We start from the raw sequence: 144179 nt of genomic DNA, 5'->3' as shown, positions 1-144179 counted from the left end.
ACATTCATGGATTTTCAAAGCTATTCTTCGTCAAAGAGAAGTGGCTATGGGCCTGCAGGGATGGTTCCAGTGGCATAGTTATAGTACCAGATTTGTTTACAAACAGTTGAGGAATGCTGATGGCCATGTTCCATGGTATAAGATTTTCTGTGGAAACAATGCAAGGCCTCGAGCACTTATGAACTTGTGGATTGCTTGTCACGGAAAGCTGGCCACTAGAAGTAGACTGTATCGGTTTGGATTGGTGGATTATATTACATGTTGTTTCTCTTTGCAGGAGGAAACCATAGAGCATTTGCTGTTTGAATGTCTTGAGACTAAGAATATCTGGAAGCAGGTTTTGACACGGTTGGATATTCACCATGAACCACAAGCATGGACTGAGGAATTGGTCTGGTTGATTCAAAATTGCAAAGGAAAATCTATTCGAGCTGATATGGTAAAGCTGGCGATTATGGAAGCGGTGTATGGGATTTGGATGTATAAGAATTATGTTAGTTTTGGGAAGGATATTGATAGATTGAAAATTGGAACCAATATTATAGACATGATAGTATATAGAGGGTGGGGTAAAATGAAAATTAGGCCTCACATTTCCAGTCTAATGTTATAGTCGTTTAGGATGGCTGGAACCATTGGGGTCGCATTGTATTAATTGTTTTTGAATTAATATACAAGTTTGTTGATTCAAAAAAAAATATTTTTTTAATAAATATTGGGTTATTTCAGATATACATATCCAAAAAATTCCAACACAAAATTGAAATATTTTGGATATGCATCTCTAAAGTCACCTTTGTCCCAAAAGAAAGGTGACTTCAGATATGCATATGTGAATTCCTATTTTTTTCTTAAAAAAAATATGTCTTCGGATAAGCATATTTGAAATATAAGGGTATTTTGAGGTTTTCACCGCGGGTCCCTAAGAAGGTATATGGGTTTATACACTATAGAAAAATTCCCTAAATTTATCAGGCCTAAAGAAAGATGGTCCATGAGAGAGTACGATGAGTCAAATGCTTTAGAATTGGGCAAGCACCCTAGTAGTACTACAAACCGCCTAAGTTATTTTGTAGGTCTCCCAAATTGGTCTTGGGCCACTTGGAATGGTTTCTTCATCCGTTTGTTTATTAAATTTGGGTGGTGATATGTCCATGCTGTAACTAACCAAAGAGACCAATCAATGAAGGAAAACTGCTTATCCTTGATCAAGGTGGATCAAAACTTTCTCCTAGAATAGCCATATACATATATACTAACAACTTTGTGTGAGTTAGGCCTAAACACGGTCAAATACCCTAAAACGTCAAGACAACCCTACACAGTGAGGAGTTGTCATGATTTCACTTCACCACCAAGTACAAGTGGTGCTCACCGTGGGGCCCCATGAAACTTATTTGGGCCACTCCAATTATCATTCACCAACAGCCATTGTTGCCTTCTTCAACATGATGGTGGAACAAGGCAATAAAATGTTCACTGACGTAGACGCGACCGTCAACACCATAGCAGGGGAGTTCGTTACAGATGAGGAATCCAACTCTTGTGGTCGATAGTATGCCTGATAGGTTCTTACGGAAAGCACCATACCGTCTCCTCTTAGAAGGATTCAAAAAAGGAGACAGATCCATAAATCTTCATTTTGAGTAAAGATGTCGTCGACACCCTTTCCACAATAATAATCATATGGTTATTACAATGTAGTATGGCGTTTATGATATAAAGTGGGTGTTGTTTAACCTTGGAAGCTCTGAGGATGTCGTGTTCTATGACCCCTTTGAGAGGTTCCAACTTAATACAAATGACATCCAAACATTCCAAGGCTCCCTTGTTGGGATCTCTAGCGTGCAAGTACAGGTGAGAGGCCTCATTTCCCTCGAAACGATGCTTGGGGTAGATGAGAACACATAATCGAAGCCTCATCATCGTATAATATCATTATCGGACGACCAACTCTCAATCTGATGAGGTTGTCTTATCCACTTTACACTTTATATAACGTACCTGCTACCCTACAGACAGGTTAGAGTGATCCAAGAGAACCAAAAGGCCTCCTGGTAATATTACTAAAGCAACCGAGAGATGAAAGGAATGGGGATAATGCCTTGTTGATCTATGTTGATGACATCCTTATAACTGTTAGACGCTAGGCTTTAGGTTCTAGAGGGGGGGGGGGGGTGAATAGAACCTCAGTATATTTTTGGATTTATTTTTAAAACACGTGCGAAAGCGTTATTTGGATCGTTTCGCGTCTATTCCGAACGGCTACTAGAAGTATTATATATGCTTTTAAACCACAAAATAGTTAAGATGTGGTAATGAAAAGATTTCTTATAGAATCAATTAGATACTCTAATGAAAATCGTAACTGCTTGCTTGATAGACTATGTTTGCAATGACTCGATATTAGTTGAAGCAATAAATCGAACACTTGGTAATAATGTCTAAATTGATAATGATTCAATGTGTGGTGGCTTGTGATGTTTGTGCAGAATCTTATCACACAAGTTTAACACTTGAACCTTTGATCAATTAGCAATTATCACCAGAATTAAACGAAACGTAAACGAAAAGATAAATGCGATAAGCACACAATATTTGTTAAGGCAGTTTGTCGATCGTCCTCGCTACGACTACGTCTGCCCCCAATTCCAAACGGGAATTGGGTAATATATCATTTAGTTTGAAAACAGTTTGTACAAAGAAGAGTCAAAGAGATAACGATAAACCAAATATGCGAATCCTTTGAAACTTCTTCCCCTTGATCTTGAGTCTGATCAAGTATCTCCAAGAGCTTCACTTTGATTTCTCTATCTACAGTGCTTTCAATCTCTAGAACCCTTGTTCATCAATCTACGCACTCAGCTGAATCTTTGATGAAGTCTCTTGATAAAAACCCCCAAGATTCATGGACGTTATCGATCTTGATCGCAAACCCTCGATGCAAAAATGATTGTGTGTAGTTGTGTCGGAGATGAGAAGAAGAACGAAGATGAGAAGCCTTTGTGTCTCTTTCATTTGTGAATGTTGATTTGCAATAAGTGACATAAAGAATATATAAAGGAGCAAGCTCTGTGTATCATGGAACATACAAAATTTGGCAGATTTTGAGCAGATAGGTCGACCTACTTTGTGGTTGGGTCGACCTAACAGAGATAGATTTGGCCAAGTTGTAATTGCTTGCAGTTGAGTCAACCTACAGGTAGCTTAGGTCGACCTAAAATCAGTTAAATTGCATTCTTGAGACTTTTCTTCAGTTTAGGTCGACCTAGGATAGAGGATGCGTCGACCTAACAGTGATATTTTTTTTTGCTTCACTTTGAGTCGACCTGCTGAAGCACTAGGTCGACCTAACAGAAGTATGCAGTTTTTGCTTGCTTTTGAGTCGACCTGGTTAAGGCCTAGGTCGACCTGACTGCTGCAAAGTTGGTCAAAACTTCATTTTCTTTGAGTCATTCACTTGTGCTCTTGTATTTGATTGCTTGTGATGTTTTCCATGAATCAAAAACTCATTGGTAAGTGTATGCTTGTTCTCACAAACTCCCCCTTTTTGATGATGGCAAACTTTCAATTGAATGACAAACGCTCCCCCGTACTTACACCTCATATCTTGTATGCGTTAGCTCCCCCGTACTAAGCTCCCCCGTACTCTCAATTCATCTCCCCCTTTGTCAACATCAAAAGAAAGAAGGCAAGAAGAGAGAACTAGAACAAGATAATCATGATAAAATAAACAAAAAAGACAGTCTTGCATAGTATAATAAGCAGGACATAGAGTAAATATTCAAACATAGTTAAAGTTACATACGCAACATAAGTTCAAACCAGAAAAAAAACTAAAATGAGATGCAATGTAATGAAATGGATGAATGCAAAGGTTTTTAACGTCTGCCCCTACTTCCTCTTCCTCGTTGGAAACCGTGAGGACGATCCTCTTCGACTTGTTCCAACAGTTCATAGACGAATGTGTTGAGGATGTTGAAGCGTTGGCTCAGACTAGAGTGTCGATTGTTGGCCTATTCTTCAAATCGATTCTATCTTTCAATCATATTGGATGCAAAGGTCTCAAACTCGCTTTTATGATCTTGTGCCAAGCGATGAAGGTTTGTGTACTGAAGTTGTTGAGCATTATAACGATCCTCTTGGAGCTGCTGCATATTTTGGAATTGAAGCTGTTGTGCTTCAAAGTTTTGTTGTTGACGGAGCTGCATGTTTTCAAGCATGGAGATGATGTTGGACTGATCCGATTGAGGTTGAGCTGTGTATCCCCAAGGGATTTCCTCTTCTTGTGGTGGAACATATTTCCAATTTTGATCTGTATCATGTGAAACATCTTCCATAGTGTGATCATCATCATTTGCTATGTCTTGATCATTGCCTTCTTCTTCATTACCTGCAAGGTGGCCAAATTCCGTAGGATCGTCATAGTTGTATATGATCTTTCCGGTTCCCTTTTGAATGAGATAGTAGGTTTTCCTATTTGGATCCCAGTGATATCCCATGAGGGTTAAGGTTGTTTATGAGAAGTCTTGAGACTGTTGCATGTGGATGTAGGGCAAATTATCAAGTTTCACGCCGAAATGGTTCACGATTGTTTCAATGATTGAACCATAGCATAGAGCAGTAGTTTTCTGCTGTATCTCATGGAACTTGGCAGCTAGAAAGTGTGGCCAGTGTACACGCGTTCTGTTTTGCAGCAGATACATTAACACAACTTCATTGCGTTCAATTCTTGAGAATCCTCCTGCTCTTGGTCGAATGACTCTTGAGATGATCCAATTTAGGAGCCTAGGATCTCTCTTTAAATGACCAGCTGTGATTGTTTCATTTGGCCTGTCAAAGACAGAGGGGTCTTTGAGAATTGATTTCATGTAGGCCACATGATCATAGTTGGTCGGGATTCCACCGTCTTCCATACATAATTCATCTCCTACGAGTGTGAGGCCAAAGATGCTTATCCAAGCCCGTCTGTCAACAACATGCGACCTGGATCCCATCTTAAATCGGAAATTACAACCGTCTCCTTTTTGAAACCCGCATAGAAAGCCCTAACGGTATTTTCACAGTAAGGAGTGTCACATTGCACCAATGGATGGATATTTTGGTGTTGAATCAGATTTGCAACATCGGGAATATGCATACGTTTGGCAACATTTGGGTTATAGATATATTGCCTAACAATTTTCCTTTTCATTTGCCACTTATTAAAATTTTCCTTACAATCCGGATGAACAAGAGCTATAACACTTACCGGTTGAGAGGATGATCCAGATGCGATTTCCTTTCCCTTTCTTGATTTTGGTGCCATGATTGGAGGAAATTTGTGCGAGAAAGATGATGATTTGAGGAGTTTGCTGTAGGAGAATTAGGGTTGGCCGTACACAAGTGTTTGGGAATGAGGAGGAATGAGAAATGGATGCATAAAGATGAATGGGGATGGGTCGGGTCGACCAACAGGCCCAATTTTGGTAATTTTGTGACAGTAGGTCGACCTAAAGGGAGGCTGGGTCGACCCAGCAGAAGAAGTTTTAAAAAAAATTCAGTTTAGGTCGACCTAAAGGGGGTGTAGGTCGACGTAACTGAGCAAGATTTTGTTTTAATAAAATAAACTTCTGTAGGTCGACGTAGAGGTGAATTAGGTCGACCTAGATTACCTCAAATGTTAAAAATGCAGTGATATGCTTATGAATGTTGCTGATATGCTTATTCTACTTGCTTGAATGTCCAAAACGTGATATGTTATGAAGAATGATGATCAACATATATGTGTAAATGAGATATGGAAAAGCATGTATAACGTCACTATAAGCATGTTAATTGATAGCATATTATAGTATCAATAAATTTTTTGGAAGTGAACAACAAACATGTTACCACTTTCTCAATTGTAGATATCTCGTCATCATTTCGTAGAATGAGGTACAATGTGGAATGATGCTTGATTTGATGATGAACTTTCTTCATACTAAGAGAAATGTTAGCTTGAGCATAATCAATATATATAAAGTAAGGAATAAAATTAATAAAACAAACCCATTTAGCTCAAATTAGAGATATCTAATATCCCTAATTCCCTACGAATGTTGAAGAACTGCTCCGTTGCAAGAGGTTTGGTGAAGATGTCAGCTAGTTGCTTCTTGCTCTCTATATGTTCAAATATAACTTCTCATTTTTCTACATGATCTCTTAGGAAGTGATGCCTTATTTCAATATGTTTGGTTCGTGAGTGTAAAACAGGATTCTTGCTCAAGTTTATGGCACTTGTGTTGTTGCACATGATAGGTATACGATCAAGCTTAATACCAAAATCAATGAGTTTTTGCTTGAGCCATAATATCTGAGCACAACAGCTTCCGGCAGCTACATATTCTGCCTCAGCTGTGGATAGTGCAACCGATACTTGTTTCTTGCTGTGCCAACTTATTAATGAATTTGAGAATAGATGACATGTTCCACTGGTACTCTTTCTGTCAGATTTGCATCCAGCAAAGTCGGAGTCAGAGTATCCCACCAAGTAGCATTCATTTCCCTTAGGATACCATAGGCCATATGTAGTGGTTCCACGTAGATATCGTAGAATTCTTTTTACAATTTTTAGGTGTGATTCCTTTGGGCATGATTGGTATCTTGCGCACATGCAAACACTAAACATGATGTCCGGTCTTGAAGCTGTGAGATACAATAGTGAACCTATCATACCTCGGTACAATTTTACATCAACTTCTTTACCCTTTTCATCCTTGTCTAGGTTTCCATTTGTTGCCATAGGTGTGTCAATTTCCTTTGTCTCACTCATTCCAAATCTCTTAAGCAACTCCATACAATACTTGGTTTGACTAACGAAAGTTCTTTGACTAAGTTGCTTGATTTGTAGACCAAGGAAGAAGTTCAATTCTCCCATGAGGCTCATCTCAAATTCACTCTGCATAAGCTTAGAAAATTCTTTGACAAGTTTTGCATTAGTCGATCCAAATATAATATCATCTACATAAACTTGAACAAAAAGTATATCTTTATCTTTTCTTTTAATGAAGAGAGTAGTGTCAACTTTACCCCTAACATATCCTTGGCTAAGTAGAAATTTGCTTAAACGTTCATACCAAGCTTTAGGAGCTTGTTTAAGACCGTATAGAGCGCGTTTCAACTTGTAAACATAGTTAGGATACTTGTGATTTTCAAAACCGGGTGGTTGAGCAACATACACTTCTTCATTAATGTAACCATTTAGAAAAGCACTTTTAACATCCATTTGAAAGAGTTTAAAATCTTTTGAACAAGCGTAAGCAAGTAAGAGACGAATAGCCTCGAGACGTGCTACCGGTGCGTACGTCTCTTCATAATCAATACCTTCCTCTTGGTTATAACCTTGAGCTACCAATATAGCCTTGTTTCTAGTAATAACTCCGTTTTCATCAAGATTGTTACGAAAAACCCATCTAGTACCGATTACTTGATGTGCTCCCGGATGAGGGACAAGGTCCCAAACATCGTTCCGTTTAAATTGGTTTAATTCCTCTTGCATGGCCATTAGCCAATGCTCATGAAGTAATGCGTCCTTAGCGTTTTTTGGCTCAACTTGTGAAACAAAAGAAAAATGATGACAAAAGTTACTTATCTTGGAGCGTGTTGTAACGCCCTTTGAGATGTCGCCTATTATGTTGTCGATTGGATGATCTTTTACGTTTGTCCAGGCCTTGGGAAGTTCTTCGTTGTTTGAGATGCCTTCTTTTTTAACATTTTCATGAGACTCATCTTTCTCTTGCTTAGCATCTTCCTTTGCAACACTTTCACTATCGTCTTCCTTATCTTTGGCAATGTCTTCAGTAGATGGGCCTGCACTATCAAAGGATATACCTCTCTCGACACTTTTTGAATAAGATTCATCAAAGGACACATGAACTGACTCTTCTACTATAAGCAACCTTTTGTTGTAAACCCTATATGCTTTACTAGATTGAGAGTAACCAAGAAATATGCCTTCGTCAGCTTTAGCATCGAATTTTCCAAGGTTATCCTTACCATTATTTAACACAAAACATTTGCAACCGAATACGTGGAGATGTGACACATTAGGTTTTCTACCCTTTAATAGTTCATAAGGTGTTTTGTTCAGTATAGGACGTATTAGTATCCTATTCAAAACATAACATGCGGTGCTAATAGCATCAGCCCATAAATATTTAAGTAGACTACTTTCATTGAGCATTGTTCTTGCCAACTCCTCTAGAACACGATTTTTGCGTTCAACCACTCCGTTTTGTTGTGGTGTTCTAGGAGCTGAAAAGTTATGTTCATTTCCATGTTTATCACAATATTTTTCAAAAAGATAGTTTTCAAATTCTCCACCGTGATCCCTACGGATTGCAACTATTTTGGTGTTCATTTTGTTTTGACATAACCTTGCAAATTGAGTAAAGGCCGGAAAAGTTTGATCCTTACTAGGTAAGAAAATTGTCCAACAAAATCTAGAGTAATCATCAACAATGACAAAACCATAGATGTTTCCACCTATGCTTTTTGTCCTTGAAGGGCCAAAAAGGTCCATGTGAAGAAGTTCAAGGGGTCGTGATGTTGAAACAATATTTTTTTGATTTAAAGGATACTTTTGTTTGTTTCTCCTTCTGACAAGCATCACATAGATGATCTTTTGAAAACTTTATTTTTGGCAAACCGATTACTAAGTCTTTTGTGACAACTTTATTTAGTAAGTCAAAGTTTATGTGAGTGAGGCGTCTATGCCAAAGCCATGAGTCTTCGCCTAGGGCAATAAGACACTTGGCACTTGACTTAGATACTTCGTCCAAATTCAGCATATATATTGTTTACTCTTATGCCATTAAACATAATGTCTCTTTTCTTAGTATGTTCTATTGTGCAACCAGAATTTATAAAAGTTACTTTGAAATCTTTGTCGCACAATTGACTTATACTTAAGAGGTTATGTTTAAGACCCTCTACTAGTAAAACATCGGTTATAGTTGTGGTAGATGGGTTACCAACACTTCCTTTACCAAGTATAGCTCCCCGATTGTTGTCTCCATAGGTGACATATCCCTTTTTCTTTGCGTGAAACTCAACAAAAAGTGATATGTCTCCCGTCATGTGTCTTGAACATCCGCTATCCAGGAACCATAACCTTTCGGCAATGTCAAGACACTTTTCTTGCAAAATTAATTTAGAGTTGAAGGTCCCCAATTTTCATTGGGTCCTTGGTAGTGAGTAAATAAGGTGTTGCATTTAGGCAACCATTGAAAGACGCCTTTAGGGACTAATATTCTCCTAAACTTGCATTTTTCAATAGTATGTCCTCTTTTGCAACAATAGTGACATGTAATATGAGGAGAATATACCGTTTTATCGGTTGATGCTTTAGGTACAAAGGAGTATTTACTGTACGGAGGATTATAAGATCTCTTGAATTTGTTTGGATCAACCGCAAACGTCACCTTTGGTTGTAAGGCTTTTTATAATTTTGATTTTAAATTTCTTACTTCTTTTTGCCAAATGTGACATGTCTCACAACCAAACCAACCAAACCATGATGTGGAATCCTTCTCGATATTATCCTTTTGAGCATCTAACATAGATTGTTTCAAAGCTTCCATATCTTTTTCGGCCTTTTCAACTTTTGATTCAAGATGTGAGAAAATTTTCTTATTTGAGACCAAAAGTTTGAAAGCTTCGATTGCATTTCTATGTAGTTCTTCAAAAGCTAATTTTAATTCAGCATGAGATACTTTATTTACAAGCTCAGGTTTGAGATGACTTACACGCTTCTTTTTATTGTGTTGATGCGCCATAAGACAAAAGTTTGCTGATTCGTCTTCATCACTTGAAGATCCCTCACTAGATGAATCACTTTCCCATGCTATGTAGGCTCTTATAGGCTTGTTGTGACTTTTGCTTGGATTCTTTTCTTTCTCCTTCTTAAGATATGGACAATCCGGTTTGTAGTGACCAACTTTACCACAATTGAAACAAGGACCTTTGGATTTTCCCTTGATATTCTCATCTTGTTTGTGCTTGTTGAATTGTTTCCTATAGTTGATCAAGCTTTTGTCGGAATGTTTTGCTCCATTTTTCCTTATGTATTTGTTGTAGCTTCGCACAAACAGTCCCATTTCCTCATCATCTGAGTCTTCCTCATCACTAGTATCACTATCCTCTTGCTCTTGCTTTGAGGTCTTGGAGCTTGAAGCCTTTAGAGCTATTGACTTCTTCTCTACCTCTTTCTCCATGTTCTTATCTTTCTTTCCCCTTTTCTCATGCATTTCAAGGCATTTAAGATGTTGCTCATGTTCTTCAAGTTTACCAAAGAGAGTGGTGAGGTCTAAGGTATTTAGATCATTTGCTTCCTTTATGGCGGTAACCTTGGGTTGCCATTCCCTGTTTAAACATCTTAAAATTTTGTTAGTAGCGCTTGCATTGGAAACAGGTATATCAAGAGAGTTTAAGCGATTTTTGTGATGCATGAATCTCTTTTGCATGTTTTCGATGGATTCACCATCTTCCATATGAAAGAGTTCGAATTCTTGAGTTAACGTATTGATTCTAGCTAGTTTGACATCATCCGTTCCCTCATGGGCAACTTGCAATGTGTCCCACATAGCTTTAGCGGATCTACAATGGGAAACGCGATTGTATTCATCAACTCCTAGAGCTGATATTAGAATGTTTCTCGCTTTCCAATCGTATCCGTATCTCTTTTCATCTTCAGCATCCCAAGTATTTTCTGGTTTAGGAACGATAGCACCAGCAGCATTTGTCATGGTAATTTGAAATGGACCATTAACAATTGCTATCCAGATGTTCCTATCGATTGCATTAATATGCACACACATACAATCCTTCCAATATCCATAGTTTTCACCATTGAAAATTGGAGCTCTATTATGATCCCCTTTAGGTCCGAAAGCCATCTTTCCGATAAGTGTTTCACGTAGCACGGGATTAACCAAAGCTCTTGATGCCACTTGTTAGACGCTAGGCTTTAGGTTCTAGAGGGGGGTGAATAGAACCTCAGTATATTTTTGGATTTCTTTTCAAAACACGTGCGAAAGCGTTATTTGGATCGTTTCGCATCTATTCCGAACGGCTACTAGAAGTATTATATATGCTTTTAAACCACAAAATAGTTAAGATGTGGTAATGAAAATATTGCTTATAGAATCAATTAGATACTCTAATAAAAATCGTAACTGCTTGCTTGATAGACTATGTTTGCAATGACTCGATATTAGTTGAAGCAATAAATCGAACACTTGGTAATAATGTCTAAATTGATAATGATTCAATGTGTGGTGGCTTGTGATGTTTGTGCAGAATCTTATCACACAAGTTTAACACTTGAACCTTTGATCAATTAGCAATTATCACCAGAATTAAGCGAAACGTAAACGAAAAGATAAAAGCGATAAGCACACGATATTTGTTCAGGCAGTTCGTCGATCGTCCTCGCTACGACTACGTCTGCCCCCAATTCCAAACGGGAATTGGGTAATATATCATTTAGTTTGAAAATAGTTTGTACAAAGAAGAGTCAAAGAGATAACGATAAACCAAATATGCGAATCCTTTGAAACTTCTTCCTCTTGATCTTGAGTCTGATCAAGTATCTCCAAGAGCTTCACTTTGATTTCTCTATCTGCAGTGCTTTCAATCTCTAGAACCCTTGTTCATCAATCTACGCACTCAGCTGAATCTTTAATGAAGTCTCTTGATAAAAACCCCCAAGATTCACCAATCTTGGAGGACAAAATCCACGGATTTTATGCACCACAGCCCCACAAATCTTCACCCACTAGGAATCTTCAATTATGTTCCATGGACGTTGTTGTACTCCAAAATTTGCCCACACTTTTAAAAAAATTCAAAACTATTTCAAAAATTGGGTTTTTATAAAATCTAGGTTTCATTTACATTGATATCCTGAATTTTATAAATACTCGATTTAAAGTCTATTTTAAAATATAATAGTTTACTCTTAAATTATTTATATTTTAATAAATAGCAAAATGCTGACCGATGCTTCATACACTTTCAATTGGCATAATTGGTAAGGAAGTAAGGATTGTAACTACAAGGTCCCGGGTTCAAATCCCACTTCTAACACCTCTTCTTTTTATTTGTTTCTAACTATAGATTTAATTTAATTTTCATTTATATTAAAATAAAAAAATCACAAAAAATAAGTTTTTCTTTTTAATCATTTAATTTTAATTCTCGTTTTTAATTAAGCTTTTTTTAGAATATTCATTTTTTTTACTTATATTCAAAATAAATAAAATAAAATATTATTTTCGGAATTATTATTTATTATTTATTAAATTTTTTTTATTATTCATGTTTTATTCACAAAAATCCAAAAAAATCATAATATATTAAAAAAAAAAAATCCAAATCTTTTTTATTATTATTATTATTATTATTATTATTATTATTATTTTACTAGGAGTAAATTTTTGTTTTTTTAGTACCTTTTTTTATTTAGTATTAATATTATTATTATTATTACTATTATTGAAAAAATAAAAATAAATTTCAAACAAGGGAGTGTGGCGCCTATTTTTTGGGACCTTTTAGAAACCAAATCAAACACATCAAAGACCAATAATTTCATTATTTCATTTTTATAATTATTATTTATACTCCCTCCGTTCCTTTTTAAGTGTCGTTTTAGCAAAAAGCTCTTCAACCAAGATAGTGAATTATTTGAGTTACTTTTTCTATTATACCCTTATTTATTTTTCTCTTTCCAAATAAATTCAATCATAAACTCTCTTTTTCTAATAACTAATTGAAAAATTTAAGGTGGATTTATTGAGAAAATAAGGATATAAATGACAAATTATAACATTAAATTATAAAACGACACTTAAATAGGAACAAAAAAATTCTTCTAAAATGACACTTAAAAAGGAACGGAGGGAGTATTTATTATGGTTTTTTTTATTCAATAAAAGGCCAAATAAATTAAATAATAGATAAATGGATGGGAACATGGTTTGAATTGTTTTAAAGGTTCAAGATTTCATGGAAACATACCAAAACCGTGCAAAACACATTGGGAAAGATATCCTCTTGATTTTGGAAAGTTTTTGAAAAAATTATGGAAATAATCTTCCCTTTGATGGCCATGTATCACTTGTTTCTTTCCATCCTTCCACTTTTATTCCCTCTATATAATTAGAGCAGCCAAGCCAAAAAAAGGGGACACGAACCCTAGCCTCCAACAAACACTCACACAATTGCAAAAAAATCAAAGAAATAAGAGAATTTGATTCTTTTGGTGCAGCCTGCCTTCAACCCTTCCAAGGTGACCATTGCATTCCTCAGTTGACATAGATTTAGAGAAGATTTGAACCGTTATATTGAAGCTTTAACACCCGTATGAAGAATCACCATTATTAGGGCAAGCTTAAGTTTCTTTTTGGTTTCATGGTTTCAGGACATTTCAGCCAAAACGAATATCATATTCGTGATCAGGGAGAGTTTTTACGTGGGCCTGGGTCGATTTGATATTCTCATATTACTGTTTTTCACGTATTTCAAATTGCAGGAAATTCGAAGGATTTTCCGCGAGTGAATCCGCAGGAAAATCCCTCACAAAATCCGCAGGTATCTCCAAAGAAGGAGATGAACAGTATTTGGGAAAATTTGACCGCACTCGTGGATGTTCTGTGCGCCACCATTGGCCGGTCAAAGTCAGCCCCTTCCTCACTCCACTTCTGATTGCCTGCCAGCAAATAGAGGGCCCACGCGCAGACTTCTTCTTTGAATCTCATTAATTATTCAATCTTTTTATATGTGTCTTGATCCTTTATTAACAAATAACATCTGCAGCACAGACGGCTAAAAGGTAGTTCCAATATGGTTGAGGACCTGGGTTCGATCCAGGGATCCCTCAACCTTTTTATTTTCCGTTTTTTTCTAACTCTTCTTCAAAACTTATTTATTTTAATTAACTAAAAAACAATACAATTAACAACTAACCCACCAATAATAATAATAAGAAAATTATAAAAAAGGAGTAATATTTTATTTTTGTCTTAGGTTTTTTTTAGAATTTGATTTATTCATTTATGTCTTTTAAATTTTTAGGTTTTTTTTTATAATTTTAATATTAGTTTAATTTAGGATTTAAATTAATTTAGTCATTCATTAATTAATAAATTTTGGTTATTTAGTATATTTTTAAAACATTTTAAAATTTAGCTAATTAGACATTTATAATTAATTAAGGTTAATTTAGAATCAATCTTATTTAAAATTAACTTTTACTCAACAATTTTTTTACTTTCTCCCGATTTCTTCTCTCATCTCGAAATCCCGTGTATGGCGCATGTTTGTTTATTTTTGCTTTTATTTAGACATTATAATGTATATAGGACAAATGTAAATATTTAAAGGAATTTCTTTACTTTTGCGCACTTTTAATTTTCCGTTTTTATTAATGTATATTGTTAGATGTATGTTTAAACTAGGACATGTATGGCAAGCTCGAAACAAACGATAGATCACATAAATATATAAGATAAATTATAATCGAATCCAACACACTTGCACTCACTCACCCTTAGGGTACGCCCCTCTTGGTTGCCTTTCGAAATAAGGTCGTGTCCCTCGAATGTAGAGGTATCGATTAGCAAAGTCCCTCGATTAAAAATCATTGTAAAGATCATAAATCCCTCGATGACCCGCGATGTTGCCTCGATAATATGATCTAGTCTCTCGAATGGTTGCCTACGAAACAATGATTGTCCCTTCGAATATTGCTAAAGGTACCTCTACCTGTTGCCTTCAAACGACCTCGATGACCCTTCGATGACCCGCACGTCCAATATAACAAGGATTTCCTACTTCTATATAGTATGGATGATCCTGGGAATCGTAAAAAACATAGAAAAGGACCAATTAATTAGGGTAGTGCTTTTAATATGCCTAGCTCAATTAAAAACATCTTTTCAATACTTCTTTCAAAAAACTAAGGCTACGCATTTACGCTAAAGTCCTTATGTCTCTTTTCAACTCAAAACAAACAAACATGAGCTAAGCAAGTTAAGAGCCCGTAGATAACTACGGATGAAAAGGGTGCTTGCACCTTCCCTTTTCATAACTTACCCCCCGAGCCCGTTTTCTTTCAAATAAGGTCTTTTTCTGTACTTTTTACCTTTCCTAACATTGGACAAAATAAAAGTCGGTGGCGACTCATGCTCACCGCAACATTGGTTGCTTTAAAAAATAAAAGTCAGTTCACCGAGTTACAGACGTTATCGATCTTGATCGCAAACCCTCGACGCAAAAATGATTGTGTGTAGTTGTGTCGGAGATGAGAAGAAGAACGAAGATGAGAAGCCTTTGTGTCTCTTTCAGTTGTGAATGTTGATTTGCAATAAGTGACATAAAGAATATATAAAGGTGCAAGCTCTGTGTATCGGGGAACATACAAAATTTGGCAGATTTTGAGCAGATAGGTCAACCTACTTTGTGGTTGGGTCGACCTAACAGAGATAGATTTGGCCAAGTTGTAATTGCTTGCAGTTGAGTCGACCTACAGGTAGCTTAGGTCGACCTAAAATCAGTTAAGTTGCATTCTTGAGACTTTTCTTCAGTTTAGGTCGACCTAGGATAGAGGATGCGTCAACCTAACAGTGATATTTTGTTTTTGCTTCACTTTGAGTCAACCTGCTGAAGCACTGGGTCGACCTAACAGAAGTATGCAGTTTTTGCTTGCTTTTGAGTCGACCTGATTAAGGCCTAGGTCGACCTGACTGCTGCAAAGTTGGTCAAAACTTCATTTTCTTTGAGTCATTCACTTGTGCTCTTGTATTTAATTGCTTGTGATGTTTGCCATGAATCAAAAACTCATTGGTGAGTGTATGCTTGTTCTCACAATAACGGGTAATGATCTTGTTGAAATATGAGAGACTAAGAGACATTTGAATAAGCTGTGTGTTTTGTAAAGCACTACGGAAACTTTATTATATATAGAGAGATTACAACTAATTACATGATATAGTCAATGTGAGCTATTCCATATACAAATATTGTTAACACTATATATTTACAAATATCAACACCCCCCCTAAATCTTGAGCATATAAGTCAAATTCTCCATACTTGCCACATATATTATTAGTTACGGGACTTCGAAAGGATTTTGTAAACACATCTGCTAATTGATCATTGGAGTTGAAAAAGCTTGTGATAATGTCGCCTTATTCAATCTTCTCTCTGACAAAGTGACCGTCTATCTCAATATCTTTGATCCTTTCATGGAAGACTAAATTTGAAGCAATGTGCAATGCAACTTGATTATCACAAACAAGTTTCATTGGTCTTTCTTCTTCAATTTGAAGTTCTTTTAGAAATTGTTTTAACCAAATGAGTTCACATGTTGCTTTTGCAATGGCCCTATACTCTGCCTCAACGCTTGATCTTGCAAATACGTTTTGTTTCTTACTTTTTCAGGATATAAGGTTTCCTCCAAGAAGTACACAATACCCAGAGGTGGATCGTCTATCAATGGGTAACCCTGCCCAATCAGCATCGGAGTATCCAACTATCTGAGTATGTCCTTGATCTTCATACACGAGGCCTTTTCCTAGAGCATATTTGATGTATCTCAGAATTTGGACATCAGAATCCATGTGTTCTTGGCAAGGAGAATTTAAGAACTGGCTTACCACACTAACTGCAAAAGAAATGTCCAGACGAGTGACTGTGAGATAATTCAACTTTCAAACCAATCTCACATACCTTCTTGAGTCAGATAGGGGCTCCCCCTTATTAGGTAGGAGTTTGACACTTGGGTCCATAGGAGTATCAGCTGGTTTAGCGTTAAACAAACGTGTTTCTTCCAAAATATTCATAGCATATTTCCTCTGAGAAATCACAAAACCATCTTTAGATTTGCCTACCTTAATACCCAACAAATAGCGGAGTTTACCAAGATCTTTTATCTAAAATTGATTCGAGAGATGTGATTTTAACTAGAGTATTCCCTGGTGATCATTTCCAATTATAACAATATCATCCACATACAATAAGATAGATACACCCTTGGGCAGAGTGACAATAAAACACGAAATGATCACCTTCACTATGGACCATACTAAACTGTTGTACTACAGTGCTGAATCTGCAAAACCAAGCTCTCGGAGATTGCTTAAGACCATAAAAAGACCTGTGTAGCAAACAAAAAATATTTGAGGACTCCCCCTGAGCAACAAACCCAGGTGGTTGCTCTATATATACTTCTTCTTCAAGATCACCATGTAAAAAAGGCATTTTTGATGTCAAGTTGATGGAGAGGCCAATCTCGAATGGCTACAATGGCTAAAAGAAGCCTAACAGATGCCATCCTAGCTGTATGCGATAAGGTATCTGTCGGCCTCGGTTTTTTACCGTACCTCTCGCAGAGAGATACGCGAACTGACTCTTTTTTCTTTCTGCTTTTGTGTTTTAGAAAATCAGAGAGTCGCCACCGACTTTTATTTTATCCAATTAAGGAAAGGTTTATAAAAGAAACAGAAAAAGACCTTTAAGAAATTCTGGTTAAGGGGGTAGGTTATACAAAGGGAAGGTGTTAGCACCCTTTGTATCCATGGTTATCCATGGGCTCTTTAATTTGCTTAGCTCACTTGTTTTCAATCACTTTTCTATTGCCTTGAGATGCTCGTATGTGGTTTCAAATACCTTTGTAAATTGACTTTGTAATGATCCTTGTGCGGATGTATACAAAGTGTTTTTTATCTTTCAAAAGATGTTTTTTTTGAAAAAAGAACGTTAACTTCGTAATGATCCTCGTTTGGATATATACAAAGTATTGTCTTTTTTTTGAAAGTTTTTTATTTTGAAAAACAATGATATATGAGAGATTTGTTTGTTTTGATTTGAGCAAGCAAATTAGGAGGTCTACCCTAAGTTATAAGGTCTTTTCCTATTTCCTTTAAAAAACTATCCTTTTACCGGATGTAAACGAAAGTTCGATTTTGCATTTGAAACAGTAGAATTTGATTTTGATTTTGAAAAGAATGAAAGAGGGATTACCCTAAGAGGTGCAAGTGTGACTGTGTTTTAATTCAGATATTTTATCTTTGAAGTTAGTGATCTAACGATTCAATTTTAATCTTTGGCATACACGCAGTTTTATATGTGCTGGAATTTAAAATGCGGAAATGTAAAATGCGGAAAGTAAATCTACGCTATTACATCGATTTTTGCGGGAAATGTAAACTACGCTATTTACATGAATTTGACAACCTATACACTTGATCTATGAATTTAAATTGCAAGAAAATAAAAGAAATATTTTTGGATTTTTTGATGATTGATTTTAATTAGAATTAATGCATGATTAATTTAATTAAAATAAGAAAAAGATGGAAATAAAATTTAAACCTAAAAATTAAGATCTAAAATATGTTCAAAATGCTTGTCAATTAATTTTAAAACAAAACTAATTTTTTTGGAATTTTTGAAATTGATTTTGAAATTATTAAGTTAATTAATGCATGATTATACAAATAATTACACAAATAATTAAAACTTAAAGATAAAATTATTCTAAATATGTACAAAATTAGCCTATAATATATAAACTATATTTAATATAAAGAACAAATTTTTTTATGATTTTCTGATTGGTTAAAGTAATTAAAAGATAAATATATGCATATTATCTAATTAATTATACAAAATATTTAAATTATGAAGAAAAATAAAATATTTTTATATCAGAAAATAAAATATTATTTTATCAACTTAAAAATATTTTTTGTGTATTTTTTAGATTTTTAAAACTATTTTTAATTAATTTTGCAAAGAAATTAAAATAAAAATAGAAAATATGAAATAAATGATCAGGTGTGGTTATTAAATAAAGTCCATGATAAGGATGCGTGTTTTCATGCGTTGGATTGACAGATGGATGGATCTGATGGTGGGAAGTCTGAAGGCGCATGACACGTAAGACACCTGCAACACACCGGATTAGAAAAATTGAATTTTAAAAAACGCGCGCGCGCAAGCCAATGGGGTGAGGACACGTCTTCGTCTTCAGCCTCCAGACACCACTTTTAACAGCGCTTTTATGCAAAAGCGCTGTAATTGATGAACCCTAAATCTGCAAAAATAGCGAATAGGGGTAAACCAAAACATAAATTTTTCGCGATAGGCTCTTTTGACTGAGTTTTCTCCCCTGAATTCGAATATGGCCTTAGTTTCTTCTAATTTTGCTTGTAACGAAAATCCCTAAATAGGATCTAAGAACCCTAAAAATGGTAACCTCGTATACAAGCATTCAAAACTCAATTAAACTTCCAGAAATGATCAACACATCAAGCTAAACTCAAATATATGTCTACATCTTGCTAAGTATGCGTGTATGATCAAATACGAGTTGATTTATGTTTGAACAAACCGTGGCTTGTGGGGCTCGATTTGTGAGGATTTGATGCTTAAAATTTATTTGGACAAGTTCAATGAAGTTCAGAGATGATGTTTGAATGCTTAGTTTGTATTGAAAATGACTTAAACTTAAAATTCGAATTTCAAGTTTCTTTGAATTTTACAAGTTGTTACAAGAGTGATATATGCCTATGTAAGCTTCTAAATTCGTCTCCCCTTGATTGCTGAAGTATGATAGCTCTTATATAAGCAAAGAAGTGCTTAGAAACTAAGCTAAGAAGCATTTATGTCTTTGTTGAATTCTTGAATTTTTTAATATATTTAGCTTTGAATTCAAGCCACCATAGCTTGAATTTTCCACACTTCTCCTGCTGTACTTCCTTGGCTGCAGCATATTGAATGATCTTTGATGAGTCATGCTTAGAAATTAAGCTATGCATTATCCTTCCATTTTCCTTTTTCAATTTAATCTTAAATATGATAAAATTAAACCAAAAATGGAACAAAAATGATGTGGGCTTTGTCTTGGTCGTGGGAGGCCCTTTACATCATGGTAGACATGTTTGGATTATGGAAATTAGGCCCCATTTGAAAAAAATACATTTTTGATCAATGTTGATTTCATGCATTTTCCCAAAAAATGGTCAACTTCAACAAGGTATAAATCCCTCAATTTTTATCATATGAAGGAGGTCTTTCACTTTTTGGAAACCTAAAAGATTCCTCTAACCAATGTCCTTGGTCTCATGTCAAAATGATTTTCCATGCTCCTTGTGTGTCCTTTTGAAAAAAGTGTCTTTTTGTTGACTTTGAAAATGACCTGTAATGTCTTTGTCCATATTTTTCAAATGGTGAATCTAATGACCATGGGACCAATTTCATTTGAAAGATAATTGAATTTCCTTCAAAATGAGCTTTGGTTTGAATTTTTTGGATGAAGGATGAGAGAGTTATGACCAGTCAAAGTTTAGTTGACTTTTTAGGAGAAAACCCTAATTTTGAATCTTAGGGTTTTGTTGATTTTTGATCTTTCCTTGATGAATTATGATAATCCAATGATCAAATGATGAATCCTTTGACAAAATATGGATGTTGACAAAAAAATTCATATTTGACTGTCTGTTGACTTTTTTGGTCAAACGGGTCGTCTGTTGACTGTTTGAGCTGCTGACAGTGCGTCTGAGCGAATTGAAGTTTGAAAATTTGTATGGTGGTACTTTGAGATATATGGAGGTCCATGAAATCCATTTGAGGTCTCAAAAACTTATTTCTCCTGAAAAAAACAATAAACCCTAGTCAGGGACTGTTTGTGTAGGAGACAGTTAAGCGTACCTGATTTTTGTGCAGTGCTGAGTCTCCGCTAACCATGTGATATTCAGAAGACTTCTAGAACAAAAATCTTGGAATTTTGAAATGCAAAAGTTTGATTTGATTGATAGTACAAAACACGGAGAATTGCACTGTCAGCGGTTTGACTGTCAACTGACTGTTCAGGCATTAATGTAGCAGTTAGAGTGAAAATTCAACAGTCACAGTTGATTTTCTTTTTGTTGTTTTTGTTTTTGTTAATGTTGAAAATTTATTTACATGACTTGTTAGAAAAACACAGACATAATAAATAAATAATATATACTGTATGCGAGCAAAATTACCGATAATAACCCTGAAAATCATTTAATGCACAGAAAAATAAATATTTAACTGGCAGAAAACACACAAAATATTATTTGGATAATTAAGCAACAGTATGAAAAATAGTACAACATTTAATACTGACAGTACAAATATTACATACTATAATGAACGGTACGACGAGTAAACGGTACATTAAGAAATAAGAGATACGACAAACTTTAAGAATGACGATTAATAACCCATGCTACTAACAATAACATGTAGATGATTGGGAGTGTCAACATCCCAGGTCCACATTTTTCAGGGCTATGTAGACAGAAGAAGGACATGATTACCACCACGACGGTGATGATCATATGAAAACACGTTTCTAACCGCTTTGCCATTTTTGTCGGGGGAAGAAGAATGAATATGAAATAGAAAATTGGAGAGATGAGTTAGAATTTGATGTGAGATTTTATGAAAAAAATGAGAGGTATTTATAGAATGAAAAGAAGGATAGAGACGTTGGGGAATGAAGTGATTCCGTACAAAAGGAAAATTTGAGTGGAAGTAAGATTTGAAAGAAAGTGTATGATAGTGTTGGGAAAAAGAGAGATGTATAGAATAAAGTTAGGATTTGATTTTTGAAAAAGAGATTTGAAAAGAAAGGAAAAGATTTTGAAAATAATGGAATATAGTACAAAAATTAGTGGGAAACAAAAAATTAATAATAATTTACTTGTTACCAGTACAGTCTGAGCCCCGGACTCTGCGCCTGCAAAAGATTTAGTTCAGTACCAATTGCGTTAGTACTACTTATCTGTAAATAAATATCAAATAAATAGCGTGTGTGAAGTAATAAATAGTAATTGGCGTTTGCGTAAGAATAAATCCAACAGCGAGCCAAAATACCGTATAAAGAAAATTCTAAAAACCAAGTATTCATAAATCAGGATATGAAAATCCAAAATTATATGAAACTCTTAATTTTTAGATTGAAGTTTTCTTGAAAAAAGAGGCGGGCAAATTTTGGGGTATAACAGTTGCCCCTATACAATCTTCTTAAACCTCAAGAGATTGTTTGAAATCTGAAGGTAGAAGATGATTGAATATATTATATGCCCTGGAAATTTGCACTTACCTCCACCGGGAGTGATGCTGGAATTTGTCTTTGAATATTGTCTGAGAAATGTTGTTGGAAGATTGAAACATTACCTGAGATGGGCTTTCAGATGCCATCTGGCAATTGTGTTGATGGTTTGTTCACCAGAATGAATCCATTGATTATATCTTGATGAAGGATTTGAAAACCCGTTGCGTTGACTGTTTTGGAACCGTCCAGGGTTACCGCTTCAAGTCTAGGAGGCTGATCGTTACGGAACTGTCCAAAGTTTTTCCGCTTTAGATTTTTGAAAGTTGATCGTTGTGGAACCGTCTGAGGTATCAACTTTAGATCTTCGATGGTAGATCGTTCTGGAACCGTCTGAGGTATCAGCTTTAGATCTTCGATGGTAGATCATTCTGGAACTGTCTGAGGTATCAGCTTTAGATCTTCGATGATAGATCATTCTGGAACCGTCTGAGGTATCAGCTTTAAATCTTCGATGGTAGATCGTTCTGGCACCGTCTGAGGTATCGACTTAGATCTTCGATGGTAGATCGTTCTGGCACTGTCTGAGGTATCAGCTTTAGATCTTCGATAGTAGATCGTTCTGGAACCGTCTGAGGTATCAGCTTTAGATCTATGTTGGTTGTTTTTTGAGTTGATAGGTGATTTGGAAAGAGAGATCCCTTCAGAATGAATCTTCGGCTCGATTATATCTGAGAGGACTGCTTATTTGAATAGAGTTCAAGGGGAACACTGTATGTGATTGAGAACATCTTTGTTGAAGACATCCGTCTGCCTGAAAAATCAAGTTAGTGATACGCAATGTTCATGATGTATGTAATGTATGAGATTATCGAACTAAAGGAGAGATATGCATGTTATGTATGCGTTTGTCATGAAACATTATATGCTGTGTATGAATATGTGCATGACGTATGATGTATGATGTATGATGCATGATATATGACGTATGACGTATGATGTTTCTGGTTGGGAAAATAAATCCCGGCTAGTCATCTGGAGATGAAGGTATTGTGATCGTTGATGATTTTTGCCGTTTTGTTTGAGTATACCCGGCTGGGGAACTTCTTTGAGAACCATGGTACTCTGTTGAAGGATCTTTGGCTACCGCTCGGGGATGAAAGGTAATTGGAAAGTTCTGATTTTGATACCCTTTAAAGTGGGAATGAGGAAGATGCATAATCCTCCGATGCACTATTTGACCAAGTCCTGGTGTGGAGATCACACCTTCTGGGGATAGTAATCTGGAACAACCTTGCTGGGGAATAAGATTTCTCAAATCACTTTTTTTTAGAAAGAAAAATCTTTTTGAGGAATTTGCTGAGAAGTGCATCTCTGTTGGGGATTTTTCTTCTGATGCTGGTTTCAGGATGCTGTCCAAATGATTGGGATATTACCTGAATGCTATTCCTGTTTTTCCTGGTAAACATCAATCATATTCAAATAAACATGTTCATTCAAAATTATCATTGGGACGTTTACGTATTCAAAACAGAAAATGTGAAAATGTTGATTTTGAGCCTAAGCTGCATTGATTTTTTTGAAAAAGAGCCATGATAGGCTGGTTAGTACAAGGAAACAAAAATCCTAGTAGTAGGAAATTGTCATAAAGCTTTGGAAAATATTTATAAAGATAAATTGCTATGTGAAAATAATCCAGTCAAGTTTCAATTCTGCTATTGCCAATCTGTCTTCGAGCATCTCATCCCTCACTTGTTGGAAGAAAGTAATTGGACTGATCGGTGTCTTTGATGTGTTGAATCTTGAGGGTGATTAGGCAGCTGAACGGAACATAGTTGTACGCTTTATTCCCTAACTTTTGCCTAGGCTGCCATTTCAGGTTTTCAGCCTACCGGGATAATTTTATTTAGCCTCTAATTTTTGCCTAGATCGCCCTTTCGGGTTTTCAATCCACCAAGACGCTCATTTTTTGCCTAAGTTGCCCTTTCAGGTTTTCAACTTAGCGAGCTTTTCTTTTCAAGCGAAGTATTTTTTGACTATGTCCGCATTCACAGGGTGTGGGAAATCCTCGCCATCCATGGTGGTAAGCAACATGGCACCGCCGGAGAATATTTTCTTGATTACAAATGGTCCCTCATAAGTGGGAGTCCACTTTCCCCTGGGATCACCTTGTGGTAAAATGATGCATTTGACAACCAAGCCACCAGTTTGGTATGCCTGACTTTTGACTTTCTTGTCGAAGGCTTTGATCATACGCTTTTGGTACAACTGACCGTGACAAATAGCTGCAAGCCTCTTCTCATCAATCAAGTTTATCTGGTCCAACCGAGTCTGAACCCAATCGTCTTCATCTAGATCGGCTTCTTTCATAATCCTTAGGGAAGGGATCTGAATTTCAATTGGAAGAACTGCCTCCATACCATAGACTAAGGAGAAGGGAGTTGCCCCTGTTGAAGTACGCGCAGATGTGCGATAACCATGAAGAGCAAAAGGTAACATCTCATGCCAGTCTTTGTAGGTTACTGTCATCTTTTGTATGATCTTCTTGATGTTCTTGTTGGCGGCTTTCACTGCTCCATTCATCTTTGGTCGATATGGAGAGGAATTATGATGTTTGATCTTGAACTGTGTGCAGAGTTCAGTAATCATTCTCTTGTTTAAATTTGTACCATTGTCTGTGATGATCCTTTCAGGGATGCCATACCGACAAATGAGATTGTGCTTGATAAACCAGGCCACAACATTTTTGGTGACAGAAGCAAAAGAAGCTGCTTCTACCCACTTTGTGAAGTAGTCAATAGCGACCAGGATAAAGCGATGTCCGTTGGAGGCAGTAGGCTTGATTTCTCCAATCATATCAATACCCCACATTGCAAAAGGCCAAGGAGCCGTCAGGACGTTTAACCGGACTGGAGGTACATGTACCTTGTCTGCATATATCTGGCATTTGTGACAGGTTCGGGAGTGATGATGACAGTCTGTCTCCATAGTAGACCAGTAATAACCTGCTCTTAGGATCTTTTTAGCCATTGTATGTCCAATTGAATGAGTACCAAAGGCACCATCGTGTATGTCTTCCATAATCTGTTCCGCTTCCTTCTTGTTTACACAACAAAGTAAAGTCGAGTCATGGTTGCGTTTGTATAGGGTTCCATTACTTAGAAAGAATTTGGCAGCAAATCTTCTTAGAAACTTTATGTCGTTAATGGATGCCCCTTCAGGGTACTCCTGAGCTTCGAGATACCTTTTTACTTCATGGAACCATGGTTTTTCTTCTGTTCCTTCGGCATCGATCTCATTGCAATAGGCTGGTTCATCTTGTCTGTAAATGGTGATCATCGGCGCCTCATTGTCCCACCTGACTTTGAACATGGATGACATGGTAGCTAAGGCATCAGTTAGTTGATTTTCTTCGCGCGGGATGTGTTCAAAAGTGATTTCTTTGAAATAAGGAATCAAACTCAGCACATATTCTTTGTAAGGAATTAGATTAGGTGCTTCGTGTCCCATTCCCCTTTGACTTGATAAATCACAAGCGCCGAGTCTCCGTAGACCTCCAGGAACTTGATTCTTAGATCGATTGCAGCTTTGAGACCCAGAATACATGCTTCGTACTCGGCTATATTGTTAGTGCAGCTGAAGCATAATCTGGCAGTGAATGGTGTATAACCTCCTGCAGGGAAAATGATCACAGCTCCGATGCCATTGCCAAGTGCATTAGAAGCTCCATCAAAAACCATAGTCCATCGGGATCCTGGCTCGGGTCCTTCTTCCGGTCCTGGTTGTTTGTAGTCATTGAGTAGCATAATATCTTCATCCGGGAAGTCAAAGTTCAATGCTTGATAATCATCCACTGCTTGATGAGCCAGATGATCAGCTACCACACTTCCTTTGATTGCTTTTTGTGAAGTGTATTGAATGTCATACTCCGTTAAGATCATTTGCCATCGTGCTATTCTTCCAGAGAGAGCAGGTTTTTCGAACACATACTTGATAGGATCCATTTTGGAGATTAGGAAAGTGGTGTGATTTAGCATATTCTGTCTTAGTCGGCGAGCCGCCCATGCTAAGGCACAACAAGTTTTTTCGAGTAGTGAGTATCTTGTTTCACAATCGGTAAACTTTTTGCTAAGATAGTAGATTGCATGCTCCTTTCGGCCGGACTCGTCATGTTGCCCCAGTACACACCCCATTGAATCTTCTAACACAGTTAGGTACATTATCAGAGGTCTTCCTTCCACTGGTGGTAACAAGATTGGCGGTTTTTGGAGATATTCTTTGATTTTATCAAAGGCTAGTTGGCATTTGTCATTCCACATTTCTACTTGATCTTTCTTCAAAAATTTGAAGATCGGCACACAAGTAGTAGTCATATGGGCAATAAATCTGGCTATGTAATTCAAACGTCCCAAGAATCCTCTGACTTGTTTCTCGGTACGGGGTATAGGAATTTCTTGAATGGCTTTGACCTTGGCAGGATCAACCTCAATACCTTTGCTGCTGACGATGAAACCTAAGAGTTTGCCGAATCTTACTCCAAAGGTACACTTGTTCGGATTCATCGCAACCTGTATTTCTTGAGTCTGTCAAACAGCTTGTGTAGATGACCCAGATGTTCTTATTCGGTGTTGGACTTTGCAATCATATCATCGACATACACCTCTATCTCCTGATGAATCATATCATGGAACAGAGCTACCATTGCATGTTGATATGTAGCTCCTGCATTCTTTAAACCAAAGGGCATTACTTTGTAACAAAAGGTTCCCCAGGGTGTTGTGAAAGTTATTTTTTTCATATCTTCGGGTGCCATCTTGATTTGATTGTACCCTGAGAATCCATCCATAAAGGAGAATACCTTGCATTGTGCGGTATTGTCAACTAGTACATCGATGTGAGGTAAAGGGAAATCATCTTTGGGGCTTTCCCGATTCAGATCTCTGTAGTCTACACACATTCTGACTTTCCCGTCTTTTTTGGGCACCGGTACAATGTTAGCTATCCAAGGAGGATAACTCATAACTTTCAGAAAACCAGCATTGAATTGCTTTTCAACCTCGTTTTTGATCTTTTTTTACATATCAAGCCTACTCCTCCGCAGTTTCTGCTTGACTGGAGTGCTACCTTCTTTGATTGGCAGACGATGAATCACAATGTGTGTGTCAAGGCCAGGCATATCTTCATAGGACCAGGCAAATATCTCGACGTAGTCTTGCAACATTTGAATCAGTCTTTGCTTGACACTGTTTTCTAGATCAGCCCCTATCTTGACTTCTTTCTTTTCTTCGTCGCTGCCCAAGTTGATAGCCTCAATTGGTTCTTCATGAGGCTGTATAGCCTTCTCTTCTTGTTCTAGCAGCCTTGCAAGTTCTCTTGGTACTTCACAATCTTCCTCACTTTCGTCCTCAGTTTGGTAGATCGGATTTTCAAAGTCATGACGAGCAATAGCAGAATCGTTATCGACTGGATCCAAAGTGAATGTGAATCTGCATTTATTTATGTGGGTGTGTGTAAGAAAACATAGCTATTTGAAAAAATGAATAAAGCAAAGAAAAATGATCACAAAATTTTGAATATGCAAATGTCCCATGATTTTATTGAATGAACATGATCATGATATGATAAACCCTTATAAAAGGACCAGTGTGCTTCGGGCAAGGCACACGGCTTTCAAGCTCATGGTTCGATAGTACATGAACCATTTTTATCTTTGCACAATATAAACAACGAAAACAGGAAATTGCAATTACTCCTGATCAAAGGAGATCACATCCTCAGCTTCCCAGTTGTTCAATCCATTGTTGTGAGCAGGGAGTATCCAGCGTTCCAGTTGCAGTTTTCTTCTTCATCTCCCACAGCATTGATTTCTCTGGTGGGGAAAGGAGCTGGTGATCTTTCGGGATAAGTGATATACTCTGCTGGATACGAGAGCCCAGGCTGAGCTATCTCTGTTTGCTGAGCAAGATAATCGCTAAGGTCGTCCCATCCAGTTGGGATGATGTTTTGGATAGAGACTTGTGCATTCTGGTGAGGGGTGTATTCTGACAGAAAATAACCCTCGTTATTTGGTGTTTCCCTGGTTTCTTCAAGAGTAAAATTGTCGTCGTAATGTTCATCCCATCCAGTTGGGACAATGTCTTCAATGGCGACTTGTGAGCTCGGAGGAGCGGAATATTTCACCATAAAGTCATATTTGCCACTTGGCTCTCCTAGCGTATCCCAAACTTCTTTAGGTGGATTTTGATATTGCTCAGTGATGGGATTTGTGAAACTTTTGTCATTTTCAAATTGATCACCCCATCAAGTTGGGGTAATGTCTTCCATAGCAATAAAAGAACTCTGAGGTGCGGTATATTGAAGATTATACCCGCCGCTTGGTTCTCCCAAAGTATCCCACACTCCCATGGGAAGGGGTGGAATTTCATCTGTATATGGCTGAATGATATGGTTCAAGAACACTCCATCATCTTCAATAGCGTTTACTCCTTGGCTGATGAAATGTGACATTAATCCTCCAGAACAAGGACTTTGATCGTTCTTTTGATTTCCATTAGCATAGCCCAGGCCTAGCTTGTCGGACTTGTAAGGTACATCGAGGAGCTGTCCCCACACTGTGCAACCACCTTTTTCGATCACAGCTTTGGCATCTTTGAGGGAATCCATAGTTGTAGTAGGAGTAGCAGAAATATGCTTGGTAGTAGAGACATCTGGAGAGACCACCTCAAAAGATTGGCAGGGAGTTTCGATGAATTCGTCATCCAACTCATCATACTTGGAATTGCTCAGGTGGCTAACCACGTATTCCTCCTCGCCGTAAACTGTGACAATCTTTCCTTTTACTGGATACTTCAACTTCTGATGCAAGGTAGAAGTTACAGCATTTGCCCCATGTATCTAAGGGCGTCCTAGCAAACAGGAATATGCTGGGTGAATTTCCATTACGTAAAAGGTAGAATCAAAGATCTGAGAGCCCACTCTGATTGGGAGATTCACTTTTCCGTACACTGTTCTTGTTGACCCGTCGAAGGCTCTTACCACAACATCGCTTGGTTGTAACACAATTCCTTCGAAGTCGAGCTTTTCCAGCACTGTTTTTGGTAACACGTTCAAAGAGGAACCGTTATCTACCAGCACATGAGATAGAGTGGTGCCATTACATTCAATGGAGATGTGTAGGGCTTTATTGTGATTTTTTCTAGCAGGGGTCAGATCAACATCAGAGAAACCGAGGCCATTATTCACTGTTAGATTGGCAACACAATTTTCAAATTGATTGACTGAAATCTCTTGAGGCACATGGGCAGCTTTCAGGAACTTCATCAGTGCTTTGGCATGAGCTTCGAAATACTTTAGCAGAGACAGCATTGAGATCTTTGAAGCAGTGTTCCCCAGTTGTTCTACAATATTGTAATCACTCTTGCAGATGATTTTCAATATCTCCTCCATTTCTTGCTTTGATGGATCCTCAACAGTGACTTCCACCAGTATTTGAACTGGTTCAACTTGTGGCTCTTTGTCTCGAGCGTTGACATCTTGATTAGGAACTGGGACCTGGACTGGACCAGCAGCAACATTTGGAGAAATTTCTGGTGAAAAGATCCTTCCACTTCTCGTAACCTTACTGGTACCCACAATATTATCAACAGTTGGAGTAGTAAAATTCAGGGCCTCTTCGGCCAAGGTATCCTGCTTAACTCCATGGACATAAACATTAGTGTCATAACTCCACGGGACAGCTTTGTCTGAGGAGTATGGAAATGGAGTTGGACTAGCAATGATTACTGATGCCACTTTGGGTGTAGCAGAAATTTTGAAAGGAGCCTTGGCAGAGATTTTGAATGGTAAGTTGGAAACCACCGAGACATCCTCTATTCTCATCCCGTTTGCAAAGACTTCGCATAAAACATCCATGGAAGGGAGCCTCTCAAACATAATGATACGACGATCCATCCACTTTTGAATTCCCATTCTCAGATTTTCACAACAGTTGGGCAAGCATGTGCAATAAAAGCAATCAGGGTCACAACCTGGAAAGTAACCAGCTTGGATTAGCTTTCCTTTGACTTCAAGGAGCGGAGTTGACAATTCCCTCACATCATAGATGTAAACAGTGTCTATGATAGCATTGACGGTCTTGTCGTGCTTCGGCATAGGTGTTGTGATGACATTTGGAGTTTCTGGAGGATCGAACTCAATTTCCCCAGCATCTATCATGTCTTGTATTTTTATTTTTCAGGGCCCAAAAATGATCTGCGTCATGTCCTGGACAGTTTGAGTGATACGCACATGTTGCATCAGGGCGATAACTCGGAGAGGAAGTGTTGACGTTCTTTGGAGGGTCTTTCAATGTGATCATATCTGCTTTTAACAAATGCTGCAATGCTTGAGAGATTGGCATATTGATTCTGGTGAAATTTCTTCTTGGTGCATCTGGTCGACGCGTATATTTTTGGCGGTTGATCTTTTTGAGGCGCAAATGCGGAGATCAGAACTGCCCCTAAGAATTGGTGATGCTCATTCTTGCGACCTTTCTGAATTTGCATTGTATTGACCTCATTCCTCCCACTGATGGGCCTTTTTGTAGTACCAGAGGAAGAGCCTATTTGAATTTTTCCATTTTGAATGTCGCTTTCGACACGTTCTCCAGTCAATATCAGGTCAGTGAAACCTGATGATGAGCTTCCCAGCAAATGACTATAGAAAGGGCCAGTTAGAGTGCCCATGAACATGTTGACCAGCTCGCGATCAGATAAGGGTGGTTGAACCCTTCCAGCCATATCTCTCCACTTTTGTGCATATCCTTTGAAACTTTCTTTCGGTGCCATGGACATGCCCCTTAGTTGAGTACGGGTTGGTGCAAGATCAGCATTGTATTGATATTTTTTGTAAGAAGCAGCAGCTAAATCCTCCCAGGTATGAACTTTTGTACTTTCCAGCTGGTAGTACCACTCGAGTTGTGTACCCGACAGACTTTCTTGGAAGAAGTGAATCCATAATTTGTTATCTGTTGTATGAGGCTGTATCTTCCTTACATAGGACCTCAGATGTAGTTTTGGACAAGAAACTCCATCATACTTTGCAAAGACATGAACTTTGAACTTTGGAGGGATAACAACATCTGAGACGAGTCCCAGATCATCGAAATCTAAACCAGGTATTTTTTGTATCTCCATAGCTTTCATGCGTTCTTCCAACTGTTGGTATTTGTCATCATCCTGTTTGTCTCCAGAATGATAATCTTCTTCATTAGAAGAGAGGGAGGGTTTGGCAGAACCCTGGTTGCTGTGATTGTCTCCTTGTTCACCATCACCGACTATTTCAGGGATCGGTGGCTTTTTGAACTTTTTGACTGGGATTTTGATCTTCCTTTTCAGGTGACTCAAGCCTACAGATCCTTTGGGCTTCTTTTTCTTCTTGATCATCAGGGCTTTCAATTCTTGTTGCCCCTTTGCCAGGTCCAGAATGGCTACTTGAACTTGGGCGTTCTGTGCTTCGAGATTCTTGATGCTTGTTTCAGATTCCATCTCTTCTAACTGAAATAAACAGCGAGGAGATGAGAAATCCGTCATGTGAACCTGTTATGCAATGTGTATGAATGAATGAAATGCATATGCAATGTTTTCAAGGATCTTAAAATTTAGATTTGTTAAAACAAAGGAGAAACAAACATTAGTTAAACAATTTATTTCTTTCTTTTTTTTTTGTTTGCCTCATTTGGGCTTACAAAACAACAATAAATAAAGAAAATGAATGATCCCTCAGGTCTCCCATGGACGCTTTCTCTTTGCACCCAGGAATGTGTTGATCTGCTACTCTTCTTGGAGTTGTCCGGTGAGCTCCAATAATCTTCTCTCATAGTCTTGACAGTGTGCTTTGAAGGTGTCTCTTTCCTCTTTTAGTTGAACCCAAGATTTCTGCAACTCTTCCAGGTCAGTTGGCATATCCGGATGTAGAATAACTTGAGGTTCGTCTCCTTCGACTTCTGGCTCGATAGTCACAGGTAGAATAGCGGGATATGGCATGATGAGTTTCTAAGCATGAGCCCGCACCCATATGAGGTAAGGTTCCATAGGAATAGAATTCCATTGCCCCAAAGTTTTGCTTTCTATTCTATAGACACTGCCCCACTCATGTATGAACCTTCGTCGATGTCTGTGGGAATCATCCTCGTAATCAAACACAATGCCACAGATAATCATGTCGTGAGGACCGTTTCTCCGTGCATATCCGAATTGGCGTAAAGCTAAAGAGGTATTGTAAGTGATGCCTCCTTTAATGCCAAGGAGTGGCACATTAGGGTACTCTCCACAATGATCAATGATAGTAATGTCTCTTTGAAAGAAGTTGTTCCACCGGATATCTGAATGAGACAAAGACATAATCCTGCGAGACCATTGCATTCTTTGTTCATTTCTCAACACTGATCGGAGAAGATGAAATGTAAACCATCTAGCCAGTAGTGGTATACAGCACATAAGAGTTCCTCGTTTCTTCATGGTACAAGTGTGTAGAGAATGTAGAATGTCTCCCAGCAATGTTGGTACCGGGTTACAGGTTAGGAAAAGGTTGATAATGTGTACACTTATGAACTGGTCGGGATTAGGGAGTAAAACCAACCCATAGATCAAAAGAGCCACAACCTCCTCAAAAGCTGGATAACTTTTGTGTTCTAGTAGTAATCGAGCCTTTTCCATTAAGAACTTAGCAAGCAAACCCTTAACTCCACTCTTTGTTTCCCAATTGGACTCGATTTCTGACTTTCGCAAATGTAAGGCAGCAGCAATGATTTCAGGTTTTGGAATCCTTTCTAAACCAGTGAAAGGTAATTGATCTCGAACAGGTAATCCAATTAGTTCAGAGAAATCTTCCAAGGTGGGTACTAACTGGTAATTAGGAAATGTAAAACAATGATGTTCGGGATCAAAGAACTGGAACAGGACCCGTATCATGTCTTCTTCAAATTTTGAGGTAACCAAATGGAGTAGGTGACCATGCTTTTCGGTGAACTGAGCATTCCTGGGAGATTCTGATATTAAGTCTTTTAATTCATATGGCACCGTTGAGATGTTGATTCGGATGTAATCTCTGGTGGCGGGAGCCATTACCTGCAATAACAAAACAAAGGTAAACTCGTTGATCCTTGAAATGATTAGTGAGAAAATGATATGCTTATGATGCTTATGATGTTATGATGTCAAACATGTGGCACACACAAACAAATCAAATAATAGCCTTAGGTTTAAAGGCTTGCATGAAGCTGATAGGTGATACCCTCCCCACTGAAGTTGAGTTGGTTAAAACCTGTCCTAGAAAAGTATTCGGGTTCTATGATCCTTGGAGGTAACATCTCAATACGGCGCTCGGACGGCCGATCAAAATATTCCTCGAGGATAACTAACTTCGATCAATTTCAAAGTTAGCCACTTAATAGGCCACAAGTCAAGTTCAACTAAAAGGTTCTAAGACAAATTAGTGTTTAATGACATTTCAGAAGCCTAACATACTCCTTGATCATTTTCAAGGGACATCAGTATAAACCAAAGTATCGCACTAATGGTGACTACCAGATCAACCGTATCTGTACATGCCGTACAGTTTCCTTGGTCTATTGTCACATACTTAAGGTATCTCGAGATTCGGGTTAGAATCTTTCACACAAGCAAAATACCCAAACAAACCTTTGGAAAATAGAGCAATCAAGTCAAGCAATTGAAAACATCGGAGTGACCTATTCTCTAAAGGTAACCCCTTTTGAAAACATTTTGTTTTTAGAAAGTATCCCCAGCAGAGTCGCCAGTTCTGTCGGCCTCGGTTTTTTACCGTACCTCCCGCGGAGAGATACGCGAACTGACTCTTTTTTCTTTCTGCTTTTGTGTTTTGGAAAATCAGAGAGTCGCCACCGACTTTTATTTTATCCAATTAAGGAAAGGTTTATAAAAGAAACAGAAAAAGACCTTTAAGAAATTCTGGGTAAGGGGGTAGGTTATACAAAGGGAAGGTGTTAGCACCCTTTGTATCCATGGTTATCCATGGGCTCTTTAATTTGCTTAGCTCACTTGTTTTCAATCACTTTTCTATTGCCTTTAGATGCTCGTATGTGGTTTCAAATACCTTTGTAAATTGATTTTGTAATGATCCTTGTGCGGATGTATACAAAGTGTTTTTTATCTTTCAAAAGATGTTTTTTTTGAAAAAAGAACGTTAACTTCGTAATGATCCTCGTTTGGATATATACAAAGTATTGTCTTTTTTTTTTTGAAAGTTTTTTATTTTGAAAAACAATGATATATGAGAGATTTGTTTGTTTTGATTTGAGCAAGCAAATTAGGAGGTCTACCCTAAGTTATAAGGTCTTTTCCTATTTCCTTTAAAAAACTATCCTTTTACCGGATGTAAACGAAAGTTCGATTTTGCATTTGAAACGGTAGAATTTGATTTTGATTTTGAAAAGAATGAAAGAGGGATTACCCTAAGAGGTGCAAGTGCGATTGTGTTTTGATTCAGATATTTTATCTTTGAAGTTAGTGATCTAACGATTCAATTTTAATCTTTGGCATACACGCAGCTTTATATGTGCTGGAATTTAAAATGCGGAAATATAAAATGCGGAAAGTAAATCTACGCTATTACATCGATTTTTGCGGGAAATGTAAACTACGCTATTTACATGAATTTGACAACCTATACACTTGATCTATGAATTTAAATTGCAAGAAAATAAAAGAAATATTTTTGGATTTTTTGATGATTGATTTTAATTAGAATTAATGCATGATTAATTTAATTAAAATAAGAAAAGATGGAAATAAAATGTAAACCTAAAAATTAATATCTAAAATATGTTCAAAATGCTTGTCAATTAATTTTAAAACAAAACTAATTTTTTTGGAATTTTTGAAATTGATTTTGAAATTATTAAGTTAATTAATGCATGATTATACAAATAATTACACAAATAATTAAAACTTAAAGATAAAATTATTCTAAATATGTACAAAATTAGCCTATAATATATAAACTATATTTAATATAAAGAACAAATTTTTTTATGATTTTTTGATTGGTTAAAATAATTAAAAGATAAATATATGCATATTATCTAATTAATTATACAAAATATTTAAATTATGAAGAAAAATAAAATATTTTTATATCAGAAAATAAAATATTATTTTATCAACTTAAAAATATTTTTTGTGTATTTTTTAGATTTTTAAAACTATTTTTAATTAATTTTGCAAAGAAATTAAAATAAAAATAGAAAATATGAAATAAATGATCAGGTGTGGTTATTAAATAAAGTCCATGATAAGGATGCGTGTTTTCATGCGTTGGATTGACAGATGGATGGATCTGATGGTGGGAAGTCTGAAGGCGCATGACACGTAAGACACCTGCAACACACCGGATTAGAAAAATTGAATTTTAAAAAACGCGCGCGCGCAAGCCAATGGGGTGAGGACACGTCTTCGTCTTCAACCTCCAGACACCACTTTTAACAGCGCTTTTATGCAAAAGCGCTGTAATTGATGAACCCTAAATCTGCAAAAATAGCGAATAGGGGTAAACCAAAACATAAATTTTTCGCGATAGGCTCTTTTGACTGAGTTTTCTCCCCTGAATTCGAATATGGCCTTAGTTTCTTCTAATTTTGCTTGTAACGAAAATCCCTAAATAGGATCTAAGAACCCTAAAAATGGTAACCTCGTATACAAGCATTCAAAACTCAATTAAACTTCCAGAAATGATCAACACATCAAGCTAAACTCAAATATATGTCTACATCTTGCTAAGTATGCGTGTATGATCAAATACGAGTTGATTTATGTTTGAACAAACCGTGGCTTGTGGGGCTCGATTTGTGAGGATTTGATGCTTAAAATTTATTTGGACAAGTTCAATGAAGTTCAGAGATGATGTTTGAATGCTTAGTTTGTATTGAAAATGACTTAAACTTAAAATTCGAATTTCAAGTTTCTTTGAATTTTACAAGTTGTTACAAGAGTGATATATGCCTATGTAAGCTTCTAAATTCGTCTCCCCTTGATTGCTGAAGTATGATAGCTCTTATATAAGCAAAGAAGTGCTTAGAAACTAAGCTAAGAAGCATTTATGTCTTTGTTGAATTCTTGAATTTTTTAATATATTTATCTTTGAATTCAAGCCACCATAGCTTGAATTTTCCACACTTCTCCTGATGTACTTCCTTGGCTGCAGCATATTGAATGATCTTTGATGAGTCATGCTTAGAAATTAAGCTATGCATTATCCTTCCATTTTCCTTTTTCAATTTAATCTTAAATATGATAAAATTAAACCAAAAATGGAACAAAAATGATGTGGGCTTTGTCTTGGTCGTGGGAGGCCCTTTACATCATGGTAGACATGTTTGGATTATGGAAATTAGGCCCCATTTGAAAAAAATACATTTTTGATCAATGTTGATTTCATGCATTTTCCCAAAAAATGGTCAACTTCAACAAGGTATAAATCCCTCAATTTTTATCATATGAAGGAGGTCTTTCACTTTTTGGAAACCTAAAAGATTCCTCTAACCAATGTCCTTGGTCTCATGTCAAAATGATTTTCCATGCTCCTTGTGTGTCCTTTTGAAAAAAGTGTCTTTTTGTTGACTTTGAAAATGACCTGTAATGTCTTTGTCCATATTTTTCAAATGGTGAATCTAATGACCATGGGACCAATTTCATTTGAAAGATAATTGAATTTCCTTCAAAATGAGCTTTTGTTTGAATTTTTTGGATGAAGGATGAGAGAGTTATGACCAGTCAAAGTTCAGTTGACTTTTTAGGAGAAAACCCTAATTTTGAATCTTAGGGTTTTGTTGATTTTTGATCTTTCCTTGATGAATTATGATAATCCAATGATCAAATGATGAATCCTTTGACAAAATATGGATGTTGACAAAAAAATTCATATTTGACTGTCTGTTGACTTTTTTGGTCAAACGGGTCGTCTGTTGACTGTTTGAGCTGCTGACAGTGCGTCTGAGCGAATTGAAGTTTGAAAATTTGTATGGTGGTACTTTGAGATATATGGAGGTCCATGAAATCCATTTGAGGTCTCAAAAACTTATTTCTCCTGAAAAAAACAATAAACCCTAGTCAGGGACTGTTTGTGTAGGAGACAGTTAAGCGTACCTGATTTTTGTGCAGTGCTGAGTCTCCGCTAACCATGTGATATTCAGAAGACTTCTAGAACAAAAATCTTGGAATTTTGAAATGCAAAAGTTTGATTTGATTGATAGTACAAAACACGGAGAATTGCACTGTCAGCGGTTTGACTGTCAACTGACTGTTCAGGCATTAATGTAGCAGTTAGAGTGAAAATTCAACAGTCACAGTTGATTTTCTTTTTGTTGTTTTTGTTTTTGTTAATGTTGAAAATTTATTTACATGACTTGTTAGAAAAACACAGACATAATAAATAAATAATATATACTGTATGCGAGCAAAATTACCGATAATAACCCTGAAAATCATTTAATGCACAGAAAAATAAATATTTAACTGGCAGAAAACACACAAAATATTATTTGGATAATTAAGCAACAGTATGAAAAATAGTACAACATTTAATACTGACAGTACAAATATTACATACTATAATGAACGGTACGACGAGTAAACGGTACATTAAGAAATAAGAGATACGACAAACTTTAAGAATGACGATTAATAACCCATGCTACTAACAATAACATGTAGATGATTGGGAGTGTCAACATCCCAGGTCCACATTTTTCAGGGCTATGTAGACAGAAGAAGGACATGATTACCACCACGACGGTGATGATCATATGAAAACACGTTTCTAACCGCTTCGCCATTTTTGCCGGGGGAAGAAGAATGAATATGAAATAGAAAATTGGAGAGATGAGTTAGAATTTGATGTGAGATTTTATGAAAAAAATGAGAGGTATTTATAGAATGAAAAGAAGGATAGAGACGTTGGGGAATGAAGTGATTCCGTACAAAAGGAAAATTTGAGTGGAAGTAAGATTTGAAAGAAAGTGTATGATAGTGTTGGGAAAAAGAGAGATGTATAGAATAAAGTTAGGATTTGATTTTTGAAAAAGAGATTTGAAAAGAAAGGAAAAGATTTTGAAAATAATGGAATATAGTACAAAAATTAGTGGGAAACAAAAAATTAATAATAATTTACTTGTTACCAGTACAGTCTGAGCCCCGGACTCTGCGCCTGCAAAAGATTTAGTTCAGTACCAATTGCGTTAGTACTACTTATCTGTAAATAAATATCAAATAAATAGCGTGTGTGAAGTAATAAACAGTAATTGGCGTTTGCGTAAGAATAAATCCAACAGCGAGCCAAAATACCGTATAAAGAAAATTCTAAAAACCAAGTATTCATAAATCAGGATATGAAAATCCAAAATTATATGAAACTCTTAATTTTTAGATTGAAGTTTTCTTGAAAAAAGAGGCGGGCAAATTTTGGGGTATAACAGTATCACTATAATCCAACACAAAAATCTGAGTGTATCCTTTGGCTACCAAGCGAGCTTTAAATCGATCAATCTTACCATTTGGACCAATTTTCACTGCATAAAGCCAACGAGAACCTACTAAAAATTTCCCAGGGGGTAGAGGAACCAGTTCCCAAGTACCACTGCTTTGAAGAGCACACATTTCGTCAATCATTATTTGCCTCCACTCAGGGTGAGATAATGCTTCACCTGGAGTGTTAGGAATAAAAATAGAAGACAAAGAAGACAAACAAGTATATTGCAAAGGGGAAAGACGATGATAACATAAATCAATATAATATGGAGAAGAATTTTGTGTTTGACATATACCTTTTTGAAGAGCAATCGAAAGATCGAACTCAATTTACGGGATCAGATCCAATGATGGTGAAGGTGTCGGAGGAGAGTATGCAATAACCTCGAGGACAGGTACAGTCTCAGAGATAGGTACTACCTCAGGCATAAGTATGACAGACGTGGGTTGACGATGCTGATATGATTGAAGTGGGCGAGAAGTGGGTGGATCAACCGTAGGGATAGAATGATGGGGGATAATGGGAAACGAGACTTCCGAAAGAGGTGTGGGAGTAATGTCCTGAAGGGGTTCTGGAGTTACTTGGCTGGACTCGAAATATGGAACAACGGCCGAAACGAGGTATCGTTGTAGAGTATATGAGTAGAAACAATAACCTTTTTGGGATCGGTGATAACCAAGAAAGACACACTTTAGATTATGCTGATAGTTTATCAAGACAATGAGAGAGATTGTGTTTGGAGTCGAAGACTCATGGAGCTATTGGGTGAAATGGAGAATTGGGAAAAATGATTGAAGGAGGGATTCTATTGTTAAGGAAAAATGAGGGCACATGATTTATAAGGTAATATTCCATTAGCACATCATCCCCCCAAAACCGAAGTGGAACGTTACCATGGAGAAGTAGGGTCCGAGTGGTTTTTACGAGATGCCGATTTTTGCGTTCGGCTACCTGATTTTGTTGAGGTGTATGAGGACAAGATATTCGGTGGAGAATACCATTACTTGACATAAACGTTTGAAATTGTTGATAAGTATTCACGAGCATTATCACTTCCGATATATTTTTCCTTAAAAATAGCCACGTGCAACGTGAAAAATCATCAATAAAGGTGACAAAATACCTAGACTTAAGTGTAGAGATAATACGCGAGGGACCCCAAACATCATATTAAACTAAAGCAATAGGGGACGAAGCTCATTTATTGACTCATTTGGGAAATTGACTACGAGTGTGTTTCCCTAACTAAAACGACTCACAATGTAAATTAGACACCTTTGATAAACTTGGCACCAACTTCTATAGTTTATAAAGACTAGGATGACGTAACTAAGCATGGATAGTGAGTGGAGAATTTTTGGCTGAGTATACATGAGATGACACTGAGAGGTAATAAATGCCTTAAGATTCACATCTAACACGAATCATCCATTTCGAACTCTGATTTTGCAGGGTAACATTACTATTAGTGAAGGTGACAATACAATAAAGAGAACGAGTTAAACGACTGAGTGAAAGTAAATTAAATGGAAAATTAGGTACATAGAGAATGAAAGTAACAGATAGAGAAGGTAGAATTTGAACAGTACCAATTCCTTCATATCGGGTTTGAGAACCATTGGCGAAAGTTATATTAGGTAAGAAACCTGAGGTAGAGAGGAAAATAAAATGATTATTATTACCAGTAACATGACCAGACGCACCAGAATCAAGGATCAAAGGTCCAAGAGAAGATGATTGAGAGAGGCAAACAGATGAATTACCAGTGTGTACAACTGAAGCAGTAGAATCAGAGTTTTGATAATTTTGATACCACTTGAGAAAATCATCGTAGTTTGGTGTAAAGTTTTGAGAGTAGCCCTGAGTATCGGATCTAGAATAATTTTACCGTGGCGAGTGTGGCAATGGAAAAATCATCGGGATCGGTTGGATCGTAGGAGGTGTTTCTTCTAGTAGGGTTAGTTTTCCAGAAGGTCGCCAGAAACAATGGCATCAACAGCGGATGGCGGCAGCAGTCTGGTGGTGATCGGAGAAATTCAAAAACGGATGCCGAAATGAGTCATGATAGTGAATGAAAGGCAAATAAAAATTAGGATACGGTTTTCCAAAAATTTCTCATTAGAAGACAGTGGGTCAACCGGGTAAATCATGATAAAGAGTTGTCTCTCAGTAGGCTCTAGATACCATGTTGAAATACGAGAGACTAAGAGACATTTGAATAAACCATGTGCTTAGTAAAGCACTACATGGACTTTATTATATATTGAGAGATTACATCTAATTACATGATATAGTCGATGTGTGACTATTCTAAATACAAATATTCTTAACAATATATATTTTCAAATATCAACAGATCTCAATGCCATAACTTTTCTTAAATTTTTTATGCATAATCAATTTCGGATTAAAGATTTAGGTGACTTGAAGTATTATCTGGGCATGAAGATATCTCGGTCAAATAAAGGTATATTCATTTCGCTAAGAAAATATGCTTTGGAAATTCTAAAAGATGGAGGATGTTTGGGAGCTAAGCCTGTGGGTTTTCCCATGGAGTAAAATATAAAATTGTTAGATGAATGAGAATTGTTGAATGATCCATCCTCATATAGGCGACTTGTAGGACGCCTAATTTATTTGACTTTTACTCGTCCGGATATCACCTACTCAATGCACATATTGAGTAGGTTCATGCATGCCCCTCGTAAACCTCATATGGAAGCTGCCATGCAAATGTTGCGGTACCTAAAGGATAATCCAGGCCAAGATTTATTTTTCTCTTCCCAAAATGATTTATCTTTATGTGCCTTCTAAGATTCATATTGATGAGGTTGCCCGATATCCAGAAAATCAACTACGTGGTATTGTGTTTTATTTGGATCCTCAATAATTTCTTGGCGAACCAAAAGACAAAAGACATTTTCTCTATCTACAGCTGAAGCACAATATAGAGCTATGACAAGCGCATGTTGTGAGTTGTCTTGGTTGCGTTCATTGTTGAAGGATTTGGAGACATTGCACTCAAAAGCAGCACTGTTGTATTGTGACAACAAAGCAGCTCTTCACATAGCGTCTAATCTGGTATTTCATGAAAGAACTCGACATATAGAGAAACAATGCCATTTTATTCGTGACAAAATCCGAGATGGTTCAGTAGAAACTGAGTATGTTCCTTCGGCGGAACAAATTGCCGATGTATTCACTAAACCACTAGGGAAGGAATCCTTTCTTACAATGAAGCACAAGTTTGGAGTTCTTGATATCTACTCTCCAACTTGAGGGGGAGTGTTAGGAAAGACAATTATATTCTATGATTCTTGTTATCATGAGTTAACTATATCCATGATTCTTGCTGTAAATATGGTAACATGGTAACGTTCATATCAGTAAAATTAGAATAGCTTGATTCTAGCGGAATAAATTGTTGAATTATAGGAAACAAATTCTCTAATTAGAGAGATCTATGTGTATATAATACCCTAATGTTTCTAAAGGAAATACAATCAAATTATTTCCATCTTCTTTTATTTTACATTCTTTTTGGTCAAAATTTAGAGTAGAGGGAATAGATTGACATTGATGAACTAAGTGAAGAGGTGTGCAATTCTCAAAGACATTGAAAGGCAAAGTTGTCAAACATTATTAAAAAAAGAAGTGTGGTTTGGCTTGCAAGTTATTGGTGCATTTAGCTCATGAGAAATAACATTTTATTCTAAGATGAATTATGCATAGTGGACGAAATTATAACCAATATTAAACTAGTATTTTTAGTTTGTCATAAGTTTAGAGTGTGTAAGAATTTTTACGATTGATATAAAGGTTCATTAAACATCTTTAGATTGAGTTGAATTTCTTTTATTTGAGTTAGAGTATATCTTGCAATAATTAATTCTGATTATAAAAATACATATTTTTACGGTTAGACCACTAGTACAGAAAATACTTTTTAAATCGGTTAAAAATGACTTTTTAAATCGGTTGGTGTTTCGATTTAATTCAGGGCGATTTAGAAAGTTTTCCGTTTTTAAATCGGTTTGGGATCCGATTTAAAATATTTTATTAAATCGGTTAGTATGATTTAGAAGCGTTCATTTAAATCAGTTTGACACATTTAAAAAAAAATCAAAAAGTTATGAAATTTTTTAAATCTCTATGACCTGATTTAAAATCTCAAATTTAAACCGGCTCACCTGATTTAGTAATTCTTTTTAAATCGTTTGGTCCAATTTAAAATCATAATATCATTTTATTTACTAATTATGAATACTATAAAATTTTGTTTCTACCACAATATTGTAAAGTAATTAAAAAATTATGAATAATATAAAATTTCATCACAACCAATTACTAATAAAATATTTCATACATAACCATTAATACAAACAATACCTTAGAACAATGTTTTGAATAAATTCTATCATTTTTCAATTAGTCAGGAAACTATGTCACAAATAGTACCATGAAACTAAATACCACTCGTCAAAATCAAACTATGAGGCCTACAACAAAAGCACAAAAGCAAATGGCAATTATGAGGCCTACAACAAAAGCACAAAAAAATGACACCGACCTATGATTTCCACTTTTTACCAAACCAAATTACTTCAAATAGATTCTAAAATAAAATTTGCACAACGTTCTTGAACATTCGTAATGTCATCCTCATGAAATGGTGTTGAGTCTCCAAATATCTGAATAAATATTAAAAAAATATTAGAATATTGTATTAACATTAAATAAGACATTTAACACATACTTGAAATTTTTTATTACATACCTGATTCCATGAATTAACAATCCCAACAGATACAATATTCAACATATGTATCATAACATAATAGCCACACTCATAACTGAACGATTGCCTATGACACTACAATTACCATAAATTATAGTAAGTAAATAGTATATACAAAAGTTATTAATAAACTTTACATTATTTATTAAATTATTAACTTACTTTGAGATTAATGTTCCATGTTGGCTTTCTCTGTTTTCTCGAACCTTTCAACCTATTATATCCATCTATGGCTCTACAGTAATAAAATATATTCATTAAATTTGTCTTCTAAAACATCATAAATTATATGTAAGGTAAATAAATTATACTTACGAATCAACAATAAAAACAATGTTTTTCTCTGGCTTCAAACCCATCGAACATAGGAAGACTACATTTTGTTTCTTTGGCTCAATAATGAGCAATTGCCAATGATGGCTACATTCCATGGGAAACAAAAATTAAATGTGTCAACTTCAATTGTTAACTCATAAAATGGAAGAGATTATGGGCTACAAAATCTCAATACAATTTTGAATATATGTGATTAACTAAAAAAAATTAATTTAGTAAAAAGATACTATGAAGATCCTGATACACTTACTTGTTGAGGTATGGTACAAAAAAACAGTCTTTGTCATTTTCAAACAGCTTTTCAGTTATGTGAGACTGAGAACTGGCTCGATCATTTTGTGGTTGAATGAAATTTGGATCAATAAAACCATACATGTTACTCTTTTCCAACTGAGTACAAAGCTGTTTTATATACCTAAAGTCAAACACCAAATTTGAATCAATAATATATCAACAAAGCTGTAATGCAGAGAAAAAGGCTATGCAAAGGTCATCCAAGTCAACAAGAGCGGAGCTACTAACAATAGAGAATATTAACACCAAACTAGAGTAGAAGTTATATTATAATTTTATATATTATTTATTATATAAATGTACTATTAATCATTCTATTTTATTTTAAGAGTCCCACTGATTTAACACAGGTTAGCTATCACTAATTATAATTCTAAGAGTCCTAGCATACTTACTAACATAGCAGCTCAACATTCAAATTAACTCTCCTAACAATAAACTAACATTAACTCATAATATTTTCTAAATTGACCTAAACTAAAATGTTAACAATCCAACCTTCTAACTATACTCTTTCTACTCAATTTCATTAACAATTTTCACCAAAGCTTCCAACTCATATTAGTTAATAAAAAAACAATAACAGTACTCTCAATTCACTGTCTCAATCAACAAGTTCTATAACAACTAATAATTCCTCCTAACACTAAACTGATTCCACATTCTATCATCAAAAATAACTAACTGAATTTCCTCTAATTACTACTAACATTCAATAAAAACTTAACTAACATCACTAACAGTTCTAATATTCTAACAGTTCCATATAACTAACATACCTAGTCCCTAAATTGGAAACACGTGTATTAAATAACTAGAAAACAACCCTGTAACAATACAAAAAACCTGAGAGTATAATTTGAATATCACAGAAATTGCAGCAACAATTTTTATCAAGTAAAATAGTTATCGTGGTTCAAATAAATGAAAAACAAACATAAAAAATGATTTAGAAATGTACTTACAGCAGCCATATACGTAGAATAGAGATGCGTAAATCTTGTGTCTTCATACACAACTCCATAATATCTTTGATTGGGAGATAAAAAAAATCATCCCCTTCCAACTTGAACTTCACAGCATCTTTTCGCGACATTATCTTTAACATCAATTTTTCAGCGCCCGTGTTTTCAGATTCTGACCTTTTAGATGGAATGTAATCTTTTTTATTTCCTTCAACATCCTAAACAATTAAGATAAAATATTAGCCATCATAGGATAATCATTATATATTGAAATGGAAAATGGACACAAATATTGAATACCTTATTAGTAACAAGACGCAAAAGTCTTTTCGGCCATTGAATGAAATTGTTGAGAGCCTCACCAACCGTTGTCACCTCATCCGTGGGCATAGGGACTTGAACATTTGAATCTAGCACCTTGGTTATCGCCACCCTTGCCATATCATTATCTAACAATTGATTATGTATGATGGGCCCCAACTTATACACATTTGCATATGCCACTACGTGATGTTTCTTATCAACATATAATTCACACTCTTCAGGGATATCCTCCTCATCCTCTTGCATATGCGGCATTGCTGAACAACTACCATTCGTGCTCGCACGTATAGTGGTATTAGGAGAACAAACCGGGAAATTTGGATATTGTTGAGAGAAAGCCGGCATTGACGATATGTCCCGCATCACTTGTTCTCGAATCTCCTTTGTAAGCACTAATTTTATGGCCTCTATTTGTTTGCTATTTAAAACAGGTGAGGTAGAGGAAACATTATGAGGATGTGGACCAAAATAGTCTCGAATTCCAACACCTCGACCAACACCACGAACACGTCCAGGGTGTTCAGGTTGCCCAATCGCTTCCGTCAAGATATCTTGACGTCCTTGAGGAACAAAGCTTCCTTCAGCTTCTTTTTGAACCAGAGAATCCTACAACATAATATAAGAGATTAACCAAGCAATAACAAGACAAACCTCATTTTCTATATTTAAATTAAACTCAACATCTAAATTCAGATTGAATCTTTCTTCAATCAATGACGTTACAATTTTTGAGATGGTAGCAAGATAAATGGTGAGTTACTAACAGTAAAGAATTATTCATTGGCTAATTTATCTCTTAACCCAAATACGGTTTGATAATTTCAAATAAAGTGCAAATTGGAAATTGCACATTCTATGAGAAAGTACTACAAGGCTCATTTTATGTCCTTCCATTGCACAATACCATGTGCTTATATAATACTTCATAGTTAGTATAATTCATTCCAATTATTATAATCAGCAGCACAATCATAATATTATACAAAAATACTTCTTCTTTTTTCCAGTATCCATCATATGCAAAAGATAATAAGTTTTTCATTTTTCGGTGCTACAAGAGTAGGTGACTTGATAGCTTTTCATTTACTTCATAAATTGTGCTTTTATGTTTGTGGTATACATTTACTTATATACACAAAAGTACTCCCCTGGTATACTACATACTATAAATTGTGCTTTTATGTTTGTGGCATATAATTACTTCATTTACTACATTTACTTCATGTATTCGACTATCATTTCATTTCAGCAAAAAGTACTTCAAATATACCTAACGAAAAATCTATGGTATATATTTACTTACAATTTTATCTGCAACAAGTCGTGTTTCTTCCGATGTGTACTCTCCTGATTGTTTTGTTCGTCCTCTTATCCATTTCTCATGGCGTTTTGGTGGAGATGGAGGTGTAAGTAGGGAATCTCCTGACTCTTGTCTTTGTTTTATTTTCTCTTGCATCATCTTTTCCTCAATCAACTCATATCCCCCACGAGACATGATGTGGGGGTATTTATTACAAGCTTGAACCATTTTTCCCCTTTTTCTTTTCTCCTATTATAAATAACACACCAATTAAAGATAATACTAAAAATAAACTTGATTGATAAACTGAATCTCTAATCCAACTTACCAGAAAGGAAGGATCCTCTCGCATCTTCTTAAACTTCTCCCATGTTTCCTCATCAAGAAAAGGATACTTTTCGAGTGGAGATGTGTCACTCAATTCTCCATCATTTAAATATCTCCTGGTTAGGGCTGTTTTAAAAGCCCTCCAACGCTCACCCGCATAGGAAATCCATTTTATTTTCAATACTCCAATATCGGTATCACGGATTTCCCATTGCTCCTACATCACACAACAAATAAAATAGCTAGTGTTTGAAAATAATACATTTAAGTACTGCATTTAGCAAGAACTATTTATATTATACCATGATATCGTCCCAGATGTGATCCTTCACTTTTGAATCTACATTATCCCAATATTCCTCCAAAATGCTGACTTTGTTTCGAGCAATAGCACCCACATGACTCTTGAACTTTTTTCTGTTCTCCCCTAAAGGTATTTTGGTCCTTGGATCGAAATCAATTGGTATCTTTACACCATTCTCACGTAAACACAATTTTTTCATTCGTGTGCCATGTCTACCCCTCTTTTTAGTAGGCCGGGTCTCATTCTCTCTTTGTGAAGGAGCTGATGGATCATCCATGTGCCTGCATTATAAAAAAATATTAATAATGAATAAAATTTCATATATGGATTAAAACTAAAGTTAAGACTCAAAGTAAAAATTCTTGATAAACTAAAATGTACCATATATGGATATAAACTATATATTTTCAAAGATTTTCATGATTAGACATTTTCCCATATTCCTTCTTCATGATCATCACGGGTGGCATACACGTCATCTGCTATAGTTTCTTCAATGGAAGTTGGCTTCCTTTGAGAAAAAGGACTCTCAAAAATATCTAGGGTTGAATATAGACTCTCATTGGGCTCATGTACTTTTTTACCTTGAAGAACCACTGACCACTTTTTGTTAGAAGGATCACAAACATAAAAGACTTGTTTTGCTTGAGATGCCATAATAAAGGGCTCATCCGTATAAGTTGCCTTTTCAAGATCCACTAATGTAAAACCAAATTCATCAGTTTTGACGCCACTATTTATGTCAATCCATTTACATTTAAAAACAGGAACTTTAAATTTAATGAAATCAACTTCCCAAATCTCTTCAATGATTCCAAAATAAGGTATAGATGCCATTACTGGATTTTTATCTTTTGAACTAGAAAAGTGCATGGACTCAGCTACGACCATCACCCCACTGTCACCCCACTGTCGACAATTTTTCTAAATATACTATATAGTTTGTCATGCAATATATATATATATATATATATATATATATATATATATATATATATATATATATATATATATATATATATATATATATATATATATATATATATATATATATATATATATATATATATATATATATATATATATATATATATATAACTTCACGTTAATGTTGGTCTTTTTATTTTTGATTTTTGAAAACTTTAGTCTCCCGGTAAGTTCGAAAGTAATTTTTAATGTCATGAGACTCATATTAATGATGTGTTAGTATCAGTTCAACAGTGAATTGTTAAAAAAAATATTTTTATTTAAAATTTATATTGAACATGTCATCAATTTCTATGTCATTAAAAATTGCCTTCAAATTTACAATGGACTAAAATCTTTAAAGAAAAATTAAAATAAAGAGATTAAAATTCAAGATTTTAAAATATGGGGACTAAAACCTAAAAAAATAAAATATAGGAGCCAAAATATAAAAAAAAAATGCTTCTATTGTTTCTGGCACAACATTTCATCTCATTTTTCCAACTTATATAAAGTCTCTTAAATATATAATTTTTAAAATAGTTGTATGATTTACAAAAATAAATAGGTAACCATTTACAAAGCATATTATATTATTAAAATAGAATCGAAGGAGAGTAAAAATGAATAATCATGAAAAATATTTTCATAAAAAAATAGAAAATTACAATTTATAATTGCAAGAAACAACCTAGAAAATAGTAATTGCTGATGCATCAAATCCTATATCATGCTTATTTCTTCAGCCATCTCTCATGCTCATGATCTAATGGATAAAAATTTATGAAAAACAAATAAATAAATAAATAAAATGGATTTTAAAAAGAGAGAAAAAAGACTAATGGAGGGCTGTGATTGCAGCAGCATAAAATGCAGGTGAGGATCTGTATCCAATTTTTTTCTTCAGCACTTGTGAAGCCTACTTCTTTTTATTGCATCTATTTTTCTTGTTTTTCTTCATATTGTCAAAATTAGTGAGATAATGAGCAGCCATAACTTCAGAATTCTTAGAAAGCAAAGAATGTGATGACTCGAGAGCATAATTTTCATCATCATATTTGCCAATGTTTTCTTGAAGATGAATATACTTGTAACACTTTGAACAAAGGTTGAAGGAGAACCATAAAATCCACAACCATTAACACAAAGTGATGGATTCATGGTGATCTCAAGGAAAAAATGAGAAGAAGTTGAAAGTTTAATGTTGGAAGATTATGTTAGTAATTTATAGTGTTTATGGCAGCAGAGGCGGAGCCAGGATCAAAATTTAAGATTTTCCGAAAATGAAAATAAAATATATAAAAACGTACGAAAAAATTAACGACAAGAAATATGATAATATTACTTAATAGAAATGTACTAGTATTTTAATTACAACTCAAAAATAATAAAGATTCTAGTCTAATCGTAAATGCATTCTTCTCTTGTTCATTTCTTGAAAACACTTGATGATATCCATATCATCAATTGTATTAAACACCTCTTTCTCCACAAATATCACTAAACAAACATTTAGTCATGGATTAGCCATTCTACTTATCAACTCATTCTTAACATATTTCATCTCCGAGAATACTTGCTCAACACTTGCAGAAACCACCGGTAAGGACAAAACTAGTTTTATAAGTGTTTGTGGTTATAATTAAAATCTAATAATTAATGATGATTTAGAGTTCACAATTGATTGACAATATTATAAACATTAATTATATGGTTAGTACATACAAATTAAATTTTATATAAAAATAAAGTTTATGAAAAAAAAGTTGAAGTGGTTAGAAGAAAAAAGTTAATTTTAAAGGTGTGTTTTCATTTGTGCTAACTAGTATACAACCAGGGCCGGCCTTGGGCCAGGGCAAGCAGGCCCACAGCCCAGGGCCTCAAATAAATAGGGGCCTCAATTTAGGAAGGTGTAGGCAAGAAATTATAGACTGAAATAAAAATATATATAGCTTTTAGCGAAATAAATATTAAACTTGATGTTTCAGCGCAGCGGTGTGTGCATTGCCTCAGATAGTTGTTGTTCTCGGTTCGACTGTTACTCGCTTCATAATATTTGAATTAATTTTTTACGGGAACGGTTTGTCCACAATTTATTTGATTGCATGCATGTTTTTATCTCTTATAAATTACTACAATCATTTGAAAAAAAAGTTTTAGCAAAGGCAAAACCTTTTTTTTGTCTCTCAAATTTCTATAAAATTAGTATCTTCTAAATATTAATTATAAAACAATTTATGTATAAGTAATTAAAATTTATAATGAGATTTTAAATTAAATTGTATTCTCGATGATTATTTATTGTAATCCTTATAATTTTATTATAATTTATTTTAGTATAAATTTTATTCTCGATGATTATTTATTGTAATCCTTATAATTTTATTATAATTTATTTTAGTATAAATTTTATTCTCGATGATTATTTATTGTAATCCTTATAATTTTATTATAATTTATTTTAGTATAAATTTTAGAGACTATTTATATGTAATAATTAAATATTTAAAAGTTTGTTATACAATTAATTTATTTATTATCAAATTTTTATGATGAAATCAAATTTATTATAATTTGTGCTTTGATTTATTATTTTTCTAATAAAAATAAACTTTTTACGAATTAGGTAAACTTGCGTATTAGGGTCTTAAAGCAAAAGAAAACGTCACTTTTTTTTTAGAGGATGGATGTTGTCTAAAAATTGGAGCAATTAAAACACTTAAGAGATTCTCATTCTTATTCATATTTCGATTTTGAATTCTTTAATGATTTGTTGATGGCTACTTATCCGCATTGAAATTCCTTTTATTGTTAGAAACAACAAAGACTTCATATTTTTTATTTTGTCTCCGAAATTCTTCTTCATTTTGGAGCATTTTGGAGGATAGTAAAACATCTGTATTTTGTTAGAGGCCAATTTATTTATTTGTCCTGGGCCTCTAAAAAGTCGGGGCCGGCCCTGTATACAACCCGCGCGTTGCGCGGTTGACCTATAATATATTATTGTTATTGTTTTTAAAATTTTAAACTTCATAAAAATTCTAAATTATTGTTATAGAGTATTTTTCAAATAATTTTATTTGAATAATATATGTAGTATAAATATATATTTGAGAAAAAGTTGAGTTTTAAAAATAATACAGAGGATCAATTATTATTATATATGAGTTTCTAATATTTGAGATATGTTGAATTTTAAGGAGTAATAAGAAAATTAAAGTAATTGTAAATAATATAAGAATTATTTTATATTTTATCCAATAAATTTGTATCTTAAAAGTTTAATAACTTTAATGAATAATTATTTTTATATAATAATATATTAATAACTTCCCACCACTGTACAAATTAAATTAAATAAAAAAATGAAAACTTGTAGAGAGTGAAATGGAGAATTTGTTTAGGTGGTTTTTCCGTTGGATCCTTTGGATCACGACTTGTTCATAACTGTTTTTGGTTTTAATATAATCATTATTTCAAAAAAAAAAAAGGAGAATTTCTTATATGTCATCCTAATAATGCTTATCATTTTAAAATTAATTTTTAATATTTGTTTTATCACGTTATTTGTATATACATATTTTAGTTCTCATTTTTTTATATATTAATCCATTGAAAGTCATTGGTCTATATAAAAAATTGTATAGTCTATAATCATAATATAGCTCAATAATTAAATATATTTTGAAATATAGTGATATTATCTTGTTTATTATTAAATAATTTAGAATTAATAAATAATTATAATACAGGACTTTATATTAGTTTTGATATTTAATTTTCTAAATAAATAAAAATTAGAGTCTTAAACATGGTTTTGGATATTTTTATGATGTTTAATAAGTTTTTAGAAATATTTTATATTCTATCATAATATTGTAGTCATATTTTTAATTAATTTCATTTATTAATATAAACGGTTATATTTATTATATTTTATTTTTTATTATAATCTTTAACAAATTTTCTCGATATATTAAATGCAATATTATTTATGATACAATATATTTTAAATGAAAAAACACATTGATTTTATATATTATTTTTGTTATGAAAAAAATTTGTGTTTAATATTTGGTCAATCGGTTGCAATACCTAAATAAAGAACATTATTCAAATTATTAAAAATAGAAAAAATTAAAAAATTAGTGTAGTCATAATAGAAAAAAAATACTTCTGAAACCACAAACCACAATAAATAATTATAGCATTACGCAATTAATAATTTTAATGAAATTTATTCTTCTGAGCTAGCATAAAAATATAAACATAAAAATATATATAAACAAAAATAAATATATTAAATAAATGTATGGAGTGTATAAAGAGAAAAGAGAATTTTAAAGTGTATATGTATATTATTGTTCTTCTGACCCATAAACTAATCTACTATGAGGTGTTGGGGCGTTGTAGATTCAAAACTAAAATATAAACCTGAAAAAGCTTAAAAAAAAAATATAAGACATAACAAATTCCAAAATAAAATCCAGACTTAAAAAAATACGAAATAAAATTTTATAAAATACATACCATTTATCCTTCTGACCTAGCATAGGAAAAAAATATATACAATTTATATAAATTAAATTAAATATTTTAAATCAATGTATAGATTTAAAAAAGAGGAAATTAAAATAAATTCTAAAAATAATATATAAATATAAATAATATATAAAAATAAACAAAATTAAATATTTGTAGTCACTGAATAGAGTGAAAAAAAAAAGGAGAATTAAAAGAAAATATTCAAAAAATTTCATATCGGATTATTCTTCTAATTCTAATATCGAAAAACTAAATTGAAACAACATGCTGTCAATTATCAATCCTCTTGCATGCAAAAGGTATGATATATACCTTTGAAATTCATAACCATCCTTTAATGTTAAAATTTAGATATAAAAACCTTTTAATGGTATGAATTGTATGCTTTAGAATTCATAGAGTCTTATTTATTGCTAATTTTTACTAACCTTCCACTAAATTTTATTTATTTCAAATTATTATTATTACTATTTAATTAATTACTATTTAATTAATAGGAGAGATTACGAATATTATGTGAAGAGGTAGATTTATAAAAATTTATTAGCATTTATTTAAATTATTTAATTTATTAGAGGAATATATTTGGGAGGAGGTTATAACTATGTGGAAATACTTAAAAAAATGCATTTATATAAAATTAATTAATTGATTAATTATTTATTATTATTACTATTATTATTATTACTATTAATGATAATTGTTATTATTTAATTAATAGGTGAGGTTACGTATATTAGTTGAAGAGATGGATTCATAGGAAATTATTATTATTATTATTATTATTATTATTATTATTATTATTATTATTATTATTATTATTATTATTATTATTATTATTATTATTATTATGATTACTATATTTATTTATTTAATTAATTGAAGAAGTGTGGGTGAATTATGATTATGATAATATATAAAGAAATAGTAAAATTTCAAATTTTTTATTTTTATAAGTGTATATTTTATAATTATTGAAGAATCAGTAATAAAGTAATGATTGTTTATTAATATTTTACTATTCAATGTTATTGTTAGAAAGATGATTTAATAAAAAAAATTGGTATATAAAAATTGTTATATAAGATGATCAATATTATTAAAAAATAGTTGTTAGAACAATGGTTTTAATAATATTGTTAGAAAAAAATTGGTATATAGAAATTGAAAATTCTAAAATCATGCCACATAGATTAGAGTTGTGTTTATAGTTGCTAAAATCATGCCACATAAGCATTAGGGTTAGGGTTCTCTTCAAGGTTGCCATCATGACAACCTTGGATTTATATTAAGTAGATTAAAAGAAGTTGTGCACGAAAAAAAATGTTAAAAGAGGTGAAGGTAAAAAATTAAAAAATTGAAGTGTAATAAAAAAATAACAGAATATGCAAAACATATCTGTTACAGATTTCGAACCCAGGACCTCTGGTATAAAACTCCCAAAAAGCTTTTATCACGTGGGCAAATTTCTATACATTTAGGGTATTCCATGAAATACCCTATACCCCTTGGATCCGCCCCTGCATAGTAGCCGTTAGAGTAAATATAGGAGATTTATGTGGATCGGATATCTTATAATTAAAGTTTGAATTATAATTTGATATTAAAAATTGAATTAGATTTGATCAGTTTAAATATATAATCAAATCAAATTAAAATGAATTTAAAATTAAATATATTTATTTAAACTCACAACTAATTTTTTGGAACGATTAGTTTTTACCTCATGGTATTTATTGTTCTTTAAATAAAGTTGTTAGTCAACTTCGGTTTAATATATCCCAAGGTTCTTCTTTAAAATCAAAATATGAGACAAAAAAATAAATAAATCACATGTCAAGTTTATTACAAATATTAATATCCATATTTGAATCGGTTCCATATTAAACTTTATTAAAAAAATTAGTCTCAATATTCTTTCTAGAACTGTTGAAAATCCAAAGAGAAAATTGAAAACTTTATTTATATATAAACTCATTTGTTTTATTTTGAATATTTTATTTTCATATTTATATTTTTTATTTTATTAATTTATTTTTTTCCCATATATGGATAGATAGTAACGATATATCAAATAATTATTAATACAGTTAGACTTAGATGCATAATTATTAGGAGATAGTTAGTTTAAATCTTTTAAAAAATTAGGGTTTGATTGATTCTAATATATCATAAAACAAATCTTATGATAATAAAAAAATATTATTTAAAAAAAAAACAAATCTTATATTTATTAACTTTTTTTCTTATAAATTTAAACTCACGCCTATTCATTCAATCATTCAACAATTATTTTCATATCCACACAAGTGCTCTCTAAAATTGTTTTTCACTTTTTAACTTAGTCTTCACTTTTCTTTGAAGCTATCAAAGTGAACACCATGGTTCCACCAATTTGTAATAACAAGAAGTGTGGCACCTATGATGTTATTGGTATCAAGACTATTTGTGGAAAGTGTTTTGTAGAATCCATCAAAGAACATCCTATTGCATCAAATATTGAACAACATGTTATTTCGGCAAATCCGGTCAATAAAGTACCTTCTCCTATTCCTGCTACAACTCTCAAAGATTTTAAAAGCTTGAAGATCACACAAAAATTGGACTAATAAAATTTGAATGTCGACGTGAAAAAGTTTTTTGTGGAAGACATAAATATTTAGAAGTAGACTCATGTAAGGTGGATTGAACAAATCATTATCGTCCAAGGTTGATCAAACAAATCCTTAAATTTGTTGGTGATAAATTAGAATGTAGTATTTCTAATGCAGAGTTGTGTTTTTTTTTTTTTTTCTACTTTTCTCGATTTTTTTATGAATTTGCAATATTAGTCATTACATTTGTTATACTGATATATTAAATTAATGTTCCAGTTTCTTTCAAAAAAAAAAATTAACATCTTATTTCGATATTGTTATTGCAATTTAAAATTCAATAAATAATTTTATCTTATTTATATTTTTGACGTTAAATAATATATATTTTTCTATAAAATAAAAATATACGCCGATTAGTGTAGTGATTTGGTTGATTTTTTTTCCAGTATGCACACAAATAGTGAATTTCTATTTGTTATGTTTTTCAAATAAAGATTATAATCAACCTCCAGTCCACCATGGAGAAAAAAAAAATACTTGAAGTGGTGTACAAAATTATTTCGTTTAGTATTATTATTATTTTTTTATTTACAATATTTTTAGTAAAAAATTAACTTTTTTTTTTTTGAACAAAGTATAAATTAAAATTAACTTAAAATTGATTTAATAACTTTATAGAAAAGTAAATTTAAATTTAAATCAGATCAAACTAAAATTTAGAAATATAATTGAAAAAAGAATACATTTTTAGGATGATTATATATGTAAATTAGTTACCTTGTAATATTTTAGACTATTATCCATGAAATATCATAAATAAATTCACATGAATCCTGATTTTTTATTAAATAGACTAAAATTGATAATAAAAACTGTTAGAAGAATTTAAATTTTTTTAAAAAAATAAAAGATTTAAAAACACATGTCAAACAAAAAACCAACAACCTATTTAACCAGATTTTTTTTTTTTTAACAAATATCATTACTTATAACTATTAAAATTTTACAGATTATGTGCTAATTTACCTGCTAAATTAAATCAGCAGTAACAACGAATGGTTTTGTTGGATTAAATTAACACGCATAATCTGCATATTCTTATTTTGTTTTTGACAAAATTCATCAACTTTTATCTTATTTTTTTTATTATTAATACCGTTAATTTATCTTTAAAATATTTTTCAGTATAGATATGATATAGATATATTACTCAACTAGTAAAATATCTGTTTAGAGGTGGTTCGCCTTAAGCCCGTCTTTATTTAGTTAATTCTTGATGGTTTTATTTTATACATTTGTTTGTAAATAAATGTAATTTTTTTAGGTTAAATTTAAAAAAAATGTTTTATAAAAATTATTCTGAAAAATAAGTGAAAATTTTAATTGAAAGATAAAAAAAAAACTATTAATCTATTAAAAAAATTGGCAGGAAAACCCGCCGCTCGTCAACCCGCCACCTTGGCGGGACGGGCATGATTTTTATGCCTATTTTACTTGGCGAGCTAGCCCGCCTCACTCGCTTTTTGACGGGCTTTAACCGTGGAGAGGGGGGAGGAGGGGCACGGGGCGGGGCGGTCTGTTTTGCCACCCCTACTTGTGTTTACGTATTGTATGCACATTTATTTTCATATTTTAAAAAATAATAATAAGTTTTATTTTTTAACATTTGATTCAATACTTTATTTTTTCTGTTTTATATAATTTTTATAATAAAAAATAAAATTTATCAAAATTTTATTATATTTGAAATTTTGTAAAAAGGAAATACTAAAATTGGTAATAAAATATTTAGACTATCAATATTTTATAAAACTTTTAGAGAAATTAAAATGTTTTGTTTACATGGGGGCTGTGGATGATATTACCAGGGGCCAGATTATGAATATTACTGGTTTTAATGCTGGCCAGTTACCCTTTAGATACCTTGGGGTACCTTTGTCTAGTAGGAAACTTTCCCTGAACCATTATCTGCCGCTTATTGACAAAATTATGAGCAAGGTCCACCATTGGAGCACTAAGCTTCTAAGCTATGCAGGGAGGGTCCAGCTTGTTAATGCTGTGAGTTTTGCTGTTGCCAATTACTGGCTCCAATGCTTCCCGATTCCAAAGGGAGTGCTTAAGAGAATTAATTGCATCTGCAGGGTGTTTGTTTGGACCGGAGGTAGTGCCTTGAGCAGGAAAAATCCAATTGCCTGGAAGGAGGTTTGCAAGCCTAGCATAAAGGGTGGGCTAAATATCATCGACTTGGAATGCTGGAATACTATAACCATGCTGAAGCTGCTTTGGGATTTGAGGAAAAAGACTGATAACTTGTGGGTGCTATGGCTGCATACGTATTACATCAAGGGAAAAGACATCATGAACATGGAGGTTAAGCAAGACTCAACCTGGATTATTAAAGGGATGATGAAGGCCAGAGTGAGAATCACGGATTGCAGTAATAGCTGGCAGCAGATGCTAGTGTCTGACAAGTTCAAAATGGGGAAACTCTATAAGGAGATTATGCATCACCATGATAATGTTGATTGGCATGCTGTTTTTGCAGGTAATAGGGCTCGTCCTAGGGCCTTGTTCTGTTTGTGGCTTGCGTGCCATAAACGTCTTGCCACAAAAGATAGATTGATAAAGTTTGGCATTACTAGAGATGCACAATGCTGCTTCTGCAGGGATGATGAGTCCTTAGACCACCTTTTTTATAAATGCAATGTGCTGAAGAATGTTTGGATCAGTACATTGCAATGGCTCGATATTGATCACACTCCGTTGGACTGGACTCAGGAACTTAGATGGCTCGTTCAGTGTGCTAGGGGCAAAGGAATGAAAGCTAACTTGCTAAAGATGGCTGCGGCTGAGACTCTATATCAATGCTGGAAGCTCAGGAATGATACTTGTTTTGGCACCCCGCAACCTGTTGACAAAGTTGTGCATAGTATACAAGAAGCTATTATACATAGAGGATGGAATTACAAGAAATATAGAGATAGAATAGCAAATCTTTTGCTATAGCTTGTTTCTTTGTTTTGGTTGGATCAGTTCTGATCACTTTTGTACTTAATCTTGTTTTTGAATTATAATAAAATTTTATTGATTCAAAAAAAAAAAAAGTTGCTGTATATAGAAGATAAAAAAATCATATTTAATTCTATTATTTAATGTTATTAAATTATAAATTTAAATTAAAAGCAATTATTTAATATAGTTGATTTAAACATGCATTGCAAAGGGCACCCAACTAAAAGGGCACCCAAAAATTAGGGTCTTATATATTCTTCCACGTCCTCTAAATCACGTCACTACTTAGTTATAAGTTAGGATTTAAAAAATCCGGGAAAAACGTCGCCATATAACGATTTTGATAGATATCAATATTGATACCGTTATCATAAATTTTATATTAAAAAATTAATTAGGACTAGTTCACACTCCGACAACTGTAATTAATGTCGCAACACTTGTACCAGGAGCGACGCCACCGCCCGGCCAGGTTGGCGGCTGCCCAGACTCTTCCTTCTCTCAGCGTGAACTTCAAAATCTCATCGCAATGGTCTCTCTCACTCAGAAAATCAAAACTGCTCCAGAGAGTAGTCGCAAAACAGTGATTGTGTTTAGATGTCGAATTGTCACGAGTTCTCTTCTTCTTTTTCTTTCACTTTTAAGCTCGATTTTCGATGCGAAATCGTTGTTGTGATGTTATTCATTGTTGTTGCAGGTTGTGGTTTATGAATCGATGAAAAATTATTACTGAATTTATCGTTTCGCGCTATGCACATCAAATGTTTAGTGAAATGCCTGAACCATGTTATCGTTTCACTTACCTTATAGACAGAGCCAAATCCATCTTGTCTAAATTTATTTTCATGACCATAATTTCCATTATCTTTCATAATTGTTTTCTTGTCCAAGTATATTGTTTGTTTAACATTGATAGACTACTTTTTTTTTCTCTTACTGCTGCGTTTTTCTCTATTTCTTAATGGCATTTCTGATTTTGTTGAAGAAAAATTATGGTGAGTTGGTCTTAAGTTTATTCACTAGGTGGTAATTGTACAATCGTTACAAGACAAAAACATGGTTAATTTTGTTAATGGACAACAACGGTTGATGTCTGTAAAACATAGGTGAAGGTAGCTAGAGACAGCAAAAATTAAACCGGTACTCTAATATGTGAAAAAGGTAGAAGAGTTTAGTGTCGATTTTGAGAATAAATTAATTGAAACAACGATTTTCGGTCATTAAATTTTTTGCCTAAGCTATTTAGTTTTTCTGACTTCGCCACTGCCTGTACCGACCGAAATCGTAAGAGCCTTTACGCAACTATGAAGCGACCATTTTTTAAAACCATGTTATAACTCATATTTCCCAAGCCATTCACACCAACTTCATACCTGCATCTTCAATGTTTCATCCAAATTATTTGTGGTTAACACTTACTATTATAGAAATGTATATCGATAGAAACTTCACATAAAAAACACTCAACCTGGCACAATCTGTAAATTACCAACACACAAGTGGAAGTTTAACACATGAAATACCCTTCATATATATCTATTACTATAATTATAATATATAACTAGTAAAGGACCCGTGCATTCGCACGGGTCACGCAAAGTCGATTTAAACAATAAATAAATATATAATAATGGTTAATAAATATATATAAAAGATACACAAATTAAAAATAAAAAACATTTGAAATTATAATTGTCAAATAAATATTAATTTAATCTAGTTAGAAATATATACTTTAGTAGAGAAAGTAAATAAAATAATTAAGTAGTCATCTACCCGTGCGTTTGCACACATCATACAATATAGTTATAATCTATCGTCAGTAGTCATCTACGCGTGCGTTCGCACGTATTGCACAATATTATAAATAATAAATAAATATAATATATGTGATTATATTTATTTGATTTGGTAACAGGTACCAAACTTTCACTACGCCAAATTTAATTTTTAACAGCACCCCTACTAAAGCGCTTCTGGTAAAAAGCGCTCTTATAGGTTGCACTAAAAACAAAATAAAAAAACACGCTAAAAAAGCGCTCTTAAAGGGGGGGGGGGGTATGAGAGCGCTTCTGAAAAGCGCTGTGGTAGGGGGGGTGTATGAGAGCGCTTTTGAAAAGCGCTTTGGTAAGGGGGGGGGGGGGGTATGAGAGCGCTTTTGAAAAGCGCTTTGGTAATGGGGGGTATGAGAGCGCTTTTCAAAGCGCTGCTATAGGGGGGTTTAATGAGAGCGCTTTTTGCTAAAAAGCGCTGGTATAGACCAGGCTATGAGAGCGCTTTTCTGAAGCGCTTTAGTAGCCTTTATTAGTAAAAATTAAAAACAAAAACACGCTTTCACTTTCTCACTTTCTCTCTTTCGTTTTCTTTTTATTACTGTTTCTCACTTTCTCTGCAACCGAAAAACCCTCCCTCCGTCGCCAGCCACAGCCACCACCGTTCGTCCCCCCGTCGCCAGCCACCACCGTTCGTCCCTCCGTCGCCAGCCACCACGTTCGTCCCTCCGTCGCCAGCCACCACCGTCGTTCTCTCCTCCGTCTGACTGTGCAAGGTAATATGATTTATGGGTTTAGTTTTAAGGGTTTCAACTAAGGGTTGCATTGCAATTTGAGAATGAAGCATATTACATGTTTGATTAAATGTCTTTAGAGTGTTATATATTTTGAAGTTTTGTTAAGTTTTTATTGTTCTCTCTTAAATCTTTGTGTCTTAAAGATTCATCATGTATTAGAATATTCTAAACATAGTTAGACACTTAACCGGTTTAATTTGGTTGATGTAAAAGGGAATTGAAGATTCAGTTCCGGTTTTGATTTTGATTTTGAGTTTAGTTTAATTTAAATAGCTATGGCAATTGAAGATTCAGTTCCGGTTTTGATTTTGATTTTGAGTTTAGTTTAATTTAAATAGCTATGGCAATTGAAGATTCAGTTCCGGTTTTAACAAATTCTGATTCTGTTGAGCAGGAAAAAGTGCTTCCTTTAACTGATAGTATGATGGAAAGGGGTTTAGGGATATTTGGTTGGTTAGAATTTGTGCAGTGCATTCTTGTTTCATTTGCAATGTTCTTTGAAGTTCTATTAAGGTTCTCTCATCCTGTGTGATCTTTATTAAGTTTAGAGATTGTTTAAATCAGCCCCTGTACTGTGTGCTCTTTATTAAGTTTAGAGGTTTGAATCTTGGGACCGGATCGATTGCACTTTAGGATTTTTAGCACCGGTTAACTACGTGTTCAGGTTTTTCTTTAATAGTTGGACTGTGAATTCTGTTTCTGCTGATGTTTTGGATTTCTATAAAAAGGATTTCTTTCAAATGGTGCAATATATAGTAATTTTTCCTCTTTTTTTCGCCACCTGTAAGCTATATGATTATGGTATTTGTATTTTACCTTGCCCATATCTTCGTTATTATCAAGGTTATGTTAAATTAAGAAATAGTTTGGTGATAAGAATTTTGCATTATCATTATTATTTTACTATGCAACTATGCTTAATTTTATGTTTCAAAAGGAGAAAACTAGTAACACGAACTTCAGAATTTCATGTAAAAGGAATGTAAATGACCTTAACTGTCAAAAGGCAAACAAGGAAGTATTATTTGTAGCATATTTATGTCTTGGACTTTATGATTTTAATCATATTATTATTCTACTGGAGGTCTATTGATTTGTTTTGGTATATTTTTATTTAATTTTACAGTTACTTTGAAGAATCCGATTTCATTCACGAAGCTGAAGCCACCGTCTTCTTCCTGCACTCCCCTCGCCGTTTCAAACGCCGCCGTCTTCTTTCACGGTACCTGCCTTATTTTTATCACATTGTTTTGTAGTTTATCAAATATAATTTAAGTAGAAGCTTTTGGGTGGAACAATTTGAACTTATTACCTCTTGTCAAGCTCCGATACAATGACAGTGCTATGCATTGTCAATAAGATATTCAATTAAATGCTTAAATTAAATTGTTCAGTGGAACTTCTTGTTGGTTAATATCTCTAACATGCTGTTCAGATTGGTTCAGTGATGTTGAGTTTTCTTATTTCTTGGTTTACTGGTTATATTATCCTTTTTCTTATTTCTAGAGTTTTGTATTGTAGAAGTAGGTTAATTATAAAATGGTCTTGGACTTTATAATTTTAATCATATTATTTAACTGCATCGTGTGTGTGTGTTTAATTTTACAGTTACTTTGAAGTCTCTGGTTTCTACTTGTACAACGCCGATTCAAACCTACCCATCTCCCACATCAAGTCTAACTCAGGTTACTATCCCTTTCTTCTTGCTTATAGTTTGTTATTTTCTGCTTATAGTTTATTGTTTATGGTTCTATTTAATATCAATTTAGTGTCTCTCAACCAGTTTTTTGGTTTGTGGACTTATATTACCTTGAAATAAGGTAATGTCTTCTTTAAGAAATCGGGTATTCTGATTAGGTATTCTGATTAGGTATTCTATTATGATGATAGCTATTTATTATCTTGACAGAATTCCTTAGTACCTGATAGAGAAACCAAGAAGCATTTGTTTAGCTTAATTAAGTCATGGATAAGACATGGATGAGATCAAACCGGTTGTCGAAAGAGTACGAGAAAGGGGTATGGGAATTCGTTGAGTTTGCGGTTAAGCACTCCGAAGACCCGCTTCGAATGCCGTGTCCTTGCTTGGGTTGCTGTTATGGGGATAAGGTTGACGGGAAACAGTTGGGATCCCATTTACTACGGTTTGGAATTGATAGAAGTTATACATGTTGGACAATGCATGGTGAGAAAAGGAACGGGAATGCTGGGTCGAGTTGTAATAGGAAGTATGCTTCAAACGACGATTGCACAGACACATACGATTGCGATCGAGTCGAAGAGATTGCAGAAGCGCTTGAAGAAGATCTTGCGGATTGTCCCAAAATGTTTGAGAGGTTGGTAAGCGATGCAGAGAAACCGTTGTATGATGGTTGTTCAAAATTCACAAGATTGTCTGCGGTGTTAAAGTTGTACAACTTAAAGGCGGACAATGGATGGTCGGATAAAAGTTTCACAGAGTTATTAGCCCTTATGAAAGATATGCTACCAGAGGATAATGTTCTTCCCAATCGAACGTATGAAGCCAAAAAGATGTTGTCCTCTATTGGCATGAGCTATGATAAGATACATGCATGTCCAAACGATTGCGTTTTGTTTCGAAACGAGTATGCAGCGTTGAATGAGTGTCCTAAATGTGGTGCCCCTCGATATAAGAAAAAGCTGTCTCCTGCTAAAGTCTTATGGTATTTTCCTATAATTCCGAGATTTAGACGCATGTATCGTAGTGAGACCGATTCAAGACACTTGACTTGGCATGCAGATGAAAGAATTATTGATGGAAAGTTGCGACATCCGGCAGACTCACCACAATGGATGAAAGTTGATACTGAATATCCTGCATTTGGAAAAGAAGCAAGAAACCTTCGGTTGTCATTGTCTACTGATGGAATGAACCCGCATGGTATTCAAAGTATCTCGCATAGCACATGGCCTGTGATTCTTATGATCTATAACCTACCTCCGTGGCTATGTATGAAGCGTAAGTACATGATGTTATCTATGCTGATTTCTGGGCCTAAACAACCAGGGAATGACATAGATGTATACTTGGCACCCTTAATCGAAGATTTAAAGTTTTTGTGGGAGAACGGTGTGGAGGTTTACGATGGATATAGGAAGGAAAGTTTCAACTTGAGGGCGATGTTGTTTGGAACAATTAATGATTTTCCAGCATACGGAAATCTATCCGGGTACAGCAATAAAGGTCAAAAGGCGTGTCCCGTTTGTGAAGATGAAACCGATACGACACGATTGGAGCTTTGTCAGAAGAATGTCTTTCTCGGCCATCGTAGATTCTTAAATTCTAATCATCACTACCGTGGGTGGAGAAAAGCATTCAACGGAAAGGCCGAACATGGTACAGCCCCGCCTTTTTTGTCAGGTGATCAAATTTTTGAAAAGGTGAAAGATGTGAGCACTCAGTTTGGCAAGCCTTTTGCACATTCACTTGTCAAGGGTGGGTGGAAGAAGAAGTCAATTTTTTTTGAACTTCCATATTGGAAGTCGTTGTACGTAAGACATTTCCTGGATGTTATGCATATTGAAAAAAATGTATTTGACAGCGTCATAGGTACGTTACTCAATATACAAGGAAAGTCTAAGGATGGCCTTAACATAAGGAAGGACATGGTAAACATGGGAATGAGAACTGAATTGGGACCCGTGACGAAAGGAAGACGAACATATCTGCCACCTGCTGTTTACACTCTATCTAGAAAGGAGAAGAAAACATTGTGTAAGTTTCTCAGTGAAGTTAAAGTTCCAGAAGGCTACTCTTCAGATATTAGAAGACTTGTGTCCATGAAAGACCTCAAGTTAAAGAGTTTGAAGACGCATGATTGTCATGTTATAATGGAACATTTTTTACCAATAGGTATACGTTCTATTCTTCCAGAAAAAGTAAGAAGCGCAATAACTAAGCTGTGTTTCTTCTTCAGGTCAATTTGCAGTAAGGTGGTCGATCCCGCGATCTTACCAACATTGCAAAAAGAGATAGTTGTTACTTTATGTGATCTTTAAATGTATTTTCCTCCCTCGTTTTTTGACATAATGGTTCATCTAGTCGTGCATCTTGTGAAAGAGACACAATTGTGCGGACCAGCTTATATGAGATGGATGTACCCTGCTGAACGTTATATGAAAATATTAAAAGGGTACGTGAAAAACAGAAGTCGACCGGAGGGCTGTATTGCCGAATGATACGTTGTTGAAGAAGCGGTTGAGTTTTGTACTGAATATCTGTCAAATGTTCAATCTATTGGACTCCCTAAGTCTCATATTGTCGGAAAAAAAGAAGGAAAAAGGCTAATTGGAAATAAAGTTGTGACAGTATCAATGGTCGAACGGGATCAAGCGCACTTGTATGTTCTGCACAATGAGATTGAGGTTGAGCCGTATGTTGAAATGCACAAGATTGTTCTCCGAGATTTAAATCCAAATAGAAATGAGAATTGGATAGTACGAGAGCACAATCGAAGTTTCATACCGTGGTTTAGGGATCATATTTATTCAAAGTATCGTTCAGATCCTGCTTCAGTAACAGAAAGGTTGAGATGCTTAGCCTATGGTCCAACTGTAATTGTGCTTTCTTATAGCGCATACGCAATTAATGGATACACATTTTATACCAAAGAACAGGATGATAAAAGTACTATGCAAAATAGTGGTGTTACCTTGGTAGCTGAAGCAATGCACATATCAAGTGCGAATGACTTAAATCCGAAATTTGCAAATTTGTCATATTTTGGGGTTATCGAGCGCATTTTGGTGTTTGATTACGCGAAGTTTCAGATTCCTGTATTTGGTTGCAAGTGGGTTGAAAATAATAGTGGCATACGAATGGATAAGTCAGGATTTTTGCAAGTGGATCTCAATAGGGTAGGGTACAAAGATGAGCCTTTCATTCTAGCCTCTCAAGCTAAACAAGTGTTCTATGTCAATGATCCTTCAAGTACGAAATGGTCTATAGTGCTTTTATCTAACAAAATAGTTGATGAAAACATTGAAGATCAAGGTGATATTGGTGTTGGCATTGATTCTTGTACAAGAAGCGATCAAAATGAGAATGAATCTTGTACTAGAAATGATCATAATGAGGGTATTTGGATTAATCCAACCGTCCGCGTTGTTAAGAGACGCGTTGAACACAATCCTACCAAGAAAAGAAAGAGACGTTAGTGATAAAGGTAATAGTTTTATTCACTTTGTACCGATTGTTTTATTCAATAGTATAGTACTTATTCAATTTGTTTTATTCAATTTGTACCGATTGTTTTATTCAATTTGTACCGATTATTTTATTCAAATTTTACCGACTAATTTGTTTTGAACCATGTATCCGTTTGTCGACTTCTTTACATGTAAATATACTATTTTGACGATTCCGGAGCTGCTCATGCACTTATCTTTACATTTCGGGACTGTTTTTTATCGGTTTTGCTTCTGCCCGTAATCAAAAGTCGGGCTTAGGGTCTGAATTTCGGAAAACCGACTTTATTTTTGAGTCCGTGGGGACGTTTTACCATAGCCATGTAAATTTCGTTCAATTCCGACAACTTTCTTTTTTGACGCTCATTTTGATTTGTACCGATTTCGTTTCCGATACACTTGTTCATGCATGGTTTGACTTGTATAGATTGTAAGCTTATTAATAGTGTACTAATGTGCTTTACTTTGTTTGATACAGGTTCAATGGCTTCAGATAAAGATGCTCCACCTGCAAACTCACAAGAAAACTCACAAGAAAGAGATGCTCCGGATACAAATGCTCCACCTGATACTGAAGCAAAAGAAGTTGCACGAGGCATCACGATTATGAAGGGAATCATACGACATAGAGACCAAGGATTAGTATACCCTTTGGAATGGAATTCTGAAAACCAACCAATTGGTCCTAATTCTGCAAAGTTGACAAGTTACATTGGTACACTTGTTCGTATGCATATTCCAATCTCCGTAGCTAAATGGAATATGAAGAGTGACGACTTGGATAATAGAAAAAAGGCGATTTGGGAAGAGCTTCAGGTATATACCATATATGGTTGTTGTTATTATATTGACGATAAATTGTTTACATTACTTATACTAACACACTATGCGTATGTTTTTTTGCAGAGGACCTTTGACATACCAGATGAGCGTAGACGGTACATGCTTAGTTTGGCCGGAAAAAGATATAGAGGGTGGAAAGCTTTTTTGACAAATAACTATCTTAAGGATAAAGATGGAAACTTTCTTGAAGAGGCGCCGGGAAGACCACTAAAGTATAAGACCTTCATTGATGAAGAAGATTGGGTTAAGTTTGTAAATCAAAGAGATGAAGATTTCCGGAAAAGGAGTGTCACAAATAGCGCGAGAGCATCAAAACCCGCATATCCATACAAAAAAGGGCGTATGGGATATGCACGCTTGGAGGATAAAATTGTAAGTAAATAGAAATGCGTTTTAATTAATTGTCTAAATGTGTTTTATTTGACGATTTTGCGATTTGTGTCAATGCATAGTTAGAGGAGTCTAAAAGTGAGGAAACCTCACTTCCTGTGCATGTGTTGTGGAGGGAAGCTCGGGTGGGCAAGAATCAAGCCGTCGATCCCGAAGTTCAGAGAGTGTATACTGAATGTGTAAGTATAATACTGTGTCTTTATTTAAATCAAATGTTTTTTAATATATAAATGATTTTTTATCTCCACTAATAATTATTGAAATATAAATGAATTACAGGAGACCTTGTCGCAATCGGTGTCCACCGGTGAGGATCATGATGATAGGAGCGTACTTAGTAGAGCCCTACATGCTCCTGAGTATCCCGGTCGGGTGAGGGGTAAGGGTCATGGTGTGACTCCAACCTCTTATTACAAGAATCCTAGGAGAAGAAATCCTTCAAATGAAGAAGTGTTGCAAAAGTTGGCGGAATTGCAAGCACAAGTCTCTGCATTGCAAAGAGATAAAGATTTGTATATGAAAGAAAAGTGCAATACTGCATCGGTGAGAGAAACTAGTGATAAAGCTAGTTTCAACGGTCAAAGAAAATTTCCCGAGGTATTTCTTACAAATTGTTCTATTTCCTTACAAATTGTTCTATTTTGTTAACGATAATGACTTTATATTTACTATTGGTTTAGGGCATTTCATCTTGCTAACTATACTTATCGGAACCGAGTTATCGACTAGTTGGCAAGGGAAAAGTGCACAACACTGTGGGAGATTTACTTCACCATAGACCGCTCCCGGATGGACACCTGAAAGTATCGGTGGATGTTGTAGTAGATCATGATGCGATGCTACCGGTACCTGACTTGGTCTCAGAGACGACATTGCTGCGAGATGCAATAGGATCATTTGTTGCATGGCCCTCGGAGCTCATTGTCATTAGTGATGAGGTATATTGAAAACGATTAAGAAATCATTTAGTTTTCGAATGTCAATTCTAAACCGTTTATTAACTATTTTTTACATTTTAATTTTAGATTGCTCCTATAAAACCCGCAAATAAGGGTAAAGGGATTTTACAGGAGGAGGAGTCTGTTGCATCACTAAAAGAGGTACATTTAAAGTGTTAATAATTAATCTGAATCTAAATCTGCATGATTTTATATTTTACCTAACTTATATGATTTTTAGGCATCCGCTCGGGAGTCACAACAAGTGACGCAGCAAGTTCGTACCGTACCACCCACTGGTCCTCCGAAGCCAGCGGGAAAAAAAGGCGGTTCTTTTGTGCCTCGGTACCGGTCGACACTCGCAACAATGGTTGATATGTCCGATTTGAAGGACGGTGCGTTACGTGAAATCGTTATGGATGAGAGTGTCTTCGGTATTGAATTCAAGTCATTTATTGAACTTGGTGACTTGGAGGAGATTTTTAAGCATGATCAACTAGGCGTCAATAACATGCACTCATACATCCGGTAATATTCCCTCATCCGATATATTATTTAATTAGTCCCACAATATAATTTATTTACACATTTCAATGAAAATAATCTAATGTTTATTATGTTTTTATTTAAGGTTGTTGTATGACAGAGTGTTGCGCGGGACTCCGTTGTCTAACAGATTCCGTTTCGTGTCTTCCGCCCACTGCAGCGGAATGGCAATTGCTTCGGAACGGGAATCAGTTAGACAGCGATTAGTCGATAGATTCATGTCCACCGGCAACACAGAATGTCTGCATCTTTGGGCGTATAATACCCGACCAGTAGGGTTAGTTTCTCATTCTTTGTTCATCTAATTTCTGTTTCTTTTGTGTATAGCCAAATTTTCATATAACCTATTGTTTTTATTTATAGAGCACACTGGTTGCTGCTTGCTATCAACCCTATAAGGGAAGTCGTGTATTATCTGAATTCGGTAAATGGTGAATGGACCAATTATCAGGCCATGAAGGACATCGTTGATTTGTAAGTGGGATCGTTCTAAATATATACTCGTGTATATTTATATATATATTTACTTATTTGTGGGATTGATCTAAACATATGCTTTTATATATTTGTTAATTAGATCAATACAAGTGTTCCGAAGTCAACGGGACGCACAGGTATCCCGAACTAAATCTAGCAACATTACTTGGATCCAAGTGCAGGTAAATTATTTTTCACAATGTTGCTTATAATATATTTATGCTACTTGATAAAACAATGCACAACTATAGAATTGTTCTTGTTTTTCTATGTAGTGTCCGCAACAGCGAAACAGTTACGATTGCGGATACTTTGTATTGAGGTATATAAAAGAAATCCTTCAGGCAAATCAATTAGAGATTCCGCTTACGGTATGAATTTATAACTTAAGATAATTTCATATAACTTATTACATTTAACTAAATGTATCATTCATATTTTTTTTTGTTTTGTAGTACCTTGACAAATTCCGTGCCGCTACATACCCGAAACTTAAGTTGGAAGAAATAAAAGAGGATTTGAGTCATTTTTATATTAAGCACTTTTTCATGTAGGATTTGTGTCGATTTACTTACAATTTTATATAACATTATTGATGTTGTAATATATGATGTATATATATAATTTTGGATATTATTTTGGTATATATATTGTCTTACTGATGGCTGAAATAATATCGTCGAAAATAAATTACAGGTCGAAAATAAATTACAGGTCGAAAATATTACAGGTCGAAAATATTACAGGTCGACTGGGAGGATTAAATTACAGGCTGCACATTAAAAAACCTCACAAACCTACTAAAGCGCTTCTTAGTAAAAGCGCTGCCAAAGATTAATAAAAAAGAATTAAAAAAAAAAAACGCAACATACGAAAGCGCTTCTGGAAAAGCGCTCTTATAGGGTGGCCTTTAAGAGCGCTTTTTCCTAAAAAAGCGCTCTTAAAGGCCACCCTATAAGAGCGCTTTTCCAAAAGCGCTTTCGTATGTTGCTTTTTTTTTTTTTAACTCTCACAGGGGGGGCTATAAGAGCGCTTTTCTGGAAAAAGCGCTCTTAAAGGGGGGCCTACGAGAGCGCTTTTTCTGGAAAAAGCGCTCTTAAAGGGGGGCCTACCAGAGCGCTTTTAGAAGCGCTTTTGTAGGCTACGCCAGCGCTGGCTTTGGCAGCGCTTTAAAGCGCTGTTAAAGGCCAAAAAAAGCGCTTTTAAAAGCCCTGCGCGTTGTAGTGTTTTTTGTCCAAATTTTGTTTGTCACTCATACCCCTATCTTATTATAAGCATTTGAAATCTTTTTACTTATTTTAAATAAAAATTTCAATATATTTAATAGATTTATTTTTTCAAAAATATCAGTTATAGGTTAATATGTACATATAAAAAATAAAGGAAATAATTAAGTATTTATCTATCACAGTTGTAAATAAATATAATATAATATAATGATGGTTAAAAATGTAAATAAAATATATACAGATTAAGTAGTTTTGTCCCGTAGCTTTGTCCCCTCGAAAAATAAAGAAAAATAAAGAAAATAATTAAGAAATCATTTACCCGTGCGTTCACACAGTTCATACAATGTCATTATAAATAGTAAATTAATATAATATAGTGATGGTTAAAAATGTATATAAAATACAAAAAGAATAACAATTTTTTTATATAAGAAATTATGTATTCATCAATCATAAGTATTCTATATTAAATAATTATTTCTCTTAATTTTTTTACAAATAAGATAGTTATTTTATAATAAAGAGTAAGTTTTTAAAAAATGGACTCTCTCTTTTCATATATATTTTAGAATATTTTGTTACAAAAAAATGGTTATTTCATAAATAGATTGTTTTATTATTTTTTTAAGATAAATTTTGTTCGTGGGTCATCGTTTGTTTTGATTTCCCATATTTCTGTGGTGTATTTTGATTTCTTGTTTTTGTGCGGATATTTTGTTTTTCCGTTTTTGTACGGTGTTCATTTGTTTCAGGTTGAAAGATTAGTTTCGATCTAGTGCAGATTCAATCAATGACTTTGGTGCCGTCAACGCTACAGATCCGGAAGCATGAATATTTCGGACATCTCAATACAGTCAATACATTAATATTTGTAGGCATATGCAATTTGCTGTTTTATGCTATTAACATGGATGCTGTGGATTTGTTCGCAGATTCATCCTTTTTGTTTTTGGCGATTTGTTTATTTAGGTCTCATTTACCATTACCATAAATTTATTATGGGTATAATGAATTTATTACAATAAATATATTTATTATAATAAATATATTTACCATTACCCATATTAAAAGTAGACTAATATAATTTTATAATTAGTATTAAACAAAAACTATACTGACAATTAATTATTATCACCTAAAACTACATATTCCCAATATTTTCTTAAAATTTTCTATAAAATGAATTTAGTCTTGTTGATACAACTAATAATTACCTACAATTACCTATAAAATGAATCATTATCACCTAAACTCAATCACAACTAATTAAAAAGGACGATTAATTATTATCACCTACAACTAATACAGGTCCTTTGAAGGGAATGAATTAATTTATTATAGCAATCAATTAATAGATTTATTATAAATGCTCTCATTTTTTTGTGAGTATCATAGGTTATTATAATAGTAAATGTCATAGTTAAAAATAAATATATTTTATTTTCTTAAATAAATATTATAATTACAATTATAATTAAAATTACTAAAAGTTCAGATTTTAATTTGCATATATATAGTATTAAGTTATTATGTCAAATTACAAATATTATTTTATAATCATTAGTTATTACTATTATTGATGATCAATTTGATTATACCATGGTCTCAAAATTGTGGTTTTGTAATTTAGAGAGTTGTGTTGAAAACATATTAACTTAAATATATTTAGTCTTCCTATCACAATATAGATAATAATAATTTGAAGTGATTGCAAAATGGCGTTGGAATTGGTTTATGCACATGAAACGTGATGGTGAGCCGCCAAAAACGCATTGGAAGTGGAATAGTTCAACATTTTTTTTACTAATATTTTTTTCACATGAATAACAACAATGAGTGTATCAATTGTAATTGCCCTCATCATCAAATGTGATATTTCAAACTTCTCAATTATCAATAGTTATTGTATTTAATTATTTTGATTATTTTAGTTTAATTATTTAAAACTACTAATGGGAAATATAATAATTAAAATTGAGAATAATTATCTATAATCAACTAAATACAACTTCTAGATAATAACAAATTCTACATGTTTTCACATAGACAAATTATGCACTTCAAAATAAAATAAGAAAATAAATAATAGTGAAAACTACTCGAGACAAAATTGAATTGAATAGTAAGAAATTAATCAATTGTATAAAAAAATAATTTTTAATTAAAATTATTAAAGTATTATTAATTAATAAATTAATAAAGTAAATTAAAATTATTAAAGTATTATAGGTAATGCATATCCAATTATGAAAGTCAAAACTACATACAGTTTCCAATGAGCTTATAGCATTATAGGTGAAATTATGAAATTATTCTTACCAAGATCTTTTGGCTTAAGTGTTATATGTAGATTAAAGGATAAGACATGTGTGTTGGAAATTGTAAGCAATAGTTGTTTCATATGAATAGTAATAATAGAGCATGCAAAAGAAACGGGTGACACGTTTTTCCTAGGCTAGCCATACCATAGCATTACTGCATAGAACTGCTGGAACTGGGAAAGGAAGGGAATTAACAGGAAATTAGGACTTTATTAAATTAGAAATGCAAAAAAACTTAAATAGTCCATTATCTTTCATAATTGTTTTCTTGTCCAAGTATATTGTTTGTTTAACATTGATAGACTACTTTTTTTTTCTCTTACTGCTGCGTTTTTCTCTATTTCTTAATGGCATTTCTGATTTTGTTGAAGAAAAATTATGGTGAGTTGGTCTTAAGTTGATTCACTAGGTGGTAATTGTACAATCGTTACAAGACAAAAACATGGTTAATTTTGTTAATGGACAACAACGGTTGATGTCTGTAAAACATAGGTGAAGGTAGCTAGAGACAGCAAAAATTAAACCGGTACTCTAATATGTGAAAAAGGTAGAAGAGTTTAGTGTCGATTTTGAGAATAAATTAATTGAAACAACGATTTTCGGTCATTAAATTTTTTGCCTAAGCTATTTAGTTTTTCTGACTTCGCCACTGCCTGTACCGACCGAAATCGTAAGAGCCTTTATGCAACTATGAAGCGACCATTTTTTAAAACCATGTTATAACTCATATTTCCCAAGCCATTCACACCAACTTCATACCTGCATCTTCAATGTTTCATCCAAATTATTTGTGGTTAACACTTACTATTATAGAAATGTATATCGATAGAAACTTCACATAAAAAACACTCAACCTGGCACAATCTGTAAATTACCAACACACAAGTGAAAGTTTAACACATGAAATACCCTTCATATATATCTATTACTATAATTATAATATATAAAAAGATAAGTACCTGATAATTACAGTTTAAGCCCTCTGATTAAATAACTAAAACCGTTCATATTCCATGGTTAAATTGGTCATTTTGATGAATAACTCAACAATATTCATTTGGCAATAAATGCTATATTATGTGTCACATTTTGATTGGTATATTTCATTTATTTTATTTTATTTTTATTTTTTCTTATTTGGCAATATTTTCATTTTGATTGTTGTATTATAATAAATAAATGTCATTTTTTTTATATTGAAAAAATAATTTTGTATTGAGATATGAAAAGCCACCTTGGAATTGAATCACTTCTCCAACTTCCCATAAATCCTTCTATTTGGTCCATAGCCTCACACGCTTTATTTATGTTTAGCTTGGAAAATATTCAAACAGACTTCTTCATCTTCCTCAAAAATCTCTTTTCACCAAATCATGCTCTTTGCTTCTCTACCATAACCTTAAATCACAGTGTTATTTCATCGTTTTTTTAAATATGAATTATTAAGAATATCTTTTATGGTTCCATTCAACATGTTTTCGATTTGAAGTTTTACAAATGGATATTCGCGAATCGGAGGTTGATGTTGGACGATGAGCAAGCAGCTGGACAATTGCAAGGAGGCACTGGTGGCTTTCCGCAAATTCGTCGGTGTTTGTCGGCTAAAATATCAGATCTAGGTGGCGGTTGAAATCATTCAAGATTTCTGTCTTCTTTAACCACAATTTAATCACCTCTGATTTCGTTTTTCAGGTTAACAATCAATTCACGGTTTAATCATCTATGTTATTTTCTCAGATCTAAACACCGAATATGGCATCAAATCCCTCAATGATTTCCTCTCCGGAAAAACTTATATCTTTGGGTAAACTCAAACCCTTTCAAATTCAATCCCAATTTATTTATTGTTTCAAATCTTTCTGAGAATTTGATTATTGAAATTTTGTTGTTCTGTTTGTTTTTTGATGATTCAGTGATAAATTGACAAAGAATGATATTAAGGTTTATGCTACTGTTACTGAAAAGTCAAGTGAGTATTTTCTCAATATTTTTAATTGGTATGATGTTGTTCCTTCAAGCCTTGAACATGAGTATAAGTTTGCCATTTTTTTTTTATCATTTCTACACATGAGTATAAGTTTTCAATTTAAATGTGAATCTAATATCTATCATGATTTGTATGAGTTTTATGATTTTCTTTACAAGTTTCTTTTTTGGAGGCTCACACAAAGATATTTGTTTATGCAGTTGGAAATGGCTTATTATGATGGACTGCTCATAATTTGTGGTTTGTGATTGTAGTCAATTTTTGCAGGGAGTAGCTGCCTTTGTAATAACTAGTATATACCCTGCGCGTTGCGCAGTTGCTTTATAATATATTATTGTCATTGTTTATAAAATTTTAAACTTCATTAAAAATTTAGATTATTGTTTTGATTGTAGAGTGTTTTTTAAATAATTTTATTTAAATAAATATTATATATAGTATAAATATATATTTGAGAAAAAGTTAAATTTTAAGAATAATATGGAGGATCAATTATTATTATATATGAGTTTATAATATTTGAGATATGTTGAATTTCAAGGAGTAATAAAAAAATTAACGTAATTGTAAATAATATAAGAATTATTTTAAATTTTATATCCAATTAATTTGTATCTTAAAAATTCAATGACTTTAATGAATAATTATTTTTATATAATAATATATTAATAACTTTCCACCACTGTAAATTTACAAATTAAATAAAATAAAAAAAATGAAAACTTGAAGAGAGTGAAATGGAGAATTTCTTATATGTCATCCTAATAGTGCTTATTATTTTAAAATTAATTTAAAAGATTTGTTTTATCACGTTATTTGTATATATTTCAGTTCTCATTTTTTTATATATTAATCCATTGCAAGTCATTGTTCTATATAACAAATTGTATAGTCTATAATCATAAAATAGTTCAATAATTAAATATATTTTGATTGTTATGAAAAAAATTTGTGTTTAATATTTGGTCAATCGGTTGCAATACCTAAATAAAAGAACATTATTCAAATTATTGAAAACAGAACAAATTAAAAAATTAGTGTAGGCATAATAGAATTTTTTTTTCTTAAAACCACAAACACAATAAATGATTATATCATTACTGCAATTAATAATTTTAATGCAACTTATTCTTCCGAGCTAACAAATATATATATATATATATATATAATCTAAGGGTCTATACTTGCTCCTCTCAATCTCACATATCACCTTCCTTTCTATATATATATATATATATATATATATAAATTTATTCTTCTGAACTAACATAAAAATATAAATATATAAACAAAAATAAATATATTAAATAAATGTATGGAGTGTATAAAGAGAAAAGAGAATTTTAAAGTGTATATATATTCCCAAGGTAGGAGACGATGTGCTGGCACGCTATCATTGGCCAGTTTGAAAGTAAAAACGCACGCATTTGCTTGAGAGGGCTCTCGGATCTGGTGCTTCTCATTCCATGACAATACCATGCGCCATCATCATCCATCCATTGAATCGTTTTCGCCCCACATCTAAGTACCAGGGGAAATTACATACCATTTATTCTTCTGATCTAGAATAGGAAAAAAACATATACAATTTATATAAAGAGGTTAAAGGTAGTGCACTGACAGTGTAAAAAAGTTTTACACTGTCATCCAATAGAAACAAATCGTTTTGCCATGTCATATAAGTTTTTTTAAAATTACCGTCTGACTTGTCCTAATTCATGGTCGTGATTGGTTGACAGTGTAAAACTTTTTTACACTGTCAGTGCATCACCCATTTTCTCTTATATAAATTAAATTAAATATTTTAAATCAATGTATAGATTTAAAAAAGGGGAAATTAAAATAAATTTTAAAAATTATTTATAAATATATATAATATATAAAAATAAACAAAATTAAATATTCGTAGTCATTGAATAGAGTTAAAAAAAAGGAGAATTAAAAGAAAATATCAAAATTTTCATACCAGATTATTCTTCTAATTCTAATTCTAGTATAGAAAAACTAAATTGAAACAACATGCTGTTAATTATCAATCCTCTTGCCCGCAAAAGGTATAATATATACCTTTGAAATTCATAACCATCATTTAATGTCAAAAATTAAATATAAAAACCTTTTAATGGTATGAATTATATGCGTGAGAATTCATAGAGTCTTATTTATTGCTACTTTTTACCAACGTTTCACTAAATCTTATTTATTGCTAATTAGTATTATTTAATTAGTAGGAGAGGTTACGAATATTATTTGAAGAGGTGGAGTTATAAAAATTTATTAGTATTTATTTAAAGTATTTAATTTATTAGAAGAATATATTTGGGAGGAGGTTATAACTATGTGAAAATACATAAAAAAAAAGTATTTATATAGAATTAGTTAATTGATTAAATTATTTATTATTATTATTATTACTACTGGTAATTATTATTATTATTATTATATTTATTTATTTATTTATTTAATTGAAGAAGTGTAGGTGAATTATGATTATGATAATATATAAAGAAATAGTAAAATTTCAAAATTTTATTTTTATAAGTGTATATTTTATAATTATTGAAGGATCAGTAATAAAGTAATGATTATTTATTAATATTTTACTATTTGATGTTATTGTTAGAAAGATGATTTAATAAAAAAAATATTGTTAGAAAGATCAATATTGTTAAAAAAAATAGTGGTTAAAGCAATGGCTTTAATAATATTGTTAGAAAAAAATTGGTTTATAAAAATTGAAAATTCTAAAATCATGCCACATAGGTTAGAGTTGTGTTAAGAGTTGCTAAAATCATGCCACATAAGCATTAGGGTTAGAGTTCTCTTCAAGGTTGCCATCATGACAACCTTGGATTTATATTAAGTAGATTTGATAAAATGAAAGTGATTCAATGGGTAGCAAGAACGAAGTTGGTCAGAAAATGGACAAGAGTAAGAGTTGTACCAATCTACTCGCAGCTGGCAGAAAAAGGTATATATATTTGTATTTATTAACTTATCTATGTTGTTGTCTCTAACAGAACTGTAGTTACTGTTAGTAATAAACCATTGTATCACATTTCCATTAGTAATAAAACATTATGCGACAGTTAGTCTGTTGTTACTGTTAGTAATAAGACAATGTATCACATTTCCATTTTTATCAATGATTCTACATGGTGTTCAAGGTGTTTAGCACCTTTGTTCATGTTTTCTTTCTGCAGATTAATTTTTATTTCTCCCAACTATTACCAATGTTATATGAGCTGGCAACTTATTTTAAATCAAACGTTCAATTTCTAATTCCTGAGTAAATTATAATATCACTGATGTTGATGACAAGGTGAGATGAATATGTTGTGTAACCTGAAACGACACTATCAACAAATCCAATTTCTCGCTGTTTGATCTTTCATTTCATATCAAAAACACCGTCATTGTAGTTATTTTGCTCTGCTCCAAAGATTCAACGCAACGAATTTGATACTTTTAACATATTATTAAGGTCACGTGGCTTGGAGGCGTTTGATAACACAAGTCAGTTATTGAATCAATCAATTTCGATTCATACAATACATTTCCCTTTTTTCTTATCATTTGGAAAACCTAAATTTTCTTATGCTATGTTTATTCTTGATCTGTGGTTAGTTAATTATGGATTCGTGGTTAAACTATTATTTCAATTGATGTTTGTTTAACTGATTAAAAATGATGTTTTTATTTGATGGAGATTTGATTGCAAAAAGTTAATTCTTTTGTTATGTTTCAAAAGCTTTTAAAGTTTGTTGATTGAGAGTTAATTTATGGGTTTTTAATTACTTTGAAGGTATGTCGTATACATTTGCTGATGCAGTTTTTCTTCTAAGAAGTGTGATAATTTCGAGTCAATAGCAAATGTTTGTCTTTTACATCTGCAATAAGAATGAAAGGTAGAAAATCACTCACTGTAGCAGTTTATGGTATGGTGTTACCATTCGGAACGACCACAAATGGAAATTCTTTTGTGTTAATTCTTGGTGATGTTCTTTAGTCATTGAATTTCCTGATCTTTCTAGAATCCTTGCAGAGTTAAAAGCGGACAACTCAAAGTTAGAAAGGGTTGCTCTTTCAGCTGCAATCATTAACGATGTTCGGTCATGGATGCTTTTGGCTATAGCTATTGCTTTGGCAGTATATGGAATAATCTATGTGGCTTCTATAATGGTTGTTTTGTTTTTTTGCCTTTAATGCTTTTGTTGTAAGACCAATAATCATGTGGATAATAAGGAAAATACCAGAAGTCAAAAATCATATGGTGATTTCTACGTATGTTTAATACATTGTTAAACTTTTAACTTTGTTTTCATTTTTGTATACACGGGACATCTTTTCATTCTATTTTGATTCTTTATACGATTTTTCCTCATTATTTAGAATATTCATGCTGCAATTAATTGAATGAATAAATATCAATCCACTGTAATTTGAATATTTATTATTTTTCTATGACATAGAGTGATACACTATTGATTGATATTGCTCAATTGAAGAGCATTGAGTGACACTTTAAAGCACTAAAGTGGTATTGAAGAAATGTAAAGTGGCAGACCAACCAAATAGCACATAAAGATTTCTAATAATCAACATAAATAACATTAGTGGTGGTAATGTTTAATAATTTGATAATGGAATCTGCAAATGTTTGTGATAATAATTAATTTGATAAATATTTGATAATAAATAATCAACCTATATAGCTTAGTTTTTGATATATTTGGCTTAATTTCAATGTTTTTATTGAATCAAGATGTTGAATAAGGAAATCTTCAATTTTTTATTATTTTTAATTATACATTTTGTTCTTTTAATTAAATTAAAAAATTTAATCTAATAAATAAATTTAAAATTATGGGTTAAATATGTTTTTGCTCCTTATAAGTATCTCAACTTTCATTTTCAGTCTCTATTAAAAAACAATATATTTTAGTTCCTATAAAATTTTTATGCATGTAATTTTAGTCCCTCATGTTAAACTAAGGTGTATTTTTGAATGATTATTTTGAAGACATGTTTAGAACGTTATAAAGAGTTCCTCTAAAAAAATTCAAAATTTGATTTCTAAGTCGAGGTTTTCATTATTTTTATTATTATCTTTTAAAATTTAAAAAATTTATATTTAATTCTTCTTAATTTAAAAATTTCTAAAATGTAGTAAAGAAATGTTTTATTGTGTTCTATTTATGTATGAAAAAAATTATTCAAAAATTTGAAAGTTTAAGGGTAATTAAACAGTTTTAAAATTTTAAAAAATAGAAAGGGCTAAAACTGCAAGTATACAATTTTTATAGGAATAAAAATATATTATTTTTTAATAGGGATTAAAAATGAAAGTTGAGATATTTATAGAGAAAAAAACATATTTAACCCTAAAATTATTAATACACTACATATGTAGACATATATATGATGTGAATTATTTTTTACTAAATTGTAAAATCTTTTTAACAAGATTAACATTAAAAACTTAATATTACAAATGCATTTTAAATTTAATATTAACGTAGTATTTTAAATTTAACGTAGCATTGTAAACGTGTAAATGCATTCATATTACAAATGTAAAAATGTAAAAGCTTTTACACTTTTAGATCATAATTATTTATTTAATTTTATCATAATTAGTTGTTTTTTTTTATAATAGGTAATTAGTGGTTTAAATATAATCTTTAAACTTTTGAATGGTTGTGGGCTATTTTTTTTTCTTTAGAAATCATATAAATTACTACATGATTTACTCCAAAATGACTAAATAAATTAATTTTAAAATAAATATTCTAAAATGAATAATGATTAACCTGAAATTAAATCTATAAAGATTATGAATTATTTAAATAAAAAAGATAAATATCTAATAATTATTTTATTAGATCGGTATACATCTGAAATTGTTGTTACATGGAAGTTAGGATAGTTTTGGTTTTTTTTTAAGTTACAATAACAATAATGTATTTAGTGTATATTTGGAAGATTTCGTTTAATATTTTTTATGTTACTTAGTAGCAATTATTTTTTACTTTTTAATACTAAATAGTGCAATTAATTGATGAGTACTTTCTTTAACAAATTTTATCAAATTTTATCAAATAGTTTATTTGTAAAAATGTAAGGTAATGCATTATTGGTTTTTTGTTAATAAAATTTAAGGTAATTTGTTATTGGTTTTCGATTTCCCTAAAATATAACTAATATAATAGTGGTTAAATTACTTTTAATAACATTTAAACCCTATTAAAATAGCATAGCATTTAACGCTTCTTTTTTTATCAAATCATATTTCCAATAAATAACCCTTCTTTTTTATCAAATCATATCTAATAATTTAGTTTTTGCAAAAGTGTTAGTATATCATTATAATGTCAAGTAACTGTATTTTGAGATTTTGTGCTTAGGTTAAATTTTCTTTATTTTAATGTGACATATTTAGTTTTTATTTGTTTTCTCTAACCTTAATTTTGTGCTTAATTAATGATATGACATTTTTGAAATAAATTATCATAGCTATTAAAACTCATGTTTTTAACTTTTCAACGTAAAATTAATTTTTCGTTGCTCAATGCAAATTAATTTGAAAGGTCACACGGGAAGATGTAAAGTTTCTTAATGCAAATACGGAAACTCAATTCTTTTAGCTATTCATTTAAAAGGTAGACTTTTTAAAATCTTAAATTCAATTAAATGATAGACTTTTTTAAATTATTATTAAAAAAATTTAAAAAAAATTTAAAAAAATTTAAACAAATTTCAGATTTAAGCAAATTAGTTGTATTATAAATAAATTTTAAATTAATAATTATGAAAAATTATTTAGTTTTCAATTCAATAATAATAATTTAAGATTTAAAAAAGTCTACCTTTTAAATTCAATTGAATGAAATTATTATTATTGAATTGAAAACTAAATAATTTTTCAATAATATTTGAAGTTATAATATTTGAACTCAATAATATTTTTTAATTCAATAATAATTATTTCTTTTGTTACTGTTTTATATATTTGAAGTTATAAAATTAATTGACGGGTAGATGTGAATGTATCTATGAGTATCAGTTATTGATTGAAATTGAAATTACGTGAATATTTATCAACTGCAAAATAAGTTATATTATGTTTGATATTCCAAACACATGAATTAAATTTTGATAAATGATTATAAGTTATAAATATATTAATGTTATCTAACTGAAAATATGATGTCATATTTAATAATTTAGTCATTGATACGTGTAATATGAATCCATATGTTTATTGTTTTTACTTAAAGAGCTAAAAAATTAGATGTATTATTAACTCTTTCATTGTTAACAATTTTGTTTTTGGGATTAACATTGACTAAAATTTGTTAGCATTTTGGTTAAATATATATGGTTGATTTATATAAAAGAACTTTACAAGTAATATTTTGATACATGTAATGTGAAACCTCGACCAGATCCGTGCGATAGCACGGGTTTCCTACTAGTTATGTGGATTAAAATTAAATAAACACCAAATCCTCACGTTCAAAGACTATAACCTATAAAAGAAAAACCATTAGACATTTAGATTATAGCAGAGTTATACTTGAAGTCAAATAGGAGCCTTCTTCATTATCCAATGTATATATTCTAAGATGTAGTCTATTTTTTATCTATGTTGGTAAAATAAATTGTCTAGTAGTAAAAATATCACATAATTATTACAACTATATATGCATGAATTTTATGCATGGGAGTACGAAATAATCATTCATCTCAGAGTGACAAAGAAGTATATGGTAATATGGATGAGTAGGGATCGCGAGTACATGTTCTAGAATCATTGAATCTAAACTAATATATAATGCATTTTCATATTCAATAAATCACCCAAGTGAGCTTATGCATCAACACCTAATACATAAGTTTAGATTGATATTTATCCAAGTTTATCCATGTTCTATAAATAAATTTAAGGGTTAATTATGCCAGGGTCCCGGTAAAAACGCGACCCTGCATTTTTAGTTCCTGTAAAAAATTTCTTCAAATAATGATCCCCATAAATTCTGACGTTAGCATAAATGGTTCTATCCGTTAGTTTCCTCTAACGGTGGATTACGTGGATGGCCACGTAGGTATTGTTTATATTTTTATTTTCGTTCTTAAACATCCCATACTTTTATATCATCTCCATCCATCCCCAAATGAAACCCTAATATTCTTCTCCACCTTTCTCCATCTTTCTTCTCCATCTTTCTATCTGCGCCCCAGGTAATAGGTATGGCCTCTTCTGCTAGTAGAAGCAAAACAGGTTCATATCAATCAGTTTCAAATCGTAGATGGAAGGTATGTGCTTGTAATATGCGTATGGTTTCTTATCGTTGCAAAAATGGTCGCAATCGAGGGAGACTCTTCTGGAGATGTCCGTTTTGGCAAAGCGATGAAACGTGCAATCTATTTGAATGGAATGATGAAATAGGGTCAGGACATGATGCAATTGAGGCTGATGAAGAATGGACAAATGATGCAACAAAGATTAGGGAGATGCAAACTATTGGGACCTTGAAAGAGTTATATGAGCAAGAAGTGAAGAAAAACGTGGAAATGGAGATGAAGCTTGGGTCAGATGGATTATGTGGAAAGATGAAGACAATTTGCCTCATTGTATCATTGATGATCAATTTGTACTTGATTGTTATTTATAAATGTTAGAAGGAATTAGATTAAGGTTAAGCAGAACATGTAGGTTGTAAATATGTAATGTTTAACATAAGTTTATTATGAATTGATTGGATTGTGTTTATTAATGTTTGTGTTGAGTAATAAGAATTGAGTTTATTAATGTTTGTTATAGAATTGCTTAAGCTCTGACTTGTATATAATTGTTATAATTAATGTAATAAGCTATAATTGACTTGTATATAATTGACTTGTAATAAGCTATAATTGACTTAATGTAATAAGCTATAATTGACTTGTATATAATTGCTTAAGCTCTGACTTGAATAACTTTGATGGACATAAGTAGGCATAGCCTTACATTCATATAATTAGTAGACCTTCAAAAAGGTACATTAGTACATTATAAAATAAGTTTCCAACACATCAGTACATTAAATAAGGTTCCAACCCATAAACATAAACTACATCAGTACATTAAAAAAGTAAAAAGATGGTTCCAAAACATTGATTACAAAAAAGGTTGCAAATACATCATCAAACACTTGTTTCAATGAGTCAATCTTTTGTAAATGTCATCCCATTTCTTTGTATTGATTGCACGACAAGTTGAATCCTCACTTGCATCACCTTCCTCAGGGATCACCAAAGGGTCATCTGGTCTTCTTCCAGGTCCTGTAACATCCCTTGTCTTCAGGGTCCTCAGCCGATCACTTTGCCTTTTTGGTACCTGCATATCAGTGTTACTTTTTCTGGGCTTGGTTTAAACTTTTTTTGCTTTCTCTTTAATTGGCTTAGTCTGGATTTTGGCCCTTTTAGGAGCTTGACCAAAGAACATTCTTAGTCCAGACCTAGGCTTAGCAGCAACTGGTGCACTGTCCTGCTCAACTAGTGCGCTGTCTTTTTCTTTCTCATTGGTTTTAGGTTCAGGCTCAACTGGTGTGGTGTCCTGCTCCACTGGTGCATTGGATTTTTCATTCACATTAGGTTCTTGTTCAAGCTCAATTGTTGTAGTGTCCACACGCAAAAGCTGAATGTTTAGTATGTCTTCCCAATCCAGCAAGGCCTCAAGTGTGGAAGCATCCCATTCAGCAAACTTATCAATAGGTGGAGACTTGGTCCCACTTGGTCCATCTCCATTAGATGGTTTTTTTGGTTTCTTTGACTTGACCTTCTTGGGCTGAAACAAACAAATCAAAGTATTCAAATATCAAATAACACATCTTCAATTCAAATATCAAATAACACACAAATCAAAGTACTCAAATACCAAAGTATTCAAATATCAAATAACACACAAATCAAAGTACTCAAATACCAAAGTATTCAAATATCAAATAACACACATACCTTTTTCTTAGCTGCATTAGTAGCTTGGTGAGTTTGACTGGCATGTGTGGGCACATATTCAGCATGTGGAACATCTTCAGCAGCTGGAACATCTTCAGCAGTTTGAATGGCCTGTGTGGGCAAATCTACAACAACAATTTGGGCATTTTTTTTGCAGGTCCTCTTGTTGTGGCCTAACTGAAAACAAACCTTGCATCTATGACTAGTATTGGTCCTATACCACTTATTCAGGTTAGCTTCATCAGGCTCTCTCTTACGTAGCTTCTTTGGCCTACCTGCACCACGTTTATAGAGCGGTGGAAACATGTCTGGATTGTTTGTTCTGGGCCATTTATTATGCCCATTCAGTGGGGTGATTATTTCACTGTAGCATGCCTCATATGTGCTCTTATGGTAACACTTGTTTACATATGACACAGGATCATCCACCTTCCTATATATTGCTGCCACTGCATGTCTGCATGGTTGTTAAGTGCCAAAATGTAGTTATTTTGTGTTTGTAAATAGTGGCACTTATCGATACTTTTTGTTAATACCGTTCGAATAATACCCCGTTTTGTGCATAAATACGCATACTTTGTGAATAGATGTATTTTCATATAATTTTATACTTTTTGATAGTTTTCTATTCATTTTGTAGGTATTGAGGCTTATTTGGAGCATGAGCAATAACGTGGCGAAGACACGGCTTCAAACGCGCGATTTTGAGCGGCGGAATCAATTCATTCGGCAAATAAAGCTCAAAACCAAAGAATAATAAATCACCAACATGGTTGATATGTTGTCATTGTTAGATAGGAAATTGAATAAGCTTTCCAACACTTCGAACCGGGCACAAATCGGAGTTACGGTTCTCAAGTTACGTCATTTTTACTAAAAGCTGTTTTTTCAAGACAGCGAGTTGGGCGCGATGCGCGCTCCTGCGCGCGACGCGCGCTGGACAGATCTGAAAATTTCATAAATAGGCGAAAATTAGATTTTTTAGATGATGTTTTGGGTATTTTTGAACCCCAACTCATCCTAGGTCATTTTTGGGTAGATTTAGCTTGGAGACACCATTGGAGCTTGTAATCGGATGATCGGAGGTCGAATTTCTCATCGATTGGAATTGACAAACCAAGAAATGTTTGGTTCCTCTTCTTCTCTTCTCTTTGTATTTCTCTTTTGGTGATTTTGTATGTAAATACTCTAAACCCATGGATGTTTGTTACTCTTTGTACTAGTTGTATAAAGTTTGCTTTACAAATCTTAATCGGTGTTTCCTTGATCTTTTTGCTTAAATGTTTTGGATTTGTGTTGTTGTAGAAATAGACATCACAAATCTTGATTAGGGGGATATCTGTTAGCTTTTGATTCTAGACATAGGATTGGGGTTAACATCCACTTAATATCTGAGTTTAATGCTTCTGTGTTGTTCGATCGGTTGAGACATCATCGAAAGAGCAATATAGTTGAACTCTGTCGGTGTTGCAGACATGGACATTGATGTGAGGGATATGTGGTGATTCTGACGAGTATTGTAGGTTGAGTACGGCGGAGTGATAAATCTAAGTTTGTGAGGAGTAGTTTAGATTCAAACCAGATAAGCTATTCTCTATCAAAAATGAATTTATTTTATGTTCATATGTTATATTTTTCCCTGTTTGCTTAAAACCCATTTTAACCCAAACTCATAACTAAGAATCCATCGAACGGCGATTCGGTAGCACTAATCTCTGTGGACACGATAAATTCCCGGATAAATACTTCCAAAACTTTTGTTGCTTGCCGCTTTACCGCTCCAACAATGATATACCAACAAGATCCCAAAAATTGTAACTACAAGTATGTTTTTCTAGGTCAACAACATAGCTCTCACTAAAAAGTACATGTGTAACTTGAAAAGATAATCTACCAGCATATGTGGCTAACCAACTTGCACTCTTCTCAATCTCTCTATCTAGCCTTTTCAATGGTTTGGACATTATTTGTCCCTTATATCCTTCCACTTTTTCTCTAAATCAGGCTCTATGGTTTTCACTAAGTCACAGGCTTCAAAAAATGACCAATAATCTGTGTGTTGGTTGCTGAACCAAGTACATCCCCACCCTCATACCTAATGTCTGAGTCTTTTACAAAACACCCTTTAATATAAAACACAACATTGAACCTAGACATGTTCCTGTTGAATACCATTTAAAAAGAAAACCTAGGTTAACAAACATCTACAACAGTTTTCGGTTTCACTATAGCAGTAAAAATGAAACCCTAACATACTATATTGAGATAAAGGGATTTACCTGGGACCACAAGGAGATTGAAGAAAGCAACGCTAAATGGGACCACCATGAACAAGATTTTGCAGCTCACGAACCTAGAGTTTAACTTATGTTTTTGTTTTGTAAAAGTGACAAACGGGAAAAAGAGTTAACTTATGTTTCAAATCTTTCCAAGCTGGCAATAAGATTAAAAATTATCTCCATGTCATACATGTCACGTCATTCACCGTTAATGAAATTTAACAGCGAGGATTAAATTTTCTAACGTCTAATGTTTTAGGGACTAAAGTTTGAAGAAATTTTTTATAGGGACTATTTTTGCAGGGTGGCTAATTTATATGGATAAAAACTTAATTAACCCTAAACTTTAACCAAAACATAAGATAAATATTCATTCAAAATTGAAAAATTAGCAACTATGTAGAAAATGGAATCATCCTTTCTAGACCAACATTCAAGTTCGAAACTATAAGCCTTGTTCATAGTGCAGCTGTAATTCAGCCTTAGCAACTATTAGGTCTTAGAAAATTTAAGTCATTCTCAGCTTACTTCACTAAGGTGCCAAAGTTTTACTTGTTATGTGGCAATTCATTTTAGTTGCCCTATGATAGGCTCTTATAAGTTCAATTATGAGCAATTAAAGAGTAGCATTAGTTCCAACTCAAGTCCCACTTTTCATAATGACTTTGCAATGATTTCTTAGAGATTCAATGATAAGCATTAAGCACAACAATACTTGACATGCTTGCCTGTTCTCTTCATAATATCAATAGACATATTTAATAATCAACACACCATGTCAAAAAAGGAAAACAAAACAACATTTCTATAGGAGTCTAAAATACAAGACAGAACTGGTAATGAAGAATCAACATGCTAAACCATCTTTCAAGCCCTCTGAAAAATAAAGCAGATAACAGTGCTTCCATAAAACATAATTTCTTGTAAAATTAACTATTTTGATACTTAAATATATTTACTTCAGACAAATTGACAGAACTAGGAAAACTGCTTTGTAAGTCTCTAGATGATTCAGTACTAGAGATGCGGAGTGGCCGACCCCAAAAGTGGGATAGCGGGATGATCGCTCGATTTTGTCTTCTTTTTTTTGAAAAATTACATATAATAATTATAAACATATATTTAATGTAAAATTAAACAAATAACTCAACTCAAAAAATATTCATAAATCAAAACACACGTTTCTTGAAGTGCATAAACAACTACAAAGGAAGGGCTCCAGGCGGAGAACAGCTCTGCTCCGCTATCCCGCTATTTAGCCTATAGAGGCTGGCGACTGCTATAGTGTTCTGCACCGCTATGGCTCTTCCCATAGCAGTCGGCCTCCATTCCGCTCCGTTATAGTGGGATAGCGCCGCTATTGACTACTTTGTTCTTTACATAGAAAAAGTCTATGTTGGAGATTTTTTTTATGCTGGTATCACATGTTAAACTAAGAATATCATCTTTAAACAAACAAGTGATTAAATTCTCAACAATTTCTTATACTACGTCTCAATGTATCGTATAAGTCACGTCTTTTGCAAATTATATTACTACTATAAGTGATAGCAGAGATTTTTGGTGGAAACTAGAAACAAATTCAAAGTGACAGTATACTAATGGTAGTATTATAAGTACAATACATCAATAAATTTTAAGAAAAAATAAGAGCAACAACTCCCAAGTGAAAAACAACTCCCAAGTGAAAGGCAATGAGACCCAAAACTACATATAAAATCAGAATTCACAATATGCTCATTCTCTAACTAACTCTTTCCTGTAACTATTATAGGCATTGCTTAAGCAAATGTATATGGTTTTCTTTCTTGGTTCACTATCAATCTCTTGACATGTGCTGATGTCCATGATCCTATCACATATCACATGTTATCTAAAATTATTCTCTAAAATATATAAAGCAACGGTTATCTATAAGGTGTTGCCCTTTAGTATAAAAACCAAGGTAATCAAAATCAGATTGGACTTCACACCTGGTTTAAGGTTTTTAAGGTTAAATCAGGTTGAATCGAGGTTGAACTGGATTTAATTAAATAATATTTTTATATTAATTTATTATATTAAAAAATATTTTTTAATAATATATTAATTAATTAAACAAAAATTATAATTAAAAAATAATAACATACTTATGCACTCCAAATTTTTCTGGGCAAGTTTAATGATATATGTCACTAAAACGACCTTAAAAAACCCTTTTTATAATCTCAATTCATATTAAACCCCTATATTACCTGTGGATTTTTTATAATCCCAATTCATATTAAAATCTTATACTTCTTAGTCTTCATCCTATACTTGTTACCCACTTTTTTTTCATTTCTCATCTGTCTTAGTATTCTTCATCCTATACTTCTTACCATTATCTTTCCTCTACAATTACCAACTCTTTCAAAATTAAACTCTTTCAATATGCAAATTTTCTTTATCTAACATTGATCAATGGTTTTGTGGACTAAATAGACCGGATAATGGTGCAGTTCCTGGTTCTTTTAGTTTCACGTCGTGTTTCTTTTGTTTCTATGGAATGAAAATGTGGGATGAATTTAAATATGAACACAAAAATTTTAAAAATTATTAAAAAAAACCCAAAAAAATTAACAACAAATCATTTGAATACTTTATTCTAAGAAAAAATTTAAAAATTGATGAATCTTTCTTAAATTATTTAAATTTCTTAAAATTTCACATAATCAAATACATTAGAATAAGCTATGTTATTTATGTTTTTAACGACAAAAGTGATTTTACATAAGTTTTTTTTAACTGAAATTTGATATATAAAAAGAAGATTACAAAAAATATAGGGGGACATCAACCAAAACCCTATCACTCAGAAACGAATCTAAAGAATAGCATTCCTAGCTCATTCTTTACAAAATCTACCCTTAGACTAATCAAGATGAAATCAAAAACAGAAAAATCATTAAGGTTAAGTCCTATGTTAGCAAGTGCGTCAGCACAACTGTTTCTATCCCTAAAAATGAATATCTTAACTTATTTGTTAAATACTGCTGATAATTTTTTATCGACAAAAATAAGACTCATAAGTTAATATAAGAATTTAAGATAAAACAATAATAAAGATAAAAACAGAATCAAAATTACATTTATGATATTTCAAAGGAAAAAATGTTTAAAAAATGGTATTTTTAACTGAAATGTTTTATTGCAAGAAATTTAGTTCTTAGGAGATTATAATGAAGTATTTGTACAATCATAAATACATGCAACATGAAAATTAGGATTAATTCATTAATCATTAACATAAATTTCTAAAATATGAAGAGGAGACTTGGACATGTTAAAAAACATATAAATATTAAATTTTGAAAGTTTCAAAGATTTAAAAAGAGAAGACATCACTTCAAACTCAACTCTAAAATAAAGAAAAGAAAAAGAACAATCTACCATAAAACTCATACATTCATGATAAAACATAAATTTATAATAACACATCATTCTCATCAATTTAATAGCTATATAACAAAACAAATGAAAATTTAAGACATGTATATTTAATGACTCAACCACACTCATCATGAATATTTAATGTTTGGTTTAAACAACAATTCTGCAAAAATTTAATCCATATGCGTCACAATGTAAATATATTTTATACTGTCAGTTAATTATAACCGTTAAATTTTAATATGTATTTGACTTTTTATTTAATCAGAATCAAAGTATTACAATTTACATATGAATGATTGTGATGCATCGATGATGTAAAACTTTTTATCAGTGTTTAAAAACCGGACCGAACTGGCCGGTCGAAACAGTCGAATTGGGAACCGATCAGGTAACCGGCCTGATTCAATAGCTGGATCCAAAATATCATTGAACCGGTCAAAACTGACGGTTTTTCTAAACCGACGGTTTAAGTGCATTTTTTATTTTTTTTCCATTTAAAAAAATTAAAACGACGTCGTTTTGATTATATTAATGAAAAATTAAAATAAAAAATAAAAAAATAAAAAAATATTGCAGATACGGTTGCTTTTGTTACCGATGATTTTAATATTGAAGAAGAAGATCCCAACATTGAAACAATTTTTCCTTTCTTGAAATTAAATTTAGTAAACAATGAAATTATTTTGTTATAAATTATTGAATTAGATTATGTTGCGATTAAGCTTTGTTTGCAATTATACATTATAATTTTGTACTATTTTACTGTGTGTAATACCTATGTTTAAAATATGAATTTAAACTATGAACTTGTGAATTTATTTATTTTATGATATTTTCAAAAATTTAAGTGTTAGTTGTATTTTGTAGAGATTGAATCATCTGGTTGGACAGGTTTTATACCTATATAATTTTATTATAACGACCGATCTATTCAACCGAGTTATCTGGTTTAATTCGGTTTAGTCATACGGTTCGACCAATGACCCAGTGATTTGACCAATAAATCAATGACCTAGTATCCTCACCGATTTGATGTCCGGTCCAATTTTTAAAACAATATTTTTTATACTACGAATGCTTACCAATTAATCTCATTCTATAAACATGCAAAGTTTCATTAAACACCTCACCTCATATGCATGATCAATATATAGAGTAGACATTGTGACATTAAATTACATGCACAAAAGTAAAATATTATAATCAAGAATTCCATGAAAAAAAATTCTAAATTAGCCATTTGGTCTATGAGATTTAATGTTTTTAATCAAATAAAAAATCTAATTGTACATCATTTAAAATAATATTGTTGTTATTTTATAATAAAGAGGGGATGTGATGAAGACCAACACTCTCCCGGGAAAAAGATCTTCTAAACTGACTTTTCTTTTTGGGGATGATGCTTCAATATAGATAACTCCCTTTGCGGATTTATGAAGTTTTCTCGTTTTGATTTGCTCGCACTCTCGAGGAGGATGCTAATATTATATCAAAGTCGTACTTATCCTTCATTCAAAATCTATCTAAGGCGAAGAATATGGAGCATTTATTTTAGATTACTCACAAAATTATCAAGCTCCTTCTTTGTTCTCTCTTGTCGCTGCTGGCAGAGGAGGCGTCTTGGTTGTTAGAAATCCCTCCAATGGAAGGGTAAATGCAAATATATGGAGAAGAAATGCTCTACCACTTTAGAAGGATTTGGTTAGTTGCAAAAGAAGGTCAAGCTTGTTGAATTTTTGCAACAGGATGCAAAGACCCATTACTCCCTTTCTACTATGGCTTCTCGAGTAACCGATCTAGAGTCTGATAATAAGAAAGAGGAGTAGTGGTGCCAGGATGCCTCCGATAGTGCTACTATGAGATGACCCATTATGCCGAGGAGGATTGAAAAACTCTACAATGGGAGGCCGGGGCTTATGTCAAGGCCTTGAAAAACTCTTGAAGATTAGGTTTCCTGATCTAACGGTGATGCTTCGTGATTCCCACCAACGAACTATGTAAATTATGTATAGGGTCCACAATTAGGTCATAAAATAGGTGAAGAGGTTATTCCATAATGCTCTAATTCCTGTTGAAGAGATTAACATTTTCCAAGTGTGGTGTCGTTTTTTTTACCTCCCCGTTTTACTTGGGAGGACGGCACGCTAGACCCTTCACGCAAAATTTTGGAAGGAGAATGCGCCCGTGGCGGGATGAATTTTGTTTCAGTTCTTCCTACGATATCACACGAACTTTTTAATTGTCCTAACGAGTAGGATAGGGGAAAAAGATCTCAAATAAACCCTAGGAGTTTGCTAAGTGTGGGGATTCACCTAGACTAGAAATTCTGGAGTCCGGGGGGTCGGTTATACATAGGGAAGAGTTTAAGCACCATACATATCCGTAGTACTCTACGGGAACCTTCTCTGTGTCAATGTGATTGTGTTTGTTGCTTGTTATTGGGAAAGTTTCTCCTTTGTGTTAGGAGAGAGAATTGAATTGAATGAAAAGAAAGACAGACTGACTGACTATTTTTGGTATTTTATTAGCTCGCTGGGATTCCTTGTGAACCTCATGCCTACATATCCCTAATGGAAGTCAGAGCTTAATGTAGTTCGGGGAACTAATTAGGGAAATTAATGATTTTTGGTGCCTTGCTTGAAGCTCAAGGTTGAAGCTTGAATTAAATCTCTGTTTACAGTAAAGAGACATGAAATCATCTTTACAGAGAGGTATTTCTACTATTCCACCACAAACATTTTTAAAGTGACAGAAAAGCTAAAAAAATGTTTCATTAAGAGAGGGAGCCTACTTGGTTGATCAAGTATGACAGCCAACATGCCTCTTGAATGAAAGATTCTCAACCAAATTAGGGAAAGGGTCGTACAAGTCTGGGTGTGTTGCCAGAGCATGCCTTTCACGAGTCCTAAATGGGAGAATGTTTGAAATGATGATTTGTTTGAAATGATTGTTTGTTTGTGGTGAGATAAGAGAAATATCTACCTATGAAGATGAGCTATGTCTATCTATTGTTTAAAAGATTTGATTTTTAGTTGGCTTGCATGAGGCCCAAGCTTGAGGCTTTTTGATTGATTTTATTATTTATTGACCTTGAGAGATAACTCTACTGGGGATTTACTTAAATTAAGAAGTTTTTGTGTTCTGTACAAAGCCCAGAATTGAGGCTGACTCTAGTTGGAGAGTGTTTATTTGATGGATTTTATTTGGTGTTCTGTACAAAGCCCAGAATTGAGGCTGACTCTACTTAGGGAGACTCTTTTTGTGCCTTGTATGAAGCCCAAGGTTGTGGCTACTCCGGCTAGGGAAAACATTGTTTTCTGCCTTGTACAAAGCCCAAGGTTGTGGCTGACTGTTGAGGAAACTGAGTATGGATGACTCTATGGGGAAAAGATCCCAGAGGTTAGGAATCTTTGACACAGGAAATGTGGTTTATCTGCCTTGTACAAAGCCCAAGGTTGTGGCTGACTCTTAACTGGGGAAGTTATTATTTGATGCCTTGTATGAAGCCCAAGGTTGAGGCTGACCCTTTCCATGGGATTTGACTCTTTTTATTGACTGAGATTGGAGGCTGACCCTTTCCAGGGGATTTTTAACTCTTTTTATTGACTGAGATTGGAGGCTGACCCTTTCCAGGGGATTTTAATGATGGCAGAAAGATTATCTAATTGAGACTTCTTGTTTTAAAGCCCAAGATTAAGGCTGACTCTTGCTGAGGATAAGCAAATATGGATCCTAGACTCTGCTAAGAAAGATTGACGAAGATAAGGGTGACAGAGACTGTCCATGTCTCTCATTCCAAAAGGTGTACTCAATATGAGACTGAGACAAATCTTAGCTTGTTTAAAGTCTGGTTTAAAGTGGAAGAAACTCACCAGGATAGGCTAAAAGGTGACTAAAGACCTGTTCCTATGTTTATAAGAAACCTGATGGGTCCTTGTATACAAGCTCAAGAGGAAGCTGGAAATGCTTTTAAGAAGCCTGTGGGTCCTTGTACAAAGCCCAAGAGGAGGCTAATCGAGGGTCATCGAGGGTCCTTGTTATAGCACAAGAGGAAGCTATGTGGTTTTGAACTTATTTTGGCTTTAAGCAAATGGGTAAGAGGTTTCACCGGGAATAATTCCTCTTGGGTGGATGTGTCCTAGTTTGGGTTCTAAGGCTTTTTCAAGATGTTTCACCGGGAATAATTCATCTTGAGGGTTTGAACTAAAGATCTCTAATTAGGAATGAGCCTTCACCGGGAAGACATTCTCAATCCTAGGCCATAGTCCTATAATATATATAGTTTAACTGTCCTAAGGTTTACACTCAAACGTAGTTCTAATATATAAACTGTTCTATATTTGACAGTAATTTAAATAAAGACTGTAAATTTGAAAGCTATAAAGCCTAACCTGGATGGAGTGGAGGCCTTTGAAGATGTATGTACAAAGCCTTACCAGCAATTTTTTGTTGTTTTATTGATAACAGTTGAATATTTATAATAAACAGTTAAAGGTTTTTGAAAACAGAAGAAGTGAAGATGGACATAGGTCACATAGGTATCTGAAGAGTTTCACCGGGAATAATGTCATTCAAATACCAGAAGAATGTTTGGAAAACAGAAAGAAGATTTTGTAAATACAGTTTTGAAAACAAACTAAGAAAAGAAAGAAGGTGTTGGGTCTTACACTCTATTAGAGGCCCAGAAGAAATGATTTACTGTTTATGAAAAACAGTTGAAAAGATTTGAAATGACACAAGGCTTTGTTGTCCGAAAACCTTAGTTGTCTGTTTAATTAAGGTTTGAAAACAGTTTTGAAAATTGACAAAAGTCAACTTAATTAGGGTTTAGACAAAGTCCATACCTAATTAAGACCTACATGATTAGGGTTTTATCACAAAAATATTTACAAGAGATTAGGTTTTTGAAAATCAATAGAAAACCATATTTAAAGTATTTTAAAATACTTAAAAATGTGTTATTTTAAACCTAAAAAATATATATTAAATAAATAATATTTTTTGTGATTTTTTGGGTTGTTCCTAAAATAGATATATTAAATGATAAGTGTGTGAAAAATGAAGTGAAAATGATTTAATTTAATAGGTGAATGAATTAGTTAAAGTTGTGTAGAAAAATAGAATGAACAAGTGATAAAAAAATGTTTTTGTCTCCACCAAGGTTTGAACCCACGCCCTTTATGTTACTAGCCCAAAACAACACCACTGAGCCAACGCGCGCTTGGTGACAAGGTAATGGTTCTATTGCAATACATATGTTATTCAAGTGTATAGAAGCAAAAAAAAAGAAATAAAATCAAAAGGTCTGGGGCGAGGGGGATTCGAACCCTAGACCTCGGGCACGCGCAACACACAAACACTCTTTACCACCGGGCTATAACGATTTAGTCGTTTATGAAACAACCACCATTCAAAATAAAATAAACTTCAGCCCTGAATTTGAATTTTGCGCGCCACCACCATTGTCATCTTCAACCTCAAGCTCTCATATTTTTGAAATTCTGAACTCTCTCAATTCTCAACCATTTGCAAAGATGTAAATACCAAACTTGCTCTAAATCCTCTCACGATTTCAAATATGTAACTAACATGAATTTATATTAACTACATCTATTGAATTATCTAAAATACGTGAAGAACCCTAAAATTTGAAATTTAAATTAAATGGCTATACTGAAGTATAAATGACTGATGATAGAGGGCTTTTAATCCTCTGATGATGCTGAATGAAATGGTATTGAGTTTTAACCAAAAAGGTACACGAATTAAAGATATGGAGTTGAGAAACTTACCTATGAAAATGGAGGTCGTGAGGATGCTGGAGAACACCTGGGCTTGTATGAATGATCCTAAAAGCTTCCTTGGGACTCAGTGATGCTAACTGAATACTTATTATGACTTGAATACCTCAGAATTGTTCTACCCGACCCCTTCGATTTGAGCTTCAAGTGAACATGGAGGTTGATGAATCTGCTGTTACAGATGAGCTGCGACCATCTGAATAGCTTCACCACACCCTAAGGAACGTGTTTGGATGCTTGGCTTTGCTTGACACCTTCTGAAGTGCTCTATGGACCTCCAACTGCACGAGCTCCAAAATGAAAGCAACAATGGTGTTCCTCCACTTACAGAAGTGATCCAGGTACTTGGATCACCTCAAATGAACCCCCTTGAGATGTTAGAATGCTTACTTTCCAAATAAGAGCTCTGGTTTGAAGAAAACGATTCTTCTTGCCAAAGAACTTTGAAAAATCATAAGCATGAGAGAGAGAGAGAGAGAGAGAGAGAAGGAGAAAGCAAGGAATAGAGTTGCTTTGGTGTGTTTGATACTGAGGAATGCACTTGTATTTATAGGCAAATGGTTCTGTACAGATTGAGGGAGTGAGCTTGCTTAATGAGAGAGTTTTGGTTTCTTGGCCATGAAGGAATTCAAGGAATATCCAAAATGTGATCATTTCATTTTCGAGCTAGCTCCCTATTGTCGCACGCTCGCGAAAAATGAACAGAGTCGCCACCAATATATTTATCCCATAAGGGAAAGGAATATCAGGAAACCTAACAAAGCAAGGAACATGGTCTTGCGACCAGAGAATCTAGGTACAGGAGTCGGTTACGCAAGGGGAAGGTATTAGCACCCCTCACGCCCATCGTACTCGATGGTATCCACCTATGTTTGTTTCTATCTAAAGGGTGTGTAACTATGTCTATGTCTAAATGCGAAATGAATGCAAAATGTAGGGAAAATAAAGAATTGTACTCGCACGGGCCCTACCCCGCTGCCTACGTATCCTTTTCAGGAATCAGAGTTACCGTAGCTCGGCTAAATATTTTCTGTTTGTTTTTGTGTTTTTTAGTTGGGCGGAGTTAACGCTCGCGCTCTTGCATAAGGGATCGACCTAGGATGCAATAGAGCGGAGATAACAATGCCCTTAAGAAAGGAGAGAGAAGAGAGAGAGTTTGAGCGTTTCGAGGAAATCCCTAAAGCAAGGGAAACTCGAGTTACTCTATGGTTTGTGTTTTTTAGAAGTGAGAACTTACGCCCGAATGGAACCCTAAAGCAAGGGAGATCCAAGCACTCGAACATTCCCTAAAGCAAGGGATGTTCAAGCTTCCATTCCCTTTTTAAGATTTTTCACTTTGATTATTAGTGTTTTAAGTGTTTTCTTTGTATTTTTTTATGGGGATTTTATTTGAGTATTTATTAATGCTTTATGGTTGTAAAAGAAAAAGAATGAGAAAGAGGGAACTATTCCTAATTTCTAAATCTATGTTGATTACTTCTAATTCCTAATAGAAAATGAGGAAGAAAAGTTTTATTCAAGCATTTCACAATATAAGAAAAATATTCACCCAAATAAAGGGAACGAAATCTAAACTATTTATGAAAATATTTACAAGCAATTTCATTTTTATTTCATGTGAGAAACTAATTTTGAATTATCAAAGAAACTAAGTATTTATTTTTTTTATCTATTATGGTTTACCAACCAATCAAACTTAAAAGGAGTCAACAATTAAAAAACCAATTACAGAAAATAAAGTTCTAAAAAATCTAATTGGGTGGAAAATGTTTTTTAGTCAATTTTTATTCAAGGGCAAAAACAAATAATATGCAAAAGAATGCAAGAAAAACCAAATTTGTTATTTATTAACTATTAGACAGGGGTGTATCAGTAGAATCCATATGGACTAAGGTCTGTTTGCAAAAGCGCTTGGGCCCGTGACCGGAGTGGTGTAGGAAGCAAAGGGGCGTTTGGCCCGGTTCATTAAACACGTGGTACCTTAACAAATGGAGGTGCAGTTCCAACAGTGTAGTAAGGCCCAAAGCGTACACAGCCTATTGCAAAACTACTTGATTCACTCTTAGTCAGCCTATTATTACTATTGTTATTTTTATGGATGGTCACGTGAATGTAACATACGCATAACATGGAATATCAATTGGTCAGTATGGACTTTAATGAGATAAAGACAAAACACAAATCCAGCTAATTACAAATCGCCACCTCATCAAACAATCGTTTGCATGAGGACAAAAAGGCCAAGAAATGGGAATTTAAACCAGTATCAGCATGCCACGTAGGAGATGGAAAAAGAAAATAAAGCAAAGGCACGCCGGCGCCGGAGGGACCTCCGGTCGTCTTCTCCGGTGGCTTCCACGGCGGAGTTTCCACGAACGGCGTAGAAATTCGTCAAACCACCACCGTCTGACTCGGTTTTTCGTGTAGATTACAGATCCGGCCTTACATTCTTCTAAATGTTTCTCTAACTACTTAGCCGAAGCAACACATAAAACCCTAACCAACAAGACTCCACAAGAAAATGAGATCCAGACCTATCAATACATTCACAAGCATGCATAGAACTCAAATATAAGATACAATCGTCAAAACCGCGAGCATAGCACAAGAAACGAGTCATATTATCAGAATCCAGAGTCAACACAGATCACGAGATTATGAACCTATGCATATGGTCTTAAAGCGTTTAACTACAATGCTGAAGAGTTACAAGTGTTTACCTGAGCGCTCCTTGATTCCGTAGAGGAAGAAAGCTATATGAATCCGATCCTCCGACGATAACACCGCGTACGTGTGAATCGGCTCCTCCTAGCGCGAATCTTCGACTGAGGGATCGATCTGGTTTTTTGCTAAGAATCCTGCTTGTGTTGAAGGTGATGGTGTTGTTCAGTGTTGCATAGTGATGGCGAAAGAGGATCGTGGTTGTTGCTAAAGGTTGAATGGAAGGAACGGTGGCCGGAGTTAGTTATTGTAGTTGGTTAGGGTGGCCGGAGTTAGTTATTATAGTTGGTTAGGGTGGTGGAAAGGTTGCTTGGGAGAGGGAGGAGAGAGAGCACGAGGGAGTGAGAAAGAAGAGAGTGTGTGAGTTTTTGTGAATAGTGAGTGTGTGGGTTTTGAATTGTAACTCTCCTGTAATGATTGCTGCAGCCTTGCATTTATATTGTCAATCATTGGTTTGTGATTCACAATCCTTGAATGTGGGACTCTAGAGTAGTTTGCAATGTGCCATTTTCATTTTCTTCAATGTGGGGCTTGAAGTATGTTTGTGTGTTGCCATGGTTGTGAAGCTTGGTGAGTAAACTTGCAACATGCATGGTTTCATGCAAACTTTTAAATGAATGGTATTTGCATGGCATATGGAGAGTGTATGAATGATTTTATACTCTATGCTGCAGCAACAGTGACAGTAACAAAATCATGCCCAAACCTCCACTTTGTGTACTCATATCTCATGCCACGGATGATCAAATGGTGCAAGAATGATGTCATAGTAAAGAAGACATGGGATAGAACAAGATTGGTGTTGAAAGTGTCTCAAAATAAGACTTAGAGGTGGGAGGAAAATAGTCGTGAACTCATGCGATTCCCACTGCACACGCAGGGCAAAGAACTAGGCTATGCGCAGTCAGATTATGACTTTGTGAGGGTGGTACTTTGAGCCTCTCTACCTTGCTCAATACATGTCCAAAATCAGTGATATTGGTCTCGATGGATAGAGGACATAGCAAAGAATAGTTTAGAATCAGGCTTGTTTAAGATAGTGACTTGTGGAGGAAGAAAAAAGCATTGAGATTTGGCCCACCACATGTTTGCTGAAATGCCTTGCGTGCCCAGCATTTTGTGCCTTGGCTGCCTGCAAAGTTTGGTCAGGGTTGGGGCACCACTTTGAGGACTTGTATCTCACTCAATTTTTGTCCGATTGTACCCATTCTTGTTTCAATGGATAGAGGGGATGGCAAGGAAGAGAATGATACCAAGTTTGCATTCATGGCACTTCTGTAGAACTCTAAAAATGGCTGGAGATTTGGCATGCCACGTGTTTGTAAAAATGCCAGGTCATGACCTGACTTGTGACCTGGAATATGACTTGGTTCAAATGAGTTTTCAGCAACTTCAAACCACGTACTTTATCTCTTCATACAGGCTTCAAATGAAAAAGTATCCAACTACAAAGTTGTTCTCCTCCATGAGAGGAACAACTTTGATGTTGGAAATTTCTCCAAAAACTGCCATTTGCCACGTGTAAATCAGGGTTGAAGTGGACTGTTCATCAAGATTTAAAACCTTCAAAAATTTTCTAAGCGTTGAAACTTTCCATTTTTGTCATTTTTCTATTTTTGGCAACTTTTGCCGAACTCCCGATTTTATCCATTCTTCGACTTTTCTTGATTAATTTTCCACCAAAAGTCAATATTTGAATAATTTTCCCGATTTTGACCCAAAAGTCAACTGTTCCGATTTTCCGACTATTGATGAAATTCCCGATTAAATCTCTCCCAATCAAATCCAGTCACACAAACACCCCCACAGGGTCAGCATGAGAAGTTTTCCACACATAGAAACCGTTCCTGATTAAATGTTGACCAGAAAGTCAACTGGTTGACTTTGGTCAAAGAAACCCTGACTTAAAGAACCGGATGATTTGCAAGCCATTATCCTTCAACCAATGCCTTGACTTGAGACAGAGAGAGATTCCAATCCAGGAGGACTTCCTTGAACATAGAACCACATGATTATACCTCAGTTTCCTTATTCTCTGATCAAAATTCTTTGCAATAGAGCTTTTTCTTGCTGGCCTTTGAATAGCACCAATGATATGCATGCATGGGTATGGATTATGACCTAGGTGATGTATATACATGAAAGTGAAGCCTAAGCCAGTTAGAAGTAAAGGGGTAGGACAAATTTGGGGTATGACAGCTGCCCCTATTTAATCGTCTTAAACCTGAAGGTGAGATTGGCGTTAGCCTTTCGAACATTCGAGGTAGAAGAAGATTAAATACCAAGGTACCAGAAATTTGTCCTAAAGAGAAGATGGTGTAAGTGTTATCCTTATTTTTGTTTTGATATCTGCTGGGGAAAGAGAAATTTATTGTTTTTCTAGTGGAAATTTATGGTGAGTAATTGGATTTGAGTGGTGGTAGCTTGTAACGTAGCCTAGGTGCCAATACAAGGTTCCCAAAAGAAATGTTTCATGAAACAATGACTGAAAGGAAATAGATCTCGTGCGATCTACGACTCAACATCAGGAGAAGACCTCGTACGATCTTCAAGACAGAAAGGAAACAGACCTCGTGCGATCTTACGACTCAACATCAGGAGAAGACCTCGTGCGACCTTCAAAACAGGAGGAAGAGTAGATCTCGTACGACCTATGACTCAACATCAGGAGAAGACCTCGTACGATCTTCGAGACAGAAAGGAAATAGACCTCGTGCGATCTACGACTCAACATCGGGAGAAGACCTCGTACGACCTTCAAAAACAGGAAGATATAGATCTCGTACGACCTATGAAAACAGGGAGATGTAGATCTCGTACGATCTACGACTCGACATCGGGGGAAGACCTCGTGCGACCTTCAAAACAGGAGGAAGAGTAGGTCTCGTACGATCTACGACTCAACGTCGCCTCGACATCAGAAGGAGGGAAACAGAAAGACTTCGTGTCAGACATTTGTCAGGAATTGAGGACACCTCGTATCGGCACCACAGCTTAAAAGTGTTTGTAGTATGATAGCAGATATCAGGCAAAGTTTGTACAGGTAACAACTTTGAGGATGGGTCATTGTTCTGATTCAACATTGGCTCCTATTATCTGGCTTATGTCCCGTATGCACTTTTGAGTTTTTATGGCGTAATGATCCACTGTAATGGATATGCTACGCTTTCGAAGATGCAAATGCTATATGCAATGGATTCTAAAGGGTGCCAAATAAAGGCCCTTGGTGGAACAGAAGAGTAGGATCATTGGGGTCCGTTGCCTTGTGATCTTGAACCATCATTGTGAATTGATATTGGAACCCTACAGTACCAAAGATTATTGGTAACTGCGTTGAGGGTTGGAACATAGTCCCGCTGGGGATGAAATGATTTTGCTCGACTTTCCTTTACATCCTATGCTGCTTGGGGAATCATGAGTTTTGAGAGACCGCTCTTCGTCTGCCCTATGGAAGAGGGATATGGACCTTTTCATGTGCTCCATGCTTACCAGTACTGATGAATTATACTCTGGGACTTTCATGTGGGATGATGATGACCTTTGCGACATATCATGAGCCAAGATGACGGCTAGAACCTGCAACCTGCACAGAAAACAACGTTTGGATGCAAATGGTGCCCCTTAGAGCACTTTTATGTTTATGTAACATCATGTTTCGTTTTGATTTTGTGATTATTGCCCCCATGCTTTCAATGCAATGTTTAATAACAAATTAAATCACACCTCGCATGCGCAAAAATGAAAAGAAAGAAAGAAAGATTTTGCATCAAAAGATCATTTTATTGATGGAATGCCTGTGAATAGGCTTCTGTACAAGGAAGCAACTCCTAAATGAGGTAGTTGCGAAAAAGAAAGTAAAATGCAAAGAGCAAAATGGCAAAGGGAAATGCTCGGATTTCCATTAAAACTGATATTGCTACAGTTCCCATATCCTCGATCCTCTCAATGCTTTGCTTCAGAAGGATAATGGTTGGATTGATCCGTCTGTTCTGCCAAGGGCGTACAGTGATCTTTGTGAAGGATATTCAGACTGCAGCCTCTCGCTTTTGATCCCTAACTTTTGCCTGGATCGCCCTTTCGGGTTTTCAATCCAGCGGGATGCCCCCTTTTTGCCTAAGCCGCCCTTTCGGGTTTTCAACTTAGAGGGTTATTCTTTTTTTGTTTTATCCCTAATTTTTGCCCAAACCCTTTTGGCTTGCCGGGATGCCCTTATTTTTGCCTAGGTACGTCGACCTAGCGGGTCTTTTATGCGTAGTATTTTTTGACTGAGTCTGAATTGACTGGAAGCGGAACGTCTTCCCCATCCATCTTTGTCAGGATTAAAGCACCACCTGAGAATGCTTTCTTCACAATGTATGGTCCCTCATAGTTGGGAGTCCATTTGCCCCTTGGATCGGTGTGAATTGGCAAGATCTTCCTTACAACTAGGTCACCTGCGTGGAATTCTGGAGGCCGAATTTTCTTGTCATACGCTTTCTTGATCCTTTTTTGGTACAACTGGCCATGGCAGATAGCAGATAAGCGTTTCTCCTCAATTAGATTGAGATGATCAAGCCTCGTTTGAACCCATTCTGTTTCATCGAGTTTGGCGTCCATCAAGACTCTCAACGAAGGGATTTCCACTTCGACAGGTAATACGGCCTCCATACCGTAGACAAGAGAGAAGGGAGTTGCCCCAGTTGAAGTACGAACCGAAGTTCTATAGCCATGTGTCATACCCCAAAATTTGCCCTCTTATAATTGTCTATGTCATGTTATTTCAAATAATTGACGTAGCGCAATCGGTAAAAATTTGAGGGCAAAAGACGTACGACCGAAAGGTCCCGGGTTCGAATCTCACATCTAACCTTTATTTTATTTTCTAACTTTATTTCTGTTTTAAATCATTTAAAAAAAAAAAAACAACAACAAAATTGTCTTTTTCTTATTATTTTAAAAATTTGTATTTTTTTTAAATAGAGTAGTTATTTTCAGTTTTTTTATATATACTAAAAAAAAAAAAAAACCAAGAAACTCATAATTAAAAATTTAGGTGTTAGTTTTTTAATTTCATTTAGTAACATCATTATTATATTATTACCATAAATAAAAAATAAAAAAATGCAAGGAAATTTGTTTTTCACGTAAAGCCAAATACCTATCCTTCCTTAGCATAGAATCAAGAACAAATCTCTCAATATTGCTTCAAATCCTCAAAACAAAATCAAATCTCAATCATAGGATTTATATGGATTTGTTTCAGTTTTGTTAACCTAAACCAATCTCTTATAAGTACATGATATTCTCAAAAGCCAGGGAGGTTTTTTTTTTTCCCGGCGGCAAGAGGATCCCATACGGTTTCAGAAGAACCGTGGAAAATCATTCGAAGCATCACACGACATTCTTCGGTATCCCCTGAAGCGTAGCAGTTCACCACAAAGCGCTAACACGCTCAGAAATCGGTCCTGCGATTCACGGTTTGGCCTAAAAATTTCAGAATTCAATTCATTCGCAAACGCATCATAAATCGTATTTGAATTCATGTTTGTGTTTAGAATTATGTATGCAATCTGTCTGTGTTGTTTAATTCGCGATTAAGTGCAGGGATTGTATTATACCATGGCTAGGGTTCATAGCTTTCAAATTGGGGCTTCTGGATATTGGCCAAATTAAGCAAAACGAAGGGCATCACTGTACTCAGGGAGTGATTTCTAGTCGGACTGCGGTTTCGGTTTTGATTTATCATCCATATTTGTTGGAGTTTGATTTTTGCAGGGGTTTAACAACAAACCAAAATCGTGGCTGAAACTCTGGCCATCCATGATGAAGATGATGAACTGGGCGTGTATCTGAGTTTAATTTATTTATTTTTTTGAAAACAATTAGTACCGTATATTACCTGTGCTGATTGCTACGATATCGGCGAATGAATCATGGCCTGGTGGTGAGAGCAGTAGTTCTAAGTGCTTGATGTGCAAGGGCAGGGGTTCAATCCCTGCTTCTTGCAATATTTTTGAAATGTTTTCTTTGAATAAACCTGGTGGTGGATCTAGTGCATACGTTTTATCAGACATACCGTATACCCTCAAGCATCAACCAGATCAAACGCTCCACAGCATGAAGCTCTACCATGGACTCCCAGAAGCTGATCACACTGAATCATAAGCTGAGTTCTCTACTTTCTTTTTATTTTTATTTATTTATTCAACAACTATAGTTTATGTATTGCTTATTTATTAAAATTTCTTTTAAATTATTTTAATAAAACTTCTTTTGAATTTCTTTTTTGTTAATAATATTATTTATTTTTATAACTAATTTGATTTAATTATTACCGATAATTCTTATTTGATTTAAATAATTAAATGGTTAATTTAATGATTTAATTAATTAGGTTAATATTTTATTAATTGATTAAAATACTTATTAGGATTAGGCAATTTGATCAAAAATTTATTTTTTTCCGATTTAATTAATTGGGCTGAAAACCAATAATTAATTTGTTCTATTAACCATGGTTAACTTGTGCCCTAATCAGGGTTTACGACGAACATTCCAATACACTAAAATATTTTCTTTTGTGCCTTGCCTTTTCAGGGTTACCAACATGGTTCACTCCAACGATGCGCCATGTCGAATTCGAAAGCTAAGTCCCGATTCAACCCTTATTATTTTATTCTCTTTGTTTATCTTCCCTATTTTTATAATTATGGTTTGTTATTAAATATCAATGAACTGCCTATACACTCACGCCTTGTTGGTTCTTCTTTCAGTTCTCAATGGTCAGAGTCAATGCTTCAGGCAAACCTTTGCCCATCAACCCTGTCAGAGTAAATGCCAAGCTAAGTGTCCTTTCTCTATTTTACTTTTAATTTCATTATTCTATTTTTATGGTTAATAAAGTTCGCCTTCGAACCTGATAATGCACTCACCCTCCTTTGTTTGCCATTTTTCCTTTTTCAGGGTTCGTCAAATGCCAAAGCTACATCATTGGTAACCCTGAACCCTAAATCTTTGTTTTATTATTATTACTTATGTCAAACCCTATTAAGGGATCCGCTGGTTACAATTTCCCTCCCCCCATATCTGTTTGATTATATTATTTAAATGCGTGGTTAGTAAAATAGGGAGTGACAACCATGAATTGAATTTAGAATCGCTAATTTACAAGATAATATAATTGAATATAATCACGTGATTGGTGCACACACGCACGCTTTTGGGTAACCTCTCTGTTGCCTTGTTGCCTGTTGCCTTGTTGCCTGTTGCCTTGTGTTTTTTTGCAGAATAAGCCAAGTCCCTCGAATACGAGGATACCTCAGCCATGTTGCCTCGATAAAAAGGTCACGACCCTAAATGATGCTGCCTTCGATACACAAATGACCTCGACCCTCGGAAGTTGCCTACGGAAAAAGGCTGAGGTATCTTCTGGCTGCCTACGAAATGGCTTATTCTGATCCTTGCCTTAGACTACCTGCCCTTCTATGGCATGGGACAGTCTTATGGCAAAGGATGCTTTGATGACCCTTCAACCTCCAAACGAAAGGCTTCCTGCCCTCTTATGGCAAGGATAGACCCTTTCATTCTGAAAGGCTAAAAAGAGACCTATCATCTGAGTTTAAGGTAATTGCCCCTAATTGCCTTGCAATGCTCAATTTTCATATTCTTTCTCACAATTCTTCAAAAAACTGGCTACGCTCATGTACGAGCTAAAGTCCACTTTTTTTTCTTTCATCTACTTTTTCTAAAGACAAACGAGCAAGCAAAGCAATTAAGAGCCCATGGAAAACCATGGATGCAAAGGGTGCCTTACACCTTCCCTTTGCATAAATTACCCCCCGAACTTAGATTTCTTAAAAGGTTTTTTTTCTGTTTCTTTTTGCCTTTCCGAATATTGTTTGGATAAAATAAAAGTCGGTGGCGACTCTTGCTAATCGCAACATTTTCAATTATAAAAGTCAGTTCACCGTGTTACAGAACTGGCGACTCTGCTGGGGATTTTTCGATAAAAGAGGGGTTACCTTAAAAGTTTAGGATTCACTTAAATGTTTTCTATTGTTTGCTTTGTTTGTTTTATTTTTCAGGGGCGTTTTGGGAATTAACTGAAGGACGAATCCTACACCCGGATTCAAGTACACTTAAGATTAGGAGTGGCATAGTCATGGCGACCTCTTTCACATATGTGGGAGATGAGTCAATATGAAGTTCACACTTGAGTTAGGACTCCGTAGCATATGCACACCTTTCTCAAATGAGGGGGGTCTATGTATGTGTCTGTGGGTGCGCCGGAGCTCAAGGACCTTTAGTTACCCTTAACCCATCCTGGCCTTTAGGAACGTAGTGGGGGGACTACTCTTGACAAATGTTGAGAACTAGTCGCTACCCGATGCTACAATTCAGATAGGTCCTTTCTCAAAGTATCATTGCATGATGCGAATGTATCATGTCCGAGGGTGCTTTAAAAGGGCTGACAATTCTGGATAACTTGTAGAACCCATTGCTGAACTTTCCTTATCCATAGAAATACCCTTGGGAAGGACACCCGATCAGACTCCATGCAAGCCTTAAGCCAAAAATTGTGTGACTTGTTTGTGTTTGCTACTAACCTTCGTTTCCTCGCAGATTTTGTTGAAAAGACTTGTTTGTCCTTACCATTTCACACTATGTCTAATGAACTGCATTCGCATAACATCATGACATCATGACATCATGAGCATAACATGATTTAACTAACCCTTTCAAGGATCTTAGGGATTTAGGGCGCACAATTTCAGGTACCTCTATCAAAGGTTGATGTCCTAATCAAGGGGCAAGAGGATTTATTTTCCTCTGGTCACATACCTTCCAATTCAAAGACTCAGTACCTAGAAAGGGGCAAGAGGATTTACTTTCCTCTGGCCATGTATCTTCAAATTCAGAAGTATCCCGAATCAGAGGCGATGACCCACTCGATATGGTGAGCTTGATTCTCAAATAAGGACGTCCAAAGACGAAAACCAAAATTCTCTAGACATAGCTGTGTTTGATTCAATGTCTAAACGTTGCAAACTAAATTTCCTATAGATCCTTGAAAGCATTGCATTTGCATTCATAACATCGCATAACAGGTTTCTTACAATAGGTCTCTCATCCTTCCTCGCTGTTTATTTCAGCATCATGAATCTCGAACAATCAGTTAAGGATCTCCAAGTTCAAAACACAGAGTTCCAAGCCCTGATCCTGAATTTGTCCAAGGGGCAAGATGAGCTGAAATCCCTTTTGACTAGGAAGGAAAAGAAGACCAAGAAACCTAAAGGTGTTCTCAATCTGGGAAGAAGGTTCAAAGGCCCTCTCAAAAAGGTTGAAGAAGCTGAAACTCCCAAAGAGGGTAAGAAGACTCGAGTGAAAAAGCTTAGACCGATCTTGCAACTCAGGGATGCTGAAACCTCTGAAGACAGTGATGAGGATGAACAAGATGATGATGCTAGTATCAAAACTGATGCAAAAAGTAACCACGATTCTGCCAAACTCTCTAAAGAAGAAGAGGACTATTACCATGAGGACGAACATCCCGATGACAAATACAAGATGTTAGAAGAGCGTCTGAGAAGCGTGGAAATTCAGAAGGTACCTGGGTTGGATCTTGAAGAGCTTGGACTCGTTCCTGGGGTCGTTATTCCTCCAAAATTCAAAACTCCCGCTTTTGCTAAGTATGATGGGGTCTCCTGTCCTAAACTACACTTGAGGTCTTATGTAAGGAAGATTTAGCCCCACACTGCTGATAAGAGGCTCTGGATCCATTTCTTCCAAGAGAGTTTATCTGGAACTCAACTCGAATGGTACTATCAATTGGAAAGTACCAACATCCGTACTTGGGAAGATTTGGTTGTTGCTTTCTACCAGCAATACCAATACAATGCTGACCTCGCACCAACTCGCATACAACTACAAAGCATGTCTATGGGACCCGAGGAAAGTTTCAAGGAGTATGCTCAAAAATGGAGAGATCTAGCTGGAAGAGTCAAACCCTCCTTGACTGATAGAGAATTGGTTGATATGTTCATGAATACATTGACTGGTCCTTTCTACAGCCATTTACTTGGAAGCTCATCGTCTGGTTTCACCGATCTCATACTGACTGGAGAACGTGTTGAAAGTGGTATCCGAAGCGGAAAAATTCAGGTGGCTACTTCTTCTGGTACTGTGAAAAAGCCATACAATCAGAAGAATGAATCCAACACTGTTGGGGCAGTCCTGGTCTCTAGTCAGGCTCCAACACAACAACAACAAAAAGATCAACGCAAGCAACAAGTTGGCCAACGTACTTGGAAATCAAAACCCAAGAGGTCATTTACCCCACTACACATGCCATTGGCTCAAGCTTTACAACACTTGCTCGATCGGAGTCTGATAACTCTACTGCCTCCATACTCAGCTCCTGCTAATCCCGTCCCTGGGTACAAGCATCATGCAAGATGTGCTTACCATTCAAATAGTCCTGGTCACGATACAGAAGATTGTGGGCCATTGAAACATAAAATTCAAGACTTGATTGAAGAAGGAATTGTCGAATTTGGCCAACCAGAGGAGCCACACAAAGTCTAAAGGATGGCTATTTAGATCATTAATTTACTCGCATTCGCAATTTCTTTCCTATTTGTTTAAACATTCGTCTTATGTCAGACTCTATTTATTTTATCATAATCATTAATGCATTGCATATGTTTGTCTTGATTTATTTCTCTTCCTATTTCTATATTAAACTTTGTTTTTACTTATTTTTCTTTATGATATTTAACTCTCGCTAAAGCGGTAAGCCTTTTAAGGGAGGATGACGAAAACGATACCGCAACCTCATACAGTATGCTTTTGAGCGGACTATGCTGACGATGTACAGGCATTGTTTCAATTCCTAAAACAGCGGAGATATAAGGATGTTAATCCCTCGTCAACCCCTTTGAGCCTAAGAAGTAGGAGTTTCTTTCTTGTACTAATTAAAAACCCTTGATCATAACCTGGGGCAGGGTATTGCTCAGTTTAATTTGGTTGTGCATTCTATTTTAAGAGAATCATTCAGTACATCTTTCAACAAAGGTTTCAATCACAAGCGTTCATCCGCACACATCAAAGAAGTGTTGGAGATGTCAATCAAAAGCCAATGGTTCGTCAATCATTAAGCGAGGCAGTCAATATCTTTCAAAAAAGAAAAATATGGAAAAAACATATATACAAAGAAAAGCCTGCTAAGTCAAAAGTCAAAAGATGACTTTGGCAAAAATCAAGGCATCCCGCTGGCTGTAATCTCAAAAATAAACAGTTCAGGCAAAAGTTAGGGATATCAAAAGATGAAAAGAGAGAAGTCAATAAATTACTGAACAACACAATGTTGTGACTACCAAAAGGAAGAAGTGACTGCCTTCTCAAGAAGTTCTCTTTGTTTGTGAACCATTATTATCAAAGGTGCAAATCCAAAAGTCTCTTGGAACCTGAATGCATAAGTTGAATTAACTGAGCTTAGGACTGAAGAACATCACGAAGAAGGGGATGGGTGCAAATAAACTTTGAGCCTTTATCCTTTGTTTCTTAAACCGTGAACCGAGCCACGTTACAACCCTTGAAAGACCTAATTGAAGCATGGTTAGTTCGAAAGCATACTATCACAAAAAAGGGTATCCTGACTCCTTAAAGTTTACCAAAAATCCTGAGTTGATATCATGTTTTTATAAACATTGCTTTCTTACAACTTTTGTTTTACTAAAAAACGTTTTCTAAACTTCAAGACAGACATATGCATTGCATTTTATGAGTGTTATTATAAAACAATTTTGTCTACGTAATTTCAAATGTTTGACATCAGGAAGAATCTGCATGGGGCATAATTAATGACTAAAAGTCCTCCCGACAAATAAATTTGCAGAGACGTCTCGTATGCGTGACTCGATCAGCTAAAAGCTTGTTTACACAAAGGGCATGACATATTATTATCCCGTCTACTATGGGAAAACTAGTCATGATTCATCGAACCTCTCAGAGGCACTGAAAAACCAGAGAAGTTAGTCCATCACTGGGGGCATGTCACATCAGTCACAAACGTCAACAAATGCTATTTAGCTACTAGCATCAGATGATGTCAGTATATGTCTTTTTTTGAAGTTCTAATTCCAAATTCAAGTATCGGGCATACCAAGCTATTAATTCCAGGGGCAGGTATACCCTCGCAAGTGTTATTCAACAGCAAGTATTCAAAGACAAGGGGCAATGAAGAATTGTAAATCTCTGGACATTCCCCACAGAGCAGTTTTCATAATATATCCCCACATAACAAGTCATCTTCAAGCAATCTCTTCCCAACAAAAGACATAGTTCCCCAACGGATTTTATATCTCCAACATAATCTTCTTCTCTATCATGGTTTATTCAAACTCGCTATATCTATCAGAGTTGCCGCTCAGAAATCTGGTCGGATATTATGCTCATCTCTCTTGTCCCCAGGATATATCAGGATCAGATCACTCACGTCAATCTCATCCCCAAGCGAAGAACAAAAATCCCCAGCTGGATATCATCGAACAAAAGACAGGAATTCTCTTGTCATTATCTCCAACAGCACACAAAGATTTATTTTCTCAACCCGCAGCTTCTATACAAAAATTATCAATATGCTTCGACTATATAGTCCATCCCTGCATCACTCATAAACGCATAACATACAGTACTCTCGTTTATTTTGAGAATCTCAATACATGCATCACGACATTGCATAAAACTAATCTTTCCTTTTCAGGTCATTTCATAATCAAAAGAATATTACCATCCAAGTACGGTGCAAATACAATCGTATCAACGATTCAATCTCATTCAAGACGAATACAATTCTGATGCTTCATTCCGAGTCTTTCTTCAAAGATAATTCAAAAACGATCAAATAACATCATATCCTTTCTAGGAAACTTTCTAGGTAATCTTTTCTAAGATAATTCATATCCTTTCTAGGAACCTTTCTAGGTAATCTTTTCTAAGATAATTCATATCCTTTCTAGGAACCTTTCTAGGTAATCTTTTCTAAGATGATTCATATCCTTTCTAGGAACCTTTCTAGGTAATATTTTCTAAGATAATTCACATCCTTTCTAGGAACCTTTCTAGGTAATCTTTTCTAAGATGTTTCGTATCCTTTCTAGGAACCTTTATAGGCAGTCTTGTTTAAGATGTATCATATCCTTTCTAGGAGCCTTTCTAGGTAGTCTTGTTTAAGACATATCATATCCTTTATAGGAGCCTTTCTAGGTAGCCTCGTTTGAGACATATCTTAACCTCTTTAGGAAATTTTCCTTTAAAATTTACCCAACATCTTCTAAAGACATCTACTGCCCTTTCAAGGAGTTTCCCCGTTAATCTTCTACAAAACACTTCTTCCCGAGCTTTGTTTAAAGCCTAATCTTTTACATCAGTCAATGATATATCTTATTCGAGCACCTCTTCAGGTAGTCTTCTGTAAGACATTACTTCATTTTAATGAATCTCCTTCAAGTACAATCAATGCATATGATCCAGTCTGAAAAACATCTGCTTTAGACGAACAACTTTTCAAACACCTGGGGGCATCTTCAAGCCCATCTTCGACAAACGTCTCTCAATACTTCAAGCTCGAACATAGTCTAATATACGATTTATTCTTACTTTCGTATTTATCCAGACCAGATGGCATCTTCAAGCCCATCTCCGACAAAAGTCCCTGCTTCAGCTAGGGCAAATTTCTTGGTATTCTAGTGTTCAATCACCTTCCACCTTCAGATACCGACTGGCATACAAACCACTCTACATCTTCAGGTTTAAGATAATTGAACAGGGGCAGCTGTCATACCCCAAAATTTGCCCTCTTATAATTGTCTATGTCATGTTATTTCAAATAATTGACGTAGCGCAATCGGTAAAAATTTGAGGGCAAAAGACGTACGACCGAAAGGTCCCGGGTTCGAATCTCACATCTAATCTTTATTTTATTTTCTAACTTTATTTCTGTTTTAAATCATTTTAAAAAAAAAAAAAAAACAACAACAAAATTGTCTTTTTCTTATTATTTTAAAAATTTGTATTTTTTTTAAATAGAGTAGTTATTTTCAGTTTTTTTATATATACTAAAAAAAAAAAAACCAAGAAACTCATAATTAAAAATTTAGGTGTTAGTTTTTTAATTTCATTTAGTAACATCATTATTATATTATTACCATAAATAAAAAATAAAAAAATGCAAGGAAATTTGTTTTTCACGTAAAGCCAAATACCTATCCTTCCTTAGCATAGAATCAAGAACAAATCTCTCAATATTGCTTCAAATCCTCAAAACAAAATCAAATCTCAATCATAGGATTTATATGGATTTGTTTCAGTTTTGTTAACCTAAACCAATCTCTTATAAGTACATGATATTCTCAAAAGCCAGGGAGGTTTTTTTTTTTCCCGGCGGCAAGAGGATCCCATACGGTTTCAGAAGAACCGTGGAAAATCATTCGAAGCATCACACGACATTCTTCGGTATCCCCTGAAGCGTAGCAGTTCACCACAAAGCGCTAACACGCTCAGAAATCGGTCCTGCGATTCACGGTTTGGTCTAAAAATTTCAGAATTCAATTCATTCGCAAACGCATCATAAATCGTATTTGAATTCATGTTTGTGTTTAGAATTATGTATGCAATCTGTCTGTGTTGTTTAATTCGCGATTAAGTGCAGGGATTGTATTATACCATGGCTAGGGTTCATAGCTTTCAAATTGGGGCTTCTGGATATTGGCCAAATTAAGCAAAACGAAGGGCATCACTGTACTCAGGGAGTGATTTCTAGTCGGACTGCGGTTTCGGTTTTGATTTATCATCCATATTTGTTGGAGTTTGATTTTTGCAGGGGTTTAACAACAAACCAAAACCGTGGCTGAAACTCTGGCCATCCATGATGAAGATGATGAACTGGGCGTGTATCTGAGTTTAATTTATTTATTTTTTTGAAAACAATTAGTACCGTATATTACCTGTGCTGATTGCTACGATATCGGCGAATGAATCATGGCCTGGTGGTGAGAGCAGTAGTTCTAAGTGCTTGATGCGCAAGGGCAGGGGTTCAATCCCTGCTTCTTGCAATATTTTTGAAATGTTTTCTTTGAATAAACCTGGTGGTGGATCTAGTGCATACGTTTTATCAGACATACCGTATACCCTCAAGCATCAACCAGATCAAACGCTCCACAGCATGAAGCTCTACCATGGACTCCCAGAAGCTGATCACACTGAATCATAAGCTGAGTTCTCTACTTTATTTTTATTTTTATTTATTTATTCAACAACTATAGTTTATGTATTGCTTATTTATTAAAATTTCTTTTAAATTATTTTAATAAAACTTCTTTTGAATTTCTTTTTTGTTAATAATATTATTTATTTTTATAACTAATTTGATTTAATTACTACCGATAATTCTTATTTGATTTAAATAATTAAATGGTTAATTTAATGATTTAATTAATTAGGTTAATATTTTATTAATTGATTAAAATACTTATTAGGATTAGGCAATTTGATCAAAAATTTATTTTTTTCCGATTTAATTAATTGGGCTGAAAACCAATAATTAATTTGTTCTATTAACCATGGTTAACTTGTGCCCTAATCAGGGTTTACGACGAACATTCCAATACACTAAAATATTTTCTTTTGTGCCTTGCCTTTTCAGGGTTACCAACATGGTTCACTCCAACGATGCGCCATGTCGAATTCGAAAGCTAAGTCCCGATTCAACCCTTATTATTTTATTCTCTTTGTTTATCTTCCCTATTTTTATAATTATGGTTTGTTATTAAATATCAATGAACTGCCTATACACTCACGCCTTGTTGGTTCTTCTTTCAGTTCTCAATGGTCAGAGTCAATGCTTCAGGCAAACCTTTGCCCATCAACCCTGTCAGAGTAAATGCCAAGCTAAGTGTCCTTTCTCTATTTTACTTTTAATTTCATTATTCTATTTTTATGGTTAATAAAGTTCGCCTTCGAACCTGATAATGCACTCACCCTCCTTTGTTTGCCATTTTTCCTTTTTCAGGGTTCGTCAAATGCCAAAGCTACATCATTGGTAACCCTGAACCCTAAATCTTTGTTTTATTATTATTACTTATGTCAAACCCTATTAAGGGATCCGCTGGTTACAATTTCCCTCCCCCCATATCTGTTTGATTATATTATTTAAATGCGTGGTTAGTAAAATAGGGAGTGACAACCATGAATTGAATTTAGAATCGCTAATTTACAAGATAATATAATTGAATATAATCACGTGATTGGTGCACACACGCACGCTTTTGGGTAACCTCTCTGTTGCCTTGTTGCCTGTTGCCTTGTTGCCTGTTGCCTTGTGTTTTTTTGCAGAATAAGCCAAGTCCCTCGAATACGAGGATACCTCAGCCATGTTGCCTCGATAAAAAGGTCACGACCCTAAATGATGCTGCCTTCGATACACAAATGACCTCGACCCTCGGAAGTTGCCTACGGAAAAAGGCTGAGGTATCTTCTGGCTGCCTACGAAATGGCTTATTCTGATCCTTGCCTTAGACTACCTGCCCTTCTATGGCATGGGACAGTCTTATGGCAAAGGATGCTTTGATGACCCTTCAACCTCCAAACGAAAGGCTTCCTGCCCTCTTATGGCAAGGATAGACCCTTTCATTCTGAAAGGCTAAAAAGAGACCTATCATCTGAGTTTAAGGTAATTGCCCCTAATTGCCTTGCAATGCTCAATTTTCATATTCTTTCTCACAATTCTTCAAAAAACTGGCTACGCTCATGTACGAGCTAAAGTCCACTTTTTTTTCTTTCATCTACTTTTTCTAAAGACAAACGAGCAAGCAAAGCAATTAAGAGCCCATGGAAAACCATGGATGCAAAGGGTGCCTTACACCTTCCCTTTGCATAAATTACCCCCCGAACTTAGATTTCTTAAAAGGTTTTTTTTCTGTTTCTTTTTGCCTTTCCGAATATTGTTTGGATAAAATAAAAGTCGGTGGCGACTCTTGCTAATCGCAACATTTTCAATTATAAAAGTCAGTTCACCGTGTTACACCATGTAAAGCAAATGGCAACATCTCATGCCAATCTTTATACGTTCTAACCATTTTCTGGACGATCTTCTTTATATTCTTGTTAGCAGCTTCGACTGCGCCATTCATCTTTGGCCGATAGGGTGATGAATTGTGATGTTCAATCTTGAACTCTTCACACAACTCTGCCATCATCTTGTTATTAAGATTGGACCCATTATCAGTGATGATCTTGTTTGGAATCCCATATCGGCATATGATCTCTTTCTTGATGAAGCGAGTAACGACTTGCTTGGTTACGTTCTTGTAAGAAGCAGCTTCAACCCATTTGGTGAAGTAGTCGATAGCAACAAGAATAAATTTGTGCCCATTTGAAGCTTGTGGCTCTATCCGCCCAATCATGTCTATGCCCCACATAGCAAAGGGCCAAGGTGATGTCAGGACATTCAGAGGAGTCGGAGGAACATGAATTCTGTCAGCATACACTTGACATTTGTGACATTTCTTCACATACACATAACAATCACTTTCAATCGTCATCCAATAATATCCTGCTCGCAAGATCTTTTTGGCCATAGAATGTCCACTGGAATGAGTTCCAAAAGATCCTTCATGAATTTCCCGCATGATCAATTCTGCTTCGTGTCTATCCACGCATCTGAGCAAAACTGAATCATAGTTTCTTTTGTACAGGACGTCTCCTGACAAGAAGAATTTGGATGCTAACCTTCGAAGCGTTCGCTTGTCACCAATCGTAGAATCTTCGGGATACTCTTGCTTCTCAACATACCTCTTGATGTCGTAATACCATGGCTTTTCATCGTACACATCTTCAGTAGTGAGACAGTGGGCAGGGAATGCATGTGCAGGTTCTTTGTAACGGAGGATCGTTATGTCCGGCATTTCTTTAGGGGATCTAACTCTGAACATAGCTGCCAAAGTAGCCAAAGCATCTGCCAATTGATTTTCCTCTCGGGGGATGTGATTGAAAGTGATTTCCTCGAAAGCGGGCAGCAACTCCAAGATATAGTCCTTATAAGGAACTAAATTGGGGTGTCGTGTCTCCCAATCACCTCTCACTTGATGTATAACCAAGGCAGAATCCCCATAAACTTCAAGGATCTTGATTCTCATATCAATGGCTACTTCGAGACCCATTATGCAAGCTTCGTATTCTGCGACATTGTTTGTGCAATCAAAGCATATTCTAGCTGTGAAAGGGATGTGAGTTTGACGAGGAGAAGTCAAAACTGCCCCAATACCATGGCCCATAGCATTTGACGCACCATCGAACGTGAGAGTCCATCGCTCTCCTGGTTCGAGTCCTTCATTATCATCCAGTTTCATGATATCTTCATCAGGAAAGTCAAACTTCATTGACTGATACTCTTCTAATGGCTGATGAGCAAGATGATCTGCAAGGACACTTCCTTTGATGGCCTTCTGTGTGACATACTGGATATCATATTCTGATAAAAGCATTTGCCACCGGGCTAGTCTTCCTGTGAGGGCCGGTTTTTCAAAGATGTACTTTATCGGGTCCATTTTGGAGATCAATAGAGTGGTGTGAGTCAACATATACTGCCTCAGCCGGCGAGCAGCCCATACCAAAGCACAGCAAGTTTTCTCGAGTAGTGAGTAACGGGATTCACAATCAGTAAACTTTTTGCTCAGGTAATAAATGGCGCACTCTTTTCGACCAGACTCGTCATGCTGGCCCAACACACACCCCATAGATCCTTCAAGCACAGTTAAGTACATAAGAAGCGGCCTCCCAGGAACCGGAGGCATAAGGATTGGTGGCTCTTGAAGGTACTGTTTAATCTTTTCAAAGGCTTCTTGGCAATGATCATCCCAACGGATATCTTGATTCTTGCGCAGCTGTTTGAAGATGGGTTCACAAGTGTCAGTGAGATGAGAAATGAACCTGGCTATGTAATTCAATCTCCCAAGGAACCCTCGAACTTCTTTTTCGTTCTTCGGTGCTGGCATGTTCTGTATTGCCCTTACTTTATCAGGGTCGACCTAAATCCCTCGTTGGCTCACAATGAATCCAAGTAACTTTCCAGATCGCACTCCAAAAGTGCACTTGTTTGGATTAAGCCTCAACTTGAATTTTCGCAGACGAGCGAACAGTTTCTCAAGATATACCAAGTGTTCCTCCTCAGTTTGGGATTTTGCAATCATATCATCGACGTACACCTCAATCTCTTTATGGATCATGTCATGGAAAAGAGTCACCATTGCTCGTTGATATGTTGCACCAGCATTCTTAAGACCAAAAGGCATCACCTTATAACAATACGTACCCCATGGAGTCGTAAAAGTGGTTTTGGTCATATCTTCAGGAGCCATCTTTATTTGATTATAGCCAGAAAAACCATCCATGAAGGAGAACACCGAATACTGAGCAGTGTTGTCGACTAGCACATCAATATGAGGCAGAGGAAAATCATCCTTTGGACTTGCCCTATTCAAATCTCGGTAGTCAACACACATGCGTACCTTTCCGTCCTTCTTAGGAACAGGGACGATGTTTGCAATCCAAGGAGGATACTCACACACAGATAAGAAACCTGCCTTCAACTGTTTTTCAACTTCTTCCTTGATTTTCAAAGCCATATCAGGTCGAGTTCTTCGTGGTTTTTGCTTTACAGGCGGACATTCTGGTTTGAGCGGTAACCTGTGCATAACTATGTCCGTGTCTAAACCAGGCATGTCTTCGTATGACCAGGCGAAGATGTCAACATACTCTTGAAGCAGTTCAATCAACCTTCTCTTCGCATCATTTTGCAAAGCGGCCCCTATCTTGACTTCTCTCTTTGCTTCTTCTGAACCGAGGTTGATGATTTCTATGGCTTCTTGATGCGGCTGAATAGATTTCTCCTCTTGTCTCAAAAGTCTTGCCAATTCCTCAGGGACTTCACAATCTTCCCCACTATCCTCATCAGCTTGGTCAATTGGATTCTCAAGGATATTAAGACGTGGAACTGTAACATTATCATTTTTGATGGAATTCGAGCCGGATCTGCACGACGGATGATTTATGCCTTAGAATGCAACACATAAAGAAAAAAGAAAAAAAAAACTTTGCCATTTTTGAAAAAAGTTTTTTAAAGTAAAAACAAAAAATGAAAGAAATGGAACAATAATTGCATGCGAAGATATGATTTTCATTCAATATTAAACAAATTGAAACAACATGGGGGCCCTTCTTTGTACAAATGGTCAAAATGCTTAGGGCGAAGCATATGACTTATCGAAACAAGAAAATTACATCTCCATAAAAGTGACTCTGGGGATGTCCAAGATAGTCCAATTGTTGAGCTCCTGTCCAGGTGCAGCATGGCAGATGAATCTGGAGAGATCTTCTTCATCATCATCATCCACGGCGAGAACCTGACTTCCAGAACTGGTGCTTGCACTGACGAACACTTGAGCAATGGGGGGAATCAACTTCTTTCCAGGAATTATGCTGAGCTGAGTAGAAGAAGATGGTTGATACCCAAGGCCATACTTGTCTCGCTTCTCATGAACATCAATCAGCTTGCCCCAGGCACTATGGGGAGTACCAGCTTCTAAGAAGGCCTTAGCATCATTTAGAGACGAGAGGGGTGCTCCGAGCCCCTTTTTATTCTCAACCACGGGGAGTTTATCAACTGACACAATCTCTAAGGCCTGAAAAGGTGTCTCCTGTATCTCTCCCTCCACTTCAACATAACGGTATGACGCCAGATTATTGACTATCAAATCCTCTTCCCCAGTGATCACAACAATCTTGTCATTCACAACAAATTTCAGACGCTGATGGAGGGTAGATGTCACAGCCCCAGCAGCATGGATCCAAGGACGACCCAAGAGGCAAGTGTATGAAGGATGTATATCCATAACATAGAAGGCAATATAGAACATGTGAGGGCCAATCAGAACAGGCAGATCAATTTCCCCTTCTACGGACCTTCTAGAACCATCAAACGCTCTGACACTCATGGTGCATGGTCTCATCATAATCCCATCCATACTCAGCTTAAACAAGGTGGTCTTGGGCATCACATTAAGAGAGGAACCTGTATCAATCAGAACTCGAGACAACACAGCATCCAGACACTTGACGGAGATATGCAACGCTTTGTTATGTGCCCTACCCTCAGGTGGAAGTTCATCATCAGAAAAACCCAAACAATTACCAGCAGCAATGTTGGTCACAACCCCTTCAAACTGAGGTACGGTAATGTCTTGAGTTACGTGAGCGGAAGCCAGAACTTTCATCAGAGCTTCACGATGAGCTTCAGAATGCACCAAGAGAGACAAGATGGAAATCTTGGCTTGGGTCTGATCAAGTTGGTCAATCACTTTGTAATCACTTTTCTTAATGATTTTCAAGAGTTGCTCGGCGTCTTGTGCATTACGGGTTACAGGAGGATCAACAGCGACTTTCTTTCCTTTCGCTTGTGTACTAGCCTCTTTATTGGTCTCTATAGGAGGCGGAGGAGGGGCAGCAAAGATCCGACCACTACGGGTAATGCCACTAGTGCCAGTAATATTTGTGATACTCGAAGTACCCACTGGAGGACAGTCAAACTTCTTCCCTCGAATATACACGGCATTATAACTCCAAGGAACAGCCTTAGAATCATTCACAAGAGAGGGAACAAGAGACGGGTTTGAAGGAGTCGAGGGAGCACTTGGAACCTGAATAACCAACGGAGTCCTCGGAGCTTGGACAACCAAAGGAGTACTCGGAGCATGAATGACCAAAGAAGTGTCCTGGGTCTTTGATATCTCAGCAGGGTAGTAAGGGATCTCTAAAGTAGCCACATCTCCGACAGGAACGACCCTTTCCACTCTAAGAACACCTTCATCCATTAGTTTATGGATTTCTTCTCTCAACCTAGTGCACTCCTCAGGGTTAGAAGAACATTGCAAACAGTAGTCATGTAGTTCACACAAAACCTTTTGTTGCATAAGATACTCTCTGACGACGGCTAGCGGCATCCTAACCTCATTAACATCACTTACCAGGATCTGATCATCACATAACTCAATAGCATTGGTCGTACCAGCATGAGGAGGCATAGGATTATTCTGCACATTAGGACCAGTGGGAGCGAACGAGATAAGCTTGTCGTCAAGGAGATCCTGAACCTTCAACTTGAATGCTCTACACTTTTCAATAGTATGGCCCGGGGCCCCTGAATGAAATTCACATCGAGCGTTAACATCATAACCAGGAGGGAGAGGACTAGGTGGAGGTCCAAGTTCACGGAGTTGTACCAATTGACCAGCAAGCAACTGAGGGAGAAGTTGAGCATATGACATCGGAACCGGATCGATACGCCTATCTTGGAATCTTGTTCTTTGTGGGCCCCTTTGACCTTGAGGCCTAGGGTTCTGTTGACGATTCTGAGGAGCAGCAGCTTGTTGTTGTGGTACGAAAGGTTGTTGGGGCGCCATCCATGGTTGTGGAAGAGCAGCAGCATATGCCTGAGGGACATATGGACCAGGAACAGCATAAGGCATCGGATAATAAGGAGGTGGAACAACGGAATATGAAGGAGCTCGGCTTTGGTCAACAGAGGCAGTGCTAGTCTCACCTTCCTTCTTCTTCACAAACCCAGAATACGGCTTCTTACCATTGCCACTTGAGGTGCTAGGATTAGTGACACCTTGAATGGTACCAGCTTTGACACAGTTCTCAACCCTCTCACCAATGATGACCACATCCGAAAAGGAAGGAGAAGTATTGCTAACCATGTGTTGAAGATACGGCCCTTTCAGAGTTCCCATAAACAAATCAATCAACTCACGGTCCAAGAGAGGGGGTTGGACACGAGCAGCCAGCTCACGCCATCTCTGGGCGTATTCCTTAAAAGACTCTTCAGATTTCTGTGACATATTTTGCAGTTGTGCACGGCTAGGAGCCATAGCAGTATTGTAGTGGTATTGTTTCAAGAAGGCATCAACAAGTTCTCCCCAAGTACTAACATTAGACCTCTCGAGCTTCATATACCACTCTAACGGGGCTCCAGTGAGACTATCCTAGAAGAAGTGCATAAGCAGAGGTTCGTTCCCAGCGTGAGCGGCCATCTTACGGCAGTAGGAACGAATGTGAGTCTCTGGGCAGGTAACTCCCTTGTACTTATCAAAATCTGGCACCTTGAACTTCGGGGGAATAACAATCCCAGGTACCAAGCACATAGCAGCAGTGTCGAAACTCGAAGTTTTAGCAACCTCAACGGCCTTAAGGTGCTCTTCAAGAGCTTGGTACATCTTAGCAGTCTCAGTCAACTCAGCAGTAAGATCATGTTCAAGGTCAATAACCTCGTGGTGGTTATCCACTACTTTAAGTGTCTCATTGATAGGAGCCTCCTTAGTCTTCACCCCTCCATCAACAGAAGTAGTGGGAACATCCTTTACCAAACTAGCGACGCTCTTTCTGAGTTCATCTTGTCCTTGAACAACGGCATGGAGAGTCTCCATAAGTTGGGTCATTCTTTCCCCCATAACATCCATATCCCTACGGAGGGCAGCTTGATTCTGTTCAAATTGTTCCATGATTCTCTCGTTACTCCTGGTGCGGTAAGGATGTAAGAAAGTCAGCTTCGTCGTCGGAAAAGAAATCTGTGTTAGAAGGGACCCCAATTAGAATCTGATAAAAACCTGTAAATGCAATATGCTATGAGTGCATGGGTGCATGTGTGCATGTTTTATTATTTTCAGGTCTTTTTAGCTTTGTCTCAAACCAACAACGCAAGATAACGGAGAAGATAGTGAAGCAAAACCGAGATAAGCACAACCGAGATAAGCAAACAGGATAAGGAAACATAATCGATTAATTCCACAACCAAGTTTTTGAAGTACAAAATATTCTGCTCCCATGAGCCAACAAATACAGGAATAGAAATAAGAACCCCATCCAACAAAATTGGTGGTGATTCTACAACAAAAGTCAAAACTAAGCAGGATCTCCCATGTCCAAATGACGAAGAGGGCTATCTCCAATGTTCTTATCACTCCAAGTCTTCATTTCTTCAAAGAGCTCCTTGGCTTCAGCACGGGTGGGCCTCTTAATGATCTCTTGAATCAGCAGGTCTTTTCTGAAATGCATTGTTTCCATGTGGCGATTCTTCACCTCCCAATACCTAGCTTCCTCTTGAACTTGGGCATTACTCTGGTCTTTTTCTCTTATCTGGCCCTTCAGCTTTCGGATCTCTTCATAACACTTCTCTATGGTATTCTGGCGATCCAACAAAAGTTTGTCTGCTTTCTTTCGACGAGATTTCTCTGAATTGGCATTTTCAGTCTGAATCTGGAGTCTTTTAGTCAAATCTGCCAACTGAGCCTCGTAATGTTCCTTTATCTTCTTCTCTTGGGTTTCAGTAATTCTAGAATTCACAGTCATTCTTGGCCTCTTCTGAGAAGTACTTCCTCTAGCATACAATTCTTCAAGCTCTATTTCTCTCATTTTCAACTTATGAAGAGCAGAAAGCTTCTCTTGCCTATCAGTATTCATCTTAACTTGCATTGTTTCCATTTGTTCAGTCAATTTTCGATTCTCTTCCACAGTTTGGTTGTAACGGGGCATGGAAACAATGTTGGGTTGTTTACCAGCAGGAGGGTACAAAGGGTCCTTAGGAGGGAAAGGCATCCCTTGAACAGCAACCACAGACTCGATCCACTTAGTATAATCCTCATAAGTAGCACAATCTCGCTGACCAAAATATTTCTTATCTCTCCAACAAATACTCTTCCAGGCTTGTACAGCTTCTGCCATCTGCCCATTGTCGGTGGCCACATGATAGAAGATGTTCTCAGCTATCTCTGTTTGCTCAGGCGGACTGATAAAAGCATATCCAAATGTTCTTCTGGCCAAGACGGGGTTATAGTTGATTCCGCCCCTAAGACCCATGAGAGGTACGTTTTTGAACCTCCCGCAACTCATAATAATTTCCCTGTCTTCTAAAGCTTTATTATACCAGACAATATCTTTAGCCCTCAGCCCCATAATCCTCTCAGCCCACTTAGATGTGTGCCTATTATCAACGAAAGCGCCACGCTCAGGCAGATGTGACCTGAACCATCGGTATAACAACGGAGCACAGAATCTAACCAGACCTCCCTTACCTCCCTTCTGAATACCCTTGTGATGAATGGAGTGATAAACATCCCCCAAAAGTGTGGGAACCGGATTCTGCAAGATGAATATATGAATTGCATTCATGTCAACAAAATTAGGAATGTCTGAGAACAACACGATGCCATATATACTTAGAGCCAAGATAGCCCTAAATGTGTCCCATTCCTTTGCTTCAGCAGCCTCACAGCCCCTTTTAACCAGAAACTCCATACAAAAACCAAAACCTCCTCCCTTCTTGGTGAGATTTGCTTCCACGACCGACTTGCTCAAATAAAGAGCCTTAGCAATTTCGATGGAATCGGGGGCCTTCATGGTGCTATAGTATGCCACTTCCTTCTTTATATGGATGCCAAGAAATAGGGAATACTCTTCCAATGTAGGAACCAAGAGGTAGTCGGTGAACGTGAAGCAGCGGAGGGAAGGATTATAGAATTGAAGCAAAGTATGAACCCCTTCTTGCTCGTACTTGGTGAACGGCATCTTGAGAAGACTCAGAATGTACCCATATTCCTTTCTGAAGTTGGTTGCCTCATCCGGCGTAATCTTCTTTGCTAAACACCCAAGGGAATCCAGATTCGAATTCAGGAAAGAATAAGAGGGGTTGCGTCTAACAGTCTTCATTGGTGTGGCCATGTGTTGGTCGGAGACAAAGCCAAAAGTTCCTGAAAATAAATGAACATGCATGTTAAATGATATGGCGGAATGCATTTCATTGGGAGAATCCTAAAGTCTTTTCATTATTCCTTTTCTTTTTCTTCTCTTTCTTTTTTTTTTTTTTTTGCAACAAGAGTATATACATCTTTTTTTTTTTTTTTTTTAAAAATAGACTTTAGGATTCTCCACGAATGAAGTGAGGTGGATGCAATAGCATAATGTGTCATGTGTCATGTGTGTGATGTAGTGAGAGACTGAATGTCCCTCGCAGCTCTGAATAACTGGGTAAGACTGAATGTAGCAGGTTCAAAATTCCGGCTTCAGATTGCAAAATGGAAATCAGGGTATGATGAAGGCTAGTATCCTGTCCCACCCCAAACTCACGGGTATGAATTCTAGACACGGACAGGTGGTCCCTAATGGTCACTAGGGTCTACAGTTCCCATGGGGTACAAAGTGTTTGTGGCAGCAAGGGTGCCAGACACAGTGTTCCATGAAAGAACCTCGCCCAGTTGTGGTACCTCATGTTGAACTCGATCGTAGCAAGGGCCACGGGAGTCAACATGAGCATCCACGCTAATCCTATGTGTCACTTGGCCTGGGTAGTGGGCCTTTTACCTCACAAAACCCCCCACCTGCAAAACAGAACAGAAGACCCCAAGGAACACAGAATATAATCCATATGCATGATGTGCAAACAGAAATAAACATGATATGCAAGCAAAGAATAAGCATGCAAACATATATACAAGGTATAGACATAAAACAAGTAAACACCCAGTAAATAAACAAACAAACGCAGGCTAGGATCGACTCACTAAGGATGGACCAGCAACAGGTCTAGCAACATCCCCAGCAGAGTCGCCAGCTGTCGCACGCTCGCGAAAAATGAACAGAGTCGCCACCAATATATTTATCCCATAAGGGAAAGGAATATCAGGAAACCTAACAAAGCAAGGAACATGGTCTTGCGACCAGAGAATCTAGGTACGGGAGTCGGTTACGCAAGGGGAAGGTATTAGCACCCCTCACGCCCATCGTACTCGATGGTATCCACCTATGTTTGTTTCTATCTAAAGGGTGTGTAACTATGTCTATGTCTAAATGCGAAATGAATGCAAAATGTAGGGAAAATAAAGAATTATACTCGCACGGGCCCTACCCCGCTGCCTACGTATCCTTTTCAGGAATCAGAGTTACCGTAGCTCGGCTAAATATTTTCTGTTTGTTTTTGTGTTTTTTAGTTGGGCGGAGTTAACGCTCGCGCTCTTGCATAAGGGATCGACCTAGGATGCAATAGAGCGGAGATAACAATGCCCTTAAGAAAGGAGAGAGAAGAGAGAGTTTGAGCGTTTCGAGGAAATCCCTAAAGCAAGGGAAACTCGAGTTACTCTATGGTTTGTGTTTTTTAGAAGTGGGAACTTACGCCCGAATGGAACCCTAAAGCAAGGGAGATCCAAGCACTCGAACATTCCCTAAAGCAAAGGATGTTCAAGCTTCCATTCCCTTTTTAAGATTTTTCACTTTGATTATTAGTGTTTTAAGTGTTTTCTTTGTATTTTTTTATGGGGATTTTATTTGAGTATTTATTAATGCTTTATGGTTGTAAAAGAAAAAGAATGAGAAAGAGGGAACTATTCCTAATTTCTAAATCTATGTTGATTACTTCTAATTCCTAATAGAAAATGAGGAAGAAAAGTTTTATTCAAGCATTTCACAATATAAGAAAAATATTCACCCAAATAAAGGGAACGAAATCTAAACTATTTATGAAAATATTTACAAGCAATTTCATTTTTATTTCATGTGAGAAACTAATTTTGAATTATCAAAGAAACTAAGTATTCATTTTTTTTTATCTATTATGGTTTACCAACCAATCAAACTTAAAAGGAGTCAACAAATAAAAAACCAATTACAGAAAATAAAGTTCTAAAAAATCTAATTGGGTGGAAAATGTTTTTTAGTCAATTTTTATTCAAGGGCAAAAACAAATAATATGCAAAAGAATGCAAGAAAAACCAAATTTGTTATTTATTAACTATTAGACAGGGGTGTATCAGTAGAATCCATATGGACTAAGGTCTGTTTGCAAAAGCGCTTGGGCCCGTGACCGGAGTGGTGTAGGAAGCAAAGGGGCGTTTGGCCCGGTTCATTAAACACGTGGTACCTTAACAAATGGAGGTGCAGTTCCAACAGTGTAGTAAGGCCCAAAGCGTACACAGCCTATTGCAAAACTACTTGATTCACTCTTAGTCAGCCTATTATTACTATTGTTATTTTTATGGATGGTCACGTGAATGTAACATACGCATAACATGGAATATCAATTGGTCAGTATGGACTTTAATGAGATAAAGACAAAACGCAAATCCAGCTAATTACAAATCGCCACCTCATCAAACAATCGTTTGCATGAGGACAAAAAGGCCAAGAAATGGGAATTTAAACCAGTATCAGCATGCCACGTAGGAGATGGAAAAAGAAAATAAAGCAAAGGCACGCCGGCGCCGGAGGGACCTCCGGTCGTCTTCTCCGGTGGCTTCCACGGCGGAGTTTCCACGAACGGCGTAGAAATTCATCAAACCACCACCGTCTGACTCGGTTTTTCGTGTAGATTACAGATCCGGCCTTACATTCTTCTAAATGTTTCTCTAACTACTTAGCCGAAGCAACACATAAAACCCTAACCAACAAGACTCCACAAGAAAATGAGATCCAGACCTATCAATACATTCACAAGCATGCATAGAACTCAAATATAAGATACAATCGTCAAAACCGCGAGCATAGCACAAGAAACGAGTCATATTATCAGAATCCAGAGTCAACACAGATCACGAGATTATGAACCTATGCATATGGTCTTAAAGCGTTTAACTACAATGCTGAAGAGTTACAAGTGTTTACCTGAGCGCTCCTTGATTCCGTAGAGGAAGAAAGCTATATGAATCCGATCCTCCGACGATAACACCGCGTACGTGTGAATCGGCTCCTCCTAGCGCGAATCTTCAACTGAGGGATGGATCTGGTTTTTTGCTGAGAATCCTGCTTGTGTTGAAGGTGATGGTGTTGTTCAGTGTTGCATAGTGATGGCGAAAGAGGATCGTGGTTGTTGCTAAAGGTTGAATGGAAGGAACGGTGGCCGGAGTTAGTTATTGTAGTTGGTTAGGGTGGCCGGAGTTAGTTATTCTAGTTGGTTAGGGTGGTGGAAAGGTTGCTTGGGAGAGGGAGGAGAGAGAGCACGAGGGAGTGAGAAAGAAGAGAGTGTGTGAGTTTTTGTGAATAGTGAGTGTGTGGGTTTTGAATTGTAACTCTCCTGTAATGATTGCTGCAGCCTTGCATTTATATTTCCAATCATTGGTTTGTGATTCACAATCCTTGAATGTGGGACTCTAGAGTAGTTTGCAATGTGCCATTTTCATTTTCTTCAATGTGGGGCTTGAAGTATGTTTGTGTGTTGCCATGGTTGTGAAGCTTGGTGAGTAAACTTGCAACATGCATGGTTTCATGCAAACTTTTAAATGAATGGTATTTGCATGGCATATGGAGAGTGTATGAATGATTTTATACTCTATGCTGCAGCAACAGTGACAGTAACAAAATCATGCCCAAACCTCCACTTTGTGTACTCATATCTCATGCCACGGATGATCAAATGGTGCAAGAATGATGTCATAGTAAAGAAGACATGGGATAGAACAAGATTGGTGTTGAAAGTGTCTCAAAATAAGGCTTGGAAGTGGGAGGAAAATAGTCGTGAACTCATGCGATTCCCACTGCACACGCAGGGCAAAGAACTAGGCTATGCGCAGTCAGATTATGACTTTGTGAGGGTGGTACTTTGAGCCTCTCTACCTTGCTCAATACATGTCCAAAATCAGTGATATTGGTCTCGATGGATAGAGGACATAGCAAAGAATAGTTTAGAATCAGGCTTGTTTAAGATAGTGACTTGTGGAGGAAGAAAAAAGCATTGAGATTTGGCCCACCACATGTTTGCTGAAATGCCTTGCGTGCCCAGCATTTTGTGCCTTGGCTGCCTGCAAAATTTGGTCAGGGTTGGGGCACCACTTTGAGGACTTGTATCTCACTCAATTTTTGTCCGATTGTACCCATTCTTGTTTCAATGGATAGAGGGGATGGCAAGGAAGATAATGATACCAAGTTTGCATTCATGGCACTTCTGTAGAACTCTAAAAATGGCTGGAGATTTGGCATGCCACGTGTTTGTAAAAATGCCAGGTCATGACCTGACTTGTGACCTGGAATATGACTTGGTTCAAATGAGTTTTCAGCAACTTCAAACCACTTTATCTCTTCATACAGGCTTCAAATGAAAAAGTATCCAACAACAAAGTTGTTCTCCTCCATGAGAGGAACAACTTTGATGTTGGAAATTTCTCCAAAAACTGCAATTTGCCACGTGTAAATCAGGGCTGAAGTGGACTGTTCATCAAGATTTAAAACCTTCAAAAATTTTCTAAGTGTTGAAACTTTCCATTTTTGTCATTTTTCTATTTTTGGCAACTTTTGCCGAACTCCCGATTTTATCCATTCTTCGACTTTTCTTGATTAATTTTCCACCAAAAGTCAATATTTGAATAATTTTCCCGATTTTGACCCAAAAGTCAACTGTTCCGATTTTTCCGACTATTGATGAAATTCCCGATTAAATCTCTCCCAATCAAATCCAGTCACACAAACACCCCCACAGGGTTAGCATGAGAAGTTTTCCACACATAGAAACCGTTCCTGATTAAATGTTGACCAGAAAGTCAACTGGTTGACTTTGGTCAAAGAAACCCTGATTTAAAGAACCGGATGATTTGCAAGCCATTATCCTTCAACCAATGCCTTGACCTGAGACAGAGAGAGATTCCAATCCAGGAGGACTTCCTTGAACATAGAACCACATGATTATACCTCAGTTTCCTTATTCTCTGATCAAAATTCTTTGAAATAGAGCTTTTTCTTGCTGGCCTTTGAATAGCACCAATGATATGCATGCATGGGTATGGATTATGACCTAGGTGATGTATATACATGAATGTGAAGCCTAAGCCAGTTAGAAGTAAAGGGGTAGGACAAATTTGGGGTATGACACCTATCCATTGATTCCATCTGATATTAGGGAACATTTCTGATGCAGAATGAGCTCTAATTGGTTGGTGAGAAGATTCCTTTGATGATTCATCCATTTGCCATAAATTCCCTAATGTAATCATTACATAATCACATGTTCTTGTTTTGGGAATCTTCCTCAATCCTTATGTCATGGTGAAAATGAATGCATGACATGTTTGCAGATGTGTTATGGGTCGTGTAGCATCCATTTGTGAGGTCATATGCACAAAATTGCAAAGTTTCAAAATGATGCATGACCTATAATTTTCCTTCATGAGGCCAACTTTGAACAAGCATAACTCTTAGCTCAAAATGAATTTGGAGAAGGTTGAGCACAATTTGGAAAGCCCTAAACATCTACTTCAATTCATTAGTTTGAGGTTTCTTCAGAATCATTTGGGAAAATTGTGAAAAATGAGCCCAAAGTTGGAAGAAAACTAGGTTAAAAACACTTTGAAAATTTTTCTAAGTTTTTATGACCTTAAGCTTCAAAATTCCAAATCTCTTAAATGGTTGATTTCTTGAAAAAAGTTGCATTGTAAGATGTTGTTTTATTTTGCAAGATCTACAACTTTCATGTTGGAAGTTTTTTGAGTTGTGTAGGTGAAATTTTGAGTTCCCACAATGCCCTTAAAAACCCTAATTCCTGACTTTTTGATCCTTGGTGAATTTTCTTGAATTTCTTTGGTCAAATGACTTTAATAATCATATATTGATGATATTAATCCTTAAAAGTCATGATTTGACCAAAAACCTTAAAAGTCAAAGGTGGTCCTGTACAGTTGACTTTTTCATATGAAGTGAGATTTTGGACTTTTGTGATGAACCAAGTTATTCTCCTCAAATGAATGATATGAATGGGCTATGTTGAGGTAATGGAAGTTCTTGAACCATGTTTTGAGTTTTGGATCCATGTCCTGATTAAAAGTCAACTGTCTAGGTGAATTAGGTCAAAAACCCTAATTGTCGACCAGATGAAATTGATGACTGTGGATCTTGAATTGAAGTGTAATGCCGAATGGATATGGTTATATGGATCATTTGAAGATGATTGAAGCCTTTGATAGATATCCTGGAGCTTTTTAGGGTTTCCCAAATGTGATCCCTAATTATAGCCCTTGATGGGCTCAAAACCCTAGTCTGGTGACCTGGGTAAATCTGAGCTCAAATGACTGGGTGTCTAATCAATCATAGGTGAATAAAAAATGAAGTTTTTGGGTCTCATGATTGTATTAGAGACTAATCCTTCTATTGATTGATCATTTGCCTAAGTTCTTTTGTTTCTGAACATCCTCGGTTGAGCACCAGATGAACAAGTGACTGTTCTGAGTATCTGTTTTGATCTGATAAGAAGACTGAAGATATGACATCTCAGGGGGGGTCAAAATTAGGGTATGACACCAAGCTACTCCCAAAGGGACTCTAGATGGTGATCTTGATACCTTGGCTTTGGGGGCTTCGGCTTGACTTCTTCTGTCATTACAGGTGTTATGTTGCAAATAACGGTTGTCGTGGTGTATATTTCTCACAATATTGCATAAAATAGGATTCTTATAAAAGAATATGATTCCTGTAAAAGTAGTGTGATTTCATTTTTACCATAAAACAAAATTTTAGTTCAAAATTTCAATATTTTGATTCCTGGAAAAACCACTTAGAATAATTTTTTTGTCAATAACGGTGTGTAAACGAATGTAACAGTGTTTTGCGGGCGTAATGGAATTTTTTGCGGCCGTAATGGCTTTTCGTCTCGTATTTTTTTCTTAGCCTTAAAATTGTGAATAACTATATCGGAAGGCTCTGATACCGTTTTATCGCGACTGTATTCACGGTCACAGACCAATTTTTAAAACCTTGCATATATGATACATATGGATGTACACAGAGATGCATAAGAAACATAAAAGCCATTGCTCTCACGTTTCCCTTCTTGTCGAAAACAAATACTTATACGTTCAACCAACTTTTGAGGAGCATGGAATATAGTTGAGCCTTTGTGTTTATCCGTCCGAAATATTCCATAAGGTGCAACCTACTGGGAAAACAAAAATCATACAAACACTACTTATCAAGCAATGAAAATCATGTATCATGTACAATATAAAATCAAACACAATATTTGTGCAATCCAAGCTCAGTAGGATTATTCAATTTTAATATATACAATATGCAATCTATGTTCCATTGTTCTTATATTCTGTAAGCATTACCATCGAATCAATACTTTCAGTATAAGTGGACATATATTCACAGAAACTGTACTATAATTTAATAAAGGCATGGCATTTACAATGGTTGTAAAATCATTAGCTAATTTCACTTTTCACATTACCATCTTTGAAAACAGTAACAATGCTAACACATGACATGTAACAGTCATCAGAGAAGTCATCATGACAATGTTCCCATTTCTAACATAAATTTTCATATTCATGCCATCTACCAAATTTTATTTTCCTTTATCAGCTTGGTAGTCAAACTGTTTTTGACCCTCCTTGAACATAATATCACCAAAAACACAAGTAGTCTGGGTGCTCTACAACTTTGTAGGCACTCACAACTTCCTCCATTTTGTCTCCATCTAAATTATTCGATTTGAATATGCAAAAAATTTTCCAGTTTACCTTTACAATATGCTAATTTACTTCCACACATTGGACAACACCCCATAAAACTTGTTGTTTCTTACTTTCAAAATGCACATAAAAAAATAGAAGAAACATTTACACTTAATACTTAAGAAAAATAAATAACATGTAAGATTCAAATTCACACAAACAAAATATAATAATACAAAAGTCAAAGTTTATTACCTAATGAAAACCAGTATTATGTAAGAAAAAAATGGAGAAAAAAAGCAACCAGGTTCATTACCCAAAATAATAATTAAGATAAATCTGTAGAAAAAAATAATAATGTTGTAGATTTCGCGAATATTTGTTGAATTAGAGGACCATTCTATTGGATAAAAATCACATTTTTCTACTTAAGAACGAGGGTATTCGAGTATAATATAGGGGAAAACAAATGCATTCCTATTGAAACTGAATTTTTGTGAAGAATAACCAAGTTGCCTGCCCAACAACTTCAGATCTTTGACTTAATGCTTGGTTAGTTTGTAGAATAAAGTTGTAAGAAGGGTACATAACGAATGAAGGGAATATTTTTTTTGGTAAAGTTTGGAGAAAAATCTGGAGAAAAGAAAGAGGTTACGTCCTACACAGGTTGGGTGCTCATGGAAGAGACTGGTGAAAAAGACGAAAGATTTGCATATTTTTGGGGAAATTGAAACATGATAAGAGAGATGGGAAAGTTTCAAAAGTGGCGTGATGTTTGGAAAAAACACTATGCAAATTCTGAATATGGAACAATGTACATTGGGAATGAAGATTATTGATGGAAATATGGACAATTGAAAAGACATATAATAAGGGGTTGATTTTGACCTATAAGTGAAATGATATAGAAGGAACATTGTGTATGCAACTTTTCAGATATAATAAAGGGTTAATTTTGAACTATAAGTGAAATTTAGTTGGAAAAAGTTAACAAAAGACATGTTTTACCCCAAAAGTAGCAACATATACAAAAATGAGAAAACGGCATAATGGTATTAACTAGAGCATTTAACTTTCTTATATTATATATTTGAATTTGCATACCTTCTTTATTTCTTATCATCTAAAAAACCTTTTATATATAGAGAAAACTTAAGTGCAGTACCATAAGAATCGTTTTTACTGTTCTCCTCTTAAAATAAAACACATATGTAATTAAATTATATCAAATAAATAATCTAAACATTGTTAGCATCACCACTATTTTGAGGGACATAACACCCTACTTGCATGCCTCCTCCTCTATTCACTGACTAGTACTTTACCCCGTGCGAGGCACGTGTTTAGGCGGGATTTTGGTCTAAAGTTGGCGCCTAAACATGTATTCTGTTTTAATATATTAAAGATTCCAACCTCCCTGCTCAAAGTTTTCTTTAACTGCATCAGCAATAAGATTAATGAGAACATAGGGAGATAGACCGAGAAGATGTGTAGTGAGATCGGGTTCATTTATATTTTTTATTGGAAACCCAAATATTTTCTTTCCTCAATGATTTTTTCCTACTCCTACCTATACTCTCACTTCATTCTCTTTCTTCAACAACCTTCTTCTACACTCAACCATCTTCCCAAGGCTAAAACTCAATCATCTTCCATCTTTTTCCTACAACTAATTTATTAAAAAACAAATAGAGGACACTATAAATAATAATATTTTTTATTAATTAATTATAGCAACGTGATGTATTTTATTTTTTTATTCAAATTTTTTGAAAAATGAATATAATTTATGGACTAATCAAATATTTAAGATATATTTGAGAAAATTTTGAAAAATAAATATAACATATTTACAATTTTTTTTAATTTCAGTCTTTTAACATCATAAATAATTTTTTTAAAGATAAATTGATCTCTAAAGCTTTTTAAGACTATCACACGAAAAAGAAAAATAAACCAATAGATAATAAATAAATTGAAATAAATAATTAAAATAAACTGAGTATTGTGAGGAGCAACATAACATATGCACAATTGCTACAATCAATTTGAAATACATGATATTATAAAAAATGTACAAATTTAATTTATTGAAAAAGGTTGTTAATTGTTGTAATCCATGATAAAAAATATATATTTAGAATAACTAAATTTAGATAAGGAATGCAATTTTGATTAATAAATAAAATCACAGATGATTACTATAAGAAGCAAAATAATCTATATAATATTCCTTATTGCAATAGTGGAGGTAAAATATCAGTGTTATATCATAAGTTTTTTAAGTTAAAAGAAAAAGTTTGTAATTGTTTTTTTTTATCTCCAAGATAAATAAGAAAAAACATAAAGTTTGTAAATGTTATTTGATCAGTAAGGTAAATAATAATTAAACAAATTATGACAAATTGATTAAAAAAATAATGACAAATTTGATAAAAAGAGATAATTAATGTCTTGATTGTATCAAAGAAAATCTATAGAACAAAGATAATAGGTCTTAGTATAGTGTGTTGTATAATGCAAGCCAAAGTCACATCAACTATATTTATCTCTATGTCTTTTTTTCTTTTTCATCATCACACATGTTTTTTAGTATTATAAAAGACTGTCAAAATAATTTTTTATTTTTTATTTAATGTTACATATTCAAAATAAATAATAATTACAACGATAATTAATTAATAATATACAATATATTTTTTATACCATTTATAATATATTAAATGATTGATAAGATGTTAGTATTATTTTATACTATTTATAATACTTAACAGTAATTAATAATGTTTGTATAGTTTATGAAAATATAATCTTATCACGTTTCTTTTCATTTCATGATGCTACATTGCAAGGTAAATTTTAATTCAAATATTTTAATTTATTTTTTGGAAATTCAAATATTTTCTTTCCCCTTTTATTAATCAATGGTCTTTTCCTACTCCTACCTATACTTTCACTTCATTCTCTCTCTTCAACAACCTTCTTTTACGCTCAACCATAGGAATGACAATTTGGCCTATCCCCATAAATGGGTACGGGCACAGGCTCAGGTAATTACCCACTTAAATAAGCGGGTATGGGTGCGCGTATGGGCAACTTAGTACCCAACCCGCCACATACCCGCACAACATATATATATTTATATATTTTGATTTATATTATTATATTAAAATAAATGTCTATCCATTTTCAAAAATACATCGATGTTAAACCATTACATATGTAACATAAATGTTTGTTTATTTCATAATTTAACAATAAGTTTTTTGAAAATATTTAAATGATACTAAAAACTTAAAATGATATGATATTTTATAGTTGATATACTTATTTTTTATTAGAAATGCGGGTAACGGGTACGAGTATGGGTACATACATACCTAGAAGGGACGGGTACGGGTGCTAAAGTTGTTACCCAAACGGGTATGGGCTCGGGTACGGGGATTTTTTCTAACCGCGGGTATAGGGATGGGTACTATAGTACCCTACCCATACCCTGCCCATTTCCATCCCTACTTAACCATCTTCCCCAGACTAAAACTCAATTATCTTCCATCTTTTTCTTACAACTAATTTATTCTTCTAATATTTATTTTCTTCTATTTTTCTATTACATTTTTTTAGCTTCTATTAATCACATATTTTATAATAAAATTGTATTTTGGATTAAAAAATCTTATTGATCTAAATGTTTTTAAGGGTACGGGACATTTTTCTATACGTTAAATTATTATTTTTCAAGGGTACCGAACATTTTTCTATATATTCAATTATTATTTTTTCACGGGTACCAGACATTTATATATATATATATATATATATATATATATATATTCAATTATTATTTTGTCACGGGTACCAGACATTTTTCTAAACATTCAATTTTTTTTCGGGTACCGGACATTTTTGCTATGCTTTCAATTATTATTTTTTCACGGGTACCAGACATTTTTCTAAACATTTAATTATTATTTTTTCACGGGTACTAGACATTTTTCTTTACATTTAGTTATTATTTTTTCATGGGTACCAGACATTTTTCTATTAACAAATATACATCTGAAACAAATGCGCGTCCCATATCAGAATCCGTGCGAACGCATGAGTTTGTTAATAATATTTTTTTAAAGGGAATGAATCAATCGACACCAAGGTTTGACACCAAATACTATCCATTTATTATTAATATTAATCTAAGTATATGTTTGGTTTGGCATTTCCATTTCAATTTTCACGTCCAACTGTCTAATCCACCGCAATATTTAGAAGCTACAAATTGTAACATTAGCTTGGACGTGCGGTGGCGTTTGCTTAGATGAAAAAACAAACACACGCTAAATTGACAATTATTTTGAGACAGAGGAAATATATTATTAATGACAAGTGTTATTTTTAAATTAATGACTAAACTTTAATATATTTTTTTAATAAATGGGAACAAGTTTTTTTAATCCAAATAATTTTATTTTTTAATCCATATATCAATAAGCTCTTTCAGTTAAATAATTTTGTTTTTCTTTTTTACATTCTTATTATATTGATTATTAACGAGACATGGAATTATTGATCAAAATATTAATTATTAACGGGACATAAAGTTACTGATCAAAATAATATTTTTTTTATTAATTATACATTCAATTATTTACTTTTTACGGATAACTAGATATTTTTCTATTAAAAGGACATCTGAAACAAATGCGCGTCCCGTTCCAGAACCCGTGCGGACGCACGGGTTTGTTACTAGTTTTACCCCAAAAGTAGCAACATATACAAAAATGAGAAAACGGCAGAATGGTATTAACTAGAGCATTTAACTTTCTTATATTATATATTTGAATTTGCATACCTTCTTTATTTCTTATCATCTAAAAAACCTTTTATATATAGAGAAAACTTAAGTGCAGTACCATAAGAATCGTTTTTACTGTTCTCCTCTTAAAATAAAACACATATGTAATTAAATTATATCAAATAAATAATCTAAACATTGTTAGCATCACCACTATTTTGAGGGACATAACACCCTACTTGCATGCCTCCTCCTCTATTCACTGACTAGTACTTTACCCCGTGCGATGCACGTGTTTAGGCGGGATTTTGGTCTAAAGTTGGCGCCTAAACATGTATTCTGTTTTAATATATTAAAGATTCCAACCTCCCTGCTCAAAGTTTTCTTTAACTGCATCAGCAATAAGATTAATGAGAACATAGGGAGATAGACCGAGAAGATGTGTAGTGAGATCGGGTTCATTTATATTTTTTATAGGGAAAACGATGTATGATATGCATGTTCTCATTGTATCCATGACTTTATGGTTCATAAATAATTTTTGTCTTGATTCATATCAGAGTAAGGTGACCAGAGATGATGGGGGTAGAAGAGCATAAGAAATCGAGTCACGGTTATCGGCGAGAAATATTTATACGGAAATTCTGACAAGAATTCCATACAACTAAATGTTATTGTTAACAGATCACCATGCGATGCATAAGGTAATTAAGATATGGAGATAGAGAGAGAGTAGTGGAGTGGAGGAGGAGATTATTTGATTGAGTGTGAGAGTATTACATATTACACAAGTTGTTACTATATATATATATATATATATATATATATATATATATATATATATATATATATATATATATATATACATGAAGTAACAAGCTATATAGTGAGCATGTAACTAAATTTCTAAATTAGACTCACTAAGTTTGAATTACTACACAACACACTTCCTTAATTCAAACTTTCAATAAGCGATACACATTTGAAGCTGATGCTTCAAAAGATATCAAAGCATAAAATGCTACTTCAGAAGTTGTTGGTTCAGAAGCTATCGAAGCTTCAGAAGCTAGTGGATCGGAAGGTATTCCAACATCAGAATCCTTCAGGAGCTGATGGTTCAGAAGCTAGTGGTCCAGAAGTTGTTATAACCTTTAAATCAAATTCCATCATTCCCATTGTTTCCTCTAGCTTAGAGAATTGTTATCCTTTTACAGCTTTAGTCAAGATATCAGCAATTTGATCCTTGGTAGGACAATATCTCATTGCCAACCTTCCTTTGTTCACTTGCTCCCTTATTTAATGAAACCTTATTTCAATATGCTTGTACCTTCCATGAGAGATAAGATTCTTTGCTAAGTTTAATACATATTTTTTGTCAACAAGAAGCTTGATTGGTACTTGAATGTTTACTCCAAGTTCAGTCAGTACAACTTCAGTCTAAGCAGCTTGGAAAAAAGCTAAACAACTAGAAATATATTATGCCTCACAGATTGATAGAGCCACAACAAGTTGCTTCTTTGAGATCTAAGAGATTGGAGCTCCTTGAAACTTGAAATATCCATACCTTGAGTTTTACAACTTGAAACGAAGCCCGGTCAGAAGCGTTGGGAAGGTACTTTAATGCTCTTTATTAATATGCTTAGATGTCATGCTTTTAGTTTAGTTATGACATGTTGAAAATGGATGTTTAATTTCATGATGTTGAATAAGCATAAATGGCCTTGAGAATCTGTCTATAGGATGTTACCCTTGATGTTGATTTCATGCCATTAGGTCAAGCCTAGATCTTATACATGACTAATTCTCTCTTGACCTGAGTAATGGATGCGTGGTTTTTATTTAGCGATTTCTGGTGTATATTTAAAAGTTCTATTTTTTATGAGTTTCAGGACTTTTTTTAGCACATGAGTAATATCAGATTATAATTTGTGGATACTTCTTGTTCTAACAGGGTGTTAGTGAATCCTTGTGTCTAAACGTCTGAGGTGAGATTTATATATGAACGTTGTATTCTAGTCAGAATATGACGTGGCTATTCTTCAACATTGGTGATTAGTGTTGGAATAGAGGGGTGTGTCTTGGATTGGTTCAGCAAGAGTTGTATCTAGAGGAGTATCTGTGGACCCTCGGGGGTAAGGCAATGTCAGCCTCGGTAAGTCCAAGATGCACCAAGTTTTGGAGTGTTGAGGAATTACAAAGGAGAATGTTCAAGGCATGAAGTATGATTCATTGTATTATGGTTGTTCTAGAGATGTTGGAAGCACAACCTGAGATGTGCACACGAATGAGTTAGTACAATGACAGGGTTGGGAGTGGAAAATGTTCGACAACCATGTGACCAAGATTATGTTCAAGTGATATTAACAGGGCTAATGGAATCATTAATGACCTGATCTCGATAACTATCCACCTTCGATGAGTAGTCCTCGACTATTGTACTTAATATTCAAGTGCACATTGTAGTGGATGAATGCAGAAGAGAAATTATTGTATTAGGGAATTGAGTGTGATAGTGTAGTGAAGCTAGGTTGATTACGGGTGTAGTATGACTCAGGGTATTCTGTGAAGTATGCGATTAATTAATATCAGAATAGCACAACAGACCAAAAGAATGAGATGAACCGGTGGTAGGTATGGAGAGAGTTCTTACGAGACTTTGCTTTGTGTGGAGGTATCTTCCTAAGAGGAAATTTTCAAATCAATGTTTTGTTCATTGGAATCTCTCAAGGATCCACCATAATCTAGAGATAGACTCTTGATAGGCTGGAGACAAGTAAAGGATTTTACTTGACGTACTCGTATTGTGACTATGTATGGTGTACTTGTGGGCGAATGTGGAGAATTTGAGCGACGCTGCAGGTTGATTGTTAGAGATCGCTTTTTGTTGACGAAACTTTGTGTGAAGTCATTATCTATCAAGAATGTGGTTGCGGAAAATTGTACACTCATGTGGATTTTAGCATCAATTGTTCTGACCAAGATCGAAGTGGAGAGTTATTTTTATACATTAAAGGTAAACCGGGAACCATTCGTGCAAGGCATCTGGGAAATGGAAATTAAGACCAAGGGACTTGACAAGCACATATATGAGTCGATGTGGACTGTTGTGGAAGTGAATCTACAACATCTTCATTAAAGAGTAAAGTCGCAACAGGAGTTTATTGGGTTGGCGGTAATTCAAGGAACCAAGAAAAGAAGTGGAAAACTAGAGACCCGTGTTGGGAAAGTAGTGAGCCAGGCGAAGATTTAAGATGACGAGAATCTGACTAGAGTAGAATACAATGTATATGGGACTACGAAGACTCGGTGTGAAGAAATAAAGATTGAATACCTTGGAAGAATACATTCCCAAGTATGTCAAAGTGAAGCATTAGAAGGGATACGTTATGTAGGTACTAAGGTTACCAATGAAGTGACACTAGGATGCGAGTATATTAAGGATTGTGCTTTTGGAAAGGAATCGCATCCTGACAGAGTCGCGTGATTATTCATGGGAGGTATGTAAGAAGAATTCACCCTTATGTTAAGTGAAAATATAGGGAACTTTTCATCATTTTGATTTGGAATTAATGCGAGAACTCTATCCTCATCCGTTCTAATAAGTTTTGAATTCGATGGAAAATTCTATTTAAAGGGGGAGAATGTAACATCCTTATTCTCTAATTCTACATGAGTAGAGATCCAAAGATTTTGTTAGAATATAACTAAATAGAACATTAGTAGTTATTCCATAGTTAAAGGGAAAATGGGTCTTTTTCCTTAAGGATCTCTTTTACTAGTTGTATGCACTTGTTCTCTTGATTTTTTGGAAGGAAGAAATCAAAATGAGAAGAGAGAGAGAGAGAGAGAGAGGGAGAGGGAGAGAGAGCTAATGGAAGAGGTTAGAGAAGTAGGAGTAAGAGCAAACCAATACCATTTCTTCCATCTTGCATGTGAGGTTTTGATTATCTCAAAGAAGAAGAAGAAGAGATACTCTAATCATAAGCTTCAAGAGTTCAACATCATCACCTTCTACGTCTCTCATAATCAGAATCTTCATCATCACATGAGGTGAGTTCCATTAGTTAGGAACTTGGGTAGAAATTGGGGGAAGATTTCATTATGTTGGGGTTTAGATTGTGATTAATATGTTGCATGCTTGATTAAATGCTGAAAATGTGTTCTTATGATGACTTTACATGCCTTAGAATGTTGATACATGTTGGGTTTCAAATTGGGATAGAAAAAAGGACTATAGAACCTTAATTTCATGGTCCTCTACTATCAAGTTTCGCTTAGCAAAAGTCAGCAGACTTGGACCAAATTGGGTTTCCATTGAAATGGCCACATCTTGAGTTTTACAACTCGAAACGGAGCCCGGTCAGAAGCGTTGGAATTTTTTTTAATGCTCCTTATGACTATGTTCAGATATCATGATTTTAGTTCAGTTATGACATATGTCAAATGGATGTTTAATTACATGATGTTGAATAAGCATAAATTGGCTCGAGAATATGTCTATAGGATGTTACCCCTTGTGTTAATTTCACGCCATTAGGTATACCCTAGATCTTATACAAGACTAATGCTCTCTTGACCCGAGTAATGGATGCATGGTTGTGAATTAGTACGTTCTGGAGTATATTTAGAAGTTCTCATTTTTCTAAGTTTTAGAGCTTTCACTTAGCAAATTACCTAGTTCCAGATATGGGTTTGACTTTGTTTGAGTTCGCTGGGACTTCGCTACACCTCGCTTAACAAAATTCCCTGAACAAAATTTTATAATTTTATTCCCTTAAGTGCAGTTTTGTTCCGTGATGCGAACTAGACGTCTCCTTTGTCTAATACGACTAATGTGATTTATTATGAGTTGATATATGCTATGATGTGATCATTTGTTATGCCTATCTTGTATCTCTACTTAATATAATAAACTTAGTTTCCGATGCTCTACCGTTGTGATGTGCTTGTGAGGATCTTAAAGAGCGTTTCCCAGTTGCTGTTCACATCGACGTTATCGGTATGTTGTATACACCTGAGCTACCGTTGCAATTTGCTTGTGGGGGTCTATATGGAATATACCCACTTGATTTTCACATTGGCGTGAACAATGTGGCGGGGAAGTGATGCCAAGTAAGCAATATCATACCGGACTCGCCTTTAGTGATGCCACATTGGCAATATCGCTAGTGCTTTCGCCCAGTGGGCTTGTGCAGTCATGTAGGTGTGTTTGCACATGCTGTTCACAATTGCATGTAGATGATTTACGAGAGGCAATATCATTTCGTTAACTCGTCATGGATGGGATTGTGTAGCCAAGTAGGCATCAATCACTTTGGACTCATCTGACTCCTCGTGCAGTGTGCTTGTGCAAGTCTCTTGACACTAGGCACTTAGGAGTCACCGAGGGTGTGTTGTGCGGCCTAGGTAGATAGGAAAATACTACTTATGGATTCCTCGTACACGGGTATCGGTATGCATACTTGTTTGTACTAACTTTGTGTGAATCGGAAGGTAGTTTCCGATAGCAAAAAGGCAGGTACACGCAGAAGACTTGACCTTAAGGGTAGCTCTGTACATAAGGTAGACAGGTAAATCCGGAAGACCTATTCTAGAGGAAACGTACATCCAATGATTTGTTTGTATGTTATGTGATGTGAAAATCCCAATTTGGGAGGTCAATGGACTCCCTAACTATGATGCAATGTGTTGTTTGTGTTTCTTGTACCTGACAATGAGAAAACCCATGTAGAGCCGAGAGGACCCATAAGATAGGGGGACTCACTAAGATTTAGTAATCTCACCCCAATTCTATTATCACTTTTCAGGCACAAGTTAGAAGTAGAAGAACTGATATGAGGTCTGGATTGAAGACTGTTGATGGGAAAATGGTAGGAAAAACTTGTCATATCTCACCTTTCTGGTATGCATTACTTGGAGACATATATCTTGTATACGTTATGAGCTTAGAGTTGTACTGTATATGATTTATTATTTCGTTTTTCCGCTTTTGTATGTTTTCATGTACCATATTATAGCATCACTGTATATTATTCTAGACGTATATGTACGGGGTGTTACATATTCAAACCTAGATTAGCAAGGGCATCTGCACAACTATTCATTTCTCTAAAGATGTGAGAAACATCAAAATTTTAGTTAGAGACTAAATTTTTACAATTAATTTGTCTATTTCTATTTTTCTAGGGCACAATATAAGGGGAATTGAAGGCTTTGGCCACAACCATCGAATCTGTTTCCAACCAAACGTTGATCCAACTCTTCTGATGAGCAAACTCAATTGCTGACATAGCCTCCGAGACTTCGAAGATGAGAGAGTTATACACTCCCAACAAAGTAGCAAAGGCACCCAAAAATACAACCATCATTATTCATAGCAATACCACCATAAGCAGAAATTCCGGAATTAGAGATTGAAGCTCCACCACAATTTAATGTTATCCATTTTCTCGGAGAAGGATGCCAAATGACCTCAATGATATTAGGGGCTTTCGGAAGCAGAATGATAACCTTAAAATTTTTAAGGATCACAAACTCATGAATGCTCGGGTGAGAAGAAGAATTAATAGAAATCTTTGTAGTGGAAACAACATCTAGAATATAAGAGACAGAAGATGATATATCGATAAACTTGCCTTTAAATCTGATAGAATTCCTCGCCATCCAAATGACGTTGAAGATGTGAATGATAGCCACATTAGAAGTGATCTTGCATTGATCAGA

At 34.9% G+C, this 144179-nt stretch overlaps 4 protein-coding genes across 4 annotated transcripts in view; 2 read left to right on the top strand and 2 right to left on the bottom strand.

Moving 5' to 3' along the window:
• LOC131650841 (uncharacterized) overlaps positions 1 to 613 on the top strand; it is a 630-nt gene extending 17 nt beyond the window's left edge. Inside the window, exon 1 of the mRNA XM_058920552.1 lies at positions 1 to 613. This exon is cut by the window's left edge and continues 17 nt beyond it. Coding sequence (XP_058776535.1) covers positions 1 to 613 — 613 coding nt within the window.
• Positions 614 to 43607: 42994 nt separating this feature from the next.
• LOC131650840 (uncharacterized) lies at positions 43608 to 48141 on the bottom strand. The gene is made up of 9 exons (XM_058920551.1): positions 47777 to 48141; positions 47303 to 47585; positions 47002 to 47217; positions 46677 to 46922; positions 45350 to 45979; positions 45050 to 45267; positions 44041 to 44205; positions 43770 to 43874; positions 43608 to 43689 (listed from the first exon to the last, which is right to left on the bottom strand). Exons 1-9 carry the CDS (start codon positions 48139 to 48141, stop codon positions 43608 to 43610), a joined length of 2310 nt encoding a protein of 769 aa, XP_058776534.1.
• Positions 48142 to 83185: 35044 nt separating this feature from the next.
• Positions 83186 to 83617, top strand: LOC131650839 (uncharacterized). Its single transcript, XM_058920550.1, has one exon. It carries the CDS (start codon positions 83186 to 83188, stop codon positions 83615 to 83617), a length of 432 nt encoding a protein of 143 aa, XP_058776533.1.
• A 3336-nt stretch (positions 83618 to 86953) lies between these two features.
• Positions 86954 to 124958, bottom strand: LOC131650837 (uncharacterized). Its single transcript, XM_058920549.1, has 4 exons — positions 124441 to 124958; positions 123797 to 124260; positions 123331 to 123556; positions 86954 to 87095 (listed from the first exon to the last, which is right to left on the bottom strand). The coding sequence occupies exons 1-4, from the start codon at positions 124956 to 124958 to the stop codon at positions 86954 to 86956; spliced, it is 1350 nt and encodes a 449-aa protein (XP_058776532.1).
• Positions 124959 to 144179: the final 19221 nt, after the last annotated feature.

This window comes from Vicia villosa, linkage group LG2, assembly GCF_029867415.1.
Source record: "Vicia villosa cultivar HV-30 ecotype Madison, WI linkage group LG2, Vvil1.0, whole genome shotgun sequence".
Taxonomy (NCBI): domain Eukaryota; kingdom Viridiplantae; phylum Streptophyta; class Magnoliopsida; order Fabales; family Fabaceae; genus Vicia; species Vicia villosa.
Note: the sequence above shows the minus strand (reverse complement) of the source record. Positions and strands in the feature narration are given on the sequence as shown.

Coding starts and splice junctions, on each gene's coding strand:
- LOC131650839 (XM_058920550.1), top strand. CDS start 83,186: ATGGCCTCTTCTGCTAGTAGAAGCAAAACAGGTTCATATCAATCAGTT.
- LOC131650840 (XM_058920551.1), bottom strand. CDS start 48,141: ATGGCATCTATACCTTATTTTGGAATCATTGAAGAGATTTGGGAAGTT. Junction 46,923..47,001: donor GAGAGGATCCTTCCTTTCTG/GTAAGTTGGATT, acceptor TATTTATAATAG/GAGAAAAGAAAAAGGGGAAA. Junction 45,980..46,676: donor GACTTGTTGCAGATAAAATT/GTAAGTAAATAT, acceptor ATTATGTTGTAG/GATTCTCTGGTTCAAAAAGA.
- LOC131650837 (XM_058920549.1), bottom strand. CDS start 124,958: ATGGCCACACCAATGAAGACTGTTAGACGCAACCCCTCTTATTCTTTC. Junction 124,261..124,440: donor CTAAGTATATATGGCATCGT/GTTGTTCTCAGA, acceptor CCGATGGTTCAG/GTCACATCTGCCTGAGCGTG. Junction 87,096..123,330: donor CAAGTTCAAGAGGAAGCTAG/GTATTGGGAGGT, acceptor GGTATTCAACAG/GAACATGTCTAGGTTCAATG.